The sequence below is a fragment of the Fringilla coelebs genome (assembly GCF_963513975.1).
Source record: "Fringilla coelebs genome assembly, chromosome: 1".
In the NCBI taxonomy this organism is placed as follows: domain Eukaryota; kingdom Metazoa; phylum Chordata; class Aves; order Passeriformes; family Fringillidae; genus Fringilla; species Fringilla coelebs.
This window is the reverse complement of record NC_140028.1, coordinates 152099869-152242658: the sequence shown is the minus strand read 5'-3', so window position 1 is coordinate 152242658 and position 142790 is coordinate 152099869. Positions and strand designations below refer to the sequence as shown.

At 49.5% G+C, this 142790-nt stretch overlaps 1 protein-coding gene across 1 annotated transcript; it reads right to left on the bottom strand.

Moving 5' to 3' along the window:
* Positions 1-36192: 36192 nt before the first annotated feature.
* On the bottom strand, positions 36193-130782 carry PTH1R (parathyroid hormone 1 receptor). Its single transcript, XM_084207968.1, has 13 exons — positions 130588-130782; positions 89267-89372; positions 77365-77475; positions 71577-71695; positions 62012-62106; positions 59431-59617; positions 56285-56438; positions 49208-49268; positions 47255-47321; positions 43749-43843; positions 40567-40708; positions 40062-40103; positions 36193-37126 (listed from the first exon to the last, which is right to left on the bottom strand). The coding sequence occupies exons 1-13, from the start codon at positions 130660-130662 to the stop codon at positions 36764-36766; spliced, it is 1617 nt and encodes a 538-aa protein (XP_084064094.1). The 5' UTR covers positions 130663-130782; the 3' UTR covers positions 36193-36763.
* Positions 130783-142790: the final 12008 nt, after the last annotated feature.

The window sequence follows — 142790 nt, the reverse complement described above, 5'->3', positions numbered from 1 at the left end:
TCCTGCATGCCAGGGTGTCTGGAGCTCAGCACCACAAGGAACCTTTCAGTGGGATGAGAAATTCCCTGAGGAAATGTCCATTTATAAAATATTCCATGGGAATAAGCACTGAGGGAGAGGAAGCACAGCCTTTATTTATAATTGGAATTTTTTGCACAGGCAGAATCAAACTCACCATGCCTGGGGGAAAATGAATTCCCAGCAAAGAGAAAAGAGCAGATAGTCCAGATTTTTTATCTTGGATTTACGATCCAGGCTGGGGAATATAAATTCCAGGTTATCCGGTGAGTCCGACTGTAAAATCCTTGATTTCAATAACCTCATTTCTCTCCCAGCAGCTGCATTTTCTAAAGGACTCAGAGGAAATGAATAACGACACCCAAGTCCCCATTTTTCCCCCATTTTTCAGGACAACCTGCCCTGTTTCCAGAGGACTATTTCCCATTGCTATCAAAAAGGTGCAGGAAGAGCTACTTGGAACAAGTCTGAAATTCCTCTTCCGCTTCCACACCCACTGGAGCCGGGTCTGTTTTTTTATAAATTATTTTCCTGCTGCAGATTTGTGCAAACTCCGACTTCTCCTGTGTCAGGAGGAGACCCCAGAGGCCTCTTTTATTTCCAGCCCCGTGTGATCCCCTAAAATGCTTTGCATCATTTGTTGCCTCTGTTTCCGCCATTCCAGGTGGGAATTCCGGCTTTCTGCGAGGCTTTGCTCCCTTACTGGGCATCTCTGTTTGGGTTCAAAGCCATGGAGCCGTCCCAAAATCCAGTGGGAGCTGCCAGAGGGGTATTTTGGGATCGGGCACAGTTGTGCTTCCTTGGCTGCTGGCCAGGCCTCCGTAAATATGGAATGGGACAATGGAATCATCCCTCTTGTGTCCAGAGCAGCACAGGAATGGGAAAGGTCTAGACCTGGAGCTCAAAAATGCTGCAGGAATGATCCCAGTTGGTGTCCAGCAGTTGGGTTTGCTGGATTTCCCTGGAATTTTGCACAATGGAACCCTTGGCTGGTTGGTACCAAAGGGAGAAGGAAGTGGATCCTATTCCAAGTGGATCCTATTCCCGGTGGGAGCGGGATGTTCCTGATTCCTCATCCTCCTTCCAAAGGTCCAGCTCCTCCCAGAATCATGGAATGTTTTGGCTTGGAAGGGACCTTTAAAGGTGGTTTAGATTCATGATCCAGCTGGGAAAGAGCTCAGTCCTACTCTGGACTTTAATTCCAGAATCTCTGTGGAGAGGAGGAAAACCCTTCCCTTGGGCCAGTGCCAGGAGCTTCCCTTTCCCTTTCCCTTTCCCTTTCCCTTTCCCTTTCCCTTTCCCTTTCCCTTTCCCTTTCCCTTTCCCTTTCCCTTTCCCTTTCCCTTTCCCTTTCCCTTTCCCTTTCCCTTTCCCTTTCCCTTTCCCTTTCCCTTTCCCTTTCCCTTTCCCTTTCCCTTTCCCCTCCTCCTTTTCCTGTGGGATTCTGGATGCTCCCACAGCATAATCTGAAATCCCAATAGGGCCAACCTGCTGTTCCTGAAGGAGAAGATGCTCCTGGAACCTCCCAGAACTTCTGCAAACCCTCTGGCTCCTGGGGACTTGGAAGGGTTTGGGTTGGGAGGGACCTTAAGGATCATCCGGTGCCCCCCCATTCCATGGGCAGGGACACCTCCCACTATCCCAGGTTGCTCCAAACCCTGTCCAACCTGGCCTTGGCAAATTTATTCCAGCTCCTCACCCCCCTCACAGGGAGGAATTCCTTCTCAATATCCCATCTAAATCAGTCCTGCCCATCCAGGCAATTTCCAGGCACGTTTTGGAGCTTTGTGCAGGGGAAGAGCAACTTCCAGAGGGTGCTGAGTGAGCGACCACCGTGCTGTCAGCATCAACATGGAGCCATGGGATCCTGGGATCTGCTGAGCTGGAAGGGACCCATCGGGATCACTGGCAGGGATTCATTTAATTTAAATTTAATTCTGAGCCGGGAATCCTGCGCAAGCAAAACTGGCAGGAAGATCATCCCTCCTTCCCAAACTTTGCCACCTTGATGCAAATCCCTGGGTTTTTTTACCTGTTCCTTTCCTCCCATCCCATTTTCCAGCTGTTGTTCCACATTTGGCTCCCATTCCGAGGATGTGTCGTTCCAGCTGACGACTCCCAGGACCCCAACTCCCGGAGGAGACGCGGCCAAGGGCATCCTGACCTTCTGTCCAGGCTGAGCAGAGCCAGAGCTTCCCAAACTGTGTGTGCAGCACTTCCAGCAGCATGGGGGAAAATCCAGGAGGGGATGAGTGGAGTTTGTGCTTCCAACAGCATGGAGGAAAATCCAGTAGTGAAATGAGTGGAATTTGTGCTTCCAACAGCATGGAGGAAAATCCAGGAGTGGATGAGTGGAGTTTGTGCTTCCCAAGGACGCAGGTTCATTCCCAGTGTGGTTCCCGGTGATCCTTCACTCCAGCACCCTTAAATGACATTTTTGGCTCATTTTTTTGGCATCCAGCAGTTCCAGAGTGTCCAACAGCAAAAGTGAGCCTGGAAATAATTTTCCACAGCTGTTTTTCCAGCCTCTTTCCGTGGATTACCCCTCACACCTTTATAAACTAAATCTTCACAGCTCATTGGTGGCCACCTGGATGTTTACAGGGAAAAGCTTCCAGAATGGAGGGGAGGAAAAGAGATCCAAGGAATAACAGGTGATTCCTCACTGAGATTCCATGTGCAGACCTGGATTTGGAGCCTCTGTCTCATCCAGCAAAAGGGTTGTTGGGAGTGACATCATGGGACACCCTGTTAATTTTGGGATTAAGTTGGGCATCCAGCTCAGGTTTCACTTGGCAAATCCCTCAGCTGTTTTTTTTAACCCTGACAAGGAACGTGGAGTGCCAGCAGCTTGTCCATCCCACTGCACCTGCACCCCGGGGGAAATTCCCTGGAATTCCTGGTGGTGCTGCCTCCCTCCTTATCAGCACCCCTGGAAGCTCAGAATGTTGGGATGTGGCACTTGGGACGTGGTTTGGTGGGGGAATAAAACTGTCTCTGAAGCTGGAGCAGGTTCATCCTCCAGCCAAAGCTGGAAGAGAGCGGCATCTCCCTATTCCAGGGATTCCTTGGCCAGGATCCTCCATGGCCTGGCAAGACCAGAGGTCAGGGAGATGCTTTGGCCTCATCTCCAAGCCTCTCCTCCTCCCTGAGCTGCCTGGTGTAATTCCAGGATTATCCCTGCTTGGATCAGGTGCCAAGCCCCACTGAGGGGACTGATCCCATGGGAATGCCTTTCCTGACCATGGAAGGGGGGTCACATTCCTGGGATTCCCGTGAGGAGCCCCTTCTCACCATCCATATCCTCTGTGGGCTTTTCTTTTAGACCTTAACTGTGCAAAGGGTTTTCTTTTTCCACTGACCCACAAGAGAAATCAAACAAGTCCAGCTGGAAAGCTCCAAATTCTGAAAATTCGCTTTTTTAGGTACCTGTAATTAAAAAAAAAAATGGGGTCAAAGTCTTGTCTGAAGTCCTGTGGACAAGCTCTGGCAGACAATGGGATGAACCCAAAAATCCAGGTGGGATCTTCCAACTGAAAGCAAAGGAAAAACATAAAAAAGACCCCAAGTGGAAAAGGAGCTTGAAATATTCCCACTGGAGCTTTTCCAAGAGTTGCCAGCAGTGTTTGTGACTTGGGGCTCCTTTGGCTGGTTTTTCCTGCTGGGATTTGGATGAAGGCAAAGGAACAGGTGGGAAAGCAAATGGGACAAGGCTGGAAGGTCCATCCCAATCCCTGCATCCCTGGGATGTGGCTGCGGCTCCCACTCATCCCCTCATCCCTGAGCCTCTTTTTAAGGCCCGGAATTTGGGATGGGATTGCTCCCGCACCATCTGTGGGAATGACCTTGCCAGCCGCCTTTGCCAAGCACGAGGAATTGCTGGAATGGGGAAAAACGCAGCTCTGGACCCTTCTGGATGCGTTTGATCTTGGCTCTGCTTCCACCCAAACCCTAAAATAATCTGGAATTTGGATCCGCCCCCGGAGCCAGGCTGCGAGAGGGGAGCAGAACCCTCCGACCGCAGCGGATTTCGGTTTCTGGAGGCTGGATGTGCTGGATGCGCTCTTCCCTGATTCCAACTAGAAAATGTGGAGGCAAGATGTGCTCCCTGCTCGGAGCCGTGCTGCTGGCAGGGCTGGGAGGCGATGAGTGAGGGGGAGCGATAAGGCGGCTGCTGACGGGCTCCTGCGTGGGATCCCGGCATGCTGGATTTGGGATGGCTTTCCCTGTCTCGACGCCCCCTCCTGCTCCCAAATGCCAGAGGGGAGGAATGTCTGCACCACAGAGCAGGCTGAGCACGGGATGGTTTTCCTGAGTCCTCCTGGCTTCTCCCTGCACTGCTGGATCATGGAAAACGGGAGGATCCGTCCTTGTTAAAGCTGGATGTGGACAAGATGGACATTTCTGGATGTTTCCTGCCCCCCTGGGAAGTTTTTATTGAAACTTAATCGATGATGGTCTCATCCAAAATCGATAAATCTGTGATAAATTGATAAATCCAAACCGATTCCATGATTTCCTGCTTGTTTCTGTGGGAATCATGCAATCATCATCTGACCTAGAGGCATTTGGAGCTGGATCCATCTTGGGATGATCCTGATGTGCTCCAGTTCTGGGCTGGGATTTGTCCACTTCCACTGTCCCAGCCTGCTCCAAGCCCTGTCCAGCCTGGCCTTGGACGCTTCCAGGGATCCAGGGGCAGCCACAGCTGCTCTGGGAATTCCATCCCAGCCCCTCCCCACCCTCCCAGCCAGGAATTCCTCCCCAATATCCCATCAAAACCTCACCTTTTTCCATTTTGCCTGATTTGATGGTGAAGGAAACACAAAATTCACATCCCAGTTGTTGTATCTTCCAAAAATGCAGTTTTCCCCAAAAAGGAAGATCTGGGAAGACTGGAACATCATCCCTAGACAAATTATTCCCTAGGACAGCTCCAGTGAGTCAACCAGACCTCACCTGCTCTCTCTCTTGGATCTCCACAGCTTCCAAGGAACTCTCCCAACCCCTCAGGGAACGGCTGTGTGGGACATCAGAGCTTCTCCTCCCTGTCCTGTGCCTCTGCCACCGGCTCTGCTCCACAGCTGGCACCGCTTGGAGCCAGGAAAAGGCAGGAATGGTTTCTGGAAGGATGAGTCTGAGCAGCTCCTTGACGCAGCTGGGAGCAGATGTTGGGAGCTCTGGCACGGCTCTGATTCCATGGGAACACATGGAGACAGACCTGACTGGAACTCCTTCAAACAGGGATGAAACATTCCTCTTGGAAAGAGGCTGGAATATTTCAGCTTGTCAGTCAGACCCTCTCTTTTTTCCCTGCCTTTTCCCTGTTTTTTTCTGGTTTCCAGCTGTGCCCATGAAATTTAACTTGTGAAGTTTTTTGGAGAAGCAAAAGCCAATTTTGATTGAAAAGAAAAGGTTCAGTGGGATTTTTAAAAATTATTATTTTTTTTTTTATTCCTTGAATCTGCATGGAAGTTTAAACATTCCCATTCAGGAAAGTTTACCTGATTTTTGTGTAATAAAATATATGATCTCGCTGATTAAAGCTTGCCCTGGACTGTATTTCCAGATCATGGAGTGTATTTCTGGATCACAGAATGTATTTTTGGATCATCATGGAATGACACAACCAATAAAAAAATCAACAGAAATTTGTGCCTGCTTTGAGTTAGTTTTTTTTTCCTATTTTTTCATGGCAATCACTGCTGGTGGAATTCTTCTTGGGCAAAGTCAACCATTCCCTGGAAGGCAAAGGAACAACAATTCCCAGGTTCTGTGGGATTTTCCTACCCCATGCCTCAGCTGAGGAGTCTCTCCCTGCTCCACATTTTCCTTTGGGCCACTCCATGGATCCAGCAAAGCTTGGAATTCCTGGCTGTGCTGGATGGGTGCCGTCCAACGTGACAACCTCTGTCCTTAAAATAAGTTTTAAATTCTGTAATATTTTTACTCAACACTTTCCTGAGTCACCTGGGGTCAGGGAGCTGATTCCCTTTGTCCCCAGCTTTGTCTTGGTCACAAGAAGGGATCAGCCAGGAGGAATTTGGGGGATGTGATGCCATTGCCATTCCTCTGCTTTCCTGCGGGGCTGGAGCATCTTCTGAGTTGGAACGACACAAATTCTTCTCCTGCCACACCTGGATCCTCCTGGTGCTGCTGCAGGGTTTGTTGTGAGGGGCTGGGGCGAGTCCAGGGAAGGGGCTGGAGAATTCCTGAGGGAGCTGGGAAGGGGCTGGAGAATCCTGAGGGAGCTGGGAAGGGGCTGGAGAATCCTGAGGGAGCTGGGAAGGGGCTGGAGAATCCTGAGGGAGCTGGGAAGGGGCTGGAGAATCCCTGAGGGAGCTGGGAAGGGGCTGGAGAATCCCTGAGGGAGCTGGGCAGGGGCTGGAGAATCCCTGAGGGAGCTGGGCAGGGGCTGGAGAATCCCTGAGGAGCTGGGCAGGGGCTGGAGAATCCCTGAGGGAGCTGGGCAGGGGCTCAGCCTGGAGCAAAGGGGGATCGGGGGGCCCTTGTGGCTCTGCACAGCTCCTGGCAGGAGGGGACAGCCGGGGGGATTTGGGATCTTATCCCAGGGGACAGGGACAGGAGCAGAGGGAACGGCCTCAGGCTGGGCCAGGGCAGGTTTGGGTGGATATTGGGAAATGGTCCAAAGGGAACATCCAGGAGAGCTGGAGAGGGACTGGGGACAAGGGATGGAGGGACAGGACACAGGGAATGGCTCCCACTGCCAGGGGCAGGGATGGATGGGAGATTGGGAATTGGGAATTCCTGGCTGGGCTGGAATTCCCAGAGCAGCTGGGGCTGCCCCTGGATCCCTGGCAGTGCCCCAGGCCAGGCTGGACAGGGCTGGGATCACCCTGGGACAGTGGGAGGTGTCCCTGCCATGGCAGGGGTGGCACTGGATGATCTTTGAGGTCCCTTCCAATCAAAACCATTCCACGATAACATTCCTGGAAGGAGGATGTCCAGGTGTTGCTTGGATCCCCCCTGGACTGAACATCCAGGGAGCTTTATTCCCTGGAATGATGGAGTTTGGTTCCAATCCAAGCTAAAATTGGTGACAGTAAAAGGAAATCCCCATGGATACCCGTGGGGTGTTACCATCAGCCAGATCCAGAGGTCTGTGTTCCCCAAGAAGTGTTTTCCATGCAATCTTTCCCTCCTTTCCCTGACCAGCATTCCCAGGGCAGTGGTGGAGTCCCAGGACTCTTGCTGCTCACAGTGACCCCAAGGTGTGTCACAAAGTCTCTTTTCCCAGCCCAGCGGTCAAAGAAGGAGTCAGAGCTCTTCAGTTCTCATTCTCAAGGTTGTTCATTGTTCCTTATCTAGAAAATTCTTTCTCTGGCCTGCTGAGGTCTGTTCAGTGTGTCAGTCAGAGGCCCTCTGCCTGCCCCCGGGGCAGTGTTGTCATCTTTTTATACTAAAAACTACATGCACAATATTTACAATAAATTCCCAATACCCATCACCTGTGTCAGACACTGAGCTTCCACTCTAAAACAACCCAAAGTGCCGAATCACAGCAGAAGAGGAGGCCAAGAAGAAGAAGGAGAAAGGCTGGACATGCCCAGATCCCTCCATCCCCTGAATCCCCATTCTAAAAACCCCAAAATCTATTTTTTCACCCCCTGATAAATTCACTGTCATTCTACTTAATTTGTTGTGGCCTGCAGATCCTCATCTCAGGTTGGTAATTTTCTCCATGGGTCACAATCAAAGCCACAGTTTGCATTCTGGGCTCTGTGCCAGGGTCTCTGAGCCCCCTGGCAGGGCTCCTGGCAGTCCAGGACAGACAGAGGGACGTCCTGAATTCCAACAGTGGGGCCCCATCCCCGGAGGGATTTAAAAGCTGTGTGGATGTGGCTCTTGGGGACAGGATTTCGTGGTGTCCCCAGGGCTGGGGACACCATGGAGTCCTTGGAGGGCTTTCCCAGCCCCAAGGATTCCATGGTTCCCTGCTTTAGCGCTCCCGGAGCAGCCGGCTGCCCTCGGAATGTTCTCCTGACCGCTGTGTGAACCCCCCGCTCCCCTGAGGGCTCCCTGACCTCGCTCCAGAGGGTGTGGAGGGGCTGGGATGAATCCAGAGCCGGGAGGGGCGAGGATGTCGCCCTTCGTGTCTCCCTGTCCGGAAGGAGCGGAATTCTCGGCAAACACCGAGGGAAAGGGAGAGCAGCCAACAATTCCCAGCCTTTGTTCCTCTCCCTCATCCCACGCCTCCAGGGGCAGCGCCTCCATCCCGCCCTCTGGCAAAGAGGGATCCCAGGTCATGGAGCCTGACATGGATTTTCTCATGAGCTCATCTCTCCTCATGAATCCAGGGAGGCTCCAGGCGCTGGAATCCCAGCTGTGGGAAGGAGGGAGGCAGCTCCTGCAATCTGCCTCCTCCCACATCGTGCCAGCTGGAATGGGGGCACATCCGGGATCTCCCTGGCACGGGAACACCAGAGGTGGCACCGGCTGGGTGTGCCCAAGGTGGCACCTGGGGGGTCCGAGGTGATTCCTTCCCTGCTGAGGGTCTGGAAAACGGGAACGGGCACCTGATGGAGGGATTTGAGTGCCCTGGAAAGCGTGGGGAATGTGGGAGGTGAGCAGGGCTGGTAAACACAGCATTCCTACCCCCACCCTTCCGGGGAAAACACAAAATCAAGGATTAATAGCAAACAGACAATCCAGCTGTCGGCAGCTCTCGGGTAACGAGGTGATTCCTGCTCCAGACAATCCCCAGGAATCGCTGCTCCTATTCCTGCTGAAAATGAGGGGATCGCTCCAAGGATGAAACACCAACATTTTCCTGGAGACAGGTTTGATTTCCAAGATTCCTGGGGAAGGGAAAAGTCTTGTGCAGCAGGTGGGGAACCTAGAATTCCCAACGGGAGAGGCAGGAGGGCCAAGAATTCCTGGGCCAAGGGCTGGGTGCTGACTGGTGTTGGAGCATCCCTTACAGGTGGGGCATTCCAAGGTGCCCTCACCAGGAAAAACAAGGAAAAAACGAAGACTCTCCAAGAATTAATGCCTAACCCATGAAGAACCCATTAGGAAGAATTCCCAGGAACTGATGGGATGATTTCACACGGAGCCATCGCTTCCACGGGATAGGGAACATCCCGTGTTGGAAAAGCTCCTTTCCTCCCTGTGATACCTTGGTGTGCTCTGCCCTGATTCTTCCATGTTTTTTCAGGATCTGTTCTTCCAGGCTCAGCTCTCCCATCCCTTCCTTTGACCTTTTTCCCCCTAAGAAGGTGATTAATCCACTTCTTTGGGTCTGCTCAGGAGATCCCGTGGGCTCTTCCCGTTGGAGTCGCTCAATGTTTGGAGCTGTAAAAACATTTATGGCTCCTGCATTCCATGCCTGGGAGGAATTCCCATTGCCAGGAGGCTGGATTGCTTCTAGGTGGTGATCCAAGAGTTCTGGTGGCCTCCATCAAGTTCTGGAGTAGGGAAAACACCTCCCTAGGCGTCACCAGATCCAAAAAAGGAGCGGAACTCCCTCGATATTCCCACACGGGCCCATGGAGAAATGGTGCTGGGAAATCCATGGGAGCAAACAGCTGATCCTAAGGACAAGGCCGTGATCCAAAGGGAGGCAGAACTGGAATTTGGAGGCAGAAACCCTCAGGAGAGAGAACATTTAGTCTAGAAATGAGCTAACTCCATGGGGAGGGAACAGAAAAAATCCACAACTTTTAGGGAACGTTTCTCATGGAGTAAAACAGGGACTCTGACCAAAAAAACATTTTCAGGATGAATTTGGACACAAAGATCTGGGATTTGGGATTTCATCTCCTCCCTTTCCTTCAAATGGGGGTGAGGGTGGGCAGGCCCTGGCACAGGGTGCCCAGAGCAGCTGGGGCTGCCCCTGGATCCCTGGAAGTGCCCAAGGCCAGGCTGGATGGGGCTTGGAGCAGCCTGGAAGGAGTGAAGGGGGTGGAACGGGATGATCCTGAGGATCCCTCCCCACCCAAACCATTCCAGGATTCCAGGATTAAGAGGTCACAGTGTGGTAGAAAACCTTCAAATCACAACAATCTCAACTTGGGGCAACAAAAAAAGTTCAAATCCAAATTTTTTTTTTTCCCCCAATATTTTCCCAATCCTGGCAGGACAGAGCCTTAATTGGCTCCTAAGATTTAATGGACAATCCCTGGAATCTCATCAGAGTCTGAAAACCCCAGACCCATTCACAGCAAGGGCAGGGCTGACAGGGGCATGTCAATAATTCCAGACAGAAGAGCATAAATGCTGGATAATTCCCTGAAGTGGCAATAAAAGATCCCTCTGTGCCTGGAGTCCTGCTCTCCTCATTACCCCCTGGATAACAGATGGACTGGGAGGAGTTTGGATGCTCTGACAGGTTGTCCATGAGGAAAGAGATGAAATCTTCTGGATAAATTGTCCAGCTTTCCTTGGCTGGGGTATCCATCCTTTCTGGATAAAGGATTATCAGCAATAGGGGATATTGATCATGTGAGCAGAGCTGGGTTTCCAGCATTGTCCTGTTTGGAGAGGGTGGGAGAGCTGGCAGAATCCACCAAGGACTCCAAGGATCCTCCAAGCTGGAATTAAAGCCAGGATTATCATCCCAAATTGATCACCTTGGGATATGGGGTGTGGGGAAGGGGATATATGAGGTATGGGATATATGGGGTATGGGATATATATGGGGTATGGGGTATGGGATATATGTGGTATGGGATATTGGATATGGAGTATGGGGTATATGGGGAATGGGATATTGGATATGGGATGTGGGATATGGGATATGGGATATGGGGTATGGGATATGGGGTATGGGATATGGGGTATGGGATATGGGGTATGGGATATAGGATATGGAGCATGGAATATATGGGGTATGGGATACAGGATACGGGGTATGGGATATGGGATATGGGATGTGGGATATGGGATATGGTGTATGGGATATGGGATGTGGGATATGGGGTATGGGATATGGGATGTGGGATATGGGGTATGGGATATAGGATATGGAGCATGGAATATATGGGGTATGGGATATGGGATGTGGGATGTGGGATATGGGGTATGGGATGTGGGATGTGGAATGTGGGATATGGGATATGGGGTATGGGATGTGGGATGAGGGATATGGGATATGGGATATGGGATACAGGATACGGGGTATGGGGTATGGGATATGGGATGTGGGGTATGGGATATGGGGTATGGGGTATGGGGTATGGGATATGGGATGTGGGGTATGGGATATGGGGTATGGGGTATGGGATATGGGATGAGGGGTATGGGATATGGGGTATGGGATATAGGGTATGGGGTATGGGATGTGGGATGAGGGATATGGGATATCCCGACACCATCCCGTGTCCATGGACTCAGAGAGGGATGAAGGAGCTGCTGAGCAGCCCAAGGATTTCCCTGCATTGCATCAGCATCAGCACAGGCTGGTGATTGGCTGGAGATGTTAATGAACCTCTGAATATGCAAATGATATGTTAACGAGCGGCTGTGCCGGCTGATAAGGACTCGGAGCCTCCTCCAGGCACAATTTCCCACCTCTCCTCCTTCCCATGGCTTTCCTGCTCCTCAGGCTGGAATTCCAGACCAAAGCTCTCCAGTCCCTTCCCAGCCCGCTGTCCTGTTGGGTGGCAGCCTCCCAGCCCTGCTCCCGAGGCCGGGATGCAATCCAAGCCTGGCGGGGGCTGCCTGTTTTCCAGAGAATCCCTGCGAGACTCCGCAGTTCTCCCTCTGCTCTTTCTTCCCGTTTTTTTTTTCCCCTCCTCGGTTCCAATTATTTCCCTTTGTGAGAGGGAACAGCATTCCTACGGAACAGGGCAGAGCCTTAAAATCCACATGGGTGGCTCCCAGGCGGAGGGAAGTGAAGGAGGAGGGAATTTTGGGATGTGCCCTCTCCCTCCGTGGCGTTCCCAGCTGTCCCATGATGGGACACTGAAGGCAGATCCCCAAACCAAACGGGCTCCTCTCACTTCCCAGCTGGATTGGGAAGCAGGGATGGATCATGGAGGGAAGACAGGGAGCACAGGGGAAGGACAAGATAATAAAAAATAAATCCAGGGAGTTATGGTGATGCCTCAGGTTTGAGCTTTTATATTTTCACATTCTGTGCTGCTTTAGTGTGTGGGTCTGGGCTCACATCAGGGGATGCTGAGCTCTGTGCACAGAGCAGGGAGACAAAACAATTCCTGCTCCAGCTGGGCACCAAGGACAAATGAGCCAAATCTCAGGCCAGGAGCACAAACCCCGTGGGCTGGAGAGAGAAAAACAAGCAGGGTGGGACTGCAGGGGCTGAAGCTGGGATGGGACAATGAACTGCAAGGTGCAAATGGAGCAGAGCTGATCCCAGGGAGAGACCCCATGCCCGGCCGGGCATTTTGGGGCCATTTTGGCTCTGGAATTTGGGATATTGCTGAGGTTTGGAGCTCCAGGCCCAGGTGTGAGGGTGAGGCTGGAGAGCTGCGATCCAGCAATCCAGGGAGTGCCTGGCACCTGCACTTCAGCTTCCTTATCCCTGGGAGAAAGGTGCCTGGAATTCTGGGATTTTCCCTGGAAATCTGCAGGGGATGTGCTGTGCTGGTCCTTCCCTCCTCCTCCTTGAAGAAGTCGTGTGAGCTGTGGTTTTCCCTGATCCTAAACATTCCCACCGCTGGAATAAATCTCATCCAGCTGCCGCGTGTGCGCTCACCACAGAGGCCTCAGCAGCTTCCTGCAGGCTCTGCTTTCCCAAAGCTCAGCAGCTTTTCCACCCCTGGGATCCTGTGTCCTGCAGGAGGGACCACCCAGCAGCTCCTCTCCCTTTGTTCCACCGGGATGCAGCGTGGGAGAGGCTGGAGCTGCAGGTGAATCCCACCCAGGAGGATTCCAGCCTGGAGGAGAGAGACTTTGGAGCCCCTGGCAGGGTCTGGAGGGGCTCCAGGAGAGCTGGGGAGGGACTGGGGACAAGGGATGGAGGGACAGGACACAGGGAATGGCTTTAAACTGCAGGAGGGGAGATTTGGATGAGATATTGGGGAGGAATTCCTGGCTGGGAGGGGGGGAGGGGCTGGGATGGAATTCCCAGATCAGCTGTGGCTGCCCCTGGATCCCTGGCAGTGTCCCAGACCAGGCTGGACAGGGCTGGGAGCAGCCTGGGACAGTGGGAGGTGTCCCTGCCATGGCAGGTGTGGCACTTAAGGGTGATCCTTAAGGTTTCTTCCAGTCCAAACCCTTCTGGAATTCCATGATCTGACAACTCAGTATTTCCCAGTTCAATATTTCCCAGTGGCTGCTGAGCCATCCCAGGTATGGATTTCCTATGGATGCTGCACTAAATGGAGGCTTTGGGGAAATGTCCTGGCTTTGAAGGACATTTGAATATCCCTGTGTGCCTCAAAGGATGGAGCTCCAGGGCAGCAGCCACAAAAGAAGGGCAGAAGGATCATGGAATCATGGAAGCCTGAGGGAGCTGCAGGAAGGAGCTCTGGAATCCAACCTCCTGCTCCCTGCAGGGCCAGCTCAGGGCTTTCCAGTGGGAAAACCTCCAGGAGTGGAGATTTCCCAATTTCTGGACACCCTTTTTCAGTGTCTCAGCATCCTAAGGATCCAAACAACATCACATGAAGGAAAAACAAGGAAAAACATCCCTGACAGAGAAAGGCAGCTGAGCTGGAATTCCCAATCCCTAATATTTTAACTGATAGGAGGGAGATACAAATCCTAAGGAAGAGGAGATTCCCCCAGGGAAAAGCAGACTCGTTCTTCTGGAGATGTGAGCCTGGCTGCACCAGACACCCTGATCCTATAAATAGATTTAAATTAGCCCTCACAGAAGGACATTCCCAGAATTACTGCATCCCAAACTGATCAGTGCCTTGTCTGCAGTAACAAAGCAGCAGCAGGGAATAATCCCAGGACTCTCGAGAGTGGCAAACATCATTTGCCACAATCCCTGGCTCTCCCAGATTTCCAGCTGCAGCTGGAAGGGCTCTGATTTCCCATCTGCACTGAGCTTTCCAGCAGCTTTCCATGCTGGTGTCTCCCAGGAGCATCAAAGAGGATCCAGCAGGGAGGAAAAACCATTCCCAGTTCCCTCTGCTGCTGACAGTGCTGGGAGGTTTGGGGGCAGAACATGAGGCTCCCTTTTTTCATCCCCCCTGGATTTTGACAGTTTCATTGGAGCTGTGTGGAATTGTTTCCCTTTCCCAGTAAATCTGAGTGGCCCCTCCCTGGTCCTGTGTCAGGGACTGGTTTTAGGAGGGATGGGAGATTTTGGAGCAGCTCTGGAAGGAGCAAACCAGATTTTGTGCTCAATCCCAGGGGTGTGGGATTAGATAAGCTTTAGTTGAGTCAATGCCACCTGTTTTAAAGGAATTAATGCAGGGATTGGGAAGGCTCTGGAGCAAATGAGGCAGGAGGGACCTGGATTTGTCCCATTTTATATCAAAACCTGATCCCTGGAATTCAATGTAATAGACAATAAGGGATCTCTTGAATTCCAGCAGAATTCCAGAGGTCACTTCTGCTGTCCATACAAAGGCAGCAGGAGTTCAAATAAGGTCAGGTCATTTAAATATCCATATGGGCCTGGAAAAGGTGGAATTCCTGTGGCCTTTTGTATCAGGGGCTGAAGGGCAGAGAGGACAAGGGAAGGAGAGGGGGTGGAGGGGTTAAATTGAAGAGGGGGGATTTATTTGGAGGTAAGGAAGGAGGGTTTCCAATGAGGGTGATAAAACACTGGGATGGATTTCCCAGAGGAATTGGGGTTGTCCCATCCCTGGCAGTGCCCAAGGCCAGGCTGGAGCACCCTGGGACAGTGGGAGGTGTCCCTGCCATGGCAGGGTGGCACTGGATGGGCTTTGAGGTCTTTCCCAGCCCAAACCATTCCAGGATTCTTTTCTGCAGCCTTCCAGAACCTGGAGGGAGCTACAAGAAAGATGGAGAGGGACTTTTCCCGAGAACCTGGAATGCCAGGATGAGGGGGAATGGATTCAAGCTGGAAACCAGCAGGGTTGGATGGGACAGGTTCCCAGAGCAGCTGTGGCTGCCCCTGGATCCCTGGCAGTGCCCAAGGCCAGGCTGGATGGAATTCTGACCAAGCTGGGGTGCTGGGAGCTCTCCCTGCCCGGGGATTTTCCCTCACTCCCAAAGCCTGGCCACGCCAACCCAATGGGATGGAAATTGTGGGAAATGGGAATTAAATTCCAGCCCCACTGGGATTGCCCACGGAAGTTCTGCCCTGTCCCAGCTCAGGGTCTCTCTGTCCTGCCCTGAGCTGGATGTGCCCCTCCAGGATTCCAGAAAAAGTCCTGGAAGGATTTTCCAGGCACCTTGCTGTCCCAGCTGTGTCTGTACCCACACCTCCATCCCAGGCTCTTCCCACTGATGGAGAATAAACCCAGGAGTGCCAGATTCCAGCCTGGAGACCCTCTGGAATGGGTGGGACCTGCTCCAGAGGCTTCGTGCAGCTCGGGGAGCAGAGCCCTGGGAATTTCCAGGGCCGGGATGAAGCAACGGGACTTGAAAGGGATTGTAGGAGCTCCAGGGAATATCCTCATGCTGCAGCTCCTAAATCCTGTTAATTGTGGTACTAATTAAGGGCTGGGTTATTAAATTATCTCTCCACTCTGGGAAGAAAACAAACAAAGGAATTCCACGGAGCCTTTAAATCTGGGCTCCCGAAATGTGTGTCCCATCTGGCCGGGGCACTGGGAACAGCCCCCGGGTGTGCTCCGTGTGGGGATGAATCCCAGGACACCTCGAGGGAATTCCCAAAGGAGCCCCACAAAACCAGCCCCTTTTAGAGGCACTTTGATGGCCCTGCCACCCCCAGCTGGAGATCTGAGAGGCAGCTGGGTTTGGATCCGTGGATGGATATTCCTGGGAAGGCTGAAGTGCCCTTTCTGCGCAGTGCATCCCAAAAATCTCATCTGGGACCGGGGAGCATTAAAACCGGGGATAAAGAGGGAAATCCCAGTCTGGAGCAGGGAATGAGCTGGTTTCAACACTCCAACGCTTGAGAGGATTTCCAGCTGGCTGCCCTCGCTCCATCCTTAAACATTTTAGGAGCCAGGCAGTGGAATTGCAGGGTTTCCAAGGGCTGTTGCACATGGAAGACAGATGAGGGACTTGGGGAGAGGGAAAAGTGCAAGGCAGGGTTTGAAAAAGGGAAAGACGAAGGAATTACTGAGGAATAAATCATGGAAAACTGCTGAGGAAAAGGACTGGAAGCAGTTATTGTGGATCCCCAAGGCCACAGCTCTGTTGTGAGCTGGGAAAAGGATTTATGGAAAAGAATGAGGGGTGCTGGTGGCAATGGGGGGGATTATGGACCAGCACTGCCCAGGCTGGGCCTTCCCAGGAGAGGAAATCCATGGAAACACTGGAGGGAGCCCAGTGAAGGGCCACCAGCAAGGCTGGAGGCTGGAGCAGGGGAGGTTGGAGGGGTCTGGAATTGTTCTGCCTGGAGAAGATCGAGGACAGAGGTTCCTCACATTAACCTGATGATCCAGAGGTTTCCCATTCCTGGGACAGGGCAGGGCTGGGATTTCTTCTGGAGAGCCCAGGGAAGGAGGCAATAATTGGATTTGGGTTTCATATTTTAAAAAATACCTGAACTGGCCAGAACAGCAGCAGAGCCAAGGAATTCTGTTCCACTTCCCACCGAATTTAGGATGAGGGAAGAGAAAAAGCCTCAGTTTCCAAACCCCTGGCAATTCCTTCCTTTTCCACTCTTTCCTTACTTTGTGCTACTGGAAGAGGCACAGGAAGCCTCCAGGTCCCCTGGATTCTGGATTTTTTGTTGTGTATTTGTAGGGTTTTGGGAATTGCAATTCTGGATTTTTAGCTGTGTAGTTGTAAGGTTTTGGGAATTGTGAGCCTTTATTCTTTGGAATTTTTAGGTTGGATATCAGGAAAATGTTCTTCCCCCAGAGGCACTGAACAGGCTCCCCAGGGAATGGCACAATCCCAAGGAGCAATTCCCAGGCTCAGGGAGGGTTTGGACAATGCTCCAAAGCACAGGGTGGGATTGTTGGGGACAGCAGTGGGAGGACAATCCTTGTGGGTCCTTCCAGTTCAGGATATTCCCTGATTTTTCTGGTCAGGCTTCCAATCCTCCCTTCCCAAATCTCTGGTGAAATTCCTCCAGTTCTTCCTTGTCCATTTCCCCCAGCCCCCATTTCAATATTTGCAAAAAGCAATATTATAATATGTATCTATAACACATATCAGCTATTTCACTGCTATGTCCAAACTTAATTAACAAGAGAAATATAAACTATATCTTTATAGCAAAGTTCTTTTAACACCACACGAGTAAAATCCATGTCAATATTTGCAAAAAGCCAATATTATAACATGTATCTATAACACACACTGATATCAGCTATTTCACTGCTATGTCCAAGCTTAATTAACAAGAGAAATATAAACTATATCTTTATAGCAAAGTTACTCTAACACCACACATGTAAAATCCATTTCAATATTTGTGAAAATCCAATATTATGGATCTATAACACATACTGATATCAGCTATTTCACTGCTATGTCCAAGATTAGTTAACAAGAGAAATATAAACTATACCTTTATAGCAAAGTTCCTTTAACACCACATATAGAATCCATGTCAATATTTGCAAAAAGCAATATTATAATATGTATCTGTAACACATACTTGTATCAGCTATTTCACTAAGCTTAAATAACAGCAGAAATAAAATCTATATATTTATATCAAGGTTACTTTAACACCACGCATATAGAATCCATTTCAATATTTGCAAAAAGCAATATTATAATATGTATCTATAACATATATCAGCTATTTCACTGCTATGTCCAAGATTAATTAACAAGAGAAATATAAACTATATCTTTATAGCAAAGTTACTCTAACACCCCACACATAGAATCCATGTCAATATTTGCAAAAAGCCAATATTATAATATGTATCTATAACACATATCAGCTATTTCACTGCTATGTCCAAACTTAATTAACCAGAGAAATAAAATCTTTATAGCAAAGTTACTCTAACACCCCACACGTAGAATCCATGTCAATATTTGCAAAAAGCAATATTATAATATGTATCTGTAACACATACTTGTATCAGCTATTTCACTAAGCTTAAATAACAGCAGAAATAAAGTCTATATATTTATATCAAGGTTACTTTAACACCACGCATATAGAATCCATTTCAATATTTGCAAAAAGCCAATATTATAATATATAACTATAACACATATCAGCTATTTCACTGCTATGTCCAAGCTTAATTAAGAGAAATATAAACTATATCTTTATAGCAAAATTCCTTTAACACCACACATGTAAAATCCATTCCAATATTTGCAAAAAGCCAATATTATAACATGTATCTATAACACATACTGATATCAGCTCTTTTACCAACCTTAATCAACAACAGAATTAAAAACTATATCTTTATAACAAAGCTGCTTTAACACCCCACATATAGAATCCATGTCAATATTTGCAAAAAGCAATATTATATGTATCTATAACACTTATATCAGCTATTTCACTGCTATGTCCAAGCTTAATTAACAAGAGAAATGAAAACTATATCTTTATAGCAAAGTTCCTTTAACAGGTGTAAAATCCATTCCAATATTTGCAAAAAGCCAACATTATAATGTGTATCTATAACACATACTGATATCAGCTGTTTTACCAAGCTTAATCAACAACAGAATTAAAAACTATATCTTTATGGCAAAGTTCCTTTAACAGGTGTAAAATCCATGTCAAGATTTGCCAAAAGCCAATATTCCCACGTGTGTCTATAGCACAGAGCCAGCAATGGAACGTCCTGCGCTCCTGGGCTGGGGCACGTGCTGAGCTCTGGAGCTGGGGCTGCTGCCCGGAGCCTCAGGAGCTCTCTGGGAACTCTGAGCAGCTTTTCCTGCCCCTAATTCCTCCCAGCTGATCCCAGCTCCGCAGCCATTCCCGGCGGATTCGAGGACAATGCTGCAGGAGCGGGAATCCCAGGATCAGCACCGACCTCCCCTGCTGTGTGTTTGTGCTCCTGCGCCTCCAAGGACGGGGTTGGACTTTTTGTCCTGTTCAGAAGGACACGCTGGACTGAGGGTATTTTTATTTTTATTTTTATTTTTATTTTTATTTTTATTTTTATTTTTATTTTTATTTTTATTTTTATTTTTATTTTTATTTTTATTTTTATTTTTATTTTTATTTTTTCGTGGAATGGTGTCAGTTTTGCCAGGGAAAAGCGTGGAGTGGAGTTGCTGGAGCTGTGAACAGGGGAGGAGCTGATGTTCCATCCTTTTTGTGGAGAACACAGGGAAAAGGAGGCAGAGGGAGCAAGGAGAGAGCCAGGAGGGAGCGCTGGGGTGTGCTGGGATCCAGGCTGGAAGGAGCTGGAAAGATCTTCCCTGCTTAAATTAGAGCTGAGCTTAGGTGGGCCTGGCTTTGGTGAGGGGCCCTGAAAAGGGATCCGGCAAATCCAGTCAGGCAGAAAAGGGGGAAAAAGGCAGGAAAGAACACTTTTCCCACTTTCCCAGGGATGAGGATTCCTGGCCCTGGCTGACCTGGCCCTCACAACACAAACCGTGGACCCAGAGCCAGTGATCCATGGCTGTCTCCCTGAAAATGGACATGGGATGAAATTCCATGAATGGCAGGGCTGAGGAAGCAGCTGGGACCCTACTGGGAGGCCCTGTTTGGATCATGGAATCATCCCAGAATGGTTTCAGGCCCTGGGATGGAATTCCCAGAGAAGATGGATCCCTGGAAGCGTCCAAGGCCAGGTTGGATGGGGCTTGGAGCAGCCTGGGATAGTGGGAGGTGACCCTGCCAATGGAATGGGGTGGGCTTTGGGGTCCTTCCCAATAGAAAAATTCCAGGATTCTCTGGTTCCCACCCTGAATTACTCTCTGGAGAGGTTTTACAAGCATGCCACAAGATCTCTTCACCTCAATGCGTTATTTCAGCATTCCGTGGGAGATTGCAATCCCCAGGGATGGTTAGTCCCGAGGGGATTTAAAGGAGAGGAATTATTCTCCCTGGATTAGCAGCACCCCGCTTCCCAAATCGAGACCATCAGTCCAGAGGGATGCTCAGAGCGTCATCCAAGGGGAGGAAATTCATCCCTGAGGGTGAGATTTGCAAAGGAAAAAAAGGGAACACTGAGGGAGGTGACGACTCTGGAGGTGAAATTCCAAAGGGACCCTCACAATTCCCTCTGTCTTTGTGCCCTTTTTCCCTGTCCTGGAGGTTGGGCTTTTTGGGATCTGCATGAAGAAGTGGGAGAGACTTTCCTGGATGTGGCTTCTTTGGGCAGGTCCCAAATCCCACATGGAGAGGGAGCAGTGAAGATCCACAAAAACACCCCAGATCCGCTCTCCTCGTTATTCCAGGGAAGAGAATTCCCAGCTGGGGCACGGCTTTGTGGCTGTAATTACTCGGTGAGTGCATTAGAGCCCTGCTCTTCCTTGGGAGTCATTCCCTTTTGTCTGGATGCTGTTTTTCCATGGAGAGGGAGGATCCAGAGCTGGCTGCTGGTCTTACATCCCGAGATTCCCGCTGGGCGCTCCGTGCCGGGGGTGGAACAAATGTTTTTAGGAAGAGCTGCTGCTTCTCCAGCCTCTGGCAGCGTCTCCAGAAGGAACTGTCAGGAAAGCAGCACACCAAGGGCTGAGGGGGATTAAACTTGAGCTCAGGCCAAGGGCTGAGTCTAGTTAATCTCCTGATTAAATCAGGGAACGTGGCCGGGGGGGCTTCATGGAATTTGTCACCATGGAAGGGGCCCCGGAAAGCCAAATTTGGGAGGAGTGGAAATTCGTGGATTTGCAGAGCTAGGGGTTCTTGGAGTAAAGGCTTGTCAGGGATAAAGCTGGTGGTTATTAATGATCACATTCCTAATTAAAATCCTTGGAATGTCATGGGTGCTGCAGGAGCTCAGCATTCCTGGGAAAAGCGTGGCTTTTTTCCCTGGTCTCACAGTTCATGGGGAGAACCTGGAGGATCCTGACTCTGCCTGGAGCCTCAGGATAGGGAAAACAAAAAAAAAAAAGGACAATTATTCCACTGAAAAATAATATTAAAATAATATTTTCCTGCTGGGAAGAACCAACTGTGGGGGGAACAGATGGGCTGAGGTGGAAGAGCTGTCCTGGGATATCAATCCATGGATGCTGGAGCCCTGGCTGCTGAGAATTTCAGATTTCTGTGCTGCCAGGCCCTGACCCCCCAGAGAACACTGCACTGACCTGAGGCCGTGGAGAAGCTTCCAGAATGGAATGGCAGAACTGGGATTGTGGGTGTGGAGTTTGGATAGAAGTGTGTGATACCACAGGGTGGGAAACTCAGAGTTTAAGGGTTCAGAAAATAGTAATGGATATAAAGCAAGAGGGAGGTTTTGGGGGCTGGTCCTTCTCCTTCTCCTTCTCCTTCTCCTTCTCCTTCTCCTTCTCCTTCTCCTTCTCCTTCTCCTTCTCCTTCTCCTTCTCCTTCTCCTTCTCCTCCCTCTCCATGGGTTTGGGTGGTTTTGTGTAATTGGATAAAAAGTCCCCATTGCAGCCATGGGTGGTTGGTTATTGGGTTAAAAGTGAAAATAATTGAGGTGTCATTTCTTAATTGGGCAGTTGATCCTTCAAAGGCCTTGCAGAGAGAGAGATGGGGCTGCATTTTTAGTTTGTGAGAGTGAAGTGCTGCAGAGCTCAGGGTTTGTGAGACTGTGACAGAGATAAGAGCTGATAAACATCTGAGTCCCAACACGAAATTCCATCTCAAACATTTAATCCTGACCTTGGCAAAAAGGAAGCAAAAGAATCAACACATGGATATCAGTCTATGAATATCAGTCCAGGGATATCAACCCAGGGATATCAACCCAGGGATATCAACCCATGGATATCAATCCAGGATATCAATCCAGGGATATCAACCCAGGGATATCAACCCATGGATATCAATCCAGGATATCAATCCAGGGATATCAACCCAGGGATATCAACCCAGGGATATCAATCCAGGGATATCAATCCATAGATATCAACCCACGGATATCAATCCAGGGGTATCAATCCATAGATATCAACCCAGGGATATCAATCCCAGGATATCAATCCAGGGGTTGCAATCCAGGGATATCAATCCATGGATATCAACCCATGGATATCCAGGGATATCAATATGTGGACATCAACCCAGGGATATCAATCCATAGATATGAATCCAAGGATATCAATCCAGGGATATGGATATGACACACTCAGAGAGAGGGTGGAGAGGGATGGAGATCCCAGATATGCCTGGGACCATCTGGCTCGAGGGAAGGCAGAGCTTCCTCTTTTCTGGATCTGTCTGAAGGGAAAATTCAAGCCCAGGATTCATCCCAGTGGGATACAGGCCACCCTGGAGAAACATCCCCTTTTCCTTTGCTTCCCAATGAAGGAATTGTTGTGCAAGGTGAAGTCAGGGACACATCCCTGGGATCTCTCCTCCTGCAGAGTAATGAAAAATTCAGGAGCTCCAGAGAAAGGAAAGGGAATCTCTTCACATCCCCACTCTCTGGCTTCCCTTGGAATATTATCCCTGGAGCTCAGCAGGGTTTGCTTAATGATACAAGCAAATTACCATTAATTGGCTTTTAATTGGCTTGGAATATTTTTCTTTTTCATTTTTTTGACAGCTCCCCAACTCACAGGGTCCTGGAATTCCTCCTCTTTGTTTTGGCCAGGAAATATTTTAGAATAGAATGGGAACCAGAATTTTCCCTCTTTTGGGGCAGATCAGAGTGTTATTCCTGGCTGGGATCAGCTGGGATTTTGATGAGCTTCCTGCAGGAGTGCTGAACCTGCTCTGCTTTTCCATGGCTTGGCTGTGGAGAGTTTTGCAGAGAAAATCAGAAATTTTGGATTAAAAGAGTGGTCACGCTCTGAATATTGCAACATCCAGAATATGAGGGGAATATCTCAACATCCCAGAGGAATTTGGGTTGGAAGGGTTCATTGGGATCATTCCATGGGCAGGGACACCTCCCACTGTCCCAGGGTGATCCAGCCTGGCCTTGGACATTGCAGGGATCCAGGGGCAGCCACAGCTGCTCTGGGAATTCCAGCCCAGCCAGGAATTCCCAATTCCCAATCTCCCACCCATCCCTGCCCCTGGCAGTGGGAGCCATTCCCTGTGTCCTGTCCCTCCATCCCTTGTCCCCAGTCCCTCTCCAGCTCTCCTGGAGCCCCTTCAGGCCCTGCCAGGGGCTCTGAGCTCTCCCTGGAGCTTCTCCTCTCCAGGGGAACATTCCCAGCTCTCCAGCCTGGCTCCAGCCCTGGAGCAGCTCCAACAGATCCATGTTTTTCCCATTCTGGAGATGTGGTGATTCCCACCCTTCTGCTGTGGCCAGGCTCGCTCCTGGTCTCTCAGCTGGGGTTCTTCCCTTGGTGGTGGCACCAGGAATCTCCCAGACTTTCACGGAACAAAGGATATTTAGCCTCTAATTCCCTCTAATTCAAGGGAATTTTCCCTGTTCCCAGAATTTTCAAGGGAATCCTGTCTGGGAAAAGAGAACCAAATGAACATGGATTGGGTTTAATTCACCTGGTGAAGGTATCCAGGTGGATATTCCCATAGGAGCAGTCGGTGCTCCCATAAATACCTTGGGAAGTTGGTGTGATGAGGAGAAAGGGAATTTGGAAAATGTCCTCAGTAACGTTTTCCAGGGAAGATTCAGGAATGCAGAGCAGCAATTTCTATTGGATTTTATATGGATTTAGGCCTTTAATCTCTTCTGGGTTCTTGGGAATCTCCCCTGTGGATTGGGCTGGATATAAACGTGGCAAGGAGAGGGAAAAGCACAAAGGGAAATGTTTGGAGCAGGCTGGAATTTTTTGGGTGTCCAAAGCCCTGAGAACAAGAACGAAGCCTCCTCACTCTGCCCCAGAGAGAGATTTCATGGAATCTCCTGATTCTGGGGGCTGGAGAGGCTTCTCCTGCCCTGTACAGGGCCAGTGAAGCTGGAGCTGTATTAAATATATGGAATTTACTAGGGAAAAGGACTTTATGGAGGAAATGAATAATTTCAGACAGCATAAACTAATCAGAGATGTTTGGAGACGGAAGCTGCCCATGGAATTGGGTTTGATCCAGAAGATAATACAATCAAAGGATAAAAATAACGTTGTTTATTACCTGCTGTAAAAGAGTTGTCTGGGCAGAGAATGAAAACCAGTTTTGTCTCTATAATAAGATTCTCCAAGCAGCCTCTTGTGGATTTGTGGGATTTAAAAGAAATGGGATAATTTAATCCCCAAATTTGACCTCAGCGATGTCACTGTCCCTCAGTGTCCCCCATGTCTCCATTGTCTTGGGTTTGGGGACAATAAGAGAATCCAGATTGATTAAAATCCAGGAATCAATTCCAGAGCTGACATCCCCAGAATTTCAGTGATTTAGAGGCATGGAGACCTTGGTGTCACACTTAAATGAATAACAACAACAACAATAATAATAATATCCTGATTTTTATGGAGCTTCATGAAATTATTGGAAACAAACCTTTACTTGGAATCATTCTGGATTTTCAGCACGTTCCAGCTTTGACTGCAAAAATCCCAAGTCCTTTTCTCTAAACCAATCCTTTTTTGCAATCTTTCCATCCCATAAAACCCCCTCGTGTTCCGGGACCCTTCCCAGGATTCCCATTTCTCAGGATCTTGGATGCACACGCAGATTTATGGAAGTGCCTGTCCCCCAGTCCCACACCAAGGTCAGGGAAGGTGTTGGAGGGAGGATGAACAGACAAGGCAGGACAGACCCAAACCAAGAGAAGTCAAAACCTCCAAACATTGCTGGGATTAGCAGTGTCATTGGGGGAGAGAGGGATTTTCAGCATTCCCTTGGCAGCATTCCAGCTGTTTTAACGTTGGATTTTTTTTAGCCTGAAACCCAAGACTCTGTTCCCCACATCCCTCAGCTGTTTTTGTCAAGGAAAATGATTCAGAATGCACCAAAGTTGTTTTTCCTTTGGATCCTGCTGGCAGATAGGAGCTGACAAAGGGAATGTGCACAATAACAAACAACAAGAATTGTTTTGGATGGGATGGATCCCTCGGGATTGGTCTCGTGTCCTCTTTCCCTTCGGCTTTTCCCCGCCAGTCACTCCCTCAAATAACTCTTGCTGCCCTTCAGGCCTTGCTGGTTCCTGTGAATTTACTGCAGCTTTTCCATGAGAATTTTGGAAAATTCAGGATTCTGCTTCTGGAGTCCTGTGGTTGTTCCCAGGGAGGGTAGATTTCCTGCAAAATCCAAACGAAATTTCCAGTCCTCAAGGGGCAGCTGCAGCTTCTCTGGGAACCTGTGCCACGGCCTCCCCACATTCCCAGGGAAGGATTCCTTCCCAAGATCCCATCTAAAGCTACTCCTTTTCAGTCTGAAGCAATTCCCTGTGTCCTGTCCCTCCATCCCTTGGAAATGTTCTCTCTCCATCTTTCTGGTGGCTCCTTCAGGTCCTGGAAGGCCACAATGAGGTCACCCTAAAGATTCTCCTCTCCAGCTGAACATTCCCAATCCTCCCAGCCTGTCCTCATAGGAAAGGTTCTCCATCCCTCTCACATCCCCCCCAAACTCACGGGAACTGCATCCACTGGGAACGAGCAGCCTTTCAAACGAGAGTTCCAAGTCAAACAGTGCCTTTCAAAATAAAAATTCCAGGTTCCTCCTTTACCAGGGTGATTTCGCCGCTTTGCCATCTCCCAGACAGGATCAAATTCATCCAAGGAATATTGCAGGCGCTGTTTGGGCGCTGGAACTCAGGGACAGACTCTGGATGGACTCATGGAATGGCCTGGCTGGCTGCATCCACAGCCTCAACTCCCCCCTGGCTGGAGCCCCTCATCCCTCCCGCACAAACCAGCTCAGAATGGACTTTGTGATCCACCTGCTGCTCCAGGGAAACCATTCCCCAGCCCTGCATCCCGAAGAATTCCTGCAGAAAGCCTGAGCAGGGCTGCATGTGGAATCCAGCTGTTTGTCAGCACTTTGGCACACCTCGACCCTTCCCCTCTCCAAGGGCTGTTGATTCCAAACAGCCTTTGTTCGGATTAAATTTCGTTTTCTTGCTCCAAGTTTGGCTGCTTGGATGTTCCCTCTTTTCCAGGGGCTGCCTGGATGTTCCCTCTTTTCCAGGAGCAGATGAAGGGCCTTCAGCAGAGCTGATATTACTTGTTAATCCTTGTGGCATTCCCTGGAGCGAAGAGAAATGGAAAATGTTTTCCAAAGGTTTTGTTCTTCGAGAGAGAGCTGCAGAGATTTGGAGCTGCTGAAAAATCTGTTTGAAATCCCTTTTTCCATACTGAAATCCCTGTTTCTCAGGGGAAAAATTATCCATGGTTTATGTCCAGCCTGGCCTTGGACACTACCTGGGATCCACAGCTTCTCTGGGAATTCCATCCCAGCCCTTCCCCACCTTCATCTTAAAATTATCTTCCTTTTATCCAGTCTGGATCTTCCCTTATTGAGTTAAAACCCCTTTTATCCAGTCTGGATCTTCCCTTATTGAGTTAAAACCCCTTTTATCCAGTCTGGATCTTCCCTTATTGAGTTAAAACCCCTTTTATCCAGTCTGGATCTTCCCTTATTGAGTTAAAATCCCTTCTCCCAGTCCTGGCTGTGTTGGATCACAGCGGGATCACTCCAGACCCACTTCCATGAACCAACCCTGGGGAAAACAATTTCTTGGAAGACTCAGTTCAGTAAATCTGAGCCTTCCCTTCACCTCACATTAAGACTGAGCCTTTCCCACATAATCTTCCTGAAGTTTCCCTGGATAAAAGGCTGCACAGCATGTCCTTGAGTGTGGCCCTAAATCCCAGCTGGAGAATTCAGGAGAAATGGAGGAGTAAACAGAAAACAGTGGGAAAAGCTGAACTGGCCAAATGTCCCTTTTGCCCTCCCACAACAGGGAGCCCTGGATTTTTGAAGGAAGCTCCTGGATATCCTCTGGGATTGGTGGCACCTCGTGGATCCCCTGGAGCTCTGCCCCACATGGGGAGGAGGCTGGAACGGGGCACAAGCAGAGGCTGCTCCTCCTGTAAATGTGAAATACAATCCAGGGAAACTGAGGCAGTCCTTCACGGCACGCCATTCCCACTGCCTTGGCTGCTCAGCACCATCAAACCCTCCCTGGAATTCAGTGTTCCTGCAGCCCTTCCCTCCTGGATTAGTCATCCCAAAACAAAGTGGCTCCAGAATCCACAACTTCACCAGGCTCAGTTTAGTGGTGAATTTTATTTCAGCGAGACTGGGACCCTTCTGTATCCAGGCTGGACAGGGCTGGGAGCAGCCTGGGATGGTGGGAGGTGTCCCTGTCCATGGCAGAGGGTGGCTCTGGACCATTCCTTCCAACCCAAACCCTTCTGGGATTCTCTGACTGAAGGAGCCAAGCCAGGCATAAGGATAAGGATGTCAGCAGTGGAATTACATCTCCAGAACTCCTGGAAGCACGGATGGGAGCTGAGCAGGGTTGTTCCCAGTGCTCCTGAAGATCACAAGCCTAAGGAGGTTTTGAAGCCACCCAGTGTGAGATTTTCCTGAAGGATTCCCAGAGAAACTCTCTCCCATCTTTCTGTGTCCGTAATGAATGGGAGGATCCCATGGAGCTCCTTCCTCATGAGCCCAGAGGGATAATGAACCAATTCAAGCATTCCCGACAGGATTTTTGAGGTTCTGAGTCCAAGAGACAGGAAAAGACACGGCAGAAAGATTCCATGAGAATCAATAAAGGTTTCTTTTTTATTGGAATTCCCTTTTACATACACCTGTGGTTTGCCTTTTCCCGCTCGTTACTTTGGTCCATGCAGAAAGCAGAAGTGGAGGAATGTAAACCAAATTCCTGCCTGGAGACACACACATGGCAAAGCCCCTGCAATCACACCTTTATCCTGTAGTTTTTTGAGGTTTGTCCCTCTTCTGGAGGGGAACAAGGTCTTGAAACCCACTTCGGTGTTGCAGAGGGACAAACACCCCGCTGCTCATCTCCCTCCTGCTCCGAGTGGAAGAAGGAGCCAATATCCTGGACAAACCCCATTTCCCAAAGCCCAGACCCTGTGCTTTCTGGAGACCACCAGGGCTGGGTCACCCTGAAGCTCCTGAGATGAAGCAAAGGGGTTCAGATCTCCTCATGGATCCTGATGGGAAGAGCTTGGCCAAGGATTTGGAATGGATTTGGGATGGGTTTGGTGCTCGGCTGTTCCCGTTCTTCCTCTCCTCCCACCACTCCTGTCCCACCAGCTCCACCTCATCCAACCTGGCCTTCCAAAGATCCCACCTTTGACAACAGATGGCTTCTTGTCCAAGGCCACCTGGGGCAGGGCTTGGAGAACCTGGGGTAGTCTGATGGAACTGGAATTGGGTGGTTTTAAAGCTCCTTTCCAAGCTAAACCCACGCTGGGATTCTCTGATTGCTCCTTTCCTGCAGTCTCAAGGAAGAAGGATCTGTTTAGATGGAGGATGAGGTAAAAGATTGGCCTGGCAAGAAAAGCTCAGCTCTGTCTTTAGGCTGGCTCGTGTCTCATAAAGCTCTGCTTTAAATTGATGCTGCTTCTCATGGTTTTGTCTCCTCTTCAGGCACCTGGGCCTGCTTGGGCCACCTTCAGTTAAGCTGGGCTTAAGCTGCCTTTCCAGTGGATTTTGTATCCCTATTTCAGAGGATGCAACCCTGGACATTTTGGAAACCAGGCACACGCTGATCCCTCCATCCCAAACATTTCAATTCCAGGTATTTCCAGCCAAGTGTCTCCCACACCCTAAATCTCCCCATGGGGAAGCTGATACCAAGAGAAAATGAAGAATTTTAGGAGAGGAAGTTTCCCCTCAGACTTTCTCCTACCTCTGGATGCCAGGGATCCTGCTGGATTCTGGATCTAAAGGATAAAGACACCCTGAAATCCCAGTGCCAATTAAGGTTTTGGGAACAGGGAATTTTTTTGAATAATTCCCCTTTTCCTCTTCAGAATTTGTAGGTGAAGGCCACTCCATGGAAATCAACAGACACTTGGTGCTGATTTTCCTGGGATCAGGATTTATCCCAAATAGTGCCAGCACCTCTGGTTTTGCACACCCCACCATTAACCCGGAATCATTAACCCCCAGTCTGAGGAAATAATTAAATTCCATTGAATTCCTTAGTTAATGTGCCAGGAAAACCATTGCTCCAGCGGAAGGGAGAAGTTGCTCTGTGGGACCCAGCAGAAATGGGTCAGAATTCCGTGTTCTCAAGCTGAGTTTGTTCTAATTTATCTCTTTCTCCAAAAAAAAAAAGAAGGAAAAGTGGCAGTGAGGATGAAAAGGAAGTTGTACTGACTTTGTCACACCCCACCTTCCCCCTTTTGCTCTCTTAATATTCCTCCAAATAGGAGAAATCCTAATTAGACACTAATTTACCCCTGTCAGATCTGTCTGCATGGAAAGAAGTCAGATTTATTGGAGTTACTCCTGGTTAACTGGGTGAGTTTTCCAGAACTTTTCCATTCATTCCTGGCCCCTGCCAGTCCCTCAGCTGATTTCCAGCCCTGGAAATGCCTGGAAATGCCTCTCTGAGGGCAGATTTTGGGATGTGCCATGGGTGCTCAAGGGACAAGGGTTCCCAAAGGAGACCTATCAGAGAATCAGGGAATTGCTGGGATTGGAAAAACCCCACTGGATCATCGACTCCAACCAGGATCACCAACACACAGCTGGGTGCAGAAACCACCAGAAGGTGAAGCTCAAATTAAATAAGAATAATTAATGTTGTATCATCTCTCATCCCAAACCCCTGGGCATGCTGGAAAGAATCCTGGGAACTCTGGAACACTGAGATCCTTGAGGAAAACAGGAGTTCACTTGGAGGGTGAAATGCTGGGCTGGAAACCCTTCCCTGCTCCGTGGGAAAGATTCCAGAGGAACCTGAGTTAATGTTTCTTTTAATGCTCCCCCAGGATCATCTTTCCTCCACTTGACTCCCAGATCCTGGCAAAATGTTGATGTTAATGGGAACTTTGTGTGCTCTGGGGCTACTGGAAACCTGGAAAAGAGTGGGAAAATTTGGAGGATCTGAGAGGAAAGGGAAAAGGGGAGAGGAGAGGAGAGGAGAGGAGAGGAGAGGAGAGGAGAGGAGAGGAGAGGAGAGGAGAGGAGAGGAGAGGAGAGGAGAGGAGAGGAGAGGAGAGGAGAGGAGAGGAGAGAAGAGAAGAGAAGAGAAGAGAAGAGAAGAGAATCAAAAGATAAATGGGATTGTTTTATGTCCAGCTGATCACTGGGTGTCCTTGGATTTAATCCCAACACCAAGCCTGGTCTGTAATTCTCAGCAGAGCATTTCTGGAGCTGCAGTTGGAAACTGGATTTGAAATCCATTCTGCAAACTGGACCTGAGTCCTGAGCTGTGCTTTAGCTCCAGAGCTGTTCTGCCTTTTCCCTGCCCTGAGCTACCCCAGGTCCCTTCAGCCAAGCAGCCTCATGCCAAGGAATCTCAAATCCACCTTGGAGCTGCTTCCAGCTGTCCTGCCCTGGACTCCAGTTCAGAACAGCTCTGCCCACCCACTGGACAGGTTTTATCCAGCACAGAGAACTGGGGGAAGCCAGAATTCCAGACACTGTCCAGAGCCCGGCAGAGCACTCAGCAGGACCCCAGAAAATAAACAAAAATAGCTTAGGATTTCTATTTTGTTGTTTGAACTCCTCCTGGAGTGGGGCACAAACACAATGAATGATTTCCCTGCTCTCTGTGTCCTTTTCCCATAAATCCACCAAGGTTTGGGACTGTTTGGGAGTCATTTCCCACCTCGGGATACCTGAACTCTGCCCCAGGTGTGATGAGTACAGTGAGTGATCCAAGGTGATCCAAGGAAATCAAATTCCCATCCCAAAGCTCTGGATTGGTTTGGGAACTGCCAGCCGAGATTGGCTTTGAACCATAAACCCTTTCCTCCAGCCAAATTTGCACCCAGTTAAAAGGGGAAATTAAATGCTGAATTCAGTTATTTAAATAAGATTTTGGGGTTGTTTTGGAGGGACAGTTTGGAAAAAAAGAATTGAAGTGTGGGAAAAGACTCCCAGAAGAAAATTCCGGCTCCACACCGTCCCAAACCTCCTACAGAGCAAAGAGCAGCCAGTGAGGATTCCTGTCAGCACTGAGGGAAGGAAAACCAGGATTAGGAGATTTATCAAGGGCCACTAAAAGCCTTGACAGCAAATTAGTTTGGAGTTAATCACTAACTGAAGCACATCCGAAGGATTTGTGTCTCAGCAAAGTTTGTTTGGTGTCTCTGTTTGGGGTCTCTTTAAATGGCCAAGGAGGACCTGGGAACACCGAGGAAGACCTGGGAACACCAAGGAGGACATGGAAACATCAAGGAGGACATGGAAACATTGAGGAGGACCTGGGAACATTGAGGAGGACCTGGGAACACCGAAGAGGACATGGAAACATCAAGGAGGACCTGGAAACATCAAGGAGGACATGGAAACATTGAGGAGGACCTGGGAACACCGAGGAGGAGATGAAAATACCCAGGAGGACCTGGAATCACCAAGGAGGACCTGGAAACATTGAGGAGGACATGAAAACATCAAGGAGGACCTGGTATCACTAAGGAGGACCTGGAAACACTGAGGAGGACATGAAAACACAAAGTAGGATCTGGAATCACCAAGGAGGACCTGGAAACACCGAGGAGGACGTGGAAACATCAAGGAGGACATGAAAATACCAAGGAGGACCTGGAATCACCAAGGAAGACCTGGAAACATTGAGGAAGACAAGGAAACATCAAGGAGGACCTGGAAACAACAAGGAGGACCTGGAAACATTGAGGAGGACATGGAAATACCAAGGAGGACCTGGAGTCACCAAGGAGGACATGGAAACATCAAGGAGGACATGGAAACACCAAGGAGAACATGGAAACATAAGGAGGACATGGAAACACCAAGGAGGACTTGGAAACACTGAGGAGGACATGAAAATACCAAGGAGGACCTGGAATCACCAAGGAGGACATGAAAATACCAAGGAGGACCTGGAATCACCAAGGAAGACCTGGAAACATTGAGGAAGACAAGGAAACATCAAGGAGGACCTGGAAACAACAAGGAGGACATGGAAATACCAAGGAGGACCTGGAGTCACCAAGGAGGACATGGAAACATCAAGGAGGACATGGAAACACCAAGGAGGACATGGAAATACCAAGGAGGACCTGGAATCACCAAGGAGGACATGAAAACATCAAGGAGGACATGGAAACACCAAGGAGGACATGGAAATACCAAGGAGGACCTGGAATCACCAAGGAGGACATGAAAACATCAAGGAGGACATGGAAACACCAAGGAGAACATGGAAATATCAAGGAGGACGTGGAAACATCAAGGAGGACATGAAAATACCAAGGAGGACATGGAATCACCAAGGAGGACCTGGAATCACTAAGGAGGACAGGAAAACATCAAGGAGGACCTGGGAACAACAAGGAGGACGTGAGAAAAAGAACCCAATCTATAAATGAGGTTTCTTAACTTTTTAAACATCTGAATCTGAAATTTAAAACCCTTTTGGCCACCGAGTTTGTCAAGACAACCAAGAGGAATAAAAACTTTGGAGATCTTCCCTCTCTGTGGATTTTCATCGTTCAAACAGTGGAAAATTCTTCCCAGTGCCGTGGATGTTCTCTGACCTCCAGCTGATTGCCCATAAACAGATAAACAAAGCCAATCCCTGGCTAAAAAAATTCGATTTTGGGAGATCTCTGTGAACTTTTTTGGCTCCAGAACAAGACAAGGAACAGAGTTGAGGAATGATGAGGGGTAGGACAAGACATGATCTCATCTGAACCAGGACCAAGGGGAATGGAGGAGGCAGAAAAACAATTGTCTGCCCTTATTCAGGGAAGCAGGAATGGTGAAACTGCTGCCAAAAGTCATCCCAAAGAAATAAAAGGAAGATTAAACAGCTGTCAAATCCCAGAAAAGAGCAGGATCATGGAGCAAGGAATCCTGAGGAGAACTCTGCTGCTGTGGATGGGAATAGAAGAGGAGCAACAGAGGAACCTGCCAGGGCTGAGATTCCCTGTCCAAGCCCAACATGTGGCTCTGGAGAAGAGGATGATGATCCAAAAGATTCCAGGGAGATTCCATGTGAGCCAGTCAGCCGGGATGCTGCAATGCACAGCTTGGCTGGGGGAAGTGAGAGGCTCCATGGAAATACTCCATGGGGCATTGCCAGATGTTTTCTAGGATGAGAGGAAAACGGGCACAGATCTGACACAAAGGAGGAGGGAAAACAAGGGAAAAACAGGGAACAGCTCTTTTGGATCTTTTCCTCCTCCTTGAAGTGAACTTGGGAAAGTTTCTTCCCCTGTTTTCCAGGTTGGACAGGGCTTGGAGCACCCTGGGATAGTGGAAGGTGTCCCTGCCCATGGAATGAGATGGGCTCTAAGGTCCTTTCCAACCCATCTCGTTCTGGGATGATTCCATGACAAGGATTCCATGACAAGGATTCAATGCCACGTTTGCTACACCCTGTCACATTCATATTTTCTGTCAAAATCCCTTTGCCCAGGATTCTTCTCCTGGGAAGCTGAGAAGCCTCAGAGAAAAAGGAAAAACAACAATTATCTGATTTGCTTCTCCTGTGTTTTGCTGCTTGGGAATGTGTTTGGACATTGTTTATCTGACAGGTGATTGTTTCATTGAATTGTTTCATGTGAATTGTTTTGACTCATTGGCCAATCAGGGCCAAACTCTGTGGGGACTCTGGAATCACAAGTTTTCATTATTATCTTTTTAGACTTCTGTCCGGATCCTTTCTGTATTCTTTAGTGCAGTTTAGTATAGCGTTCTTTAATAAAATATAGATCATAAAATAATAAATTAGCCTTCTGAGAACATGGAGTCAGATCCATCATTCCTCCCTGCCATGGGGCACCCCACAAATACAGAAACACCCCAGCTCCAATCTGCTCTCTCCCCTCCACGATTCCCTGTTGGATCTGAACCGGGATGGGCACAAGCCCTGTCATTCCTGCAGGATTTGTGGAGGGCAGCGGGTGAATCCTGAACAAATGAATCCTCCCCTCCAGGGTTTCCTGTGGCCTTTGGGGCTGTGTTTCCAGGGGAAAACCCCACAGGGCAGGAACTGTCATCCCACAGGGACTCAGACCTTTGGATGGGGACAAACTCCTTGGGAAACATCCTCAGCTCCTGGAGATGGAGGAAGGGTCCAAAGGCTCTGGCTAAGCTCCAACAGGATCATTCCATTTGTCCTTCCAGGTCAAATCCCAACCCAGAATTGGGGCTTCTTCTCTCTTTCCAGACATCCCAGCTCTGGTTCTTCCTCACTAAAATCCAGGAGGGATGACCCTGCATCTCCAGGAAATCCTGATCCATGCACTCAGTCAAGAGCTTGGGATCAGCCCAGGAATGATGGGAACACACTGTGACAAACAGGTCCTGCTGGGCCTTAGTGGCAGTTTTCCCCCTGTTTTGGTGTCAGCATTATCCCAATTTTTACAAGGATGCTGCTCATGCACAGAAACATCCAGGAAAGGAAAAATCCATCTATGATTTGCAATTCAAAGGATTTTAAAAATATTTCTTCCCCCTGCACAACCTTAATGCCTGTAATTTTCATCTACATTTAAAAACAGGTTTGATTTATTTAAATCCTAAATAATCCAGCATTGAATTCATTTCAGTGAGAGCTGCATTTTAGGAGGGGGGGTTTTGTTTGTTTATAAATGAATTTATGGCTTTTGCTGATTCCTTGAATTTCTGAGGGATTGTCAAATGTTCTCAATCTTGAGTAATAAACACAAGCAAAGAGTGAGTCACGGGTTGGGGTTTTTTGGTATTTTTGCTTTGTTCCAGCAGTGAAATGATAATTTAGAAACGTCTTTGAGCCAGAAAATCAGGAGGGGTAGAAGAAGAGAGCAGGAAAATGGACTAATTTTTGAAAAGTTGATATTTTGATAACTCTTATTTGGTGGGAAACGGTTATGATGAGGTCTGACTTCTTTTGATGAGGCAAAACAAGAAAAGAACATCACACATAAATATTGGCTGTCAGAGATTTCTGTTCAGGACAAGAGGGAATGGCCTGAGGCTGGGCCAGGGACGGCTCAGGGTGGGCACCAGGAGGAATTTCCCCATGGAAAGGCTGCTCAAGCCTTGGAAGGAGCTGCCCAGGGAGGTTTGGAGCCCCCATCCCTGGAGGTGTCCAAGGAATTCCTGGATGTGGCACTTGGAGCTGTGGTGGGGATTGGGCACAGCTCAGAGTTGATGACCTTGGAGGGCTTTTCCAGCCTCAGGGATTCTGGGATTCTGTGACCTGCAACTGATGGAGAGGAGCTCCAGCTCCTGTCAGGACCTCAGGGCCACCACATCCCCCACCAGGTCTGAATCCAAACCTCGGACGTGTCAGAGGGAGGAGACTTTTCCCTGGAATCCACTAGGCTTTGGTCAGACCCTGATCTGAGAGGCTGATAAAGGTGTGGGACACAAAGTCAGGATCCCACCTGCTCTTCCTGACTTCCTTCAGAGTCTGGGGAAATTAATCCTTAATTAGCCCTCAGAAAAGCAGCTGGTGGAGTCTTTCTCCTCATTAGGGTTGGGATTAATTGTCCAGAGAAACTGGATACTCCATCCCTGGAAGAGTCCAAGGCCAGGCTGGACAGAGCTTGGAGCAACCTGGGACAGTGGGAGGTGTCCCTGCCACGGCAGGGGGTGGAACAAGGCGACCTTTAAGGTCCCATCCAACCCAAACCATTCCAGAATTCCACGACCCTGTGGATCAGGACATTCAGAGGGCAGAGCGAGGAACAACCCCGAGATTTAAGACAGGATGGGAGCTGCTTTCCAGGAGCACCCACAAAAAGGCAGGGCCCAGTTATCCACCCTGGGAGCTGATTTTAGCCACACTCACCCCTCTGGGCCCTGCCAATTCCGTGCCCTTGGTGGCTCCCTGTCCACCTGCCCCTCTGGAAAGAGCAGGAATGCCGCACATTCCCATAAACCACATCCAACCCTAAAATTGTGCCGGTTCCTGCCTTGCCCCCAGGACTTGGGGAAAGGAGAGGACAAACCCTGCCCGCCTCCACGAGCTGTTAACCCTCCCCACCCCAGAGGAGCAAGAATTCCCAAGGGAAGAAGAACGTGGGACTGGTGGTACCCAACACGACCTTTGACTGACGGATGGCCTTTCCCAGCCCTGTGTGTGTCACCAGGCAGATCCACAGGCGGAGAACAAACCAAACCCAAGCCACAGACTGTCCCCCCCTCCCCAGGGTGGCTTGTCCCCTCCCAGGACGATGGCCCTGCACCCTCCCTGCACGCCTCCTGCTCTCCTGGGGGACGCTCCCGTCCTCCTCGGCCGCCCACGCTCTCCGAGGGATCCAAGGACCGCGCGGGGCTTTGCCGCCCTCCCCAGCGAGCTCCCAGGATCTCCGGGGTCCGGCAGGTCTGGAGAGCTCTGTTATCACCAGGAGAACGTGGATCACGGAATTCATCATGGGTGGCATCACCCGCTGGCCACGCTGGTGGCTCACTTTTTTTTTTTGGATTTTTTTTTTTTTTTTTTTGTGTTTCCCCAAATAACTTAATCTCTCATTCCACAGAACAGAGGAGCTGCATGGAAACCCTCGGAATCCGCTGCATGGCCTGATGGTCTTTTCCCACTAAATGCTCTCCAGGAACCTTTTTTTTTTCTTTCATCCTTTGGCTGAGTTTTTTCCTTTCCTCCTCCTGTCTTTACATCACTGTCTCTCTCTCCTCTTCCACCAGGACCGTGGGTCTGTCTCCGTCGTAGAGCCCGGAGCCGTTCAGGTATTCCTCATCTTTGTTGTACTGCTCGGGGCCGGAGGAAGGCATGGAATTCTCGGAAATGGAGCCGTTTTTCACATAACCTGGCAAATTCCGGTGGCCGTTGAGGGTCCCTGGAATAAGTCTGGTGTTGAGGTGGAGGGCAAGCGCCCCTCTGGTGGCTACATTGGTGATGCTGGTGTGGGAAACCATTGGTCCATAACTGTAGGTTGTGCTCCCACTCCGGGCTTTCCTTTTAAAGTCAAGTGCTAAAGTCCACCTGCTCCATGACTTCTTTATTTCTGCTTGGACCTGAGGGGGAAAAAAAAAGAGGGGGAAAAAACACCCGTGAGTGGGAGAAGAAAAATCCCAGAAAAACGTGGTGTCCATAGATGTGATTCCATGAAATTGGAATAAATTCACATTGAATAAATCATAAATTCACATTAAATAAATAATAAATTCACATTAAATAAATTAAAAAATCACATTAAATAAATAAAACATTCACATTACATAAATAAAAAAAATCACATTAAATAAATTAAAAAATCATATTAAATAAATAATAAATTCACATTAAAAAAATGGAGGGGGAAATAAACCCCGTGAGTGGGAGAAGAAAAATGGCAGAAAAACGTGGTGTCCATAGATGTGATTCCATGAAATTGGAATAAATTCACATTGAATAAATCATAAATTCACATTAAATAAATACAAAAATCACATTAAATAAATAAAACATTCACATTAAATAAATAAAAAAATTCACATTAAATAAATAAAAAAATCACATTAAATAAATTAAAAAATCATATTAAATAAATGAAAAATTCACATTAAAAAAATGGAGGGGGAAATGAACCCCATGAATGGGAGAAGAAAAATGGCAGGAAAATGCAGTGTCTGTAAATAGAATGGGTGGGAAACTCTGCGGGGACTTGGAATTTCATGGTCTTTATGGGCTCCTTCCAAATCAGGAGATTCTGTGATTCCATGAAATTGGAATAAATTCACATTAAATAAATAATAAATTCACATTAAAAAAATGGAGGGGGAAATAAACCCCATGAGTGGGAGAAGAAAAATGGCAGGAAAATGCAGTGTCTGTAAATAGAATGGGTGGGAAACTCTGCCGGGACTTGGAATTTCATGGTCTTTATGGACCCCTTCCAAATCAGGAGATTCTGTGATTCCATGAAATTGGAATAAATTCACATTAGATAAATGAAAAATTCACATTAAAAAATGGAGGGGGAAATAAACCCCATGAGTGGGAGAAGAAAAATGGCAGGAAAATGCAGTGTCTGTAAATAGAATGGGTGGGAAACTCTGCCGGGACTTTGAATTTCATGGTCTTTATGGGGTCCTTCCAAATCAGGAGATTCTGTGATTCCATGAATTTGGAATAAATTCACATTAAATAAATAATAAATTCACATTAAGAAAAATGGAGGGGGAAATGAACCCCGGAGAAGAAAAATGCCAGAAAAACGTGGTGTCCATAGATGGAATGGGTGGGAAACTCTGCCGGGACTTGGAATTTCATGGTCTTTATTGGCCCCTTCCAAATCAGGAGATTCAGAGATTCCATGAAATTGGAATAAATTCACATTAAATAAATAAAAAAATTCACATTAAATAAATAAAAAAATCACATTAAATAAATAAAAAAATCACATTAAATAAATTAAAAAATCACATTAAATAAATTAAAAAATCATATTAAATAAATGAAAAATTCACATTAAAAAAATGGAGGGGGAAATGAACCCCATGAGTGGGAGAAGAAAAATGGCAAAAAAATGCGGTGTCCATAAATAGAATGGGCGGGAAACTCTGTGGGGACTTGGAATTTCATGGTCTTTATGGGCCCCTTCCAAATCAAGAGATTCTGTGATTCCATGAAATTGGACTAAATTCACATTAGATAAATAAAAAATTCACACTAAATAAATAAAAAAATTCACATTAAATAAATAAAAAAATTAACATTAAAAAAAATGGAGGGGGAAAATGAACCCCGGAGAAGAAAAATGGCAGAAAAACGTGGTGTCCATAGATGAAATGGGTGGGAAACTCTGCGGTGACTTGGAATTTCATGGTCTTTATGGGCCCCTTCCAAATCAAGAGATTCTGTGATTCCATGAAATTGGAATAAATTCACATTGAATAAATAATAAATTCACATAAGACAAATAAAAAAAATCACATTAAATAAATAATAAATTCACATTAGATAAATAAAAAAATCCACATGAAATAAATAATAAATTTGCATTAAAGAAATAATAAATTCACATTAAATAAATGATAAATTCACATGAAATCTGCCCTTTCCAAATGAAATATTGGACACTGGGAAGCTTGAATGGCTGAAAACATCTGGCTGAAAAGGCAGGATAGCTCTGCCCAGGGGCTGAGGGATGGAGAGCAGCATATCCAAGGGGAATTGTCTCAATGTCCCATAAAAATCAAGTGTAAGTGGGAAAACCACCTTGAGTGGCACCTGAATTCTGAGAAATTTCCCTAGAATGGGGATTTTAGACTAGGTCTAAAGTAGGTTGCTAGATTTAGGATGAGATCAATTCCCCTTAGATGTTATCCTCATTTTATCTGCAGAAAATAAACAGTGGTTTGTTTTTTTTTTAGTTCTATTTCCCCTTAAAATCCATAAATTTAGGTTATAAATTCCCTTTAGAATCCATAAATGTATGTCATAAATTCCCTTTAAAATCCATAAATTTCATTTTATGCCAGTCTGTGGAAGTTCTTCCCTGGGGTGCAGCCACTGACCATGCACTTTCTTAATTAGCAGCAATAGAGGGAATTAATGGAAATGAGGAAATTAAAGCATATTATTCTGGAAATAGATAAAAAAGTCAAAAAAGCCTGGAAAAATCCAGATTTTTTTTTTTTTTTTGGTTAATCAGTGACTCTATCAATCCATTTTTCTTCCTAATTTGAAATGAAGCAGCACTAAGCAGCACTTGTGCTAGGAAATTAAAAATTCCACATTTTTTCTCCATTAGCTGCTTCCAGAAGCTCATTTATTGGTGCCATGCTGACCTGGGGCTTTTCCACCAGAAAAGAAAAAATGAGGATTTGAATTTTTTATGCGGACTGAAAGACCTTGGACTGCAAAATAAAGTTGTTTGTTGCAGAAAAATGAGGATGTGCTGCTGTGCATCCACCTGGGTGTGGAATTAACCCAAGAAGGGAGGGAATGAAGATGTTCATGACTCACCTCTCCATTGCAAAAACAGTATATGATGGCAACAAAAAATCCCTGGAAGGAGGAAGGAACAACAAATTAATGGGAATTTCGGGAAATTTGGGTCTCTTTTCTGCCCAGCACCCCCAGGCTTCTCTAGGACTGGGGACATTCAAAATGTGTGTGAGCAATGTGGGGTGGTTCAGTGGGGCAGGAGAGGGAAACAGAGACAATTCCCTGTGGATGGAGCTCCTGGTGGACCAGGAGCCAGCAGAGTGTCCTGGGGGACAAGAGGCCAAGGGGATCCTGGGGTGCATTGGGAAGAATTGGGAAGAGCATTTTTTTGCTGGACAAATTTCCCATTTTCTTGTTGCACTTTGCAAGCAGAAAACAGATTTGAGGCTCAAATATTTTCAAATCCCCCCACGAATGAACTCTAGCGTCCTGTAAACCCAGCCCTGCTGCCAAAGGCAGCCTGGCACCCACATCTCCCTCCTCTCCCCGCTGAAATTCCCATGTTTTCCCGGAGTTCCAGTACCTGGAAAGAGTTGAACAGCATTTCATAGTGCATTTGAACTTGCCAAAGAATCCCTGACACGTCTGTGTATGGCATAGCCATGAAAACAATATAGTGAACGCCAAACAGAGGCATAAGGACAAGGGTAGATTTCAGCAGCTTCCTGCAGGGAAAAAAAGGGGGAGAAGGGGGAGAAAAGAAAGAAAGAGGGAGAAAAGAAAGAAAGGGGAAAAAAGAAAGAAAGGGGGAAAAAGAAAGAAAGGGGGAAAAAGAAAGAAAGGGGGAAAAAGAAAGAAAGGGGGGAAAAAAGAAAGAAGGGGGAAAAAAGAAAGAAGGGGGAAAAAAGAAAGAAGGGGGAAAAAAGAAAGAAGGGGGGAAAAGGAAGAAAGGGGGGAAAAAGGAAGAAAGGGGGGGAAAAAGGAAGAAAGAAGGGGAAAGGAAGAAAGGGGGGGAAAGGAAGAAAGGGGGGAAAAAGGAAGAAAGGGGGGAAAAAGGAAGAAAGGGGGGAAAAAGGAAGAAAGGGGGGAAAAAGGAAGAAAGGGGGGGAAAGGAAGAAAGGGGGGGAAAGGAAGAAAGGGGGGAAAAAGGAAGAAAGGGGGGGAAAAGAAAGAAAGGGGGGGAAAGAAAGAAAGGGGGGGAAAGAAAGAAAGGGGGGGAAAAGGAAGAAAGGGAGGGAAAAGGAAGAAAGGGAGGGAAAAGGAAGAAAGGGAGGGAAACGAAGAAAGGGAGGGAAAGGAAGAAAGGGAGGAAAAGGAAGAAAGGGGGGGAAAAAGGAAGAAAGGGAGGGAAAGGGAAGAAAGGGGGGGAAAAGGAAGAAAGGGGGGGAAAAGGAAGAAAGGGGGGAAAGGAAGAAAGGGGGGGGAAAAGGAAGAAAGGGGGGGGAAAAGGAAGAAAGGGAGGGAAAAGGAAGAAAGGGAGGGAAAAGGAAGAAAGGGGGGGAAAAGGAAGAAAGGGGGGGGAAAGAAAGAGGGGGAAAAAGGAAGGAAGGGGGAAAAAAAGAAGGAAGGGGGGAAAAAAGGAAGGAAGGGGGGAAAAAAGGAAGGAAGGGGGAAAGGGATAAATAAGGGAGAAAAAGGGGGGAAAGAAGAAAAGGGGGAAAGAAGAAAAGGGGGAAAGAAAGGAAAAAAAAAAGGAGTTAGTGCATGATAAACCTCCCTGGCATCACCAGCCCAGCCAGGTTTGTCACTGGGCACAAGCTGCTCATGGTTTCCTCCTTGTCCCCCTGGATGTGGAATGTCTACACAGGGGCTGTGGAATTCCACCTGGAACTCCAAGCTGTTGGTTCATGCTCCAGCGTGGCCCTGTGGGATGCTGGAGGTGACAACACTGAGGTGGCTTTTCCAGCCTCAGAGCAATCCAGGCTTGGGTCAGGATCATGGGGGGAAGGAGAAAAGGAAGGAGAAAGCTTCAGCTTCTCCATGTTTTGCTGCTTTGGAATGTGATTTGGAGAATTGTTTACCCAGCATGTGAAATTGTTTTTACCTGATGACCAATGACAGCCACCTGTGTCGAGGCTGTAAACAGTCACAAGATTTCCTTTCCTTTCCTTTCCTTTCCTTTCCTTTCCTTTCCTTTCCTTTCCTTTCCTTTCCTTTCCTTTCCTTTCCTTTCCTTTCCTTTCCTTTCCTTTCCTTTTCCTTTCCTTTTCCTTTCCTTTTCCTTTCCTTTTCCTTTCCTTTTCCTTTCCTTTTCCTTTCCTTTTCCTTTCCTTTTCCTTTCCTTTTCCTTTCCTTTTCCTTTCCTTTTCCTTTCCTTTTCCTTTCCTTTTCCTTTTCCTTTCCTTTCCCTTTTCCTTTCCTTTCCCTTCCCTTTCCCTTCCCCTTCCTTCCCCTTCCCTTTCCTTTCCCTTTCCTTTTCCTTTCCTGCCTTCTGATGAAATCCTTTCTTCTATTCTTTTAGTATAGTTTTAATATTTCATTTTCTTTTAATATGATATATCTCATAAAATAATAAATCAGCCTTCTGAAACATGGAGTCAAGATTCTCCTCTCTTCCCTTGTCAGGGTTGCCAGCAAATTCAGCAGATCTGGGGCAGAGGGAGGTGAGTTAGGACTGGAATTACTCCAGATATGCAGGGAGGAGGAGGACAGAGCAGAGGTGACCACTCCCAGGAGGTGCCCTGGGCTTCAGCATCTCTTGGAAAAGCTCCTTTTCCCAGGGAGCAGCTCCACCTCAGCGCAGGATCAGCGCTGGGGACTCCACAACCCGGAGAGTTTGGCTGGGCTGGCTCCAGAGGGAATCAGCTTTGCCTGGAAGCGCCATGGATTGAGGGCTTGGACCTTGTGCCAGGAGTTCCAGAAAGCCCCGGGCGCAGCAGGGACCGGGAAGGGCAGGGATCCCTCCCAGAACGGGCTCTGCCCAGCGCCTGCAAACCACCCAGGGAATTTAACACTTTAAAAGGAGCAGGAGGCATCCAAACCATAATTAATGGCAAAGCTTCAGCCGGGGAGAAGTAAATAAATGGATAAATCAGAGCCCTGAGGGGCAGCGAGGAGAACCGGGAGGCGTTTTCCTGCCAGATCTCCCTCCTGCCTTCCAGTGTGTGTTTGGAGAGGGAGGTGGGAGCGATGAGCTCATGGTTTACATCCCAAACCATCCCGCTCTCCCCCCTTCCCAAGGGTCCTGTTGGGCAGTCCAGGAGATCCTGAGAAGCCTTGGGAGCTCTCAAGCAGCCGCAGCGTCCCAGCAATCCGATTTTTCCGTCCAATTTTTGACCATGCTACAAATAACCTGAATTGTCAAGGGAGATGAGCTGGCAGAACAAAGGAAAACCAAACAAAACAACGAAAGTAAATTGGAATCCTTCTGTCAGTTCAGCCAAGGCACTGAAACAGCCGCACAAGGGCAGGTTTAACCAATAGGCCAAGCTTAACAAAGCGCAGGAGGGAAATAAAAATAAGCAAATAAACTGATACAAGTTTTACGGCCTTCAACAGCACAAACAATGTTTTATTTTTGCACTTTGGGTTCAAAAACCGGCTGAAGAGCTGAAATTCCTCCCTAACCTCCAGCAGGCTGGATTTGAAAGGTTAGGAGAGTTTTAAATTGCTCTGGTTTATTCTGCATTACCACGCTTGGAAGACATCAAAATTTTTGAGTTATTTTAGGTGGCATCAGTGTCCCCCTGGCTTTCTCCACAGCCAAGGGGGTGAACCAAGGACTTTGTCCCACCCCAGAAAGGGGACAGGGCAGGTGACACTCACCTGTACTGTTGTCTCGAGTCACACCTCCCTGCATTCGTCTCTCGGAGCTTGGTTGCGAGGACTCTGATAATATTGATAAAGAGAATAAAATTTACCTGCAGGGAAAAGAAAACAAACAACAAAGAAATGAGAGCTGTTAAAAAAACTGATGAAAATGGAGGAGTTGTTCGGTTGGTGTTTCCCCCAGGTGAGGCAGGGGCTGGGATTGGGGAGGAAGCTCCTCCTGTGGAAGGGATGAGTGTTCCAGGAATGATCCCGAGGTTTTTAACCTTCAGGGAGGATATGGAATGGCTCACAAGGTGTGGACATCTCACAAGGAAACATCTGAGCCAGTCAGCCCAGCAGGCACCTGGAGGAGGCCAAAATGAGGTTTTATTTGTCTTTACAAATAAGACAAATGAAGATCCCCTCGGGATAACGGGAGCACTCATAGGATGTCTTCCCACACTTCCATGTGCAAAAGGAAAGAGGAACGAGCCCAAGGCACCGCGGTGAAGACACAGAGTGACCCTAACTGGAGATGACAGCTCAAGAATGAAGAAGGGCAATGAAACTCTTGGATTTCTCCCATATTCCTACTGCTGAGATTTCTCTGGGAAGTGTTTAGGATGGAGCAGGTGAGGACAGTCAGGGAATATCATCTACTGCCTTTCAGGGAGACACATCTGTGAACCCAGCTCGTGGCCAGCTGCTCAAGATAATTCCAGTGGTGCCTTGGAACAGGCTGGCCCAGGAAGAAGTAGAATCTCCATCCCAGGAAGTGGTGGAATCTCTATCCTGGGAAGTGGTGGAATCCCCATCCCGGGAAGCAGTGGAATCTCCATCCCGGGAAGCGGTGGAATCCCCATCCCGGGAAGCGGTGGGATCCCCATCCCGGGAAGCGGTGGGATCCCCATCCCGGGAAGCGGTGGGATCCCCATCCCGGGAAGCGGTGGGATCCCCATCCCGGGAAGCGGTGGGATCCCCATCCCGGGAAGCGGTGGGATCCCGTGTGGATGTGGCACTTGGGGACAAGGGTTAGTGGTGACCATGGTGGTGCTGGGGAAATGGTTGGACTTGACCTGGGAGAACATTTCCAACCTTTGTGAGTCCGTGATTCCAATCCTGTCCTACAGGAACGTGCTGAGGAAAATGTAATGGCAGCACCTCATGGAGAGGAAAGATGGGTTGGCACTGGGGAGATTCCCATCTTTGTAGAGCTCTTCAGAGCTTGGTTTCCCTGGATTCCCCCAGCTGCTGGCCCAGCCAAACCCTTCCATGGGGTTATGGAGAGGGTGCAGGCAGGACCATCCTGTAACCTCAATGAGCAGATCCACGCTGTTGGAAAACGCCTACGGATTCCTCTGGAGCCTTCAGCATTTCGAGACACGGAATTGCCACACCACAGACCAGCTTGGAGTTTGAGGGAGGCACCATTGTGAACCTCAAGCTGGATTATCCAGGAGACCTCCTGGGATTCGTTTTGGCCGGAGCCAGAGCAGATCCGTGTTCCGGCATTTCCATGACAGAGATCCCACCGCAACCATTGGAGAGTCGTTCCCACAGTCAGTTATCCTCCCTGGTAAAACCAGGAATTCCCTGAGCTGCTGAGCCAGCAGGGCCTGGTTTGCCCTGGCTTTGTCTCCTGTGGTTGGATTCCTCCTCCTTTGAGGAGGTGCAAGCTCGTTTGGAACTGTTCTCCATAAAAAATGCGGGGAAGATCGTGCCACACCCTTTCCGTCACTGGGATATGAGGGAAAATTCTCTCCCGCATCCATTTCCCTGTTTTCATGAGGTTTGTGGGAATTTTACACCCCGTCAACCCCATTCCCCGAGTTCCATTTGGCTGAAATTTCCTGACTGGCACAGGAATTATGAAGGAGGAACAGATTGACCGACCGGCAGGGAAGGACAGAGCCTGGGGGCATTTAATTCCTTGGAAACTGTCTGAAAGGGAAAAACCATGCAGGATTTATGTCTCTACAGGAGCTTTTCCAGCTTTAAAGGCTCCAAAGTGGGATTTTGTTCTGCATTTGTCAACAAAATTAAAGATGCCCAACCTTATCACACCCAGGAGGGAAACTCCTCTGATTTCCCCAAATGTGCTAAATTTGAAAAGAAATCCAGACAAAGGAATCACATCCAAATTAGCAGAAAGTGGAGAGATTTTAAACCCCTCGGCCTCCAAAATCTCATCCAGAAAATGCAGGACTTAGGCCAGAAATGTGGGAATGGCAGAAGCAGCCAAGTGAACAATACGAACCCACAGAAATTAAATAGACACAACCCATGGAATATTTTTGCATAATAAACAGCTGGATTTGCAAATTGCCAGGGCACAGGCACAGCCTCCTGGAGAAACCTTATTTTTCCAAGGATGAGCCTCAATTGGGCCCTTTCTCCTCTGCTAATTGGCCTTCAAATGAAATGCGATGGGGTCGCTGGAATTAATTTAATTGAACCATCTGAACTTTCTGCTCCATTTCCAAAGATGCGGTCTCCGTGATGGGTTTCTTCCAAGGAATTGCTGGAGCCAGGTGGAGATTTTCCACCAGAAGGATGAAATCCAGCCCCCCTTCCCCCACAAACCCCAAAAATCTCACCTAATGGCACAGATGAGCACATCCACCTCAGAAAATTTCCTGCTCTTTGTGTGCCTGGTGCTCTGCTCACCCACACTGAGGATCTTCCAAGGCCTCCTGATTCGGGAGGCCACGAGGAAGAGCCTGATTCCAAATTCTCTGCGCCCTGGAGAGATTCCTACTGGCTCCACTCGTGGATGAGTGGAAAGGGAGATGGGATTTGGGGCAGTGTGTGAGCTCTTTGACATGGATTCCACCAGGAGACTCAGCAATGGAGAGCCCCAAATACAGAGAGGGTGGGGAAGAGGGTAATTAATGAAGTCATTAATTAGAACATAACTGAATTCACCTGGTGCAGATAATTAACTCTTATAATGCCCTCTCCAGCTTTGGGATAATGCCACTTGGATCCCTCCTGTCCCCTCTGGCTCCTGGGTGGGGGTTGGAATGATCCACCCTCAGTGATTAACCATCCAGTCAAAGCTGGGGTGGTTTCCTTTCCCTTCCCACCTCAGGCTTCCCAAGCTTTTACCAGCTCAGAAATAAAGGGATGATCCTGAAACATGCCTGGGAAAAGATTTGGTCCAGCCACAGACTCCAGATTCCATCTCTTCCCACTGGTGATGCCTGGTAAGAGCTTGTTATGATCCCTGAGAGTTTCCAAGATCATCTGGGTTGGAAATATTGCCTTGAGTGTTGATTTCATTGATGATTTTAGGGTCTTAGCCCTAAAAATGTGGGATTTTTGTCTCCTTGAAGTCACTCACAAGCCCTTCTGCCATATTCAGCTGCCAAAATTCCAGGCAGGACAAACATGAACCCCTCAAAGTGGGCACGTAGGGACTATTACTGGGCAGGATTTCTGATAACAGGAGTAGGAAATCCTGGATCAGCTCTTCCCAAGGACCCAAAGGCCTCCCAGCTCCTCACTCATCTCATACTCACCACGATAGCTGCCAGGATGGGCACCTGAATAATCCACTTTAAATTGCCAGCACTCAAGTCCCAACACCTGGGGAGAGATGGACATCCTGTCAGGAAAGCTCTGGAAGAGCAATGGACTCCAGAGTTCTGTTGGAAAAATCCCCCTGGAAGGATGAGTTCCTCCAAAGCCTGGTGGAAGGACCCTGCTCTAACCCTGCCTGCACTCAGTGAGACTTGGGAATATCCCTTTTCCTGCTGTAATGCTGCTAAAAAATGAGAATATTCCCATGGTTGGGATGGTTCTGCTCTCCAGAGGCTGAAGCTCTTTCCAGCTCTTTCCACACCCATCCAGACCCGTCCCTTCCGGGCAGGAACAGATCCTTTTCCACTTCTTCACGTCCTCACCAGAAAAAAAATCTCTCCATTAAAAATGATCCAGGGCTCGTGAGCACAGGAGAGGCAGAACTGCTGCGGGATCACAGGATCCTGGGATGGATTGGGTTGGAAGGGACCTGAAAGGTGATTTAATTCCAAATCCCTGCCATGGAGAGAGGTTGCTCCAAGCCCTGTCCAACCTGGCCATGGACATTTCCAAGGATGAGGCAGCCACTGCCCTGTGCCAGGGCTTCCGCACCCTCACAGGGAAGAATTTTTCCCAAGATCCCATCTATCCTTGACCTCTGGCAGTGGGAAGCCATTCCCTGTGCCCTGTCCCTCCAGTTCCTGATGAATATTCCCCTCAGCTCCCCTGAGGGCCTCTTCACTCCAGCCATGTCCCTGCTCGTGGCAGGGGGCTGGATTGGGTGACCTTTAAAGGTCTTTTCCAAGCCAACCATTCCATGATTCCCCCTTGGAATAAACTGGCACAGCTTCCCATGGGGACAGGTGGTGATGGGGACGATGCTGGGGTTCCACACTCACTTCCTGGGGGTTTCCTTCAACCCTGCAGCCAAACTCCCCCAGAATAATTTATCTCCATCCCCCTATCCCAGTGAGGACTGGGAAGGCCCGTTGGGGATGTGGATGTTGGGATGTTTGTTGGGATGCAATCCTCCATCTGCCAAGAAGGGCCGGGCTCCATTTGCTCCCAGGAGTCTCCAGCAGCCACTGGAAAAGCTGACTCAGTGTTGGTTATTCTGCTGGAATTCTCTCCAGCTCTGGAGGCAGGAATGCCACAGGCTTTTCCTTATCTGATCCAGGTAACCCCCACATGGCATTGGCAGTTTTCCCAGGCCAGCTCCTCAGGGAAGGCGAGGCTGGAAAGCCACCAGCGCTCCCTGGAACCTCTGTGAGGATGAGCTGGTGTCACGGATGTGTCACCCTTCAGCAGCTCTGCTGATCCCCCTGCCCAAGCCTGGAGCTGAAATCCCCTCTGGAAAGCAGTGCCTTCCCATGCAGAGCCATTTGGGAATGCCCAGGGACCCTCAGATGGAGGATCCTGGGAACAGGGAAGCACTTGGGTGGTCAAGCCTGTGAGTTTTGGGGGAAAGGCCAGGTCGGACAGGGCTTGGAGCAACCTGGGATAGTGGAAGGAGTCCCTGCCCATGGCAGGGGGTGGAATGGGATGAGCTCTAAAGTCCCTTCCAACCCAAACCATCCTGGGATTGTAAAATCCACAGAGGAGTTACAGTTCTACCACCCCAACACCAAATTCTCTGACTGTGCTGCAGCTGCCGTGTCCCAAATTCATTCCTGCCCATTCAGGGTTTTAAGGACCCCTGTCTTGTCCCTGCCCAGCTGTGACACCGTCCCTTTATCCCCAGGGATAACAGCTGCAGGTATTCCCATTTACTGGATCCTGCAGAACAAAAGGAAAAATCATCCTTCCCTTCCATCCACCATCCTCCTCCAAAAGTTAATGATGTCAGAGTAGAATCCCAGCTTTGCCTGGCTTTTTTTTCCTTTTGAATTCACCCACAAATCCCACAAAACTTTGCATGTAAGAGGGAGAGAAGGAAACCCAGCGGGACTTACTCTGTGTCGGCCAGAGTGGCTCTGACGCTGGCCCACACTGTGACAAACACAGCAGGGAGTCCTGCAAAAGAACACAGGTGACACGAGGTCAGTGGGGACCCAGGGCTCCAAAATTCCAGGTGGAGTGGGGTAGGGGAAGGTGGAAGGAGCAGCTTTTGATTGTTCAGGCATAATTGAGCCTTGGAAAGGCTGAGCTTTCACATCTGAGAGCTGAACATGTTCAGTTTGGGGCGCTCACAACAAAGACATTGAGGGGCTGGAGCAGGTCCAGGAAGGAAAAGGAGTTGGGAAAGGTCTGGAAAACTCCTGAGGGAGCTGGGAAAGGGGCTCAGCCTGGAGCAAAGGAGGCTCAGGGGGCCCTTGTGGCTCTGCACAGCTCCTGACAGGAGGGGACAGCCAGGGGGTTGGGCTGTGCTCCAGGGAACAGGGACAGGAGCAGAGGGAACGGCCTCAAGGGCAGGGTCAGGGTGGAAATTGGGGAAATTCCTTCCCCAGAAGGGGCTGTTACACATTGGGACTGCCCAGGGCAGGGGGGAGTCCCCATCCCTGGAGGGATTTAAATCCCTGTGGATGTGGCACTTGGGGACAGGGTCAGGGGTGGCTGTGGCAGTGCTGGGAATGGTTGGACTCAATGATCTCTGGGGCCTGAGAGTGCTGGAACCTGAGAGGCTGAAACTGGCTTTGGCCAACTCATCCCATGGGAAGCAGAGAATTCTGCTCTGGAGCCAGGTTGGGAGGGCTGGAAATGTTCCCCTGGAGAAGGGAAGGCTCCAGGGAGAGCTCAGAGCCCCTGGCAGGGCCTGAAGGGGCTCCAGGAGAGCTGGAGAGGGACTGGGGACAAGGGATGGAGGGACAGGACACAGGGAATGGCTCCCACTGCCAGAGGGCAGGGATGGGTGGGAGATTGGGAATTGGGAATTCCCAGAGCAGCTGTGGCTGCCCCTGGATCCCTGGCAGTGCCCAAGGCCAGGCTGGACACTTGGAGCAGCCTGGGACAGTGGGAGGTGTCCCTGCCCATGGTAGAAGGTGGAATGGGATGATCCTCATGACCCCATCCAACCCAAACTATTCCATGTTTCCAATGGTTTTACGCAGGACACCTTCTCCAATATATTTCCTCCCTTCCTTCACATCAAGGAAAGGTAGAGCAGGAGTCAGGCTCCGACAGTTTCTCCCAGAAAATCCCTGGATGGATTGGAAGCTCCGCTAAATACGGGAGAGCTGCTGCACGAAGCAGAGAAGTGCTAAAATTTAGGATTATGCTTCCAAAATATCCAGCCAAAGGTTCAATCCCAAAGGAACCATCCTGATTTTAGCACAGCTACCCCAGGCCATCATCTTTTCCCTATGAAACGTGGAAAAAAATTTCCCCAATATCCAAATGCAACTTTGTATTTATTTTTCTTTAGGGTCCAGTTATTTGTACAACTGAGTCCCCTACTGGCTTCCCTTAAAAAGCAGGATCCAATCCACAGTAGCTTCTACAAATTTGGGAAGAATGACCCCTTTCAGGTGGAAAAAAAATTATTAAAAAATAAATAAAGGCGACATTTATCAGCGGGGACTGTGAAGAGGCTGTTCCCAGTCTAAGCTCACTGGGGCTCGGGGATAAACCCAGGCTTAACTTTCAGTATGCACTTAAGTCTCATTAGGGTGCTTAAAGGTTTTCCTGACCACGGGGTGTGGAGCAGGGACGGCTGTGTCCCAAACCCGGGGACAACGGGGCCCTTATCCAGGCTGGGAGCTGGGAATGCCGAGGTAATATAAGAAAGCATAAATAATTAAACACAGAGCCTCACTCAGGCCCAGCGCTCCTACAAAGCCACATTTATAAGGAATTCATCCCGCTCCACAATTCCCTGTGCTGCTGGCACTGGGAAGAAAATCCTTGACCTGTCGCTCTGGGAACTTGGAGAGAGGGAAGTGAGGGCTTGGGGAAGGTGACAGGCACCAGCTCTTTCCTCCTTCCTGCCATCCACCCGTTCCAGGCTCTGGAAAATCATCTAAGGTTTAAATGGATTGAATTTTTTGGTGCTCTTTCAGTTTATATCCACTGAGGAACTGCCATGTTGAAAGGCTGTCCATGGAATATTGGATATTCCCACTACAGCGAAGCTCTAAGTCCAAAGGATGGATTTTTTGGGAGACCTGGATATACTTGATGGGAATCTGTTCCTCTCTTGCCTGTCCTGAGTTTCAGAAGACACAATTCCCATTCTCACTAATCCTGTGCTGACTCTGAGCTCCCAGGCAACAATAAAACACCCAGGGGAAAACAGTTATCCCTAAAAATCCCAACATGTGCATGGATGGATGGATGATGGATGGATGGATGGATGGATGGATGGAGGGATGAATAGATGGATGATGGATGGATGGATGAATGGATGGATAATGGATGGATGGATGATGGATGGATGGATGGATGGATGGATGGATGGATGGATGGATGGATGGATGGATGGATGGATGGATGGATGATGGATGGATGATGGATGATGGATGGATGGATGGATGGATGGATGGATGGATGGATGGATGGATGGATGATGGATGGATGGATGGATGGATGGATGGATGGATGGATGGAGGATGGATGGATGGATGATGGATGGATGGATGGATGGATGGATGGATGGATGGATGGATGGAGGATGGATGACGGATGGATGGATGATGGATGGATGGATGGATGGATGGATGGATGGATGGATGGATGGATGGATGGAGGGAGGGATGGATGGATGGATGGATGGATGGATGGATGGATGGGTGGATGGATGGAGGATGGATGGATGGATGGATGGATGAATGAATGGAGGGATGAATAGATGGATCATGGATGGATGGATGAATGGATGGATGGGTGGATGATGGATGGATGATGGATAGAGGGATGAATAGATGGATGATGGATGGATGGATGGATGGATGGATGGATGGATGGATGGATGAATGAATGGAGGGATGAATAGATGGATCATGGATGGATGGATGAATGGATGGATAATGGATGGATGGATGGATGGATGGATGGATGGATGGATGATGAATGGATGGATGGATGGATGGATGGATGGATGGATGGAGGGATGAATAGATGGATGATGGATGGATGGATGCATGGATGGATGGATGGAGGATGGAGAGATAGATGATGGATGGATGGATGGATGGATGGATGGATGGATGGATGGATGGATGGATGGAGTCATGGATGTGCTCCCTGACTCCAGCCCAGCCCCCGCCGTGCCGTGAGTGACTTGTACAGAATCCACATTGTATGCGCTGTGCATTTCCAGCCACACACACAGTGTGTACAATGCAGGTGCTATAAAGTCAGGAATCTCCCCAGCAGCCGGAAAATGGGAAAGATCTCCTGGCCACCCCACCCCCTCTAGGGCTTTTCCCGTGTCCATGTCTCCCAGCAGCTGGAGAAATGGGTTTCATGCATGTGGAGTGAGGGAGCGACTGCTGGAAGGGAGTTTAGGAATAAAGACCTTGTGTAGGTCTGGGAATTCTGGTCTCAATTCCCTGGGATTTAAAAGCTTCTCTGAGGAACAATGCCTGTGTTTTATGAGTCCCTCTGTGTCCCTTTCTCTTGATGTTTAATGGGAATAGCAATAATACTTCTAAGGCCTCTGGTCCTGCTTGGTTCATATTTTTCAGGGCAGGATTATTCCTGCTTGGATAAACACGCAGGGCTCATCATCATGGATTTTCGGGGCACCTCCCACCATCCTTTGTAACTTTTCCAGGTGTCCCTGCAATCCCCAATTTGCTGCAATCCAGGGCAGCCCAGCCGTGTGTGTGGGAATTAACGCGGTGTGAAGGAAAAACGCCAATGGAATCAGCTTGGGTTTCCTGGCCGTTGGTCATGGTTCCTAAACTTCCTTCAAAAAACAGCTGCAGGGAGCTGGGAGTCTCCCAAGGGATTTATTGTTGCCCATAATGTCATTATTTATTTATTTTGGGTGGGTGCTGGCGTGGAAGGAGTTCCTTTCCATGCAGGGTCTCCCTTGGAAGAAGGGAGTCGAGGGCTTTGATGGAGCCTGTGCCAGAGAGGATGTGGATTGAAAATGCTGGACAGAAATCCACGGAGATGGCATCAAAGAATTGCTCTTTGTCCTGCTTTTCCCAGAAATAAGATGTTGTAGGGCGATTTTCGCTCCCTGTTTCCACCTTGGAGATTTCCAGGCAGGACAAATTCAATGCTGATTATTGCCAGAATATTCCAGTTTTGGGGGCAAATCTGTCTTTTCTGTGGAGTAACTATTTATCCCTGATTCCCTGTCACTCATTGCTGCGGTGTGGGCAGGATCCAGTGCCCGCTGCAGGGAGCTGGAATTTTTTCCACTGTCTCCGGTGGCTCCTGGATTGGTTTGCCCTTTCCAGTGCCCAAAAATTATCCAAACAATCCGCCTGAGCGGGTGCCTGTGTGGACATTATCATCCCAATCCAAACAAAGCAATCCCAACTGCCCCCGGAGGGGATCGTGTGTTCTCATTCCAGAGGAATTTCCACGGGGCAGCCTCAGGCTCCTGGAAGCCCAGGGATGCTGGCTGTTGTGACAGGTGTGACTCCAGCCCTGTGGTCGCTCTGATAAAATGATTATTCCCTGGCAGAACTTGGGAGAGCTAACGAGAGCAATCCCTGCCTGTCCCAACTTTTTCCCCTTTGGTTTTGCTTGTTAAACACATGGCATTATTTTCCAGCTGCTTCCCTCTCCTCCCGGATTCCCTCTGGGGAATTGCTTCTTTAAGCCTGCTCTTTGCAGTTTAATGTTATTTTTTTGAGAGGGAATTTTTACAGAGCCTGAAGGTTTGGAGGAAGATGAGTTTATTTCTCTTTTCTAATTTAATTTAGTTGGGGTTTTGTTCATTTGCTTTAGCAAAGAGGTGCCATCCAAAGCCCTCTCCGGCCCTCAGCAGCTGAGATAAGAAATGCCAAATCCCCAAAATAGAATCCCAGAAAGATCTGGGTGACGAGGGACCTTAAATCCCATCTCATTCCACCCCCTGCCACGGGCAGGGACAACTTCCACTGCCCCAGGTTGCTCCAAGCCCCATCAAATATCTCTTAATTTGCTGATTTTCCCCACATTTTTCCATCTGTCCAGGACCAGGCTTTTCCTGAGGGATGGATTCCCACTTTGGAATATTTCTATATTTCCACTTCCCATCGTTACCATCTGTCAGCACCAGCAGTTTCTGACCTATGGAGCAGCTGAACAGGAGGTTTGGAAGCAGCTCCTTCCCCGTGTCCCATTTAGGAAGGAGAAAGGCGGGAGAGAGCCCTGCCCTGGAGTACTGAATCCCAAAAATCTGCAATCCTTCATGAACTCAGTTCTGGGTTCCCTGCCTTGCTCTGAGCTCCTCCATTAGGGACAGCCACCAACTTTTTTCCACAAAAATCTCGTTCTGGAACGGGGGTGATGCACACCTGTACCTTGTCCTAAAAATGCAGTCAGGATGTGGCCAGGTGGATTTGGGATACGGAATTTGGGAAGTGGGGCTGAGCCAGGTAACCACAGCCCCCCTGGACAGGTTTTCCTGCCAATTCCTGCTTAAACCCACACCCCATTATCCTTCCTCACATCCTCGAGGATCATCGGAACATTCCCTGTTCTCCTCCCAACCTCCAGGCTCCGAGACAACTCTGGGCAGTTGTTTTATTGTCCCAGCACCTCGTAACTCCTGGGGAGCCAAAATTAAAGCCAGGAGGGAACAGAAATCCCATTCTCCTCCGAAATGTGCGTGCCCAAAACGTCTTCTCCTAATGAGCCCCTTCCCTGCACCCACATCCCGCCCCTTTCTCGTTACTCAGGGAAAAGATGCCCAAGTTGAAAGAAAAGGGAAATAAGAAACTCTTCCCCACAAATTGCAGGTTTCCAGTGGTGTTCCAAGGCTGGGGAGACCTCAAGGATTTGAACCAGCTGAGGTTTGAGGGAGGAAATCAGAGCTTGGGGCTCTCATTGGGAGCAGATGCTCAAAACCTCACACAGATTTCTGCCCCTCCAGCTCAGCACTGCTTTCTCAGCAGGAGATCCTGGGAAGAGGTGGGGATAAATCCCTGAAATTGGCTGTCCCATCCCAAATTCAGCCCTCACATTTCCTGCCCTGGAAGGTGGCAAAATGTGGGGGTGGTGAGGCACCACCAGAGATTTGTGGCTGCCCCTGGATCCCTGGAGTGTCCAAGGCCAGGCTGGACACTGGGACACCCTGGGACAGTGGGAGGTGTCCCTGCCATGGCAGGGGGGGCACTGGGTGGGATTTGAGGTCCCTCCCAACCCCAACCCATCCTGGGATTCCCTGGCTCTTTGTGCTGCCTCTTCAAGCCTGGGCTGATCCTTCTGGAGGGCCTGGAAGGGCCTCAGTGAAAACACCAGAATTCCAGAATGATAACACCACAATTCCAGAATGATTACACCGCAATTCCAGAATGATAAAGGCTTCCCAGTGCTGGAATTCGAAATATAAGGAATTCTTAGAATTTTGAATTTGTAAGTTAAAGTTTAGAGTTAAACATGGGATTTTATTTAAGACTTTAGAAAAGCTTTTAAATTTAGGTATTAAAAATAAAAATGTAGATTTATAGTTTAAAGTAAAGACACGTTAAACTAAGTAAAATAAAGTTTAGAGTTTTAGAGTTTACGACATAGAAAAAATAAAAGTAGTTATAGAAGTAAACAAAAAGATTTGAATATAGTATTATGTTTGTGTACTATAATATAATTACCTAAGAAAGTTTTTACTTTAATATGAGTAAAAATATTTAAAGATTAGGTTAAAAATATAAATATCTTTATTAATAGTGTTTTATTAATCAATAACTCCTAAAAAGTGTTTTAATTAAAGGTCTTATGATTAAAAAAAAAAAGTCCAATATTTCAAAACTCAAAACTCCCATCTCTAACTTATTCAAAACTCCCCACAAAAAAATTATCACATCCCAGGATGGAAAGCCTGTCCTTGCAAGAGCTGCTCATCCTTGCCTCCATCCCCTCTCCCATATTTCTGTACAGTTTCCTCCAGGAGCCACCTCCAAGAGGCTTTTCCAGGAGCAGCCATGACTTACCCCAGCCAAATAATGTGAATCCCCAGAGATATTTCTTCTCTGAGAAAAATGCCATGAAGATGAGGCTGTGGAGATAGAGCCCTTCCACCAGGATCCAGTAGTAATTGGTAGCCAGGAAGTAGAGGAAGAAGGTGACAGCTACTTTGCAGCCCACCTGCAGCGACCACAGAAGGACAGAGAAGGAAAACAGGGTGAAATTCTTGTGCTGCACCAACACCTTGAGGTGGGGTGGGGAACAGAGTGGAGAAAGGAATTAAATCAGAAAATTCTGTTTCAGGGTTTTTTATGAGGCGGAAATCTGTGGAGGAGCAGGAAAGATGAACTGCTGGGAAAAAACTCCTGAGCCAAGGATGGTTTTTCCTACAGCAGGTGAGTTGGGAAGTAGAGAAAAAGAGATGATGGCCTGATCCTGCTCTCTCCCAACCAGTGATGAGGGGCACTTCCTAGAGCAGTTGGGGTTCATCTTTCCCTGTGTTTCGTCTTTCCCCTCTCCTTCATCTTTTCCCCGTGTTCCTTGTCCATGTTGGAGGCCAAAGGGCCTTGGCCAAGCTGTCCCGGTCTGGGTGTCCTGCTGAAGTCACAGCACCTGGAATTACAACTCCTTCCTCAGGTCATGGAGAGACCGAGGAGGGATGGAGGGATGGAGTCACCCCATCCTGTCATGGATGCCCGTGCCAGGATCCTCCAGGGCTGTTTGTCTGTCCTCAACACCTGGCAACTGTTGGGAAGGCTCCTGCTGCCTTCGGAGCCAGGCGCTCCCAGGGCAAACTGGACCTTTAGGATTTTCCCTGGAAATTCCAAGGTGTCCCACCTGAGCTGCAAGGCAGGACATCTGGGAGAGACTTCCAGGACATTGTGGAGTTAAGGCTGAGCTCTCGCTCCGTGCTGAGCTGAAATCCTTTAATTTTTTGGAAGCAAAACCCTGCCTGTGGCCCAACATTCCCTTTGGACAAAGCCACCCTGCTTCCCAACTTCTCAGCTCCAGTGGAGAAAGGCTGCAAAATATTGGTGCCACTTTGGGATTAGTCAGTACAAAGCCAGCTCTTGTCAATGTGGATATCCTTGGAGTCTGGGAAGTTGGATTTCCCAGGAATTCTGTGGCTGCCACATCTCTTGTGCTGTCCCTTCCTTTAAGAGGAATGAAAAGGACTGACAGAAAATGCCAATAATAGTACCTTGTAAATAAAAAAGAGAATAAAAGAGATTTTTTTTTTATCCTGGCACAGCTCTTTTGCTAATTTTTTGTCCATCAATATACACGTCTGTACATATATTTGCGTACTGATAAGACATGCATACATGACATTAATTTTCTTTTATAGACAGAGGGAATTAAAATAGATGAATTAAAAATCCCCCTAAATTAATTAATATTTTTATATTTATAAAAAATTTCCATCTAGGTTTGATAATATTTTCTATATTTATTTTTTATATTATTGCCTCATGCAGGGAATGTGAGGCACTAATTGAAAAGTTCCCACTTCGTTTGGAAACAAAGAAATCCATTAATTGTCGCCTTCGTCGCTTGCTTGCCTTGCAATTCCAAGTAGTGAGAAATGCCATTAAATTCTAATATCCAAAGAATGCCATAGATTATCCTAATTATTCCTTATAACGAGCCCAGCAAGAGGAGAAACACCAAACAATGCAGTGAAACATTTTGTGTTCTTTCCAAAAAAAAAGAGAGTTTTGGAGCGTGTTGAGTGAATTAATGACACGGATGTCCGGGATGGGAAAGGAACACAATGACAGAGTTCCAGTTGGGACACTCGGGTGCACAGTGGGACATTCCCAAACCCTCTGATTTTTCACAGGGTGTTGCTGGTCCCTGGTTGTAGCACAGGCTGGGAAAGACTTGAGAAGCCAAGCAAATCCACAGGCAGGGAGTGGATCCCAGAATCCCTGAGGTTGGAAAGGACCTCCATGACCATTGAGTCCAAGCTGTGCATGATCCCCACCAGAGCACCGAGTGCCACATCCAGGAATTCCTGGGACACCTCCAGGGGTGGGCACTCCAAACCTCCCTGGGCAGTTCCAAGGCCTGAGCCCCCTTTCCATGGGGAAATTCCTGCTGTGCCCACCCCGAGCCTGCCCTGGCCCAGCCTGAGGCCGTTCCCTCTCCTCCTGTCCCTGTTCCCTGGGAGCACAGCCCAACCCCCCCGGCTGTCCCCTCCTGCCAGGAGCTGTGGGAAGTGAGAAGGTGCCATATCCAGGATTCCATGGGAAATCCACGATGGTACCAATGAGGAGGAGAGCCGAGAGCTTCAGGATGTGGGAAATGTGAGGATGGGCTTCATCCCCCCAAGCACATGGACAATGCAGATATTGCCATCAGAGATTTCTATAGATTGAAATCCCCGTGGAATTTTGGAGAAGAGTTCAACTGACCTCACTTCCCTTTTTATTTTGGGACGTTGACTCGTCTGCCTGGGTCGACTGCATTGACTGAACCCACCATAAATGGAGCCTGAGGTTCAGGTTGGACACTGGGAGGAATTTCCCCATGGAAAAGCTGCTCAGGCCTTGGAAGGGGCAGCCAGGGAGGTTTGGAGTCGCCATCACTGGAAGTGTCCAAGGAATTCCTGGATGTGGCACTCAGTGCTCTGGGCTGGGGACAAGGCTGGGATTGGGGACCCACCAGCAATTCCAAGGTTGGATGATCTTGGAATTCTTTTCCAAGACAAAAATTCTGTCTGAGGCCCCTTTCATAGACACCACCTCCTCTTTGTAGATGAGCCCCACCCTTTGACACCACATCCTCCCCACATTTTCCCTTCCAAAATGTCTTTTTTTCCATATGGGAGGGACAAAAGTCCAGCATTCCACATCTGTGGAAGTGTTGTGAGCCAAGCTGGATGTGCCTTGTGCTGGGATGGTCAGGAATGCTTCTACAGCCATAAATTCCAGGGGGTATCAGGGGAATGTAGATGGCAATCAAACCATCAGCCTTGACCACCACAGGAGCAGCTTTTCCTCAGCTCAGGAATTGGGAATCCCTCTGAACCAACGGACTGAGAATGGGAAAGGCCGGGAAGAAGCTGTGAAAGATGAGCAAGGTGGAAAACTCCCCAAAAGAGGACAAGTGTTGAACTGAGAGGACAAAGACACGAATCCTGGCAAAGCAGTGCTCTGGGAACACTCACAAACTGCGATTTATCCGCTGGAGGTGCTTCCGTGATGGATTTCAAGTCCTCCTCGGAGATCCGCTCCATCTCCTCCAGGGCTGACCCGGAGTACAGGACCGCGTCCTTCACGAAGATGCTGACGGCCCTCAGCATGAAGGACACAAACAGGTGCATGTGGATGTAGTTCCTAGTGCAGTGCAAACGTCTGGAAGAGGAGAGGAAGGATTGGGAAGTTCAGTCCAGCTGCAGGATGGAGCCAGGGCCACTTCTGGCTCTGCAGAGCCCCAGCTCCTCCCACTGGCACCGTGTCCCTGTGGGGAGCGGAGCGATGGTCGCGGCTCCCTGCTCTCCCGTGGGGTTGGGAAACGGATTAGTGCCTTCTCCAGGGGCTTCAGGGAATCATGGAATGGTTTGGGATGGATGGGACTTCAAGCCCATCCAGTCCCACCCCCTGCCATAGGCAGGGACACCTCCCACTGTCCCAGGCTGCTCCAAGCCCCGTCCAACCTGGCTTTGGGCACTTCCAGGGATCCAGGGGCAGCCACAGCTGCTCTGGGCACCCTGTGCCAGAGCCTGCCCACCCTCCCAGCCAGGAATTCCTTCCTAAAATCTGCTCTAACCCTGCCCTCTGGCAGTGGGAAGCCATTCCCTCTCTCCTATCCACTCCTGCCCTTGGATTCCAGAGGCTCCAGAACTTGGGGCCACTGGAAACCTCGCAGAGCTTCCTGTAAACCATTGATTTTTTTGTCCAGCTCAATTTAGGAGCAACTCCAGCAGTAACTCGGGTGCGCTGGGCTGTTGTCCCTGTTTTCCTGTGAATGTCATCCTTTGGAGCAGTTTGTGGGCTCCACCCCAGCAATGGCAGCAGTGACCCCACAAATCCCAGTTGTAAAGCGCTTTAAGGTCCTTTTTGGAGGAAAAGCTTTTTTGGGGATGGTGAGAGGTGAATGGGTCAGAGCCAGGAAGAAGAGGTGTGTTTCGGAATCAGGAATCAGGATTTAGGGAAGAAGGAACTGACCTCTTGGGGTCCCCTCTGTCCTCTGGAGCTCTGGTGCCTGGATTTATGAATGGATTTATATTCCTCTTAAATCCCAATAATCAGCACTAATTAAAGGCTGTGTTTTTATCCCTTTTGCAGGATGTTATGATAACAACACCAGTTGTTCTCTGAGCTTTTATAATCCAAATCACTCCAAGTGGAACTGATGAGGTTTATTAAATGAGGATTGGCTTTGTTCCCTGCATTTGAAAGGGAGTCAATGAATCTCTGGATTATCGAGGATAAAATCTGGCTTGATCCCTGCTGCTGCTCTGATCCTTGGGATAAAGATGCTCCTGCACAGTTGCCCAGGTGGTGGTCTGGGCTGGAAATGAAGTGGGATTAAGATAAGGATAAAGAAAAACCAGGAATTCTCTCGCAGACGTGGACACGGAATATTTTAACAACCTTGCCAGTGTCCAGTGGGAAATGAAATGGAGGGAAAAGGTTGGGAGAACAAGAGTGTGGTGGAGGGACGGGGTCTGCAGTGCCCTTTGGGTTTGGTCTGTCGTGGATTTGGGATTTGCTGTCCAAGCAAACCCCCCTGACACCTTTTGCTGTCTGCTGAGAGCGCTGAGCACTTTCAGAGCCCAAAGCCAGTGTTCCGCGTCCAGGGCTTGGCTCAAGCTTCCCAAATCCCTCTGCAGACACCACGTGGCTGTTTTGGCCCCCACCAGCTCTTGTCCAGGTCCTGCTGCCTTTTTAGGAGAAGACACGAGCAGACCTCGAAGGGAAGCAAATGTGGGGCTCAGGGTTTGGGGTCACCCTGCTCTATGGGGTCACCAGATAGAGAACATTCCCAAAGGACAAATCCCTGGAAGTGGGTGACACCTTTCATCCCTCCCATCCCACGCTGTCTGTGCCAGCAAGAATCCCAGAATGGTTTGGACTGGAAGGGACCATAAATATCATCCCATTCCAACGCCGGCACCTCCCACTATCCCAGGCTGCTCCAAGCCCTGTCCAACCTGGCCTTGGACACTTCCAGGGATGGAAGCTGCAACACTGCACTGAGGAATGGATAATGAGGGTTCAAAGTGGTATTTAGGGACAGTGGGAAGGGAGGGGACACAATGGAGTCAGGAGGGTCAGTTTTGGATCCCTGGGAAGAACAGCAGTGTGGGGAGGTTGGAGGAATCACCCTGGGAGTTTTCCATCCCTTTCAACTGGTTTATCCTTCAGGAACATTTGGACTTAGAATGGGATTTCCCTCAGGGAATCTTATTTCTCTGCAAATCAGCCATCCAAAGCTAAGCCAGTCACCTGCAGGGACGACAGGGACAGAAAATCCTGGAGAGTCTTCCAAGGAATTCCTGGAGACACCCCTCTTCCCATTTGCTACAAAGAGGGCCTGGAAAACTCCACCTGAGGGAAGTGGAAGGAGTTGCAAAATCCCACCCATCATCCCCCAGGAAGATTGCCCTGGGATACCCTAAAACAGCCCAAATCAGAGATGCCACCACCACCGGTGGCCTCCTGAACTGCGCCACCCCAATTTTATCCTTCCGGAAAAACCCGCGGCTTCTCCGGTGTCGCTTAGGTAAAAACAGAGCCGCCTACCTGAAGTATCCCAGGATAAGGACAGCAACTGTGAGGGATCCCAGGGAGATGGAGTATCCAACAGTATAAATCAAATAGAGGCGATCAAAGACCTCCTGCAGCAGAAACGATGGAGAAAACAGCGTCACACGGGGAACGCGGCCCTCCTGCACCACACAACCCTGGCAGCACGCAGAGCCCAGATCCTTCGGGAATCCCGTCTTTTTTGGCAGCTTGGGAAGTGGGGTTTGTGCTCCCTGAGGTGGGGAGGTGGGATTTTCCCAAGGGATACGTGATGGAGCGGAGTTAATCCCATCCCTGGGAGTTCCGCTGCGTTTTCATCCCAAAGGAACCCAAAGTGGTCCCAACACAGCGACAAACTCCTGGCGCAATTCAGGGATCACTTGGGAATTTTCACCTGGACAAAATGCCTGCTGAGCTGGGGATTTGGCAAGGGATTTATGATGGAGTGGGGTTCATCCCATACCTGGGAGTTTCGTGACATTTTCATCCCAAAGGAACCCAAAGCGCTTTACAAACTCCTGGCCCCGTCCAGGGATCACTCGGGAATTTTCACCTGGATGAAATGCCTGCTGAACTGGGAATTTTGCTGGAATTGCACAATTTAGCCATTGCTGGATGACTGATGTCCAGCCTGGGGGAGCGTAACCCACACCAGAAAGCAGGGGAAGGAAATACTTTGGCTATGGCATATGAGGAAAAAAAAAATCACCTGCATTTATTTTTTCCCTTTTTTAATTCCCAAGCAGCCTCTGCCTGTGGTTATCCATTCCAGACACAACCTGAGCTTGCCAAAATCCCATTGGAAAAGGCTCTGTCACAGAAGAGTTCTTAATAATTAATCGTTTAGGAAGTTTTAGGTTGTTATTTTCCAAAGCTGGCCTTGAAACCCTGAGGTTTCCATTAAATATTGGGATATTTTCCTTGATCCTGCAGCTGAACTCAGGGATTCCATGGAAGGGTTAAAATGCCTGCCCCCATCCCAGCCTGTCCTGCCTTTCCCAGACTGATTTTAGCAAAAAATCCCAAAAAAACCCAACCAATTCAGCACCTTTCTCCTCATTCCCTCCTTTCCCTCGCCCTGCCCACGGGGCTGCAGTAACGTCAGGAATGCTGGGCTCTGAATGACAGCTCTGATTGGGACTTGAGGCTTGGAACGCTGTCCTGGAATGCCAAACCTCAGCCCTATTACATCAGAATCCGCAGATTTGGGAATGTTTCTCTGCGGTTTGCACTGGAGGAGCGAAGCCCTTGCCAATATTAATTTACTGAGTGTGTCTGTGCGTATTTATGGGATATTTTTATAGATTTTTATAGATCTGTCTGTGCAGGCAGCAGGCCCTGAAAAGCCAAGAAGAAGAGATTTCAAAGCTTTCAGGGAAAAATATCCTGGTGTGATTTTCCTGCTGCCAAGCTGGAATCCTCTCGGAGCTGGAAAATGCTTGCCTCCATAGTAAAAAAATGAAATAATAATAATTAATAATAATAGTAATAATAATCATCTCACTCCTAGGTGGAATTGTCAGTAAAACAAAAGTTGTGAGGCCTTAACAAAACATCCCTGAGCCCCATTCAGAAATTTCACTGGGAAGATCCACGTTCCTATGGGTGGGAATGTCCTTGGGAAGAGCCTCTGGATTGGCAGGAGGTTTTGGAAAGTTGAGTGCTCTGACTGACCACAGGGCCTCTCTTTGAAAGGAGGTTGAGCACCAAGAGCCAAGACACAGAAAGCCTCTCCTGGAGCCCTCCTTGGAGGAGGAGGTGCCCCAAATCCCACCTGGAGTCACTCTGGAACGCCCTTGGGAAATGTGATTTCTTGGAAGGGTACTCAGATCCTTGGGGAAACCCTTTGGAGCAAAAAACTGAGGTTCTCCACTTCCACTTCTCCTCACTTGGAGCTCAGGACTGGTAGTTCCCAGGAGCTTTTCCTCCCTGGATTTACCCATGAAGGGACAAAATCTCCCAAGGAGTTCCATGCATCCCAAAGGAGCTCCCAGATCCATGAAAACCACAACAAACAACCAGGGATGATCCTCCAGGTAGGAAGATACTGAATGATCTGCCAAATGCAACAATGATCCCCATGGTCTGAGGAGCTGAGATGGATGGGAAGTCAAATAATTCCCAGAAAAACACAAAGGCCACGATGGCCAAGCCGTGGACACAACCTGGAGATCCATCACTCCAGGAAGTTCCCTGGAAGCCTCCTGGAAGTCTCCCTGAGGAGACACTGACCATCCCTGGTCATCCCTTGTTGGAAGAGAACAAACCTGGCCTTGCCACGAGATCCTGGTCTATAAACCAGGTAACTGAACCAGTGTGATTCAATTTAATTACAATTTAATCAGAATATTCAGGGCTTTGAGCAACCGGGGCTGGTGGAGGTGTCACTGCCCACGACACAGAGCTGGAACTGGCTGGGCTTCAAGGTCTCTTCCAACCCCAAGCAGTTCAGGATTCCAGGATTCCATGAATTAGATCCCTGCAGGAACCCTCCACTCTTTCAACTCTTGGCACGTGTGCAAAAGGAAAACCAGACAGAGCAGGAATTTTCTGGTGGCAAATCCGATCCTGAGTTTCGTGGAGCTGTATCCAAATTTTTCCTTTCATCCTTTTTATTCCCCTTTAGCAAGACACCAGCAGCACTTGGGCTGTGAAGCTGGGGGGGATCCAGTATTTTTTGAGGAATGGGAAGGCTGTGAAGAGTGGGATCAGCAGCACAGGGAAGCATAAATAAGGATTTTCCAGATGGAATTTCTGCAAAGTTTCTCCAAGCTGCTGATTCAGATGTTGTTAAGGACACGTTTGGAATCGGGGTTTGCTGCTTTGAGCGATAAACAAAGCCAGAAAATCTCTGTCCTTGCTTTCCTTGTATTTTTTTTTTTTTTTTTACAGTAAAATGGGACTAAATAAAAAGCTAAATGGGGTAGTCACAAAATGGGATATTCACAAAATGGGATAGTCACAGAAGGCACGGAACAGGCACTGATTTCCAAAGCCTCAGGGAAAGCTTTGAGTGTTGCTGACCCTGTTCCTGCAGGACTGTTCCCCTCATCCACAGAGATTCCAGGCTCTTAAATCCTCCCAGTCTGGGATCAGTTCTCACAAAAGAGCCCCAATTTAGCCTCAGACACTCCAATTTACTCTCAGACACCCCAATTTAGACACGCATGTCATAAAAATCATCTTTAAGTTCCTTTCCAGCCCAAACCATTCCGGGAGTCTCGGATTCTATTTCCAGGAACGCACCAGACCAAATCCATAGGCACGGAATGGGGACGGCACCTCGGGGTTAATTGAAATTAGGAGCAAAACAACTCCCAGATAAGTTTTTTTATTCCTCCCCAGACTTTAAAACCTCTGCCCGTGTCCTGCTGCAAACGCCTGACACTTTGCTGACATCCCTTTGTGGAAATCAGGGATAAAACAATCCAAACCCGTTCCTGTGCCGTCACTTTGAGGCTCCACAAAGTCCTTTGCTTTTCCCAGCACCCCAGAGAGCTCCAGGACTGCTGCTTGGAACAATGGGGTTTAGATAAAGCAGCCCTGCAACACGCTGGGCCCTTCCCATTGTGTTTGGGAGGGGATGGATTCTCCAGGCCCCCCCGAATTCCCGGGAAGCCGTAAAACCCTCACGCTACAGACAAGCGGGAGCAGATGAAGACAGGATTGGGGCTGGATCTGAGGATGGCCCATCCTGCTGGTGGTGGTTCCCAAGCTGAGCCAACCTCCCAAGTTGTTGGCTCTGACTCCCCTGTCCCGGGATTTTGGGAGGTGGAGGTCCCATTCACCCTTCAGCTCACCCTTGCAAAGGGGATGGGTTGGACCTGCTTTAAAACCAGCTGTGTTTGGCATCCCTGCCCTTTTGGGGGAGAGGGGAGTGGGGGAAATTCCTGGGTTTTGACCCAAACGTGCCATTGCTGCTGCTGCTGTCGGAAAAAGTGACCTGAGAGATGATCCTGCTGCTGTTGGCTGGATGTGGGGAAGGTAAAGGAGCCACAGCCTGTGGTTGTATGGAATTCGGGGAGAAATGGGCAAAAAAAGCTGCCTGAGGTTCATCCCTGTCATTTGTGCTGCATTTTGAGGAGCTCCAGGAATACAGGTCACCCTCCCTGCTGGTTTTAAGGGAATTCAGGGAACAAAGGAGAAGGGCCAGGCCAAAGGTCCTTTTAAATCTGCTCCCCATCTCCTTCATGGCCAGGAAGGGGTGATTAGGGAAGAGTGTGGGAACAGAACAAATCCACAATGATGATGAGCTGCTGAAGGAAATCCAGAGGAGGTCACAGAGCTGCTCCTGGGCTGGAGCCCCACTGCTCTGGAGCCAGGCTGGAGAGCTGGGAATGTTCACCTGGGGAAGATGAGGATCCAGGGAGAGCTCAAAGACCCTGGCAGGGCCTGGAGGGCTCCAGGAGAGCTGGAGAGGGACTGGGGACAAGGGATGGAGGGACAGGATGAGGGGATTGGGTTCAAATTGAAAGAGAGTCGATTTAGATGGGATACTGGGAATGAATTCCTCCCTGGGAGGCATGGGAATGGAATTCCCAGAGAAGCTGTGGCTGCCCCTGAATCCCTGGAAGTGCCCAAGGCCAGGTTGGACAGGGCTTAGAGCAGCCTGGGATGGTGGGAGGTGTCCCTGCCAAGAGGGACAAGACCCCCCAGTGCCACCCCTGCCATGGCAGGGACATCTCCCACTATCCCAGGCTGCTCCCAAGCCCCATCCAACCCATCCAACCTGGCCCTGGGCGCTTCCAGCTGATTGCTCCCTCCCTCTATAACATTATCCAGAAAGAATTTGGGGAAACACTTCTCTGGCCTGCTTCATCCCACCTGGCCAAAGGAGGACTCGGCCTCCAGGGCTGCCAGTTCCCATCCTGGTGATTTTCCCTGAGGAAGCAGCCCAGGAGCTGTTGCTCCCGGGGCAGTTACGAGCTGTTAATTCTGCAGGCTCTGATGGCTTTAGCACACTTTGCTCTTTGCAGAGAGCGGTTTCCGAGCTGCTCTGGGTGAAATAATCCCCATTTATTCGGGGCAGGACACCAGCTTGCTCTGGGGCCCTCTGTTTGCTGCTTTGGCCAATCTTAAAATTATCCCAGTGTGGCTAAAATGGGAAAACTCCCCACCTAAACAAACATCCCTGGCTGGAGATGTGTGCAGGCACGTGGTGTTTATTTAGGGGTGGATATCTCCAGCTATCTATAGGTCCAGGCCTATTTCCAGAGATAGCCAGAAAATCCATATATTTATAGCCACAGACAGTTGGTTTGCTTTCTTTTTTTTTCTTTTTTTTTTTTCTAAAAGCCCAGTTTCTTAAAATTCCCTCTGGTTGCATCTGCTCGGAGTCAGCCACGATCTCCTGGCAAAACCTTGGGTAAATGCAGCTGTTGGTGGTGACGCAAAGATGCTGCTCCCCAGGGAGGGAAATAATAATAGAAAACCATCTCTCGCTCAAGACAACGGCTCCATGAGGCCAAATTCCCCCGTTCTGACATCTCTGGACAGATTTACTCCATGGAAAAGAGATATCAAAGGAAGGTTTATTAATCCCAGGGCTGCAGGGCCACACTTAAGAGGACTTGTGTGCTCTCCGTGAGTAAAGGCACCAGCACACTGAGGGAAAAATGCAATTTTTTCCCCCCTCTTTTATTTCCAGAGTGGTTTTCATACCCCAAGGCCCGAGAGACCTGCAGAGGATGCACAGATGGTGCTTCATTTGTCACCAGAATTCAGCCACCTCTGTGATAAAATCAGGGAATCTCACGACAAGGCACAGGATCGCTGAGAGGGCAGGGCTGAGGAAAAGACCTCTTGCAAATAGAAGGAGGATAATAATAATAATAACAATAATAATATTTATTATTATTATTATTATTATTATTATTATTATTATTATTATTATTATTATTATTATATAAATAAATAAATAAATGTATGTTGTTGAAAATCTACTCCATGAAAAAGAGATATCAAAGGAAGGTTTATTAATCCCAGGGCTGCAGTGCCACATTTAATGTGACAAGAGGCCTTGTGTGCTCTCTGTGACTAAAGGCACCAGCACACTGAGGGAAAAAGAACATTTTTTTCCCCCTCTTTTATTTCCAGAGTGGTTTTCATACCCCAAGGCCCGAGAGACCTGCAGAGGATGCACTTTATTTGTCACAATAATTCAGCATTTGTGATAAAATCAGGGAGCTCCGTGACAAGGCACAGAATCGCTGAGGCAAGGAAGAAACAGCTTGCAAATATAAAGTTAATAATTAGAATAAGAATAAAAATTGATCAGTAAATGTCATTAAAAAGCATTTGTTGATCAAGATATGATTTCAAAGCTGGGAGAGAGATCAATTTTTTCCATGTTCTTTGCCCTAGGTAAGCACCACTTCAAGTAAGATCAGCCTGGTCATTTAATCTGAACACTGATGATGGTTTAATTTGTCTTAATAATAAATATTATTCACCTTTGTAGCTATGACAGAAAATTCTTGGCAAAAGATGCCTCAACTTTGGTGACAGAATGATGAGGGTTTTGGGATGGGTTATTAAAACAGCTCCTTAAGGGAGAGATCATGAGGAGCAGTAATTTTCCAAGAGGTTGAGAATAAAAACGAGGTGAAATCTCCTGTAAATGTCTCTGCTGGGGAGCACAGCCCTGTGCTGTAACCCCCCTGTTGTAGGAGCCCTGGCTGCTGAGAATTTCAGATTTCTGTGCTGCCAGGCACTGACCCCCCAGAGAACACTGCACTGACCTGAGGCCGTGGAGAAGCTTCCAGAATGGAATGGCAGAACTGGGATTGTGGGTGTGGAGTTTGGATAGAAGTGTGTGATATCATAGGGTGGGAAACTCAGAGTTTAAGGGTTTAGAATATGGGAATGGATATAAAGCAAGAGGGAGGCTTTGGGGCGGAGGCTGCTCCTCCTTCTCCTTCTCCTTCTCCTTCTCCTTCTCCTTCTCCTTCTCCTTCTCCTTCTCCTTCTCCTTCTCCTTCTCCTTCTCCTTCTCCTTCTCCTTCTCCTTCTCCTTCTCCTTCTCCTTCTCCTTCTCCTTCTCCTTCTCCTTCTCCTTCTCCTTCTTCTCCTTCTCCTTCTTCTTTTTTCTTCTTTCTTCTTCTTCTCCACCTTCTTCACCTTCTTTTTCTACACCTCCCTCTCCATGGGTTTGGGTGGTTTTGTGTAATTGGATAAAAAAGTCCCCATTGCAGCCATGGGTGGTTGGTTATTGGGTTAAAAGTGAAAATAATTGAGGTGTCATTTCTTAATTGGACAGTTGATCCTTCAAGGGCCTTGCAGAGAGAGATGGGGCTGCATTTTTAGTTTGTGAGAGTGAAGTGCTGCAGAGCTCAGGGTTTGTGAGAGTGTGACAGAGATAAGAGCTGATAAACATCTGAGTCCCAACAAGAAATTCCATCTCACACATTTAATCCTGACCCTGGCAAAAAGAAGCAAAGACTCCTCACCCTATGACCACTCAGAAGGCACAGACAGTCAGGCACATCAAACCCACCACAGGAGATTTTGCTTTCAGCCTTTTAAATCACCCTGGAGGTGGAAAGTCTCAATTTTTTCCTTGTGGTGAAAAATAAATAAAAATCAGAAACTCGTTTTTCTTTGTGCCCTTCCTTTAGCAAGTCACCCTGACAAGTCCTGCCAGTGGGAGGTTAAAAAGGAAGGGTGTCCTTTCCCTAGGGGATATCTTGGAAATCAGCTGGACAATTCCCACCCCAGGGTGTGGCTGAGGGCAGCGGGATGGGGGAGATGATTTCAGAGAGGTCAAAAGTTTGTGCATTGATCAAAGTGCTCCATGACCCCAACCCCTGCTCCAGCACCTTCCTGGAAAACTCCAGGGCTGAAAGAGTTCTTTCCACTGTGAACTGGGAAAATCCCACCAAACTGCTTCTGGAAGGTAACATCATCCAGGTCTTTGCTGGAGTGGCTGGAGCAGCCCCCAGTAGAGCAACCTTCTGCTCCTTGTCCACATGAGAGAAAACACTCAGCAGCTCAAAGAACTCATTTCCTCCTTTCCCTCATTTCCTTATTTTCCTAAACCACTTCATTCATGAGTTGCTTCACTCTTAAGGAGAAAAAAAGCAACAACAACAACAAGCAACAAAATAACACCCCCAAAACAAAAACAAACCAAAACAAAAACCAACCAACCAACCAAAAAAAAAACCAAACTAAAAAAACAAAACAAAACCTAAACAAAAACAACCGCAACTGCAAAAAGCCCCACTCTGTGGTTAAATTTAAAATTAAGAACATTGTCCCAGTGGGCCCCTGGATCATCCTCCAGGAAGCTGTGGTTAGATCCTTATCTCCAGCTGTCTGGGATAATCCTCCCTGCAGCTGATCCGTCCCTGATGCCATGCCCCATGTCCAAGGGGACTCTTCCAAAAGCCACTGGAAAACCAGAGGGTTTTGGTAAATTCTTTGGGAATTACAGGTGCGTGTGGGTGGGAACGTCATTCTCTGTGGGACAAGGAGGTCACATCCTCCCAAGGGACACCAGGGACAGCTTTGCTGTCACCTTAGCATGGAATTCCTTCCAGACTTCCAGCATTACAGAGCCCCAGGCTGGCTCATGGGAGGTAGGAAGCTTCTGGCAGCTGCTCTTTTATCGTTATCTGAATTTTTGTAAATTTATGGCTCAAGGATTTTTTTTTTTCCAGGAGCACACCAGACCCTCTCCATATTTGAAACCCTTTTCCAACTTTGGACAGGTGCCACTGTTTCCAAATTGTGACTACTCCAGAATTAATTCAAGATCATGGAATACCAGTTAGATTTGGGTGGGAAGGGACCTTAAGGATCATCCCATTCCCACTCCCTGCCGTGGGCAGGGACACCTCACTGTCCCAGGCTGCTCCAACCTGGCCTTGGACATTTCCAGGGATCCAGGGGCAGCCACAGCTTCCCTGGGTACCCTGTGCCAGGGCCTCCCCTGCCCTCAGCCAGGAATTCCTTCCCAATATCCCATCTAAATCTACTTCCTTCAGCTCAAATCCATTCCCTGCGTCCTGTCCCTCCATCCCTTGTCCCCAGTCCCTCTCCAGCTCTCCTGGAGCCCCTCCAGGCCCTGCCAGGGGCTCTGAGCTCTCCCTGGAGCCTTCTCCTCTCCAGGCTGGACATTCCCAGCTCTCCCAACCAGTTGCTCTGGGTTTGATTCCACATGTGTTTGGACATCCCCTCCCAGAGACAGCCACATAAACATTGGAATTTTTGATAACAACCTGGCAGCAAAAGGATTTCCTGCTGTGGCAGAGGGAGTCTCAATGCCATGGAACAACCTCCAACCACTTCTGAGCGTCCCCGAGACAGCTCCAATTTCCCCCAAGATCCCTTCAGGAATGGGATCATGGCAGCTACAGGAAACTTTTCTGCCTTTGAGGACAATTTTCCAATCGAATCATTGCCCATCAAAGCACGATGTGGCTTTGGCAAGCTCAGGACGGTTTCCAAGAGGAGGAAGATGAGCTGGAGCTCATCCGGGGTTTTAAACGGATGGAGGTCCGCGGGTTAGCCCGGCGTGAGGCCAGGAATTCCTGCTGTGTGCAGGAATGGGAATGCCTACCCTTTCCCTCGTCTCGTTGGTGAGGAACTTGGCGCACTCGCTGTAGTTGGCCCAGGTGCGGTTGTTGCCCGGGACCAGCTCCCAGCTCCCGTTCAGGTCACACCGGCGGTAAGCGTGGCCTGCCGAGAGAGAGGAGACACGGAATGAGGGGGAGAATGGCAGGAAATTCATCCCAAATTCATCCCAAATCCATCCCTGTCCAGAGAGAGAGGAGACACAGAATGAGTGGGAAAATGGCAGGAAATTCATCCCAAATTCATCCCAAATCCATCCCTGCCCAGAGAGAGAGGAGATACGGAATGAGTGGGAAAATGGCAGGAAATTCATCCCAGATTCATCCCATGTTCATCCCAAATTCAACCCAAATTCATCCCAAATTCATCCCTGCTGACAGAGAGAGGAGACCCGGAATCAGCAGGAAAACGACAGGAAATTCATCTCCAATTCATCCCTGCCCAGAGAGAGAGGAGACATGGAATCAGCAGGAAAACGGCAGGAAAGTCACCCCAAATTCATCCCAGCCAAGAGAGAGAGGAGATTTGGAATGAGTGGGAAAATGGCAGGAAATTCATCCCAAATTCAACCCAAATTCATCCCAAGTTCATCCCAAATTCATCCCTGTTCAGAGAGAGAGGAGACATGGAATGAGTGGGAGAATGGCAGGAAATTCATCTCAAATTCATCCCAAATTCATCCCAGCCAAGAGAGAGGGGACATGTAATGAGTGGGAAAATGGCAGGAAATTCATCTCAAATTCATCCCAAATTCATCCCAAGTTCATCCCAAATTCATCCCTGTCCAGAGAGAGAGGAGACACGGAATGAGTGGGAAAATGGCAGGAAATTCATCCCAAATTCATCCCAAATTCATCCCTGTTCAGAGAGAGAGGAGACATGGAATGAGTGGGAAAATGGCAGGAAATTCATCCCAAATTCATCCCAGCCAAGAGAGAGGGGACCTGGAATGAGTGGGAAAATGGCAGGAAATTCATCCCAAATTCATCCCAAATTGATCCCCGCTGACAGAGAGAAGAGACCCAGAATCAGCAGGAAATTACAGGAAATTCATCTCCAATTCATCCCTGCCCAGAGAGAGGGGAGACATGGAACGAGCAGGAAAATGGCAGGAAATTCACCCCAAATTTATCCCAAATTCATCCCTGCTGACAGAGAGGGGAGACCCGGAATCAGCAGGAAAATGACAGGAAAGTCACCCCAAATTCATCCCAGCCAAGAGAGAGGGGACATGGAATGAGGGGGAAAATGGCAGGAAATTAATCTCAAATTCATCCCAAATTCATCCCAAATTCATCCCAAATTCATCCCAAATTCATCCCAAATTCATCCCTGCTGACAGAGAGGGGAGACCCGGAATCAGCAGGAAAACGACAGGAAATTCATCTCCAATTCATCCCTGCCCAGAGAGAGAGGAGACATGGAATCAGCAGGAAAACGGCAGGAAAGTCACCCCAAATTCATCCCAGCCAAGAGAGAGGGGACATGGAATGAGTGGGAAAATAGTAGGAAATTCATCCCAAATTCATCCCTGCCCAGAGAGACAGGAGACACAGAATGAGTGGGAAAATGGCAGGAAATTAATCTCAAATTCATCCCAAATTCATCCCAGCCAAGAGAGAGGAGACATGGAATGAGGGGGAAAATGGCAGGAAATTCATCCCAAATTCATCCCAAATTCATCCCCGCTGACAGAGAGAAGAGACCCAGAATCAGTAGGAAAACGGCAGGAAAGTCACCCCAAATTCATCCCAAATTCATCCCAGCCAAGAGAGAGGGGACATGAAATGAGTGGGAAAATGGCAGGAAATTCATCCCAAATTCATCCCAAATTCATTCCTGCTGACAGAGAGAGGAGACATGGAATCAGCAGGAAAATGGTAGGAAATTCATCCCTGCCCAGAGAGAGAGGAATGAGCAGAAAAACGGCAGGAAATTCATCTCAAATTCATCCCTGCCAAGAGAGAGGAGACATGGAGTCAGCAGGAAAATGGCAGGAAATTCACCCCAAATTCATCCCTACCAAGAAAGAGGAGATTTGGAATGAGCAGAAAAATGGCAGGAAATTCATCCCCAGATGGATCCTGTTATAGATACATATTATAATATTGGCTTTTTGCAAATATTGAAATGGATTTTATATGTGTGGTGTTAAAGGAACTTTGTTATAAAGATATAGTTTTTATTTCTGCTGTTCATTGAGCTCAGTGAAATGGCTGATAAGTAAGCCTGTGTTAAAATGCCTGCTAAAATGTTAAAATGTTTGAAATGTTAAGATAAGTGTGCTTGTGTTAAAGTGCCTGCTGGGATGGGATAACACCCGATGCACACAGGATGGGCACACCTGGACACATCTGCCAACCATCAGCACCCGCCCTCTGAAGGCAGCGAGGGCCTAACCCAAAAACTGGAGGGGATGGTGAAAAAGGAGTAAAACCCCAGCCAAGGAATCTGCATGCTCTGAAAAGGGGAACCCAAGAAGGAGCCAGGCTGAACAGTTCTTGGAGCATGTAAACTAGTTTGGGAAAGTTTACCGTGCAGAAGGTCTGTGAATATGCAAAGGGCTGATGTAATTAAAAGGTAATTAAGGGCTATCCCCGAAGATTACTGGGTGCTCCTGGCTGAGTGGCTGTAACAACCTTTGCTCTGCGCTCCTTGTCTCCCATTGTCCTTTATTAACCTTTTTACATTTTCACAGGAGAGTGAACGTGGTTTTCTCAAGCCCACCCATGCTGGGGCCTCCTGCCTGCTTGGAAGCTCAGCTGCAAAAGCTGACGTCCATCTCCCTGTCACTTTATCAAAAAGCTGACGTCCATCTCCCTGTCACTTTATCAAAAAGCTGACTTCCATCTCCCTGTCACTTTATCAAAAAGCTGACTTCCATCTCCCTGTCAATTTATAATTTTTTTTAGCTGAGAGACACCACAGGGCCTTTAAGTTGCCCGTAGTGAAGTTCAGATGTTGGGTCTGCAAATCGAGGAGAGAAAACTTGGAAAACCACAAAGCCCAGAATTGCCCTCAGAATTCCTTGCATCTCTCCCTATGGAAAAAAAATAAAAATAGGTGATTTGTACTATTTTGTTCTTTGTTTGCAAGTTCAGGTCATGTCAAGGGGTATTTTGTCACCCCTGCCCTCCTTGTGGGGATGCAGGAGGAAGGGAATGTGAGGTTTCATCCTTGGGTTTGGCTGGCAGAGGAGAATATCCATGTTCAGGTGTCCATGTGGGAATTGTGGCATCAGGTGTGTGTTAAAATCCCCTCACAGAAAAACGGGATTAATCCCACAGATCCCAGGAGTACAAAGGGAGAGTAGGGAGCCTTAGGAAAGATGGAAAGGGATTTTAACAAGGGATGGAGGGACAGGACACAGGGAATGGCTCCCACTGCCAGAGGGCAGGGATGGGTGGGAGATTGGGAATTGGGAATTCCTGGCTGGGAGGGGCTGGGCTGGAATTCCCAGAGCAGCTGTGGCTGCCCCTGGATCCCTGGCAGTGCCCAAGGCCAGGCTGGATTTGGTTTGGAGCAGCCTGGCACAGTGGAAGATGTCCCTGACCATGGTGGGGTGGAATGGGATGATCTTTATGGTCCCTTCCATCCCAAACCATTCCGGGATTCTCTGATTCCATCACTTCAGGGTCTCCATTGGGCTCCCACACTCCCTGACTTATCCAGCAAAGTAAGAAATCCAAACCATGATGGAATATTGAGAAAAAAAGGGAAGGATTGCACGAAGGCAGGTCTAGGTTGGATATTGGGAATATTCCTTCCTGGAAAGGGCTGTCTGACCCTGGCCCAGCTGCCCAGGGCATGGTGGAATCCCCATCCCTGGAGGGATGCAAGATCCACGTGGATGTGACACTTGGGGACACAGTCAGGGGTGGCCTTGGCAGTGCTGGGTGATTGATGGACTGATCTTGGAGGGCTTTTCCATCCTAAATAATTCCATGATTCTCCTTGTTCCTCCTGGCCTCTGAGAGGAAAAGTTAGAGGTCACCAGCCAGGGGTGAATCCCAGCTCTCAGTCTATTATGGGATAGCCAGGACAGACTGTGGGAAACCAGGATGACTGGGAATATCCTTCCTCGCTTTCTGAAAGCCCCAGCAGTGCTCTGCTGCGAGCAGAGAGTCTGAATTCCCTCCTTTTTCCCTCCTTGGGTGCTTGGAACATTCACTGAGGGGCCAAGTGTGCTTTGATCACTTCTAAAAACACCCTCAGACTTCCTGGCACCGCCAGAGAGCCAAGAAATGTGGAGCCTGAGGGAAAGGGAGATAAGGAGGAATTCCCACATTCTGCTCCCAGACACCCACCAGGGCTCTGGACACAGGATTAACAAAGCCTGAGGTAGAGATTAAAAGTTGGAAGAGTATTTTGGGGTTCTATTTCGACACAGAATTTGTGGGGGCAAAGAAATCCACGTTTGAAAATTGCCAGGATTTACAACTGGGAGCTGTGAGCAGGTAATTGGTGCTGAGAAAGTTTCAATCTGTGTGGGAAATGTGTCATTATTTCAGTTCAAACTGAGCTTTTCTTCCATTATCAATAAACAACAGCCTCTTCTTTCCTCCCTTTACCCTGGCTTTACTCCTGCTTGGAAGGGAGAGAAAACTGTGTGAGAAAAAAAGGGATGATCCAGGGAATTTTGAACTTCCTGGCTGTCAGGGATGTCCTTTGTGAATCTCCCAAGCTCTGCTGGTATTAACAAAGCCCGAGGTGGAGAATAAAAGCTGGAAGAATATTTTGGGGTTCTATTGCTGCACAGAGTTTGTGGGGTTCAACAAATCCAGGCTTGTAAATCTCCAGGATTTACAACTGGGAGCTGTGAGCAGGTAACTGGTGCTGAGAATGTCACAGGCTGTGAGGGGCAGGCAGCAAATTTGTCATTATTTCAGTTCTAACTGAGATTTTCTTCCAATAATTTATGTTTAACAATGTTTACCAATGAACAATGGCTCCTTCCTTCCTTCCTTCCTTCCTTCCTTCCTTCCTTCCTTCCTTCCTTCCTTCCTTCCTTCCTTCCTTCCTTCCTTCCTTCCTTCCTTCCTTCCTTCCTTCCTTCCTTCCTTCCTTCCTTCCTTCCTTCCTTCCTTCCTTCCTTCCTTCCTTCCTTCCTTCCTTCCTTCCTTCCTTCCTTCCTTCCTTCCTTCCTTCCTTCCTTCCTTCCTTCCTTCCTTCCTTCCTTCCTTCCTTCCTTCCTTCCTTCCTTCCTTCCTTCCTTCCTTCCTTCCTTCCTTCCTTCCTTCCTTCCTTCCTTCCTTCCTTCCTTCCTTCCTTCCTTCCTTCCTTCCTTCCTTCCTTCCTTCCTTCCTTCCTTCCTTCCTTCCTTCCTTCCTTCCTTCCTTCCTTCCTTCCTTCCTTCCTTCCTTCCTTCCTTCCTTCCTTCCTTCCTTCCTTCCTTCCTTCCTTCCTTCCTTCCTTCCTTCCTTCCTTCCTTCCTTCCTTCCTTCCTTCCTTCCTTCCTTCCTTCCTTCCTTCCTTCCTTCCTTCCTTCCTTCCTTCCTTCCTTCCTTCCTTCCTTCCTTCCTTCCTTCCTTCCTTCCTTCCTTCCTTCCTTCCTTCCTTCCTTCCCCCAATCCAACATCCATCCATCCATCCATCCATCCATCCATCCATCCATCCATCCATCCATCCATCCATCCATCCATCCATCCATCCATCCTTTTCCATGCCTTTACCCCTGCAAGGAAGGGAGGCACCACATGAGAAGAACGGGACGAGGAGGGGGATTTGGAATCTCCTGGCTGTTGGGAATTCCCTGTGCTGGGCTCCACACCCACCTTTGTGGTTGAAGTCGTAGATGTACTCGGGGCAGGGCATGGCCACCACCTTGCCGGGCACGCCCTCGGGCCAGCACACGATGCCGTCCCACTCCGGAAGGCAGAAGCCATCTGTGGGAGAGAACGGGGACAGAGAGGAGTCACTGCACCTGCAGAGGTGACACTGCCACCCCCCTGCCTGGGGGGCTCTCCGTGAAGAGCCAGCACTGGAATTCTGTTGGGAAACCCTTCCTAGGAATACTGCCAGTTCCTCCTTAGTTTGTGGTTCTAGAATGCGTGAAATATCCCAAGTTTTGCTCCACAAGGAGGAACTGTGTCCAGCTCTGGGATTGTCAGGATCAGAATGACGTGGAACTGCTGGAGAGATCCAGAGGAGGAAACTCCAGAGAAGTTTCTGGAGCCCCTCTGCTCTGGAGCCAGCTGGGAGAGCTGGGAATGTTCCCCTGGAGAGGAGAAGGATCCAGGGAAAGCTCAGAGCCCCTGGCAGGACCTGAAGGGGCTCCAGGAGAGCTGGAGAGGGACTGGGGACAAGGGATGGAGGGACAGGACACAGGGAATGGCTGTAAACTGAAAGAAGTAGATTTAGATGGGATGTTGGGAAGGAATTCCTGGCAGGGAGGGTGGGGAGGAGCTGGGATGGAATTCCCAGAGAAGCTGTGGCTGTCCCTGGATCCCTGGAAGTGTCCAAGGGCAGTTTGGAGCAGCCTGGGACAGTGGGAGGTGTCCCTGCCATGGCAGGGGGGGAATGGGATGATCTTCCCAGGTCCAGGACCTGCTCTTGCCCTTGCTGAATTCCAGAAGTTTCCTCCCTGCCCATCTCCCCAACCAGTCCAGGTCCCTCTGAAGGGCTCCACAACCCCCCCAAAGCATCGCTCGCTCCCAGCTCCGTGTCCTCAGGGAACTCCTCTGCTTTGAGCTGGATAACTGCACCCACCCATGGAATTCCAGCTGCCACACTGAGAATGAAACGCTCAAAGTGGCAGATCTGCCCCAAATCTGCTCCCAGAGCTGTGTCTGCCCTCAGCCACGAGGTTATCGAGCGCTGGAGACAGGAGTTACCCGGGAAGTGAAAGGAACAGGAACCTCCTGTGGCATTTTCTGAGACCCTCATCGAAGGGAGGAATGATGGATTTCACTCCACGTTCTCAGAAAGCTAATTTATTATTTTATGATCTATATTATATCAAAGAATGCTATACTAAACTACACTAAAGAATACAGAAAGGATCCAGACAGAAGGCCAAGAGATAGTAATGAAAACTCGTGACTCCTTCCAGACACAGCCTGATGGCGATTGGTCATTCAGTAAAAACAATTCCCATGAAACCAATGAAACAATCACCTAATCTCCAAACACATTCCAAAGCAGAAAAACACGGGAGAAGCAAATCAGGTAATTATTGTTTTCATTTTTCTCTGAGGCTCCTCAGCTTCCCAGGAGCAAAGTCCTGGGCAAAGGGATTTTTTAGAAAATATGATGGTGACGACGACCTGCTCTTATCCGCCAAAAACTCCTTGTGGAACTCGCAAAAAAATTCCAAACTTGTGGAAATACAAACAGGGCCAAGATCTCAGCGCGTTCCATGGATATCAAAGCTTCCCACCACCCAGGAATTCATCCTTCCTCACCAACGTGATTGCCCAAGATTAAAGGAAAACCAGGATTGCTTCGAAGCCCTTTGGCTGGTCCAGGCTCAGAGCCGACACGGATTAATTCAGTTTGGTGGTTTTTAGCACGTGAAAACCACTGAAAATCTCCTTGTTTATCAGCTGATTTTTTATCTCTAATTTAGTGTGGATGAAAAGGACCAGACAAATCGCAGCCTTTCTTCTAAAGCAACAGCTGGGAGTTTGGAGCAAAAATTCCTCAACATCCACGTGATAAAAAAGAGAGGGAAATCATTTATTGCATTTTCTCTGCTTCTTAGGAGAAGAAAAATACATTTCCTATTCATGAAAACTCGGAAAATCCTTTCCTCCGGCTCATTATTTGCAGGATAATTTACACTGGGGAAAAAAGAGTTTATTTATTTCTCAGTTCTCTGGAAGGTACAAAAGACAAAGGAAAAAACCAAAAAACAACACAGGGCCCCACAAAATTTGGCTCAGGACAAAATGTTGATGTCCTTGACGTTTTTTCTGCAGACAAGAAAGTAAATAAAGATTTAATGGAGCCCTCAAAGTGCTCTTGCCTAAAATAAAATCAGTTCTTACGACAAAATAAATCAATTTGAGTAAACATTACAAGAAACACAGTGGAGAAACAACTCTGAGAGAAAAACAGTCCTCCAAAAGTGGTCCTGGGAGCCATGGGGGAAGGAGAGAGGATTTGGGTTGGAAAGAGGGATTGCAGGTAGGGGAGCCTGGTGAGGAACATCCACATGTCAAGCCAGGTGCCTCTGGAGCTCCTGGAATGATTTGAGGAGTGCCTGCATTGACTGAAACTCTTGGAAAACCTTTTTCAAATGGAAATATGAGGAGTGGCTGCACTTTCGGATTGTTGGATGCACAATTCCTGGGGTTCAACAAAGCCAAAAGCTGTTTGTCCCCTCTGTGTCCTGGAGAGGAGCCTCACCGTCCTCCTCTCCTATCCCAAATCCCTCCAGTCCTCCCATCTAAGGAGACCTCCTGGGAGCACAAGGGGGGATGGGTTAAAACCACTGGAGGGTTCATTCCCACTAATTACAAGGAAGAAATATTTATAATGACAATGATCGAAATGTATAATTTAAATAATTTTAAATTTTTTTATTATAAAAAATTGTAATTTTAAATAATTTTCATATAATGATGGAACACTGGAACAGCCTTTCCAGAGAATTTATGGATGCCCCTGGATCCCTGGAAGTGTCCAAGGCCAGGCTGGACAGGGCTTGGATCATCCTGGGATAGTGGGAGCTGTCCCTGACCAAGGCAGGGGGTGGAACGGGATAATCTTTAGGGCCCCTCCCAAACCCAAATCATTCCATGAACCTCTGATAAAATAGGAAGGGAAAATCCCATATTTCCCATTGTGCTGGAATCCAAACAAGCCATTCCTTTCTGTTTGTTTGCCCAAAGAGCTCCTCCAAACATTTTTCCCCTGAATTTATAAAACATTCACAGTATCAACATCTTGGCTTCTCCCTTTGTTTTCCTTTTCTCCCGGTCATTTCTCCAAGGAGATCCAGGCTGAATTCCAAGAAGAAAGCAGAAAGCTGGGGAAGTTTGGCCTGGTAATGATAAATCAGTCTCTCCTGAGACACTGGTAACAATATTCCAAAGCACAGAGAATTCCAAAGGATCCAGTTGGAAAAGCTCATTTAAAATCTCTTGGAATTTTGGTGAAAATGAGTTTGGGGTTCCACTGTGCTGTTTGGATGGATCCAGGTAGTTCAGGACGTGGAGCTGGAAAAGTGAAACATTTCTTTCCTTGGAAGAAATAGTAGGATTCACGGATGATGGAAGTCCAAAGGAATTCATAAACTGTTAAGAAAACAAGGAAATCTCACATATATCCCACATCCCAGAGTGTTTTGGGTGTGTGTCCATCATCCAGGAAATGCTGAAGGGATGATCCTGATCATCCGTCAGGGATTTGCCTCCTCTTCCGAATCCAGAGCTGTGTCCCTCATGGATATGGACACGGAAGGTGGGAATGGCCCTGGAATTCCTCATGATCTGAGGACATCACCGACCACTTCAGTGCTGGAGAAATGAATCCTGAAGGGAAACATGGGATCCCTCCAGGATCCCACCTGCTCTTGTCCACCGGGACATCTCTTGGATCTCTCCTTCCCCCTTGAAGCACACGGAAGTTGCAGTCATTCCAAAATGGGAACAAACAAAAACTCTCTTGGACGACATTCCTGAAGAAATGAGACCTGAAGGGAAGCATGGGATCCCACCAAGATCCCACTGGCTCTTGTCCACCAGGATATCTCTTGGATCAATCCTTTCCCATTGAAGGTTGGAATCTCAGGGCATGAAAGCTGAAGCCATCCCAAAATGGGAACAAATGAAAACTCACTTGGATGACATTCCTGAAGAAATGAGACCTGAAGGGAAGCATGGGATCCCTCCAAGATCCCACTGGTTCTTGTCCATCTCTTGGATCAGTCCTTTCCCATTGAAGGTTGGAATCTCAGGGCATGGAAGTTGAAGTCATTCCAAGACAGGAACAAGCAGAAACACTCTTGGATGCCATTGCAGCAGGATTTCCCTCTGGAAGGCAGGAAGGCCCATCCCAGAACACTTTGGGAAGGGGCTGTCCCAAAGGAATCCCTCATTTCACTCCTTGACTTCGCTCCCCCACCTGAGCCAATCAGAATCCCAGAATCCCAGAGGTTGCTTCGGTAGAAGAGAGAAAAGTAGGAGCAGATTTGGGCCACCCCTGCTCAGGGTGCACGGAGAGTTATTCCCTCCTTCCTGCTCCTATCCCATCCCCCTTTTCCCTTCCCTTTCCCCGTTCCAGCGGGAACGGGACACTTTGCACGTGGAGAAGGCATTCAAGCCATCTGTGGGGCTCCTTGGCAGCTGCACAAACGCAAACACGGGCTCGAGGTGTTTATCCAGGGGCACGGAATATCAATCAGCCCGGCTCATTCCGGCCCCCGGGAGACCACAGCTGGAATAGGCTGTGTGATTGTGGTCACTCCATTACGGGAAGGACATTTGGGGCACTGGAAGCAGGCAGGGAGGAGCGACCGGAAAAAAATGAGGCAGCGTTTTGGGATAGGAAGGGAGGGAAATAATTTTGGGACTGGAAGGGGGAGGAATTGTTTTGGGATAGGAACGGGGGAAAATATTTGGGGATAGGAAGGGGGAAAAGTCGTTTGGGGTTAGGAAGGGAAAGGAATTGTTTTGGGATAGAAAGAGGGGAGGAATTGTTTTGAGAGAGGAAGGGGGGAAAATCATTTTGGTATAGGAAGTGGGAAGAATTGTTTTGGGATAGGAGGAGGGGAGGAATTGTTTTGGAAGAGGAAGGGATGAAAAATCATTTGGGGATAGGAAAGGGGAGAATTGTTTTGGGATAGGAACGGGGAGAAATAATTTTGGGATTGGAAGGGGAAGGAATTGTTTTGGGAGAGGAAGGGAGAAAAATTATTTGGGGAGAGGAAAGAGGAGAATTGTTTTGGGATTGGAAGTGGGGAGGAATTGTTCTGCTATAGGAAGAAATAATTTTGGCATAGGAAGCGGGAAGAAGTGTTTTGGGATAGGAAGGGGGAAAAATCATTTAGGGATAGGAAGGGGAAGGAATTGTTCTGGTATAGGAAGAGGGGGTGAATCATTCTGGGATAGGAATGGGGGAGAAATAATTTTGGAAGAGGAAAAGGGAGGAATGGGGGCTTGGAGGGGCAGGAATTAAGTTTGGGGGTTTGCAGATCAATTGCAAACCTGGCTGTGAGGGCGGGGGGGATGAGGGGCTGGTTTTGGGGAGGTCTTGGTCTATAGAGGGTGTGGCTGAAGGAAGAAGGGGTGTGACCCAGCTGTGTGACCTGGCTGTGTGATCCAGCTGTGTGTGGATCCCGCTGTTTGTACAGAGTGGAGGGATGTGAGGAGTGGGGTCCTCACTGATCCAACAGAATCAGGCTGGAAGGGAGCCCAGTGGATCAGCTGCTCCAGCAGGGCCATCCCAGAGCACAGGGCACAGGATTACATCCTTTACATCCTGACAGTTCTGGAATATCCCCGGTGAGGGAGATCCCACAGCCTCTCTGGTGTCTGCTCAGGGCTGGGCACTGCCCAGGGCAGAAGTTCTGCCTCCTGTGCCGGGGGAATTCCTGGGATCAGTCCCTGCCCGTGGCTCTGGTGCTATCGCTGGTCCCCGGAGCAGAGCCTGGCCCTGCTCTGACCCTCCCTGCACACAGGGACAGCCAGGGACACCCAGGGAGAGCCAGGGCTGAGGGCTCCTCTCAGCTGGGGCTCCTCTCCGGGCTGAGCAGCCCCAGCTCCCTCAGCCTTTCCTGGGCACCGAGATGCTCCAGGCCCTTGCTCAGCTCCATTGGACCCACTCCAGAAGTTCCATGGCCACGGGCAGTGGCACCTTCTGTCTGTCACCTCAAGGACCTTTCCTGCTCTTCACACAGTGTCTCATGGACAGAGCACCCCTGGGTGGACATTGGAGGGGATGGACACAGGGGCCAGGAGCTGTTCCAGGTCACAGCATGTCTTGGCTCACCAGACAATTCCGTGACACAGCTCTGGAGACACCTTCCTGACCTCACCAGCCAGTTCTGGACTCTGCCCATTCACCCACCAACTTCCCAACCCAGGAGCAGAAACTCAACCTCCAACATCCCATCGGGAACTCCCGACCTGCCACTGCTGGCACATCCCATTCTTTCCTCATTCCAGCACATCCAGTCCTTCCAAACCCCTCCAGCCTCCCTCTGACAGGGAAAAATATTACTCATCTCATTTATTAAAACAAGGTTGATAATTAGCATTAGAGTTCAGCCACCCTTTGGAATGTTCTCCACTCTTTCTCCGTGTTCCTTTACAAATCTAAACCACAGACCCCTTGTGCCTCTCGTAATTCCCAAGATCCTTCCCTCCCATGTGTTCCAAACCCTCTTTAGCCACTCTGTGGACATTCCTCAGTAGGACTGGGAGCTCCAGGCCCATAAAACTTTGCAGGAAGGGGCCACACCCCAGGTGCAGCTCCTTGAAGTCTATCATGGTTCATATCCATGACTCTGAACTCCCTCACACTCCAGGAGAACAGTCCGGTCTGTGATTCCCTCCTAGAAGTTCTCCCGGTCTATAATTCCATCCTAGAAGTTCTCCCGGTCCATAATTCCACCCTAGACACTCTCCCAGTCCATAATTCCACCCTAGAAGTTCTCCCAGTCTATAATTCCATCCTAGACACTCTCCTGGTCCATAATTCCACCCTAGACACTCTCCCGGTCCATAATTCCATCCTAGACACTCTCCTGGTCCATAATTCCATCCTAGACACTCTCCTGGTCCATAATTCCATCCTAGAAGTTCTCCCAGTCCATAATTCCATCCTAGACACTCTCCTGGTCCATAATTCCACCCTAGAAGCTCTCCAGGTCCATAATTCCATCCTAAAAAGTCTCCAGGTCCATGCTGACCCCCCCCCAGCTGGTGTCCACTGGGGCAGTGACAAGTTTTCCAAGCCAAAACTGCACTGGGAATGCGTTCACAAGGAATGGTTTGGGTTTTTTGTGGATTTTGGGCCATACCTACAAGGACTGAGAACAGGAGCTGGGAGAAGATGGGAATAGCCAGAGAAATTATGGATTTACAGAGGGCTGGGGTGTTCAGGGCTCAGGCTGCCTCTGTTTCCCTTAATTTCTGAGGTACCTGAGGCTTCTCCCAACCTCTGGGAGCTCCTGGCATCAGGGAGTGGTGCTGGACCCTCTGGAGAGGAAACCAGGAGCAGATTTTGGGGTCCCTCGAGGCAAACCAGAGCCTGGAATCAGCTCTAGGTCCTTTAGGGACAGTGAAACCAAACTGGGATGCACAACCCAGGCAAATAGACCCAGATCCCCAACTAAAAATAACACCTTTCCTGGGAAAATAGGTTTATTTATTAAAATAACAACCCAGTTCGGAGCTGCAGCACCTCAGGCTCAGAGAAAGGGTTGGCCATGGCCTTTGCTAATGACAGGGCTGTGCAAAACTCCCTCTTCTTTCCCCACAAAATGTCCCATCTCCTTTTCCAAACCAGGGAAAGACAAGCTTTTAATTCATGGATGAAAAAAAAAAAAAAAAAAAGTCAGGTCTGATGGCTCAGGGCTGGGAATTTCACTTCATCCCCTTCCAGGTTTAACTTTGGGGTGGCATCAGCTGCCCACCAGGGCTGGGAGGGAATATTTGTGTCGGGAGAAGAGAAATTTTCGGGTTTCCTGTTCTTTCCCAAAGGCTTTCATCTGGAGACTAAATTTAAGGAAAAAAGGGGGAGGGCAGGGGGGAAAGAAAGAGAAAAGGAGGAAACCAAATGCTTGTGGGGGAAGGGTTTTGGGGTTTTTTTGGTCTCGTATTTTGGGTCTCCAGCCCTCAGTGCCTCAGCCAAAGGTGGAGATGACGCACGAATCCTGCCGGGGCTCTTTGGAAGCTCCTGGAGCAGCTCAGCCTCGGCTCCCCGTGGCACAGATCCATGTGGGAGCCACATGGATCAGGAGCCAGGGCTCAGAGACACCTGGGAGGTGGCCAGGGGCCAGAGGATCCCTGCGAGCCCTCCAGGAGGAGAGGAGGGACCTCATCCTCCCGTAAAACGGAATTTTAACCCTTTTAGGGGGTGAAAAAAAGGGAATTTGGAGTTTTTACACATAAACAGTAGCCGAAGAAAGCCTAAAATTTTAGAGGGTTTTAACCTTTTTGTTCCCTAAGATTTTTATTTGGACTATTTGGAATTTCTTTGGAACCCAGCCAGCCAGGACATGTTCCCTCTTTCTGGAATGGGGTCAAAGACTCTTTTCCTATGACCCCTGTGGTGAGGAGTTTCCCAGGAGAGATCCTGCTCAAGTTGGGTCAGGAATTTTAAGTGGAAACTTTCTCCTTTCCCAAACATCTGACACCGCTGGGCTGTCGGCAGGGTTGGCCCTCGTTTGGAGTTGCTCCAGGATGATCCCAGAGGGATTCTGGCTCTCCAGGAAGATCCTTTCCAGCAGAGCTGAACGTGGATCTTATCTCTCACCACAAACAACTCCCTAAGAAAGGCTGGAGAAATCCCGTCCTTGGATAACCGTGGGATGTGTTTTCCTGAGGATCTCCCCAAAACTGCTGCCTCTTTGTGGGCCTGTCCTTTTCCCTTTGGAATGGCACACCCAGCAAGGATTTGACCATGAGTCAGCTAGAAACTGGTACATTTGTATTTTTTGAAAAATCCCTTTGCTCAGGATTTTTCTCCTGGGAAGCTGAGAAGCCTCAGAGAAAAAGGAAAACAATTCTTATCTCATTTGCTTCTCCTGTCTTTTGCTCCTTTGGAATGTGTTTGGAGATTGTTCACCCACAGGTGATTGTTCCATTGCATTCTGCTGGGAGTTGTTTTCACTCTTTGGCCAACCAGGGCCAAGCTGTGTCAGTACTCTGGAGAGAGTCACAAGTTTCATTATTATCTTTTTAGCCTTCTGTCTGTATCCCTTCTGTATTCTTTAGTATAGTTCAGTATTCTTTAATATAATCTAGTATCATAAAATAATAAATGAGCCTGCTGAGAGCACAGAGTCAGATCCATCACTCCCTCCTTTGTCTGGGCACCCCACAAATACAATAGGAAACCACATCCAGGATTTATTTTGCTCCAAGCCAACTCTACTTTTCCTCAGAAATTTTTCCTTTTAAATCCTATCTGTGAATAGGAGCTGGAGCACCATAATGGTGAAGATTGTCGCCCTTCCCAGATTTTTCTTAGGAATCTGCAGTGAGTGAAGAGGTAACAGGATGAGATCCTCCCTCTGGATGAGGAGGGCACAGGTCTGGAGGTCCCAGAACAGACACCCCATCCCAAATTCTGGATCATCCAAGGAGGAAAGTACTGGGCCCAGCTGCTTTCCCTGTGTCCCAGGGCATCTGAAATCCCAAAATTTGTGTATGGCAGCTCCGCTGAAAAGGGGGAAGAACTTTTCCAAATTGGAAAGGTCTTTGCTGGGACCACAAACTCCTTAAACCATCTCAGGGGCAGTCCGGCAAATCCCTGCCTTGTTTGGGAACTCCCAGAGGGAATTTCTGGGGTCCTAAATCCTAAAAATTGTTCCTTGCAAAAGGCTGAGTGGGAATTCATTCTGCCTTTGGATTAGTGCAGATTAATTGGATCTAATTCTCCTCTGCTAATGAATGAAGCCTCCAAAGCCTTGAAATGCAGGTGATTCCTCTTCTTGGACTATTTGGGATTGGATTTGCTGTAGAGGATGGAGCAGGGGGTCTGAGGAGCTCAGGACAGCTTTTTCCAGGGGCAGGATTTGTGTCCATGGGATTAAATTAAATTAATTAATTAAATCAGGATATTGGAAATTTTCTGTCCCAGTCCCAGGTCTCCAACCAGTACCAAAACCACGGGATCTCAAATCCCTGAGTAGAGAATTTTGCAGGGAACCTCTGACAAGGGGTGAGAATGATGCATCTGACTCCACTGATATCAGAAGGCTGATTCATTACTTAATTATACTGTGTTATTCTATATTATATTACACTATATTACATTACATCTAAACTGAATCTGCCAAGCACTCCAACCTGCACACTCTGCACAGAATGTCGTGACTGTCACCCTCAGTCCCGACACACACCTGGCTCTGACAGGCCAAGGAACCAAAGCACCATCCCTGTGGGTAAACACACATTGCATTCTGCTTTGGCACCAACACAGGCACAGCCAATGAGATAAATGCTGTTTTTCCTTTCTCCGAGGTTCAGAGAACCTGAAACCCAGAAATATCCTTGGGGATAATTGTGCCTTGCTTTTCTCTGCACCTGGGATCTGCTCCCTTTGCTCTGCCCTTGGGAAAGAGCCCAAAATCCGTCTGTCAATCACATCCCCATCCCTGCCCACAGGGAAGGGGGGTCGATCCCAAAGGCTGCCTCAAAAATGCTGGAGAAGGGGCGGGAGCAGGACCAGGTGGGCAGAGGCAGCAGCAGGAAATGTGTGCTCATTAACGAGGTGTTAATTGGGCACGGGGTGAGGGGACAAAGGAGCAGCAGAGGATGTGGCTTGAGGTTTCCTGATGGAAAACAGGAGGCTGGGAATCAAAGGAAAGTGGGGTTTTATGGCCCTTGCTGGCGTTTCCAAAGGCAGCGGGAGGGCAGGTGGCAAAGCTGGATTTGGGGACCTTTCCCACAGCATTCCCGAGGAAAGGGAGAGCTGAGGTGCGGGGACATCGTGGCTTGTCCCATTTTCCCGGGAAATGGAGGGAAGTGGGACAGGACACCCACTTGGGGACTGAAGGGTCCCTCAGGAATTAACACTTGGGAAGATGAGGGAAGGAGCCAGCGGGGGGTGAGGGCTTTGCTCCCCACATCAGAGGGTTCTCTCCTTCCTCCTCCCCCCAGCCCCACAGCTGGGAGTGATTTTCCAGCCCAAAATAGAAAAGAAGTGGAAGGAAGAGGCTCAGCTGAGCTCGGGCCCTTCCGAGGAGAGAGAGTGGGGAAGGAGAAAGGTCTCAGAGCGATGTTTTGTTTTCCCTATCGCTGTTTGCAAAGGATTTTTGGGATTTGGAATCGTGGGTTTCCTCTGGAACAAGTCCAGAGGAGGCCCCAGAGCTGCCCTAGGGCTGGAGCCAGGCTGGAGAGCTGGGAACGTTCCCCTGGAGAGGAGAAGCTCCAGGGAGAGCTCAGAGCCCCTGGCAGGGCCTGAAGGGGCTCCAGGAGAGCTGGAGAGGGACTGGGGACAAGGGATGGAGGGACAGGACACAGGGAATGGCTCCCACTGCCAGGGGCAGGTATGGGTGGGAGATTGGGAATTGGGAATTCCAGGCTGGGAGGGTGGGGAGGGGCTGGGCTGGAATTCCCAGAGCAGCTGTGGCTGCCCCTGGATCCCTGGCAGTGCCCAAGGCCAGGTTGGAGCAGCCTGGGACAGTGGGAGGTGTCCCTGCCTGTTCCAGAGGGGTGGAATGGGATCTTTAAGGTTCCTCCCAATCCAACCCATTCTGGAATTCTGTGATCCCAGCAGAGCTGGTGGTCAGTGCTCTCCCCTGTGCACTGGGGATATCAACCAGGGCAATAATCCCACAACTTCTGCATCCTCCTGGCCCCTCGGTGTTTGGAATTCCAGAGCAGAACAAGCCTGGGACAGCTTTGCTTTCCAAACCTCCTCCCCATGGACTATCCTGAAAAAAACAATTTTCTGGGATGCTCCAAGTGCCTCCTTCCCTCGCTGCTCTGCATGTGGGGCTGAGGGGAAGGGCTGGGAGGAGCAGGGGGGGATCCAGCCCTGGAATTTGGGAGCACTCACCGTGCACCTTGGGCACCTTGGCTTTCAGGTGGCGCTCGCACTTGGCCTTGGCCTTCAGCAGGAGGAAGATCTGCTCCTCCTTGGTGATGACATCGTCGGCATCCACCTGCAGGGAGGGGACAGAGAGGTCAGGCTGCGATTCCAAACCCTCCTCTGCATCCACAATCTGCTCAGCCTCGCCCTGGGAAGCCCAGTTTGCTGTGTCCCAGGGAGCAGCTCCCCCTGGAATTAACCATCCCTGGAGGTGGCAGAGGGAGCACAGGCTGGGGCTGATCCCGTCGGGCACATTCACACCTGAAGCAGCAATTTTGGGATGGAGCATCCCAGACTGCAGGGGTGAGGCTGCTCTCCAGGAGGAAAACATTCCTAGTAAATAATGTAATGCCAGGGACCCCTCTCCTCTTAGGAATTACAACCTCCCTCCTGCTGCTTCCTCCTCTGCACGGAGATTTCATCCACACATATCAGGCTCCATAAAATCCTGCCTGAATCCCAGGAACATGTGGAGGGATCTGTCCCAGGGAGAGCTGGGAGATGACAGCATCTCCCCACCCTCTGCTCCAGGAGAGCTGGAGGGGCTCCAGGAGAGCTGGAGAGGGATGGGGACAAGGGATGGAGGGACAGGACACAGGGAATGGCTCCCACTGCTGGGGCAGGGATGGATGGGAGATCGGGTATTGGGAATTCCTGGCTGTGCTGGAATTCCCGGAGAAGCTGTGGCTTGGAAGTGTCCAAGGCCAGTTTGGAGCAGCCTGGGACAGAGGAAGGTGTCCCTACCCATGGGATGGGATGGGATTGGGACAGTCCTCAAGATCCCTCCCAACCAACCCATTCCATGATTCCCTGCACTCCCCAAGCCATCCCTATCCCAAATCCAGGTTCCTTCCCTCCTTCCCAGCGCCTCCCCTTTGCCAAGGCAGTAACAGGAACCAGCTGAGGGCCAATTAACTCCCGACACAAACTCCCTCCAAACGACATAACGAGGGTTAATGAATCCCAGCTCCCGAATAAACCAGGATCCCATTTCCCAGCGGGCTCCCGGGGGAGGGACGGGGGCATTGGACACGCAGCTGTGGAGTTCAATCTGATAAGGGGCCGGGAGTAAAACAGGAGTTGGGTTTTGGTGTCCTTGGAACAAATCCAGGCTGAAAACCCTTCACAAGCGGGAGCCGCTTCCAAACCGCGTCCACGTTAATGGGAACGCTTCCAGCCCTTCCCAGATGTTTGGCCTGTCCACATTTAAGGCACCATCCCTCATTTCAGCTTGGATTGGGAACAGAAGAGCTCGGGGTCAGCTCCCGCCGGCGCTCAGGGCTGCACAAAGCCGGAGCGATTCCGCCGGGGCTGGAGGAGTTGGGCTGGATTTAGAGGGATGGGAGCTAAGGAATTCCAAGGGATTCATCCCAAGCACGCTCAGCCCTCGGCTGTGCTTGGAGGGATGCACAGAAAACGCATTTTCATTCCCAGGAATAAAAGGGGAAAGTCTCCCAGGGCTGGGCCTGGAGCTGGGCAGAGACAGGGTTCCGAGCTCAGCTCAGGTTTAATTTCCTAAACCTGACCTATCCTTAAGAATAATCCACCAAAACCGACCCCACATTCCCTCTTCTCCTCCCAAAAAATAGTTTAAATGGTAAAAAAACCTATTTAGGACCTGACTTTGTGGGTTTCCCCTTGGTCAAAGGGGTGGAAACGTGAATGTAAGTAAATTTATGGATTAAACCAGAGATTTTCACTGAGTCCTGGTGTTTGAAGTTCTCAAAAGCTTTTGGGAAAACTGTGGAATGGTGCTGCAGAAATCCCATTAAACATCCAGGGAAAACCAGGCTGGGAGCTGGTTTTGGAATTCCCTCTGTCCCAACCTCTTGTGGGGACATTTCAGTGCCTCCATGGGGCTGAAGGATCCCCAGGGATCGGGGATTATCCAACCCTGGAATCCTCAGATTTGGGATCAGTGGACAGCAGGTGGGACAGCACAAACACCCAGAGCTCAAAAACCTGGAGCACCTTTGGATCTTCCAGCTGCTGGAGGAACTTCACCTCCTGAACTGCACATTTTCCTCATTTTCCTTGGATTTTCCTGGCCTGGATCTCCTGATTTTAAGGCAAAATTAAATCCCCTGCTCCTTTTCCCAGCCTGGCTGTCCAAGGTGAAAGGAATCCACGGGAATATTTTCCTTGTGATAAATTCCTGATCCAAGGCACGTTTGGCTCTGTCTGGGCAAAGCTTTCCCTTGGAAAAACAATCCGAACACCAGATCCAAAAAAAACCCCAGGGGACAGCCTTGCTTAAACTATCTATGCCAAGTTTTGGGAATCTGGAGATTCCCAGGCAGAAAAGAAGTGGCTTCACTTCCAGGAGTGCCCAGGTGGGGCTTCAGGATTTGGGAATGGGTGGGAGGTGCTGGGAATGAAGCAGCCACTGCTTTGGAGAGGGTTTGATCCCTTTGGATCCCTTTGGATGGGAGAAAAACAGGGATGGAGGTGCCAGGATGAGATGTCCGTAGGATATGGAGAGAGGAGGGAAATGAATCCCTAACTCGCAGCATTTGAGACTCAGATGAAGAGAGCAAGGACTGAAAAACCCCAACAAATTCCAAACAGGATCAGACAAATGAGCAAAGCCCAAATCCAGCAGGAGCTGGGAAAATCTGGAGCCTGGATGGGAATTCTGGGGGCAGGAATATCCAAAACTGCCCCAAAGCTGGGAGGTGACAGCCCTCAAGTGTCGCCTCTTTTCCTAACCTGGCACCTCCTGAAACTGGGCTAGGATGGAAAATTGGCTAAAAAAGGGGTATTTTCATCAATATCCACGGATTTCCTCTCTTTTTAAGGCCACCTGTGCCATGCTGAGAATCCCAAAATCCACATAAATATCCAGAATTTGCTCTGTTTATTTCATGAACTCCCTGCACATTCTGCTCAGGACAATGAAAAAGGAGATAAATAGGAATTTTTAATCCCAGTGAATTCCAGAGCCAAAACCTCCTCAAGATTCCCATATTCAACAATTTCCTCCTCCTTTATCAAATTCCCACGTGCCTTTACCTTTTTATCCCCCCCCCCAAAAATCTCTCATCCTGGTAAAACCCTTTATCCAACAGAAAGGAACAAATACAGGATATATTTTTCCCAATAATCCCTGCCCTGCTGAAAAAGTGGGAATATCCAGGATGGGATTTACCAACCTGAGCTATTCCCTCAGAACTCTTCCTATAGCATTTTCCTGCCCAGAGCAGCTGGAATTTATTCCATCCTCAAACCAGCACCTGAAATAAATTGGATCGGCCTTTTTTGGGATTTCTTTTCCCCCCACCCCATTTTTTTCCCTTTAATTGGCCACTCAGGAGCACTGAGAAGATTTTTAAGGAGGAATTTTTGCTGATGGGAATCCTGGGAGTGAGAGGAGCATCCAAGGAAAGGCAGAAACTGTCCCAGAGGGTCCAGCTCCCAAATCCAGCTGTTTTGGAGGAAGAGGTCGAGGTTATCCTGTCCCTGCAGACTTAATCCCTTTAAAAGCTGCCAGCAAATCCCCTTAAATCAGCTTTCCCTAAATTTCCCCAGCAGGAATTCCTGCACTGAGTTCCTTGGCACTCAGTTTATCCAAGGAACAGTTTTATCCTGAGGGATGTTTTTCCCTTCGTTCCCAAAATCCCAGGAGCACCTGGAAGGGATGGAGGCTCCTCCCTGGGCTTCCCAGTTTTCCAATCAAATCCCACCTGCTCCTCTTGCTCAATCATCCCCTTTTCTCTTCCCAGTGCGGGGTTTTGCTGGAAAATAAAAGTTCCTTATGGGGAAAAGATCTGGGAATGTCGCTTTCCCCCCCTTGTCCAGAGAAAGCAGAAATGCCAAAGGGAAGGGGGACAAACAGCTTTGTCCTGAGGCTGCAAAATCCATTTGGATCCCTTTCCCCCCCGTCCTTGCCCCTCTGGAGCCCGTGGGGTAGGATGAGGATGTCCTCTGGAATTTCCATTCCCTGGCTGATGTCCCAGCCATGAAAGCAAACCCCAAATGTCCCCAGGGAGCTCCCGGTCATCCTGGTTTATGGGTCTCATTTTGGGGAATATCGGGGTCCTTTCTGTGCCACCTCCCTGGCTGCAGCTCAAAAAGCAGCTCCAGGCAAGGAGATTTATTGGGATTGAGGGCAGGGAATGCTGGGATCTGCTGGGAGAGCACCGAGTCATCACTGGGAAGGGGAAAGGGGGTGCAGGAGAAAGAAGGGAAAAGGGAAAACGTTGCAGTTCTGGAATGGTTGGGGTTGGAAGGTGTCAGAATTCAGGACGTCCCTCTGTCTGTCCTGGACTGCCAGGACCCCTGCCAGGGGGCTCAGAGACCCTGGCACAGAGCCCAGGACAGCTGTGACTTTGGTTATGACCCGTGGAGCAAATCACCAGCCTTACACGAAGATTTGCAAGCCACTAAAGTCTCAGTAGAATAATAATTAGTTTGTCACGGGGTGGAAAAATAGATTTGTGGGGTTTTAGAATGGGGGTTAAGGGGATGGAGGGATCTGGGTGTGTCCTGCCTTTCTCCTTCTCCTCGGCCTCCTCTTCTGATGTGATTTGGCACTTTTGGATTGGTTTAGAGTGGAAGCTCAGTGTCTAACACAGGTGATGGGTGTTGGGAAGTTATTGTAAATATTGTGCACGTAGTTTTTAGTATAAAAAGATGACACCCCCCGGGGGCAGGCAGAGTGCCTCTGATTGTCTTGCTGAGCAGACCTCAGCAGGCCAGAGAAAGAATTTTCTAGATAAGGAACAATGAACAACCTTGAGAATGAGAACTGAAGAGCTCTGACTCCTTTTTCGACCGCCGGGTTGGGAAAAGAGACTTTGGGACACATCTCGGGGTCACTGTGAGCAGCTAAAGCCCCAACAGGAAGGGACCTTAAGGGTCATCCCATTCCCTGGGCAAGGACATTTTCCACTATCCCAGAGCTCCAAGCTCCATCCAGCCTGGCCTTGGGCACTTCCAGGGATTGGGAATCCAGGATTTGCAGTCAGCACATGCCACTTGTCCAGGAGAACTGGGATCTGTCGTGCCTTTCCAGGAACAGGACTTTAGGGACAACATTTGTCAGTCACAAAGGATTTCCTGTTTTCCACCCCTGGAGCAAACGAGGTGGGACCCGAGAGGCTGAGCTATGGAAAAATCAACTTCCAAGCAAGGAGAACATTCCCATCTTTTCCTCTCAGGCTGCCCAGGCAGAGATGTCCTTCCCAGAGATTGGAGCAGAGGGATCAGCAGGGGCTGGAATTCTATTCCTGGATCATCAACAACACCCATGGCATTCTGCCCTTCAGGAATGATTGATCCCAAGTGAAATGTCTCTGATATTCCCAGGAATCCCATCCTGCTCGTCCTGGAGAAGTCCTCATCCTCCTCAAGTCCAACTTTTCAAGCCAAAAGGGACCTGTGGAGGTGACTCCAAGTCTCCTGAAGAAGCAGAGCCAGGATTTGGGATCACCTGTGGCCCCTCCATGGTCCTGCACCTCCCTGCTCCAGGTAAAAACCTGGAATATCCCTCAAGAGACAAAACATCCTCAGGATTCACCTGGGAATTCTGGGTGAGCTTGTCTCACTGAACTCCAGAGGTTCAGATCCTGCACCCCTCGGTGACCCCAGGCTTCCTAAGGGATTCCATCTGGGAATGTGAAAAGCAGATCCTGCCTCGGTTTCCCACAGGCCCAGCAAAGCTTCTCCTCTTTCCCTGCCTTATCCCTTTGGACTGTCCCAAAGATTTTGGTCCTCTGCCTCAGGAGGAGGGGAGGAAAAGATGGATTTGGGAGCAATGAGCTGGAGATGCAGGAATTTCTCTTCCCCTGGGATCGGGGGGAGCTCTGCCTGCACCAGGAATGGGAAAAGAGCTCCTGCTCCCAAATTCCTGCCTTCCCATGGGTGAATTATCCAAAGGTCTGACTGCAATCCCAATGCAGCTGCTCCAGCCCATGCTGGGATTGATTCCTTTTTTTCCCCCTTTTTTTCCCCTCCACTTTCCTGGTTTTTCCTCCTTCAAAACCACCAACCTCTCACCTTCCAGCAGCCCTGACTGGGGATCAACACAGGATGACTCCGTGGCCTCTGGCAGCCCAGGAATTTTGGGAGAGAGGCAAAACCTTGGCCTGATTCCCTGCTGCAGCTTGGGAACCTGGGACAACACAAATCCTTCAGGTCAGGATAACCTGCTCCTTTCCCTGGAGCATTTGTTCAGCCATCCAGCTGCACCCTAATCCCAGCAATTCCCTTTTCCAGAGGCACAGACCTGCAGCAGCCCTCCCTTCCTCCCTCCCATCGGGAGAAATTGAGCTGGAAGCAAAACTCTCCCTTTGCCATCCTTGATGTCCCTAAAGGGGCTCGGGGCACCATCCCAAGATATTCCTGCCGGAATGGTCAATCCCACATCCCTCCCCACTGCCCCAGCAGGGATTTGGGATTGACTCCTGCCAGGTCACGTCTGCTGGTGGGACGGGGCCGTGGGCAGAGGTGGGATCCGTGCCCTGGGAACGCCGTGCCAAGGCCGTGGGGCAGCTCCGGGCCACGTTCCCGCTGCTCTGCTCGTGCCAGGAGCCGCAGCCGGAGCAGGGAAACCTCAGAGAGCTCCCGGTGCCAACAGCTGCTCCCTCGGGATCATCATCCACGTGGGCAGCACCACCAGGACTGAGGGCACATCCCAGGGGACAGCAGGGACATATTCCAGCGTGGATTGGGCAGGGAATTGTCCCTCAGGATGGAAGCTGCCTGGTGGGGTGGGGCTGTGCCCGTCCATTTCCACCACTGAGCTCCATATCCCGGAGATCTGGAGGTCAGGGCAGGAAAAGGAGGATTGCCAGGGTGGGAAGGGGCCCCTCCTGGCCTGGATGTCACCCCAGCAAGGCTGATGTCGCAGAGGCTGCAGCCACGGGAAGGATCCCAGCTCTAGATCTTATCCAGGGCAGGAATCCCGGGAATCACGTTTGGTAGAGGGGCTGTGGGTTTGCATCAGAGAATCCAAACAGCCGGCACCAGCATGGGGTGGTTTGGGTTGGAAGAGACCTCAGGGATCATCCAGCGCCATTCCTGCCATGGGCAGGGACCATTCCCACTGTCCCACTGTCCCCAGTGTCCAGCCTGACCTCAGACACTTCCTGTCTCTTCAGATTCCCCCTCTGACTCCAGCTCCTGGTTTCCATCCCTCTCTTGGAATAATAAATTCCCCAGCCTGGTCAATCCTGAAGGTTTCTTATTTTTGCCTCCCTGATGGATTTGCGTGGAAAATGCCCCGGATGTGTCCCTGTCCCTGTGAGACACGAGGCTGCAGGTGGTGATGCCTTTGCTCTGTGACTCAGCGCTCCCCCAATCCATCAGTGACCCAAATTCCAGGGGACACTGCTGGCCCAGACTGTCCATAAACACAGGGAAAACCAGGCTCAGACAGATCTCCATGAAAAACATGGAATAAACCAGTGGGGTGAGCAAGATTATCAGAGGAAATAACACATCCTACTGCTCAGTCATGGAATCAGGGAATGGCTTGGGTTGGAAAGGACCTTCAGGATGATCCCAGTCCACCCCTGCCATGGGCACCTTCTGCTATCCCAGGTTGCACCAAGGCCCAGTATCCAATCTTGGACACTTCCAGAGATCCAGAGGCAGCTGCAGCTTCTCTGGAAATTCCATCCCAGCTCCTCACCACCCTCCCAGCCAGGAATTCCTTCCCAATATCCCACCTAACCCTTCCTCTATCCCCTTCACACTTCCCTTCCCAGTTACAACTCTGTTTGGAACCATATAAAATAGACCAGACAAGCCCACATGGCCCAAAGCCTTTTTAAAATCCCATTTTGGGAGGATCTGGCTGATCCGTGCAGATCCCACTGGAACTGAGCACCTGGGGCCGTGTCCGTGCCAGCCCCGATCTGCTCAAAATCTCTGGGATTTGTATTCCCGATGGGATGAGTTCTGGCTGGGGAACCCCTCTGGCTCTGGAGCAGCACCCAGAGCCATGAGCTGCCCCATTCCTCTATTCCCTCCACACTTGCCTTCCTAGTTGTAACTGTGTTGGAACTATATATAAATTAGACAAGTCCACATGGCCCAAAGCCTTTTAAAATCCCATTTTGGGAGGATCTGGCTGATCCGTGCAGATCCCACTGGAACCGGGCACCTGGGGCCGTGTCCGTGCCAGCCCCGATCTGCTCGAAATCTCTGGGATTTGTATTCCCGAGGGGATGAGTTCTGGCTGGGGAACCCCTCTGGCTCTGGAGCAGCACCCAGAGCCATGAGCTGCCCTGTTCCTTCATCCCAGATTATTCCTGGGCATGGCATGAACCCCATCCCTGCTCCCTGCTGGGCCGGGGCCACGCGCCGCCGGCGGCCGGAGCAGTTTGATCCCGAGTGAAATCCCGAGCGGATCCAGGCGGTGTTTGCTTTGTTGGAGCCAGCGGTGCCTGCAGTGCCAGCAGTGATTTATCTCCTCCTAACCCAGACACGTAAACAGGGCCATGAATCATTCCTTAAATCATTCCCTAAAAGTGCCTCTTTTCCCTGGGAGGCCGTAAAGGGAGCCTGGGATGAGCTCACAGGGAGCGGCTCCGCCACCCAAAGGGGCTCGAGCCTTCCTCCCGCTCCTCTGCACCCTCCTCTCCAGGAGCCTTTCCCACAGCTGCTGCTCCCCATGCCAATCCCCGGCTTTGCCCTGTTAACTCGGGCTTTATAAAGTCAACAGCCCGGCTTAGGCAGGGACAGATGTTCCTGATAAGCCACGGCCTCCTTAAAAGAATTGCAACCGAGTTTTCCTTCCAAGTGCTCCCCGCCGGAGCCAGAGCTTTGTGGTGGGGAATCATGGATCACCTGGCTGGGGCTGGGATTTATTTCCTGCTGCTGCTGCTTTCCCTAAAAAAGCCACTTATTAATCACCAGCTCCTCCTGCAAATGGTGGGGACCCCCCACTTGAGATTCCATCACCTTTTCCAGGATGAAGGATGTGCTGATCCCTCCAGCACAGCCAAAATTCCCGGCTACCCGTGACCTTTTCAGCACGGACAGAGGCAGACCCTCATGATTTATGGGAAGGAAAAAAAACCCCAACAACCCCACACTAAAAATATCTGCCTGTGTTTCACCGTCCCAGCTGGAAGCTTTTCCAGAAATTCCCCTTGGATTCCAAAACAAGGCCAGTGCCCATCCACAAGCCCGTAAAACAAGTAATGAGTTTTTGTCTGGATGAAAACAGACTTTTTTGGGATGAGGTTGGTGCAGGGATTCCAACAAACAGTGCTCACATCCTGCTTTGGAGGCTCCACCTGGCTGTCAACAAGAAACAGAGGGGAAAAAATTCCATTGGAATCACGGGGATGTCGGGGAGCTGTGAGAAGGTGAGTCTGGAGCAGGACCCAAGGGATGCCCCATCCCTGGAAGTGTCCAAGGATAAGGCTTGGATCAGCTTGGGATAGTGGAAGGTTCCCTGCCCATGGGGCTGGAGATGGTGTTCAAGGTCTCTCCTGACTCAAACCAGTCTGGAATTCTGGGACTCTGGAATTCTGGGACTCTGGGATCAGGATCACATGGAAATACTGGGAAAGGAAACCTGAGCCGGGCAGGTGCCTCCTGCTTTTTTCCCCTGCAGGTGAAGTGGGATTTTCCATCAGAAAACAAGAGAAGGAAAACTCTGGAAATCAGAGGCGAAAGGAATGAGATTTTATGGCTCTGGAAATCTCCCAGTTCTGCCATCAGGGAATATTCTTAATTGTGACCATTCCTGATTGGGATTTTTGGACACAGCTGTAAAGATGCTGCCAGGAGCTCTGGGTGTGTGCTGGAAAAGGCCATTCCCTATTTTTTTCTTTTGGGAAACAAGATGCATTCGAGTTGTCCCTACCAGCTAAGACCTTGTTCTCCCTGGGCCTGGCTTAAGTGCCGATTCCCTGAGCTGAGCCTTCCCAGCCAGCCCCAAGTGACCACCCCACGATTTTGGGGTCACCTTCTTCCCCTCCCTGCACTGCCCATCCACAACTTCCTGTGATCCCAACTTTCCACCTCTGTCCGTGTTGTTTGGACTTAAGGCTGGACTATCCCAGCTCTGATCCCACAACTGAGGCCGCCTGGTCCTGCTGGGCATTCCTGGTCACTGCTGAGCTTGGTTCATCCCGCTTTTCCCAGACATCAGGGATACCCTGACCATGGGATTTCTCCCCAGGGTCGTCCCATCCCTGGGAGGAGAATCCTGCCAGCCACTTCCCACTGCAGACCTGGGGGTGTCCCTCAATCCATTGGTCATTCCCAGAACAAGCTGAGCCTGATTTAGGCACCTCAGGCCTGGCTGAACTTGGGCTGGCTGTCCCACATCAGGGAATTATGGAATAGTTTGGATTGGAAGAGAATTTAAAGATCACTCATTCCCATTCCTGCCATGGGCAGGGACACCTCCCAGTGTCCCAGGGTGATCCAAGTCCTGTCCAACCTGGCCTTGGACACTTGCAGGGATCCAGGGGCAGCCACAGCTGCTCTGGGAATTCCATCCCTCCTCCCCACCCTCCCAGCCAGGAATTCCTTCCTTCCCCAAATCAAATCTCAGTCCACTCTCCTTCACCTTACAACCAAGGGAAAAAGGATATTTAAGCCTCGTATTCCCAGGTCTGGTTTGGAGTTTTCCAAACCCAAGCAAGTCTGGGGCTCATAAAAACCCAACATCCACGGACATCTTCCCTTTGTGCTCCTCATCCCGGAGCTGGGAAATGCAGGGCTGCATTTTCCCCCCAGCCCTCAGTGCTATTTTCCAATCCCTATCACAGCGGGAATGGCGCAAATCCTCCCAGCATCCCCAGCCCCTCCGAGACACGGCAGAAAGACCTGGAATTCCGGCCGGTGGAAATCGAGCCGCCCCGCTGACGTCAGCTGGGGAAGGATCCCTTACTGAGACCCCAGGCCTGAATCCCGCAGCCACAATCCGGGGTTTGTGTCCAGGAATATCCCGACGGAGCCGGCTCTCGGCACGTGCGGATATCGCGTTACTGGTGCCGCGGTTAGAAACGCTCGGAGCACCACCGGGAATTTCGGGGCACGCCCGGGCCCGTGACTTTGGGGTGATGAATTTACTCCTGTCTGGGCCTTAAATTTAGCACAGACTCCTCTCCATCCAAAAAAAAGAAAAAGATTGGATGCCTCCTGAAAAAGAGACGGGGATCTCATCTGTGAGAAATGGGCTTTGTTCTGGAATAACAGCGGGAATTCCGTCTGGAGTTTTGTCTCTAGGAATAGTTCCTGCCAGCAAATCCGTGAGTAAACAATGGATGCAGGGAATTCCAGTTTATCCCAGCCCGGACTGTGGATGCCTCCCTGGGTAATAAAACCCAGGGCAGGTTTGAACTTTAAGCTCTCAAGGTCACCAGTGGTTCCATTTCTCTCCCCTCACTCCTGGGGGATTTTCCAGACTCTGACCAGCTTCAATACCTCAGCTAAAAATCAGATTGATTCCAAGTTTTCCAATATATTCCAAGCTTTTGGAAAGTTGGAGTTGCAAGGGAAGACCATGGCACGGTCGGGATTGGAAGGGACCCTGCAGATGATCCAGGTCCAACCCCAGATGTGCATGAATACAAAATGAAATAAATCAAGTTTCTCTAGAGAGTTCAATTTCAAAAATCTCAGATTTGGACTGATTAAAGACTCCTCAGGATTCTGGTTTTTATTCAGGAGTTGGAGGTTGGAAAGTAAACACGGATGGAGGAGAGGGAGGGGTGCTACACCATACATTTTTTACGGTGGAGTTTCGTCTATATCTCCTAAAATGAGGAGTTTGGCCCCTTTGGAGCCAGGAATGGGGTTGGAAAAGCCCAGCTGGGTTCAGCTGAGCCTGGGCCAGTTTTCCTTGAGAGAATTCCCACTGCTGTCCCCTGTCACCACCACGGGACACCGGGCCCTGCAGAGGTGGCCTCCCGACTCCCACAGCAGCTGTTCCCAGCGGGTGACGAATCCCAACTGGAAGCAACGAGCACGGAAAGAGGGCCTGGAAAGGAGAAGGGGAAACGTGGCCTCTGGCACCTGGAGTTGGTGACCCTGAAACAAAGAGCTGCAACGGGAAACCACTTCTGTTAACACAGCCCCAGACTGCCCAAAGGGCTTTAGTCCTGAGCCTGCCTCTAAAGCCGGGCTTGGGGAAGCAGATGGAGGAGGGATGAGAGGAAAAGGAGGGAGGGGAGGGAGCTCAGGTTTCCTGGGACACAGGACCTGGCTCAGGATCTTGGTGGGTTCACAGCAGGCCTGAGGGAAGCTCCTCCACCCCTTTGCCCACCCCGGGCACAAACTGATCCCTTCCAATGGGAATTCAGATGGAAATTCCAATGGATGAATTCCAATTCAGATGAAATTCCAATGGGAATTCAGATGGAAATTCCAATGGATGAATTCCAATTCAGATGAAATTCCAATGGGAATTCAGATGGAAAGCTGACCGCAGCATTCCCTCTAGGCACGGATCCAAGAACACTTTGCTTCCCCACACTAAATGTGATGGGATTCAATCCATGCTGATGGATTTGGGCTTCTCTTGGAGGTTCCCAGCCGGGAGATCACTGCTCCTCATGGCTTCAGCCCATCTGGGGGGGATTCCTGTGGCTAAGGAGCAGCTCCCTGTGCCAGGAGAAATCCTGAGGCACTTGGGAAGAGTTTCTGGACATTTGGAAATGGCAGAAAAACAATTCTGGAGTTCTGGGGATGTGGGGGGAACTTTGGATCACGGTGTACAGCACATCCACAGGAGTTGGAGACGTGTGCTGCAATGCCCTGAGGAACCAGGCAGGATTTCCTGGTTGGGAACAGAATATTCCAGAGTAAATTGGGATTTGGGCTTTAATTCCAAGCCATGGAGATCCAGGGGTTTGGTTTCCTTTCCAAAACACCACGGCCACAGCTCCGGCTGCTCTGATCTCACCTCACCTCCCACGGCACAAAATCGGGAGCAGAGTTTGTGGCAGCCCCTGCTCACCACGAGGGCAGGGATGGGCTCTGTGGGATGAGTCAGCCCAGCCCAAGCCACGGCTCCTCTTGGAAAAGCCCACAGGGGCTGTTGGGAAAAGCTGGATTTGAGCTGGACTTGAGAAGTTGTGGCTGTCTCATCCCTGGGATTGATCAAAGCCAGGCTGGATGGGGTTTGGAGCAACCTGGGATGGTGGGAGGTGTCCCTGCCCTTGGAATGGGGTGGAATTCCTGAATAAAAACAAGAATACTTAGGAGTCTTTAATCAGTCCAAAATTGGCATTTTTAAATTTAATTCCCTAAAGAAATTTGATTTATTTCATTAAGGCCCCCTTCAGACCCAAATCATTCTGGGATTCTACAAATCCTGATGGATTTCTCCCTAAGGGCAGGTGTGAACTTTCATCTTCATCTTCCTGCTGGAATTCGGAGTCAAAATCCAGAATTTCTAGAAAAACACTGACAAAATCACCGCTGGCCACTTCAGCCTGGAATTCCTGCCTGGATTAGGGAGGAATCCTCAAGGACACTCCGGAGGCATCCACACATTTTGGGTTTGGCTTTTCTCGTGACAGAAATAAACCAAAACAACTTCCCAGCCTCCTTTGTGTCCCAAATAAAGCTGACTGCTCCCTCTACACCTCTGCCAGGTGCAGATCCTGCTTTTCCACACTTTTTCCAGGAGAGGATTCCCCAGTGCCATCCCCACGTGCTGTTTGGAATGCCAGCTCTTTCCTGTCCCCCCACGGTGTCTCCTGGGGAGCTCCAATGGCTCAGAGAACTTGGAATGTTGGACCTGGCAGGGATTTGGAGTTTGGAACAAGAGGGTTGAGCTGTCCTGGTGGGATTTTGTTCCAAGGGCTGCCTTTAGATTCCCTGTGCCAGAACAGAACAGTGAGGGTCTCGCTGGATTCTGGGAATATTTCCTGTGCAGCCAGAGGAATTCCAGCCCAGAGCTGATCCCTGAGTTGTGAAGGACAACATCTCCTGGGGCTGCAGAACCTCGGGGCTTTGCCCAAGGCTTGGGCAGCACAGGGGGCTCAGAAATACCCTGGAACAAAAAATCCAAGGCTGAGGCAATCTCTGAGTGGTTCTCTTGGGAAAGAGGGAGAGCTGACATTTGGGAGCCACAATTCCATCCCCAGACAGTGATCCCAGAGGCACAATCATCCCAGAATTCCCAGAATGGCCAGGTTGGGAGAGACCTTCAAGGTCATTGAGTCCAGCCCAGCCCCAACCCCTCAACTCAGCCCTGGCACCCAGTGCCACATCCAGGCTTTGTTAAACACACCCAGGGATGGGGACTCCACCACCTCCCTGGGCAGAACATTCCAGAACTTTATCACTCTTTCTGGGAAAAACTTTCTCCTGATATCCAAGCTGTATTTCCCTTGGCACAGCTGGAGGCTGTGTGCTCTGGCTGTGTCAGTGCTGCTGCAGACAGAGCCCAGCCCAGCTGAGCACAGGCACCTTTCAGGAGCTGTGAGAGTGATGAGGGCAGCCCTGAGTCTCCTTTTCTGCAGGCTGAGCACCCCCAGCTCCCTCAGGGCTCCTCTCAGGGTTTGTGTTCCCAGCCCCTCTCCAGCCTCGCTGTCCCCTCTGGATGTGCTCAGTGTCCCAAGGTCCTTCCCAAGCTGAGCTTGGGGCCAGAGCTGGGCACAGCACTCCAGGTGTGACCCCAGCAGTGCCCAGGGCAGGGCAGAGTGACCTCCCTGCTCCCATCCCATCCCATCCCAGGAGCAGCCCCAGGCAGTGGAAGGGATTGTCCCTGAGATGCAGGAATGTCTCCATGGCTGGAGACAGGAATAGGGTGGGAACAAAAATTTTGGTGGGAGAGGAGAGCAGGGATGAAGAAAAGTGGGAGAAGGGAGCAGAGCCATAAAGCTGGGGAAGGGATGAAGTCAAAGTTCAGTGGGTCCTTTGCAGCTTGGGAGAGCATTCAGGAACATGTGGGAACCGGAATCTCTCCTCTGACACAGATTCATGGGATGAACGGGAGCATTTTCCAACTGCAAACTCCCTGGAATAAAACCAGCCCCGTGGCTGGAATGGAGGAGATTTGGGAATCCAAATCAGGATGAGATGTGCAATGTAGAAAGAGGTAAATAAAGAAAGGGACCAGCCAAATAAGCAAGGAAATTTGGGACTGGGTTTGACCCCACACCCTGACTTTGGAGTATCCCAATGTCCCAGGAAGGCAAAGGATCCCAACTCTGCACTTTTCCCAATTGGAAACAAATGGACACTGTCCCTTTTCCATTCCCTGGTTTTACAACAGTTTGGAATTAGGCTGATGAGGAGTTTCCTTGCCAGCTCTGTCTATCTTGGGCTAATTACAGAGAGAAAATGATGAGAAAATTAAGCTAATTGTGGGATAAAACCTATGGAACCACAGCATTCCTGCTCTGGGCTAATTACAGAGACCCTGCTAATTGTGGGATAAAACCTATGGAACCACAGCATTCCTGCTCTGGGCTAATTACAGAGACCCTGCTAATTGTGGGGCAAAACCTATGGAACCACAGCATTCCTGCTCTGGAATTCCAGAGGGAATTGTGTGGGGGAATCCAGACTCCTGCTCATCCCATCTCTCCCCTCCCTGGGTGGTTCTGCTCCTGAGAGGAAAATGAGAGGAGAAGGGACCAGGCAGGAATCAGCATTCCAGGCTCTGGAGAAGAGCCAGGGGCTGAGCCTGGCTAAGGGAATGCACAACAAAGCGCTGGAGGGGAGAATCCAGGGATTTGGGAAAGTCAGGGCAAAGTGAGGAGCTGCAGGGCTGGCTCTCCTCGGTGGAGAAGGGATTGGGAAGGAGTTGGATTCCCTGCTGGATGGGGCTTGGAGCAGCCTGGGATGGTGGGAGCTGTCCCTGCCCACGGCACGGGGCTGGAATGGGATGGGTTTTAAGGTGCTTCCATCCCAAACCATTCCAGGACTCCATGGAACTCGGAACATGGCTCCACTCTGGAAAAAGGATCCAGGGAGGTCCTGGTAAATGATCCCAGAACAGAGGATGGGAAACACTGGGAGCCTTCCCGAAATTCCTGGAGATGAGGCTCTGAAATGGCAGTAGGGGCGGGAGAAGGGGAAGGATCACTCCCAACAATTCTGTTATTCCCCTTCCCAAGCACTTGGGAATATCCTCTGTGGAATTAGGGCCTCGGGCTGGGCAGACTTTTCATGGAATCACAGAATCTGAGACTGGTTTGGGTTGGAAGAGACCTTAAAGCTCACCTTGTTCCAGCAACACTTCCACTATCCCAGGGTGATCCAAGACCCAATGTCCAACCTGGCCTTGGGCACTTCCAGGGATCCAGGGGCAGCCACAGCTGCTCTGGGAATTCCATCCCAGCCCCTCCCCACCCTCCCAGCCAGGAATTCCTTCCCAATACCCCATGTAAATCTCTCCTTTCCCAGTCTGAAACTGCTGCTCCTTGTCCTGTCCCTGCAGGGCGATCCCTCCTGGATCAGCTCCAGGACCATTCCCAAGGATCCCCCCAGGTTTGGCTCCCTCCACATCCCCCAGTTCATCCCAGTATCCAGGAGCTGAGGAGCCTGGAGGTGCTGCTGCTGGTGCCAGAGCTGCTCCGGAGATCCCGGGATGGGATCCGTGATCCCTCTCCCTTTGGAGAAGAGACCATGCCCGCACAGCAGGGGATGCAGGAATTTTCCCGGATGCGGGAATTTTCCGGGATGAGGGAATTTTGCCGGCTGCAGCCAGCTCAGCGGGAAGCTCCGAGACATTTGCTGCCATCTACGGCCAATCCCAAATAGTGCAAAAGCCGGGAGAGACCTGGCTCTGGCTCCGGGCTGGATTCTCCTGGGCACTGGGATGCTTGGAGGAGGCTGGGAACGGGGAACGGGGGAGCAGGGAGGAGCTGTCTGCAAAGGAATCCCTAGGAATCCTTTTCCATGGAAAATTTCCATCCCAGGATTCACACAGCCCACCAGGAATGGGTAGAAAGTGCAGGGAAGGGAGAGGAATTTCCCGGGATAATCTGGGATTGGGAATGACGCTGCAAAGCTGCTCCAGAGGGGACAGAGCTGAAAGGCTTTGGAAAATATTCCTGCCCCTTTCCTTCCTTCTCATTCCCTTTTCCCGTTTCTCATGAGCAGGTGCCTGGAAAACTTCCAGTCCTGACGGTGTTTCACCAGCATTTCCCTAGGAATTTGCATCCCCCCATCCTGACCCAAATTCCGGGAGCAAGGGCTGCGTGAGCACCGGGATTTGGGATGGGAGCACCGGGATTTGGGATGGGGATACCGGGATTTGGGATATGAACACGGGGATTTGGGATGGGAACACTGGGGATTTGGGATGGGAATACCGGGATTTGGGATATGAACACTGGGGAATTTGGGATGTGAGCACCAGGATTTGGGATGGGAGCACCGGGATTTGGGATGGGAATACCGGGATTTGGGATATGAACACTGGGGATTTGGGATGTGAACACTGGGATTTGGGATGGAAGCACCAGGATTTGGGATATGAACACTGGGGATTTGGGATGGGAGCACCGGGATTTGGGATGGGAATACCGGGATTTGGGATGGGAACACTGGGGATTTGGGATGTGCGCACCGGGATTTGGATTCGGCGCAGGGAGCGGGCGGTGCTTCCCTTCCTGCCCCCCTCCCTCCCTCCCTCCCGGCGAGGCAGGAGCGCATTCCCGGTGTGGAATTCCCAGGAATCCCGAGCGCCGCTGTCTGTCCTGGCAGGGTCCCGAGCCTGCGGAGGGGCTGCCGGGCTCCGCTTCCCGAGTTCGGGATCGGGGATCCCCCTCTGGATGCTCCCGGAGCCGCCTCCACCGCCTTGCCAGGGAAGCGGGGTCACCTTTCCAGGGAATCCTGAACCTTTCCAGGAGAAGGGCAGGGAAAGGGATTTGGGATCCTGGGAAAGCCCAGCAAGGCTGGGACACCTCTTTGGGGACAGCAAAGGACCCCGGGCCGATCCCTTTCCCTCCCTTTTCCCTCTCCAAATCCAGGTCCCTGGGACCCTCTGATACCTGGGAGAATCCAGTGGGAAACCCAGAACGGAGCTCCAGCTCCAGCAGGGACACTCTGCTGTGGGATTGCTCTGCTGAATCCCAGAAATCTGGGAAACGGGAATGGGGTTGGGTGGCAGGGTGAGCTCAGAGCCCCAGGGAAATGTCCCATCCCTCCAGCTTCCCTGGAAAAGGCTGGATCAGGGATCAGCTCTAGGGAGAGACCGGCTCCTCCACAGCTGATCCCTGAGCCCTCTTCCCATGGAAAATTCCCACGGAAAATTCCCACGGAAAATTCCCATGGAAAACTCCCGCGTATTCCCGCTCCTGCTGTGGTGATCTCGGCGTGTCCAGCCCCAAACCATCCCTGGGATGTTTCCCTTTGCACAAATCCTAGAGGAACCAAAGGAAGGTTTGTGGATTCCCTGCTCCCGAGTTATCCCGAGGTATCCAGGTTTTTAACTCGGCTCAGCTCTTTATTCCAAGGGAAAAAAAATTGGGATGTTGAGTCTGGGAAGTGAAATGGAGTTCAGGCTGAGCTCAAAGGGATCATCCCTGATCCACCAGGATGTGTCCTGCTCCCACATGGAATTCTGAACACAAGAGTTCCTTTGGGAAAAGGAATTGGGATGCCCAAGATTCCCCATGGAAATCCAGGAATCAGCTTCCTCCAGCTCACCCCACCAGCTTGCCTTGGCAATTCCTGCTCTGCAGGAATTCTGGGAAAGCTGGAAAACTTCTGGATGTAAAACCCCGTGGATGCTAAAATTTTATGGGAGCAGATTCGGGAACAAACCGCCAAAAATCCCACTCGGGTCCTGAATTCCGTGGGAAAAGAAAGCCTTGGTCAGGAAATCCCTGGACTCTGTTTGGGATTTGGAAAGGAAGTTTTCCATTATCCTTGACCCAGGATTTGTTTCCAAAGCTCTTGGCCACCTACAGAGAGGAACAGAAATATTTGGAATATTTCATGGAGCAGGGCTGGGAATTGTGGCATTTTCTGGGGGTTTTGGGGGCTGCTGCTCTGAAAACCGAGGGGTTTCCTTCTTCCCTGAGAGAGCAAAGGGCTGGAAAAGCTGCCCAGGGAAATGATGGAATGACTGTTGCTGGAAGTGTTCAGGAAAGCTGGATATTCATGGAATCGTGGAGTGCTTGGGGTAGGAAGGGAGCTTAACAACCATTTAATTCAGCATTAATTGAATTATTAAATAATCATGTAATTCCTTCCCCTATGCCAGGGTGCTCCAGCCTTTCCTAGGACACTTCCAGGGATTTGGGTGATGGATTTGTAGGGTAAGGTTCCTGTGGGAAGGTTTCTGTTCAAGGAAAGCATTTCCTTGAACAGGGTTGGGATGGGGATTTCAGCAGGGAACTGGAGCACCTCCTGGAACTGTGGCATTGCCTCCACTTCCCTCTGCTCCCTGTCCTTCCTGCCCTTGGAATCCCCACAGGGCAGATCAACGCTGCTCATAAATACCCCACAAATTCCCTAAAAATGAATATCTCCTAAATTCCCTAAAAATAAATACCTCATAATTCCATAAAAATAAATATACCCTAAATTCCCTAAAAATAAATACCTCATCATTCCCTAAAAAGAAATATCTCATAATTCCATAAAAATAAATATATCCTAAATTCCCTAAAAATAAATACCTCATCATCCCTTAAAAAGAATGATCTTAAAAAGAAATATCTCATAATTCCATAAAAATAAATATATCCTAAATTCCCTAAAAATAAATACATCATTCCCTAAAAAGAAATATCTCATAATTCCATAAAATTAAATACCTCCTAAATTCCCTAAAAAGAAATATCTCACAAATTCCCTAAAAATAAATACCTCATCATTCCCCAAAAAGAAATATCTCCTAAATTCCCTAAAAATAAAATATCCCACCAACTCCCTAAAAATGCTCCAGAGACACTCCAAGCCACAGAATCCTGCTGCTGATGGGATCAGAGAATGCTGCTGGGATATCCCAGATTCCCAAACTCAGCATTCCCATGGGAGTGACTCCGTGTCTCTGGAGAGGGGATTGCTGGAAAAGGGGATGCTTTGGAGGAGGTGATTTCCTCGGGATATTTATCCCAGATTTTTTTCTGTGGATAGGGAATAGCAGGAGAGGCCATGGAGAGGGAATTCCAGCTGTGCCTGCTGTGTGTCCCCATCCCTCCTCCCTCTCTCCATCCTTTCTCCAGCTGCTGCCTTTGGAAATCCTGGACTTGCCCTGCCTGGCGGGAGCAGATGAGAAGGAGGTGCTGGTTCTTTATCTCCTGTTCCTGCCTTGGCTCAGGGTTGGGATTGAAGCTCTCAGGATGGGGTTTTGTGTTGGGACTCAGATGTTTATCAGCTCTTATCTCTGTCACAGTCTCACAAACCCTGAGCTCTGCAGCACTTCACTCTCACAAACTAAAAATGCAGCCCCATCTCTCTCTCTGCAAGGCCTTTGAAGGATCAACTGTCCAATTAAGAAATGACACCTCAATTATTTTCACTTTTAACCCAATAACCAACCACCCATGGCTGCAATGGGGACTTTTTATCCAATTACACAAAATCACCCAAACCCATGGAGAGGAAGGAGAAGGAGAAGGAGAAGGAGAAGGAGAAGGAGAAGGAGAAGGAGAAGGAGAAGGAGAAGGAGAAGGAGAAGGAGAAGGAGAAGGAGAAGGAGAAGGAGAAGGAGAAGGAGAAGGAGAAGGAGAAGGAGAAGGAGAAGGAGAAGGAGAAGGAGAAGGAGAAGGAGAAGGAGAAGGAGAAGGAGAAGGAGGAGAAGGAGAAGATCCTCCTTTTTTTCCCCCAATTTAACAGAAATCTACAGTTCAGCTTTCCCTTATTCCCACAATTCTGGGAATTAGAATTCCCACCTGCCTCCTTCCAGCCTTTTGCCTCTTTTAGGTGCTTTGCACTGTGAGAGAAATCTGCTGGAGGAGGGAAGGAAATGCAATTAAAAATGGATCAGCTCTGACTCCTGGGAATTCCAGGAAAAGCAGCATCCCAACATTTCCTGAATAGAATGGGAGGAAGGAGAAACCATATCCATTAAAAAGAGGGAAAGAGGAGTGGGAGCTTGAATTGGATTGGAAAAATCCCTTGGTTGCACTTTCCATGAGTTGAGTTTGGAGAGATGGAGCACAGGATCATCCTGATCCATAACTGGGGATATTCCCAAAAAATGCTGGTGACCGAGGGAGCAGAACTGGCACCAGTTTAGGCAGCCTTGGTTCTCCCTCTGGAGATTCCCATTCGGGAGATTCCAGATTTATTCCAGTGGAAATGGCCCGGAGCTGTCGGGAAATCCTGGCTTTTGGGGCTCTGGAATTGCAGCACCTTCAGAGGAGATGTCTGGAAAATATGGATCAACCACCTGGAAATCAGGTCTAGAACCAGAGGACACAGAATTCCTCATGGAATTTCCAGAATTCCTCATGGAAAATGATCAGAACCAGCGGCTGAGCCCGGTCCCAGCTCTGTCCGTGCTCCCAGTTCCCACATTCCTGTGCTTTGCTGGGACATTATGGAATCGAGTCTGCACATCCGTGTGGATGCCTGGAAAATACAGATCAACCACCTGGAAATCAGCTCTGGACTCAGAGAGCACAGATTTCCACATGGAATTCCCAGATTTCCTCACGGAATTCCCGGATTTCCTCACAGAATTCCCAGATTTCCTCACAGAATTCCCGGATTTCCCATGGAAAATGATCACCAACAGAGGTGGAGCCAGGTCTCTGCTCCCACATTCCCACATTCCCACATTCCCGTGCTCTCTGTCACATTATGGAATCCCAGGATCATTTCATTGGATGATCCCGTAGGATCATGGAGCCCAGCGCTGCCAAGGCCCTCACCCCGTGTCCCCAAAACCCACATCCACACTTTTAAATCCTGCTGGGACCAGGATTCTGCCACCTCCATGGACACTCTGTGCCAGGCCTGGATATTCCTTTTAGGAAAACTCTTCCCTATTGTCCAATCTCCCCCCTGTCCTGGCACAACTTGAGGATATTCCCTATTATCCTGCCCCCATTCCTTGGGAACAGAGTCTGACTGTTCCTACCAGGAAAACTGGAAGCTGAAGCAGATCTAACTGTCCTTAAAATCCCAGAAATCCAGAAAACCCCGGGAATATTCCAGGGAAAGCTTTGCCTGGCCTGCATTAAGGGCTTTGCAGGGCTCTGGTGATGCAAAGCAGCTGGAGCTCGGTCATTCCCATGAAAAACCATCTGGGATGAGCCAAGGCTCCCACGTGGGGCTGGGAATATCGGGAATGTGCTCCAGGGATTGCACCCTCCTCGGGTCACTGAGGGGTGTCCTCTGCATCCTCGGAATGCTGGAAGTGCCTGGCAGCTCCGGGCTGGGAATTTGCAATCCCATGCTCTGGAGAGTGCAATTCCATGGTTAAAACTCTGGGAGTTACAAAACAAAGGGGAAGCAGCCGGGCTGCAGGGGAAGCGCTTTTGTTCCGCTCGGGAAAGGGAGGATTTGTTGACAGCCCCGGGATCTCCTTCCAGCCAGGAACACTCAGAGAATCCCACAAAACATCTCATTCCAGGAGATCCTTTCTCCAGCACTTCCCTGTGCTTGAGGGTTGTCCTTCTGGGATGGAGACATCAGCTCATCCCACCCTCATCATCCCCAGCCTCTGGAAAACATCCCGTGGTTTATCCAGGGTTGTGCCCTGCTCTCCTTCCTCAGAGCAGAGGGAATTGTTTGGGAGATCCTGCTCGCTTTTCCTTCGAATCCCAGAATTACTGAGGTGGGAAAAGCCCCTGGATTGAGCCCAGCTCTGCCAAGGCCTGTTCCCCAGTGCCACATCCATGGCTTTTAAATCCCTGCGGGAATGGGGACTCCAGCACTGCTCTGGGCAGCCGGGCCAGGGCTGGACAGCCAATTCCAGGAAGGAATTTTCCCAGTATCCCACCTGGACCATCCCCTGAGGCTGTTCCCTCTCCTCCTGTCCCTGTTCCCTGGGAGCAGAGCCCGATTCCCCCCGGCTGTCCCCTCCTGTCAGGAGCTGTGGAGATCCAGAAGGTTCTCCCTCAGCTCCTTTTCTCCAGGAACATCCTTCATCCTCCTTTTCTGGGAAGTTTCCTTTGGGCAGGAGGTAAAACTGGGCTGGGGGGGTTTGGGATAATCCTGGCACTGCTGAGCTGTTGGAAACACGGATCTGTGGGGAGCACTGAGCCCGTTCTCCTAATTAAACCCAGGATCAGCTCTGCTTTAATTACTTTGATGAGGTTGTGGAGCTGAGCCCCCCCGTGAGAACCAATCCCTCCCTTCCCAATATTCCAGCCCCACCATCCTCCCAGGAATCTTCTGACTTTTCACCCACTTTCCTTCCCAGCAATCTGAAGTCATCCCAGCCAATCCCTGAGGGACTGAGGAAGGGTTTTTCCCTCTCCTTTCATGTGTTGGGAATTGGGATCATGTGTCCCCTTGATCTCCTCCAGCCCAGACGTCTCCCTGTCTCCTCTCTCCCGGATCATGGATCACGAGATCCCGGCGCTCCAGGGCCACCTCAGGACACAGCTGAGTGACCTTGCCCACAAGGAATTGATGGCAGCCAAAAATCCCGGGATTCTCCACGTCTGCACCGACAGTAAATATTTCCCTGATGCTCTGAATGGAAGGGGAGGAGCAAGGCCTCACCTTGGAATCCAGGTGGAAAACCCAAAGGATCTGGGATTTTCCAGCCTTGGATGCCTGCATGTTCTCAGGGAGGTTTGAAGGTCTGGAGGGGTTTCTCCAACAATTCTTCCCTACCTCTGGTCACAAAGGGATTTATGGGAAAGAAATACAGGGATGGAATGTTCAGCCACAGCCTGATGTGGGGATGTTGGATCCAAAGGGAGCCGGGAGCTGCCTCTCCTAAATATTCCCCAAATTCACAGGCTTTCCATGGGAAATAAGGAGAACCAGGAGAGAATTTGGAATAAAACAAAACCCAAACCCAGCTTTCCCTGCTCAGCTGACCAGGAGTGTGGAACAACACCCAGGAGCAGTCTGGTGCAGGGGGAGAGGGAAAAATGGGGATTTGGGGAGGGATATTTGATCCAAAAGGAACTAGGACCTGGCCCTTCTCAGGTTTTCCATGGGAAATAAGGAGAACCAGGAGAGAAACAACCCCAAACCCAGCTTTTCCTGCTCAGCCACAAGCACTCTGGTGCAGGAGGAAAGGGAAAATGGGAATTTTCGAGCGGCTGCGGAAGACACGACGCTGCCGGGCCCGGTTCCTGTCCTAATGATCCCTCAGATCCATTAGCTGGGATTCCTTTCTCCCCCTCCTTCCCATCCTGGCTCATTTGCAGGGAGCAGAAAGCTTCCCTGGCCAGGCTCCATCCAGCCCAAGGACACAGAGTTCTCCCCAGGGAATTCCAGCCCTATCCTTGTTTTTCCCTCGGATTCCCGCTGTGTCTCTGCTGCTGTCAAAGCCCTTGGACCAGGGCTGGCAGTCCCAGGTCCACATCCATGTGGATGTTAAATATAACAGCCCATGAATACAATATTCCATGAGGAATATTCCCAGTATCCAACCTGGCACATCTGGAGGTTTTTCCTCTTCTTCCACCACTGATTTCTTGGAAGAAGGGACCAAGCCCCACCTGATCACAGCTGATTTTAGGGAACTGTAGGAAGTGAGGAGGATTTGGCAGCTGGATCTCAGAGTGTCCCTGAATCCCACACCTGTGGATCCACAGAGGATCCTTCCCAACTGGAAATCATTTCTGCCCCGCCCTGAGCCACTGAATCCCCACAAATCCACAGGAAAATCCACGTCTGTCCTGGGAGGAACTCCTGGCTCAGGGGCCAGGAATGGGCTGGGAACTTGTTTGGGGGAGAATTCCCTCAGAACTCAGGGATAACCTGGATGCTTCCAAAGCCAGGCTGAAAGAAGGAAATGGAAGGAAGGAAATGGAAGGAAGGAAATGGAAGGAAGGAAATGGAAGGAAGGAAATGGAAGGAAGGAAATGGAAGGAAGGAAATGGAAGGAAGGAAATGGAAGGAAGGAAATGGAAGGAAGGAAATGGAAGGAAGGAAATGGAAGGAAGGAAGGAAGGAAGGAAGGAAGGAAGGAAGGAAGGAAGGAAGGAAGGAAGGAAGGAAGGAAGGAAGGAAGGAAGGAAGGAAGGAAGGAAGGAAGGAAGGAAGGAAGGAAGGAAGGAAGGAAGGAAGGAAGGAAGGAAGGAAGGGCCAGAAAAAAAGGGAAGTAGCTTCTCAAAGTCATCCCAGGGCCTGAAATGATGAGCAGGGGTGAAGCCATCCAAAGGTTGAACATCCAGCCCAAGGTGTTCCCATGGATCTCCAAGAAAAGCAGGAACGAGCAGCAGGACACACAAATCCCATGGGATGAGAACTCTTGAGCACCATAGGGAAAACCTCCATGCTTTAGGAAAGTTGGGTCAAGTGAGATGAAATATTCTCATCCCTGTTCTCCTGTGGGTCACCTCCTGCTGCTCCCATGCCATGTTCCACAACTGATCCCAAATTTCCCTCCAGAGCTGGAGTAACCACTGGGATTTGGAGCTGAGGGTCGGAGGTTTCAGGTCCTGGTGGTCTGAAGGGAATATTGAGGATTAACTGGACAGAGGAGTGGAGGCTTTCAGCCTTTATCCATCGTTTTTCTGGGAGATGTGGACCTTGTCTCATCACCTGTGCCTATTAATGATAGATTTGGGAATTTTTATCCATCTTTCTCCAATCTCTCTGTGGCCAATGGAGCCGAGCTCAAACCCAGGGAGGCAGCAGATTTTATTTGTGCTTCCAGACGTTTCTGGGAATATCCCTGAAGTTCAGTCTCTGGGATTGGGCCTGCCACTCTCCAGCATTCCATGAAAATGCAAGGAGGTGACAGGGATGTGCCATGATTTTCCTGCTCGACTGGGTGTTTTCCTTCTGCTCTCTGAATTTCATTTACAACCAGATAAATCCCTGGATTCCAGCTGGGTTTTTTTCCCCCACCAAAAGCATTTTGGACATTAGATCTCATGGAATCATCGAGGTTGGAGAAGACCCCGTTAAATCTGGAGTCCAATATTCAGGAGAGAAAGGAAGGATAAAATTCCCATCCTTGCTGCAGTCTGGGGGGGATTTCTATTGGGATAAAAACAGAATTACTGCACACTTGGAGCAGGAATTGGAGATCTTGGAGCAAAACCCCACCAAATCCGGAGCTGTTCCGGGGTAGGCCCAGCTCAGTCAACAGAGACAGACAGACCCTGCTTGTGAGGGTGCTGCTCCCTTTCCAGGGGCTGCCCTGCTCCTCGACCACAGGCGGGAAAATCCCGACTCCTGCTTTTCCAGAGGCTGCTGGGAGCGAGGTGTCGAGTGCTGCCTGATGCTCCACGGCTTCCTGCTGGTCCCCAGCCAGCTCTGCCTTCCCTGGGAAGGTTTCTTGGACACCCTGGGTGCCTCTGGATGACTCTGGGAAGGCCAAGGAATGAATGGAGCCTTCAGTGCCTCCGTGGAAAGAACCAGATCCCTCCCCAGGAGCTCCGCGGACAAATTCCCACCACAGAGCCCAGGAGACGCCTGGACATCCCAGGGAATCTCCTTCCCATGGGGTGAGCTGGGAGCAGGGCAGGAGGGAGTCTCTGCCTGGAAAATATTCCAGCCAAGAGGAACCAGGAGCACCTGGAGGAGAAAGCAGCTTCCTAATTATCCTCACCGCCCTGATTATCCTAATTGCCCTAATTATCTTGCTGGGAGATTCCCACACAGCTCCTTGGAATATCTGGGCTCACTTAGGCCAGGATGGTCTCTGCAATCCCTAAAAAGCTTTGAGAGACAACAAGGAGAGGTGGGATTTGGGAAGGGATTCCTGGCTGGGAGGGTGGGGAGGGGCTGGGATGGAATTCCCAGAGCAGCTGTGGCTGCCCCTGGATCCCTGGCAGTGCCCAAGGCCAGGCTGGATCATCCTGGGACAGTGGGAGGTGTCCCTGCCATGGCAGGGGTGGCACTGGATGGGCTTTAAGATCTTTTCCAGCCCAAACCATTCCAGGATTCCTTGGCAATTCTATCCTCTAAAGCGCCTCACTGGGCCACATTCCCAAACCAGGAAAGAGAGGCTCTGAAATTCCAGAGTTCCATGGAAATATCTGTAAGACCAAAGGTGAACCAAAGCCTGGGGAGCTGCTGGGGCTTTTCTGGGAACATTCTCCCAATTTGTCACATCCAGACAAGGAATTCCTGGCTGGGATGGAATTCCCAGAGCAGCTGTGGCTGCCCCTGGATCCCTGGGAGTGTCCAAGGCCAGGCTGGACATTGGGGCTGGGAGCACCTGGGACAGTGGGAGGTGTCCCTGCCCTTGGAAATGGGGTCAACTTCAAGGTCCTTCCAACCCAAACCATTCCAGGATTTTCTGATTCCTTTCAGCTCCGGAGTTCTGACTGGGACTGCCCCCTTTATCCCATTCAGGACACGTTTTTGGAATCTTTTGAAATTTAACTCCCGCCCAAACTGCAGCCCTTGCTCTTTCCAAAGGTGCATTGCCCAAATCCGACCACAAAAACTCTGACATCCAAATCTTCCCACTGTCATCACCAAAAACGCAACAAAAACCCCAAACCGTGCCCAAAACACCGAATGAATCCAACTCATTCCAGGACAATCCCTATTCCTGCACGTGCAAATCCCCACAGGAATTAAAATGTGGATTTTTGGGATCCTTCTAATTTGCCCTGGCACTTCCCTCTACCCCACAGTGACCAAAGGGATAAGGTGAAAAAAACCGAACCACAACAGCAAGAGAGCTTTTCATTCCAGGAATTCCTCCCAAATCTTTGGATATCTCCTTTGTGAACTGCTCCCAGAGGGGGAATTGCTGAAGGATGCACAGGAAGGAGATAGTGGGATTTTCTTACTCCTGCTCCCCTTTAAGGACATGGGGAACGTCAGGATTGTGGGTTCTCCTTCCTTTCTCTGCCATGTTTGAGGAGTGGTTGAGCATCGACTTCCAGAGTTATTTATGGAGAGATACAAAATTCCCAACTAAAATTTACCTGCCCTGGCAACAGGAAGAAGCCGGAGATGAATTCCAGAGTGCCAGAATAAGGGGACAAAAAGGAAAAGAAATCAGGGAAAAGTCTCAACAGGTGGGTTAAAAACCAGAGAGGCCTCCCAGAACCCTGGAGCAGGGAAATCCAAGGAAAACTTCCTTTTTTTCCTTTTTTTTTCCTTTTTTCTTTTTTCTCTTTTTTCCCTTTTTTCCTTTTTTTTCCTTTTCCTTTTTTCCTTTTTCCTTTTTTTCCTTTTTCCTTTTTTTTCCTTTATTCCTTTTCCTTTTTTCCTTTTTTCCTTTTTTTCCTTTTTTCCTTTTTTTTTCTTTTTTCCTTTTTTTTCCTTTTTTCCTTTTTTCCTTTTTTTCCTTTTTTCTTTTTTCCCTTTTTTCCTTTTTTTCCTTTTCCTTTTTTCCTTTTTTCCCTTTTTTCCCTTTTTTTCCTTTTTTTTTTCCTTTTTTCCTTTTTTTTCCTTTTTTCCTTTTTTCCTTTTTTCCTTTTTTTTTCATTTTTTCTTTTTTCCTTTTTTTACTTTTTTCCTTTTTTTTCCTTTTTTCTTTTTTCTTTTTTCTTTTTTCCTTTTTTTCTTTTTTCCTTTTCCCTGTCCCTTTCCCTTTCCCTTTCTTTCCCTTCCCTCCCACTTTATCTTGTTTTTTTCCCCCTCTTTAACCCTTTCCCAGCTGGATTCCAGCCGGAATGCCGCAGCTCCCACTCCAGGAGCAGAGTTTGGTGTTCTGCCTCCAGCAATGCCTCAAACCACAGGTATCCAACCCCATCCCGATCCCTGGAATGCTGCTTAATGTCCCGATTCACAACCCCCCGGCAGAGCCAGGACACCCCCCCTCCCCTCTCCCTCTGCTCCCTGCAGACCCCTCTGTCTCCCTTTTCTTGGGAAGGGCCGTTCTGTTCCCAAAAAAAAACCCAAACCCGGCGGGAGCGGCCAGCAGTGCCCGGGAGCAGGGCAGGAATGGGATTGGGATGTTCGGGACAAGGGCGGCTCTGTGCGGGGCACCAGGGCCCGCAGGGAATGCTCCACGTGCTCCTGCTCCAGAGGCACATCCAGGGCATCCCTCACATCCCAGCTCCAGAGGCACATCCAGGACATCCCCCACATCCCAGCTCCAGAGGCACATCCAGGACATCCCTCACATCCCAGCTCCACAGGCACATCCAGGACATCCCTCACATCCCAGCTCCAGGACATCCCTCATATCCCAGCTCCAGCTGATCCAGCTGATCAGCTCTGGGATCCTCTCCTTCCCCAGCTCCAGACAATCAGCTCTGGGATCCCCTCATTCCCCAACTCCCTCTGATCAGCTCTGGGATCCCCTCATTCCCCAACTCCAGCTGATCAGCTCTGGGATCCCCTCATTCCCCAACTCCCTCTGATCAGCTCCCACATTCCCTCATCTCCTCACTCCAGCTGCTCACTTCCAGCATTCCCTCCTCTCCTCCTCCATCCAGGCAGCTCCAGAATTCCCTCCTCTCCTCCTTTTTCTGGGAAAGAAGTGGGGATGCTGCTCCTGAGGGAGCTGAGGGAAGCCACAGGATAAGGCAGGAGAGGAGAAAAGCTGGATTGGTTTTTCCACAGGAGATTATGGGATGGAGAGGGAAAATCCCTGGGGAGAGAAAACCTGGCTGGGACCCATTGGAAGAAGCCAAATCCCGCATCCAAATAAATCCAACCCTGGAGCACATTGCAATGGGATATCCATGCATGTTCCTGCAGGAATATTGAAATTCCTGGGATCCAGGGGGGGTGGCCAATCCTAGAGATCCTCACCATGGATGTTCCTCCAGGGAGAAGGAAAGGAGAGGAAAGGAAAGAGGAAAAAGGAAAGGAGAAAGGGAAAGGAAAATCCAGGCTCAAAGGGAGTTCCCAGATCCGGCAATCCCGGCCTTTCCAGGCAGAGCTGAGGAATATCCTGCTCCAGGTCTGCTCCCAGCCCCATTCCCAGGTTTCCTACAGGAAATTGGCCCAGGGATCTCCTGGAATGCTGCAATCCTCACAGCCAGGTGGACAAATCCAGGGAAGAAAGTGGTTAAATCATGGAATTGTGAAATCATCTGGGTTGGAAGGGACATTTAAAGGCCACTTTATCCATCCCCTCTGGAATGATCACAAAATCACCTAAAAGTGGCAGAGATTCCCCAAATCCCACAAATGGCAGTTCATGGATCGTTTGTCCTCTTCCAGGTGGGAATTCCCAATATCTGCTGAAATGACAGGGGGGTGGGACAATGGGGGATTCACCTCCGTGGGAACAGGGACAGGAAAACTGGGAAGCAGAAGGACACAGGAATGTCCCTGCTGTGGCCTCTCAACCATCCAGGGGGTGACAGACGGGTCACCCTGGGGCTTTGTTGTCCTTATCAGACCCTTATCAGAGCCCTTATCACCCTGGGGGTGCTGAGTCAGGGGAGCTGGCGCAGCCTGCATTATCCCACATGGAGATTCTCCCTGCGATCCCATTCCCTGGCACAGCCCCAGCTCCTCCCCTGGATCCCAAACACGGGAACTCTGCTGCTTTTCCAGCACCTGAGCTCCGGCCCCTCCCCTTTTCCTGAGGCACCTGTGGCTGGTGGCACAGAAAATTGGGAATAGGCAGCACAGGGCACTGATTTCCTGCATCCAAACCTCCAAAATTCAATTAAAATTCAATGTATTGATCACAGGGACTTTGCCGATGACGCTGAGGCAAAATCAGGAAAAAATCTGGGGAGCAGAGAAGAAAAAAGTCATTTCCTGACCAATCTGCTTTAAATACTGAAAGTCAATTTGCCCAAATTTCCAAGATGATTTGGCAGCCCTTAAAAACAGCTCCAAATGCACAATGGGATCCAGCCCTGTCCTGTAATTTGGAAAATCCACAATTCCAGCGTGTCCATCCTCCTTCCCAGGGTCAGGAGGGACATTCCTGCCTTGCTGAGCCCCCACATGGCTCTGCTTGGAATCATTTCAGGGAAGTTTCATTGCCCAGGGGAAGGAGGCACCACAGGAGCTGCTGGAGATCACCAGGGCTTGGAGATGCGGCTGGAAAACTGGGATGTCTCCATCAGGAGAATCCTCTCCCTTCCCATCTAACTGGGATGTCTCCATCAGGAGAATCCTCTCCCTTCCCATCTAACTGGGATCTCTCCATTGGGAGAATCCTCTCCTTTTCCACCCAGCTTGAATGTCTCCATCAGGAGAATCTTTTCCCTTCCCATCCCACTGGGGTCTCTCCATTGGGAGAATCCTCTCAATTCCCATCACCCTTTCTCCTTTAGGAGGATCCTGTCCTTCTCCATCCAGCCCGGATCTCTCCATCAGGAGAATCCTCTCCCTTCCCATCCCACTAGGATTTCTTCATTGGGAGAATCCTCTCAATTCCCATCCAGCTTGGATCTCTCCATCTGGAGAATCCTTTCTCTTCCCATCACCCTCTCTCTATTTGGAGAACTCCAACTTGGATCTCTCCACTTGGAGAATCCTCTCCCCGCCACCCTCTCTCCTTTGGGAGAATCCTCTCCCTTCCCACCACCCTCTTTCCATTGGGAAAATTCTCTCCCTTCCCATCCAGCTGGGTTCTCTCCATTTGCAGAATTCCTGTCCTTCCCATCTGACCCAGATCTCTCCTTCCATCCCGAGCCCTGCAGGGACACCCTTGCACTCTCTTGGACACACAAGCACATCCCAGTTTTGTACCAAATCCCATGGCTTTGCACAGCCAAGGAAAACACACCCCAAGGAAAACCCAGTCCTGGCCCTATCCCAGTGCAGGGGTTATCCTGGATAAACAGTCCTGGGAAATCAGCACACAGGAAACCTGGACATGTCTGTGTTACCCTGGAATGGTTTGGGCTGGAGAGGACCCTAACATTGGAATAATTGTATGGGATCATCCCATTCCACCCTTGCCATGGCAGGGACACCTCCCACTATCCCAGGGTGCTCCAGCCTGACCTTGGGCACTTCCAGGGATCCAGGGGCAGCCCCAGCCTCTCTGGGAATTCCATCCCAGCCCCTCCCCGCCCTCCCAGCCAGGAATTCCTTCCCAATACCCCATCCACCCCCCACCTCTCCCTTTTAAAGCCATTATAGATCCAAGTATCATCACCCTGCAAGTCCCACCTCTATCGGCCCCCTCCCACTTTTATTTTAGGGATCGTTTTCCTGTATTTTTATTGAGCGGAGTCGAGTTGCAACCCACAAAATAAAAGCTGCTTGTAATGGATATTGATCCGAGTCTCGGAATAAACCTGGGACAAGGAGCTCGTGTCCTTGCTCAAAGTCCCAAAGCCACCTGGATTCCTCCATGTCCAAGAGGAAACATGGAGTGGGATCAAAGGAGGAAGTCAAGGTGACGTTGAGGCAAGCCAGGGCTTCAGGCAATTAAAGAACATGGAAATCAGTCCGGAGTTTTCAGGGAGTTCTGGAATTTTATTTGTGTCTTTGAAGAATAAAAGACACCTGAATACTGGGGTAAACTTTAAGGTCCCCTCCAAGCCACTCTCCCCTGGAATTCTGGGATTCTGGGAAAGCAAATTAGTCCTCAGCTCTTTTAAGGTGCTTTAGTTCAGAAGATCAATCAATCACTCAATCAATTAATTAATTATTTTTGCCATTGTTTCCTGCAGCTGAGCAATCCCTGGTGCCCCATCTCCTGCTGTATCCCTAAACTGTGTTCCAGACCATTCCCAAGTTTTGGGGTTATGGAAAAAGAAGTACTGGGGCTGGGTGGGAGTGAGGCTGAGGATGAGCCAGATTTTCCTTGGGGAAATTCCATGTGCCCACATGGATCAGGCAGGATTCAGCTCTGTGGCCCTTCCAGAGCAAAAATGTTGATCCTTTGTCCCCAGAATTGTGACAAAAGGGCCAAAGACAGGGACAGAAATGCTGGAGCAGGGTCTGATCCTGATGGGAGATGGAGCACGGGAACGGTGAAGGGAATGGGACAAATCCAGGCTCACAGGGAGTTCCCAGGTCCGGCAATCCTGGCCTTTCCAGGCAGAGCTGAGGAATGTCCCGCTCCAGGTCTGCTCCCAGCCCCATTCCCAGGTTTCCTACAGGAGATGGGCCCAGGGATCTCCTGCAATGCTGCAATCCTCACAGCCAGGTGGACAAATCCAGGCAAGAAAGTGATTAAATCATGGAATTGTGAAATAATCTGGGTTGGAAGGGACACTTAAAGGCCACCTTATCCATCCCCTCTGGAATGAGCAGGAAAATCACCTAAAAGTGGCAGAGATTCCCCAAATCCCACAAATGGCAGTTCATGGATCAGTTTGTCCTCTTCCAGGTGGGAATTCCCCACAAAGCACTCATCCCCAAATCCATGAAAAGCTCGAGCTGAATTTTGGGTCTTTTGTTAAAACACGCAAAAAAATGAAATTTGAAAAAACCCTCAAACCCCCAAACCCCAAATCCCATTTCAGTCCCCAGCTGAAATTTAGGGAAGGGAAGAGAAGGTTTCCTAAGGACACTCAAACATCCAATCCTGCCCTTCCAGATCCAGCTGGGGCTGGAGAAAGCCCTGGGAATTCTCGGAGAGAGGGGGAGGGAGCCAAGATAACATCGGGAGCCCGGATCAGCGCCGGGGCAGCCGAGTGGAAAACCAGATAAGGAGCCCGAGCTGCTGAGTCAGCAGTTCCTGACCCCTTCCCTGCCCCAGACACGGATCCTGGGATCGTTTTCCAGAGGCCAAGATTCCTTTGGATGAGTTTTTCTGGGAGAAGTTTGAACCCTCGGGATCTTTGCGGTGGAAAGGCTCCAAATCTTGGGATTTGGGGGATGGTTTGCACTTGGAGAGGGTCAGGGAGGTGGGATGGGATGGGATGGGATGGGATCCATGGGATGGGATGGGTGGGATGGGATAGGATCCATGGGATCCATGGGATGGGTGGGATGGGATCCATGGGATCCATAGGATGGGATGGGATCCATAGGATCCATGGGATGGGATCCATGGGATGGGATGGGATCATGGGATCCATGGGATGGGATGCATAGGATCCATGGGATGGGATCCATGGGATGGGATGGGATGGGATCCATGGGATGGGATCCATGGGATGGGATCCATGGGATGGGATGGGATCCATGGGATGGGATCCATGGGATGGGATGGGATGAGATCCATGGGATGGGATCCATGGGATGGGATCCATGGGATGGGATGGGATGGGATCCATGGGATGGGATGGGATCCATGGGATGGGATGGGATCCACGGGATGGGATGGGATGGGATGGGATGGGATGGGATGGGATCCATGGGATCCATGGGATGGGATGGGATGGGATGGGATGGGATGGGATGGGATGGGATGGGATGGGATGGGATGGGATGGGATGGGATGGGATGGGATGGGATGGGATGGGATGGGGTGTCAGTTTTCCCCGTCACCCCACAGCCATAAAAGGAGCCAATAAGAACCCATACAACAAACAATACACAAACCCATACAAAACCCAAGAAAACCCCATAAAAGCCGGGATTTCAGGGTGACCAAAGTGACCTTTGTGTCCCAAATCCCTCTGCAAACAGGGCCTGATTCCAGCTGGGTTGGATGGAGGGGATTCTCCAAAGGATGGGAATCCTCCAGCAGGATCCTCATCCCGGGAAGAGCTCTGGGATGTCCCTCCCAGGGAGGGACAAGGGGTGGCCCTGGTGGCTCCAGCTGTCCCTGCCTGGGGGATCCCTGCAGGCACAGCCACGCTCCAGCCAGGATAATCCCACTGATCCCAAAAAACCCCTCCGGGCTATTTCTGGGACAACACAAACCAAACAACAACTGCCGGGACCGGGGCCACCCTGGGCTCTCATCTCCGTGGGCTCAGCTCTGCTCCTGCTTCTCCTCCTCCCAGGGCCAGCAGCTCCCACAAATCCAGCATGGATTTGCTGGAATTTTCTTGGCTGCTGAGGGCTGAGCTGCCAGGCCGGGCTTTGCCACCCCCAGGGGTTTGTTGGTTTTGCCTTTGCTGCTGGAGAGGTTCAGATCCGGGGATATCAGGGGTTCAGATCCCGGGATATCAGGGGTTCAGATCCAGGGATATCAGAGGTTCAGATCCCGGGATATCAGGGGTTCAGATCCAGGGATATCAAGGGTTCAGATCCAGGGATATCAGAGGTTCAGATCCAGGGATATCAAGGGTTCAGATCCAGGGATATCAGGGGTTCAGATCCAGGGATATCAGGGGATCAGATCCAGGGATATCAGGGGTTCAGACCCAGGGATATCAGGGGTTCAGATCCAGGGATATCAGGGGTTCAGACCCAGGGATATCAGGGGTTCAGATCCAGGGATATCAGGGGTTCAGATCCAGGGATATCAGAGGTTCAGATGCAGGGATATCAGGGGTTCAGATCCAGGGATATCAGAGGTTCAGATCCAGGGATATCAGGGGTTCAGATCCAGGGATATCAGGGGTTCAGATCCAGGGATATCAGGGGTTCAGATCCAGGGATATCAGGGGTTCAGATCCAGGGATATCAGAGGTTCAGATCCAGGGATATCAGGGGTTCAGACCCAGGGATATCAGGGGTTCAGACGCAGGGATATCAGAGGTTCAGATCCAGGGATTTTGGCTGATCCTGAGTAACAGTGGGAGAATCCCTCAGAAATCCGGGAGCAGGGATGGGCTCCTTCCCCAGACTGTGCTTGGGAAAGGGCATTTCCCATTGTTTGGGGCCTGTCTTGGTTTGATGAGGTTGGGATTTGTGGGATTTTTATACAGGACTATTTATTATTTGAACTTTAATTATTTAATTATTTTTATTATAGATATCACTTACATGATTTTTATTTATATTATTCTTAATTTTAAATTTTTTTCTTTTTTCTTCCTTTTCTTCTTTATATTTTTCTTCTTGTTATTTATTTAACACTAACTTTATAGTATTTATATTTATTATTTATATTTATATTTATATTTATATTTATATTTATATTTATATTTACAGTCATAGATATGTTTACAGGTATATTTATATTTATAGTTATCATTATATCTACACTTATATCTACACTTATATTTACACTTATATTTACACTTATATTTATATGAACTTTTTTATTAATTCTAAAATTTTATTTTGATTTTTATTGTTATTTTAATCATTATTTTAACTTTTAATTTTTTATTTTTAAAATTTTTATTATGGGTTGTATTCTGCTGACGAGCATTATCTTTCTTTCCTTCCACCCAACTTCAAACCATTCCCTTTTCCCTATTCCTGGAGATCTTTGGGATTGATCCATGCAACAAGGAGCGAGCCCAAGAGGAAAATCCCATCCAGCACCTCCTTAATCCAAACCTTCCTCAGCAGCACAGAATTCCAGAGTGCTTTTCCTTGGAAAGGACCCCAAGGATGATCCCATTCCAACCTCAACACCTTCCCCTATCCCAGGCTGCTCCCAGCCCCATCCAGCCTTTCCCAGGACACTTCCAGGGGTCAGGGGTGGATGTGGAGCGGGGAATTCTCTCCAGGTGTGCCAGAAAAGATTCCCAATCCCCCCAAGATCCCCCCAAAAGCAGAGGGAAGTTCAGCATCACCCAAACACCCCGAGCAGGCCGGGGCTGGGATTGCAGCCAAGGAAAAGTGGGAATGGTCCCTTTTCCCACATGGATTTGCTTCCCTGAGCTCAGCCCACTGCAACCTGCTTCCCAAAATTGGGATATTCTGGTCCCAAGCCCTGCAGGAGGCTGCTGGATTATAATTATTGACAATTAATTCAAGGATTGATTGATCAGAATATCCGCTCCAGTGATCCAGGGATGGGCGTGGAATGGGGAATTCTCTCCAGGTGTGCCAGAGAAGATTCCCAATCCCCCAAAGATCGGGATTGCAATTTTTGGGATGGTCCCAAAAAGCAGAGGGAAGTTCAGCATTGCCCAAACCTCCCGAGCAGGCCGGGGCAGCCAAGAAAAAGTGGGAATGGTCCCTTTTCCCACCCTTCTCCCACATGGATCTGCTTCCCTGAGCTCAGCCCACTGCAGCCTGCTTCCCAAAATTGGGATATTCTGGTCCCAGATCCTGCAGGAAGCTGCTGTTTTATAATTATTGATAATTAATTCATGGATTGATTGATCAGAATATCTGCTCCACTGTCAGCAGGGCTGGGATCTCCCAGGCTGAGCAAAAGGAGGAAACAAAGGGAAAACCAAAAGGGTTGGAAGAGCAAAACCGTGGAGATTTTGGCTCCGTGAATCCCAGGATTAGGCTGGAAAAATCTTTCAGATTCTGAAATCCAATCTTTTGGGACATGGGGAGATTTTTCCCCTGCCAGCACCTCCCAAATAAAAATCATTCCCACATTTTCCCTTCTCCCAAACTCTGCTGGTGTCAGACCCGACTTCCAAAGCTCCTTTTGCACAAATCTTCCTCAAGCCCATCCTTGCAGAGCTCTCTGCCTTAGGCTGCTCCTAATTCCTTAATCCTTGGACTAAAGAGCAGAATTATCCCAGATTCCCACCCTCACCCTGCCGGATTTCAGGCACTCCATCCGGGTGGAATTCCCCCCATTGCCCAGGCAGGCGTTATTGGGCCATTCCAGGGAAATGTTGGGAAGGTTTCTCTGGATTGTTGGGAGAGCTGGAACTAAGCCGAGCCTTGCCCAAGTCTGGCGCTAAAACCCCAGAATTGGGAAGCTGATCCCACAGGGATCTGAGCCTCAGGGAAGAGGGCCCTGATTTCCAGCCTTTTCTCTCCTTCCCATTTTTTCATGCTGCTGGATTTCCCTCTCTGCTTGGAATGCAGGCACAGCCAAGGCTGCTGCAGAGGGATCCAGGGATCAGAACCTGGGATATCCCAGGGATCAGATCCCAATCCTGGGATATTCCAGGGATTCAGATCCTAATCCTGGGATATCCCAGAGACCACACCCAGCTCCCAGGATCTGGATCCAGCTCCCAGTCCCGGGATATCCCAGGGCTCAGATCCCAGTCCCGGGATATCCCAGGGCTCAGATCCCAATCCTGGGATATTCCAGGGCTCACATCCCAGTCCCGGGATATTCCAGGGCTCAGATCCCAATCCTGGGATATTCCAGGGACTCAGCTCCTAATCCTGGGATATCCCAGGGACCAGAGCCAGCTCCCAGTCCTGGGATATCCCATGGATCTGGATCCAGCTCCCAGTCCTGCGATATTCCAGGGCTCAGATCCCAATCCTGGGCTATTCCAGGGATCCAGCTCCCAATCCTGGGGTATCCCACCCATCCAGCTCCCATTCCTGGGATATCCCAGAAATGCTTTCCCAGCGCATTTCCCTCAAAAGGCGCCTTGGGCACGATCCTGGGCGGCTCCAAGGGGAATCCCGGGAATGTCAGCGCCGGCTTTGGGACACTCCGGGCTCTGCCCCGCCCCAGCATCCCGGAGCTGCAGAGATCCCGGCAATCCCGGCCCGCATTCCCAGGGCTCAGCCGGGAATTGCGCCCTGGAGCCGCCTCTGGCTGCGGGAATCTCCCGCTCCAAGCCCAGGGCTGAGCCTGGCTCTGCTGTGCCCAGGGAAAGCTTGGGAGCGCTTTAAGCTCAGCCCAGAGCCTGAATTAAACACCTGCATCCCCATCCATCCGTGGATTTTTCCTTGTTGCTCCTAGGAAAGGGAAAATTTACGGCAGCAGCTCCCTCAGAGCCAAATATCAAATGTATTTATGACCCTTCCATAAATAGCAACAACAAGGCATTTTATAATAAATAACAACAACAGCAACAGCATTCATAATACATATTAATAACACACTGCCTAATAAATAATAATAATAATAATAACAAATTTTAGAATAAATCCATAACATCTCTTCCTGCTGACCACTCTGGATCCCATTCCCGCTTTCCAAAGTCCCTTTAAAAATCCAATTAGCTGGAAAAAGAAGGAACAACTCCAGTAAAAACTGGGCTCAAGGCAATTCTTGGACGGGGGGGACAAGGGGGGACATTATCCTGCCTAAAGGGGGACACTCGGGATCTCTGCAGTTCCTGGATTGTCAGGATGGATTTAGGAACCCTCTGGGAATTCCTTCTGCTGTCAAGAATGGTTGGAAAAGCGAGGGAAGTGTCTAAAATGGGAATTTAAGCCTGGCCTAACTAAACCAAGCAGGGTTTGGAGCAGCAGGACCTAAAAGCAGCAAAACTCTGAGTTGGGGAGGATCCACGGGATCGGCAAATCCAGGTCCAGTAGGGGTTTTAGGGAAACTCCTGCTCTTTGCCAGCGAGTCCCACGGACTTCCCAGCCCTCTGGGATTGGGGAAGAGCTCGTTCCCAATTTTTGCCAGGTCCAGCTTGCCCTGAGCTGATGCTGGGGACATGGGGGCACCTCCCAGCCCATCCCTTGGGATGGAAATGATCTCTTGGGATGGGGGATCCCAAAGAAATCCCACTGTGAATTCCAGGCAGCTGACACTGGGAGAGGGGAGTGAGCCGGGAACGGGAATAATGGGAATAATGGGAATAATGGGAATGAGAATGGGAATAATGGGAATAATGGGAATGGGAATAATAGGAAGGGAATGGGAATAGGAACAGGAACGAGAACAGGAATAATGGGAATAAAGGGAATAATGGGAATGAGAATGGGAATAATGGGAATAATGGGAATAGGAACAGGAATGAGAATAATGGGAATGGGAATGGGAATAATGGGAATAATGGGAATAATGGGAATAATGGGAATAATGGGAATATAGGGAGTAATGGGAATGGAACCAGGAACGGGAATGGGAATAATGGGAATAACGGGAGCAATGGGAATAATGGGAATGGGAATGGGAATGGGAATGGGAACAGGAACAGGAATAATGGGAATAATGGGAATAATGGGAATAATGGGAATAATGGGAATAATGGGAATGGGAGATGCAGCCTTGCCCATTTTTATTTTTGCACCCTGAAATTTCCCCAGCTCCAGCCTGGCTGGTTCCCGATCCTGATTTTCCCAGTCCCAAAGCAGCAGGAATTGCAGGAATCCTGGAGCAGGGGGCAGCAGGTGCTGCAGGAGCTGGACCCGGCCCCAAAGTCAGGAGATGCTGATCCAGCCCTGGAGTTTGGGAAAAGCCTCATCCATCCCCGGGATCCCAACAAATCTCCCAGTGGTTCTCCTGATTTCCCCAATTTCCCGGGGATTTCCGGAGGTTTCTCCACACGCTGACCAGGGATGGGCTCAGACAGAGATTGTTTTCCAAGGGGCTGCTCCTTCCCATTGAGTGAGGAGAAATTTCCCTCTGGAAAAGCTGGAAAACTCCCCCAGCTCTGCACAAGATTCCAGGCTACCAAATCCAGGGATAAGGCCCAGGCTGGTGGATCCTGGAGGGTCAGGAAGGACCTGACTGGAGACAGAGAGATCCCGATCCCAAATCCCAATCCCAATCCCATTTCCATCCCTCCTGGAGAGCAGGTCCCCCTTCCCATGGGTGTCCTGGCTCCCTCCTGGAAAACGCTGGGAAATGGGAGCGGGAGGGAGAATCCCAGGGATGGGGAAAGCCAGGAGAGCTCCTGTCACAGGGAATCCCAGCACTGGCTCCACATCCAGGGACTGATTCCCGAGGAAATGTCCCTTCCCTGCTTCCTGGAGGTTTTGGAGCTGCAGGTCTCCCAGCATTTCCCAGTTTGGATGGATTTATCCCGGTTTTCCAGCCTTGGGAAGCCTGGTGTGTGCAGGAAGGGGTGGAAAGTGCCAAGGAGCGAAGGGTTCTTACAAGTTCCCTGTTTTCCCCGAATTTAATTCCAGAGGAGAGGCTCGGTTTCATCGGGATTAAGGGGATTTTCAGGGAAAGGAGAATTGGGAATGAAATTGGCTTGGAGGGGGTGGAGAAGAAGGGAAGGGAAAGGGAGGAGGAAGAGGGAGAAGGGGAAGGGAAAGGAAGAAGGAAAAGAGGAAGGGAAGCAAAAGGTGGAGGGGAAAAGGGAAGGGAAAGAGGAAGGGAAAAAGTGAAGGGAAAGGAAACAGAAGAAATGAAAAGGAAAAAACGAAAGGAAAAGGAATAGAAAAAAAAAGAAGAAAAAGAGAAAAAATGAAAGATAAATTAAAAAAATAAAAGCAGAATAAAAAATTAAAAAGGGGAGGAAAAAGGAAATAAAAATATGAAAAAGGAAGCGGAGTAGTCCTTTCTCCACAGGCAGATCCCGAAATTCGGCCCCAGCCGCTGTCCCAGATCCTGTCAAAGCTCACACGTCCTGCCCCGAGCTTCCCAAGCCATCCCAACTCCCGGGAAGCACAGACATTTTCACTGCAGCGCCTGCAGCCCCGCCAGCGGATCCCAACAACCCCAAACAGCTTTTTAATCCTTCATCCCCTCGTTTATCCCTCCTGGCGGCAGGATCCGCGCGGATCCTCCGGGAAAAACCGAGGGGAAAGAAAATATATATATACACAAAAAAAAAAATTTAAAAAGCGGGACTCACCAGCGCGTAGACGGAGCTGAGCACGGAGCAGCAGAGGATCAAACCCAGGCTGGGATACACCAGATATGATCCCATATCCAAGGGGCTGCTCCCAGCATCCAGCCCCGCGCAGGGAAGCGGGAGGAGGCGAGCTCGGAATTCCAGCGGCGCGGGTTTCTCCTCGTCCTCCCTGGCGTGCCCCCGGATCCGCAGAGCGATTCCGTTCCTCCGGCTCCCCAGCTTTCAGCCCGACAGGCACATGACGAGAGATCCCGGGGCTTTTCCTCGTTTTCTCATGGCTGGAGTGGCGGGCAGCTCCCAAAATTCCGCCGCGGAGCCCATGGGCAGAGGCAGCGGAGGCGCTCAGCGCCGCGGCTCCCGGTGCCGCTGGATCATCTGGGAGAGGGCTGGGAAATCACATCCATATGGGCCCGGGTGCGCCTCGGGATCCCGGCTCGCTGCGGCTCCGGGAAGTTCAAATCATTTCTTTGTCAAACGCAAACACGGAGAGGCAGCGGGAGAGGGAGGGAAGGAGGGAGGGAAGGAGGGAGGGAGCAGGGAGAGGGCTGGAAGGGGTGGGAGATGGCAGAGGGAGGGGGAACCTTTAACCACCGCTTTATTTTTAGCCGCAGTAATTTTATCTTTTCGCTCGCCGAGGGGACAAAAAACCCCAAACTCTCCCCCGCTCTCCGTCCCTTTTATTTTTGGGGTTTTGCGCTTTTTTTTTTTTATCCCTCTTCTCCTCTCTGCCGCACGCAAACAAATCCCAAATTTCCCAAAAGCCCCAAAAGTTGGGAATGTTTTCCCTCCGCAGTTGCCTTTGGGGCAGCGGCGGCACTGGGGGGGTTTTGCTTGGCTGTCCCAAGAAGTTGGTTCTGCCAGCCAGGGAATTCTCTGGTTTTAGGGGAAAAATCGGGAATTTTGGGCTTCTCTCTCCCTCTCTGCTTCCAAGGAGCTGCAGTTTGGAAAAGCCGATTGCAAACGTGGGGCTGAAAATTCCCGTCCCCTCCTTCCACCCCTTTCCCTTCCTTTATTTTAGGGCTTCTGGAGTTTTTTTTTTTTTCATTTTATCCCCCCCGGAGCAAAAGGGCTTTGCCCTCACTCCGAAATTCCCTGAAATCCTCGGGATTTGGGGTTATTTTGATTTTGGGAGTTAATTTTTTTTTCCACCCACATGGGTGCAGAGTTCTCCGGGAGATCCCAGGATCCCTGAAAACCGGGAAAAGGGTCTGGAGCTGCCGGGATCGGCCCAAGCTGAGCCCCCCGATCCCATCCCGCGGCTCCCCCCTTCTCCCAGCCTGGATTTCTCCAGCATTCCCAACTTCCAGGCATGGGATATCACTCCCAGCTCAGCCAGGAGCTTTCATTCATAAAACTGTGCTGCGAAAAAAAATATTAAAAAATTCCAACCCACCCGCTCTTCCCCCGGAGCGAGCTGTGGGGGGATTATTTGGGAATTGCGGCGGGATCCAGCATTCCCTGCTCGTTTTTCCAGGCTGGGAGGAGAAGCGAGGCTGGGAAAGGGTTACAAACCCTGCCAGGGATGCACCACGCGGGCAAACACAGAGAGGCGCCGGGCTCGGGGCTGACTCACTCAACTTTAAAAATCAAACTCTGAGGGATCTTTTGGTCTGTTTTTTCCCTTTTTCTCCCCTTTATTTCCCGCTTTTCTAGCGGATATTTAGGAGCCGAGGGGCGAAAAATTCCAATCTCTCCTCTCTCGGGGAGCAGACGGTAAAAACATCAAATTTTCGCTGCGAGCATTTCTGGGTTATTTTTTGGAGCGCCGAAAAAAAAAAAAAAAAAGAAAAGAAAAGCGAGAGAGAGCGAAAAGAAAAAAAAAGAAAAAAAAAAGAAACCCCAAACTCTCCGCTTGCTCGGGTTGGTTTTTTTTTTAATTCCCGTTTTTTTTTTCCCAGCTCCATGGCCGTGAATGGGAGCCTTGAGCTGGGTTTATGAAAGGCTCTTTCCAAGCGAAGGTAGAGTTGGGCTTCCTGTGAGAGGGAGCGAGGGGAAGGGATAAAAAAAAGGGCCGCTCTTGGTGCGATCTCTGCCTCCTCCTCTTCCTCCGCCTCCTTCTCCGCCTTCCCCTGGCCTGGAATCCCAAAGGATCTCCCGGGCTGTGGGGGGATCACATGGGGGTGAACCCCCCCCACTCCCGATTGCAGAGGATCTGGGGCAGACGGGTTGGGAATGAAGGGGAGGTTCTGAATTCACCCCACTGCATCCCATTGCATCCCATGGATCCCATCCCACTGCATCCCATGGATCCCATCCCACTGCATCTCATCCCATCCCATCCCACTGCATCTCATCCCACTGCATCCCATGGATCCCATCCCACTGCATCCCATCCCACTGCATCCCATGGATCCCATCCCACTGCATCTCATCCCATCCCATCCCACTGCATCTCATCCCACTGCATCCCATGGATCCCATCCCACTGCATCCCATCCCATTGCATCCGATTTCATCACATTGCATCCCATGGATCCCATTGCATTCCATGGATCCCATCCCACTGCATCCCATTGTATCCCATGGATCCCATCCCACTGCATCCCATCCCACTGCATCCCATCCCATCCCATCCCATCCCATCCCATCCCATCCCATCCCATCCCATCCCATCCCATCCCATCCCATCCCATCCCATCCCATCCCATCCCATGGATCCCATCCCATTGCATCCCATCCCATGGATCCCATCCCATCCCATCCCATCCCATGGATCCCATCCCATTGCATCCCATCCCATGGATCCCATCCCATTGCATCCCATCCCATGGATCCCATCCCATTGCATCCCATCCCATGGATCCCATCTCATTGCATCCCATCCCATGGATCCCATCCCATCCCATCCCATGGATCCCATCCCATCCCATCGCATTCCATCGCATCGCATCCCATCCCATCCCATCCCATCCCATCCCATCCCATCCCATCCCATCCCATCGCATCCCACCCCACCCCACCCCATTCCCATTCCAGCTGGATCCCAAATCTGCTTTTCCAGCAGCAATTCCAACGTTATTCATTACAGAGAGTGGGGAAGGTTGAGGGGATTTGGGAATTTCTGGGCAGCTATTCCCACCTCTGCCAGGGATTTTGTGGGATCTGGCTGCTTTTCCCACTGAGGGAGGCCTGGGATTGGGGAAATCCTTCACAGGGATTCCCAGGATTCAGGATCCAAGGCCTTGGGAAAAGGAGGGGGAAACTCCCCTGCATCATTCCAGGGCTCCGTGGGGGATGTTTCCTTGGAGAGGGGGGGAGGCAGGGAAAATCTCATCTCTAGGTTCACAAATATTCAAAATGAGGATTTTAGAGGGGCCTTGTCCAGAGATTCCAGTGCCAGGAGGGAATGGGAATAAAGTGGGATCTGAGAGGGTTTGGGAATGGCCACATCCAGGTTTTTGGTGTTCCCTCCGTGTCCAGTCCCTCGTGTCCGGGGCTTGATCCAGGGATGCCTCTGATCCTGTTTGGTCTTCTACATATTTTCTAATTTAGAGATATTTCATTATGTAGAGACATTTATTTATTTATTTATTTATTTATTTATTCATTTATATTATAATTCATTTCTTTCAAATTCATTTACTTAGAAGTTATTTCAAATTTATTGCTATTCATTTAATTTATTTAATTTAATTCATGACAATTTATTTTATTTATTAATTTATTAATTTAAACTTTCTTTTAATATTTCCATATTTACATTTATTTTATTCCTCCCCCAAATTCAAGGGGTTAAAGGGAGATAACCCTGAACTGCTGGAGCTGCACAAGGAAATGATTCCCAGTTTAACCCTTGCATAAGACTGGGAATTTTCCCAGTTTAACCCTGGCAAAAAAGGGAATTTTTCCAGTTCAACCCTAGCATAAAACTGGATATTTTCCCAGTTTAACCCTTTGATAAAACTGGGAATTTTCCCCAGTTTAACCCCAGCAAAAAAGGGAATTTTCCCCAGTTTAACCCCAGCAAAAAAGGGAATTTTTCCCAGTTTAGCCTTTCCACTAAAGGGAATTTTCCCCAGTTTAACCCTGGCAAAAAAGGGAATTTTTTCCCGGTTTAACCTTTCCACTAAAAGGGAATTTTCCCCAGTTTAACCCTGGCAAAAAAAGAAATTTTTCCCAGTTTAGCCTTTCCACTAAAAGGGAATTTTCCCCAGTTTAACCCTGGTAAAGAAAGGAATTTTTCCCAGTTTAACCCAGTACCAGAAGGTCTCCTGGGATATCTGCCCCTGACTCCAAGACTGAGAAATTCTGGATCCCTTTTATCCACAAAAATCCCAACTCACTCCTCAGGCTCCTTAGATCCAAAGTCCCCCCTGACAGATCCAACAGCCAGGGAATGATTAATTCCCCATTTCCTGCTGGAATAATGGGAATTGCAGGGCCTGCAGCGATTCCTTGGTGGGATGAGCTTCAAATCCAGTCCAGCCAAGTGGATTTTTCCAGGGAATTCTTTCCCCAAACACTCAGAGCGAGGGAGGGGGGACAATTCCCACTGTTCTCTTGGATCCTTGGGAATTAAGGTTTGATTCCCAGATCTGCATCGTTCCTGTGGATTTCTGCCACGGCTTGGGATGAGCTCAGATCCAGAGGAAGGATCCGCCCTGCTCATCCCATTCCCTGTGCTGTGGGAAGTGCGGGAATGCCGGCCCAGGCCCGGGGAGGGGCTGACAGCTTCCCTGTGATCCCAGGGAATCCCATCCCAGTTCCAGAGGGACCATGTGAGCGTCTCCACGTGATCCCGAAGAGCCTCTCCAGCTTTTCCCCACATCAAAGGATCATGAGGTGCAGAAATTCCGGCCGCGCCCTCAGAAACTTTTCCTTGGAAACTCAGATTTATTCCAGGAGCAGCCCCAGCCCCGCTGCTGGAATTCGGGATTCTCCAAGGATTCTGGCTTCTCCCACCATCCCAAATCTGCTTCCAAGAGGAATTTTTTCCCCTCTCTGCAGCCTTTGGAGGGCGAGGGGAATCCTTCAGCGCATCCTGGTTTTGTTTGGGATGATGCAGCCGAGTGTGGGAGGTTTTTCCTTGGAATTCTTCCCTCTGGAGAGCTCCATTCCCCATCCCAGCCTTGCATCCCTCTCAGAGGGAATTCAGACACTTTTGTTTTGCTTCCCTTTCTGGTGGTGTCCACGAGCAGGGATGGAAGGAAGCGGGAAGGAATGCGGGATAAAAGGAGCGTTTGTTGTTTTATGGAGCCCCTCGGGGATGGCAGGGCTTGGAATGTTTCTCCAACAGCTTCAAACGAACCTTTCCAAATGTTTGGATGCTTCCACTGTTGGCAATCAGCATCCTGGGGGAAAAAAAAGAAAAAAATGGGTTCATCCATTTAAACTGCTGCAGTTTGGGCCAGGAATGGTCACTTTTAGGGATCAGCTCCAGACTGGAGGGAATTTTTGTGCAGTTTAAGGATCAAATTCTCCTTTCCCTGGATTTTTTAATTGTTTTCCAGCTGGGGGAACATTTCCCTCCTGTGGGAGTTGAAATTCCTGTTCTGGATAAAAATCTCTTCTGTCATCTCCCTCCTGGTCCCTGAAGTGATAAAGGTCAGGGAGAGAGGGGAGTTTGGGAAGGAATTCCTGGAGGGTGGAGAAGCACTGGGATGGAATTCCCAGAGAAGCTGTGGCTGCTCCTGGATCCCCGGAGGTGTCCAAGGAAAGGTTGGATGGGGCTTGGAGCACCCTGGGGCAGTGGGTGGATTGGGATCATCCTTAGGTTCCCTTCCATCCCAAACTTTCTGGAATTCCATGGCAAACAGAACTGCCTCATCTTGGTGTCAAACTGCCAGGGATGAAAAATTCCATCCCTGCTCTCCCTCCCTTGGCTCACAGCTCCAACCATTGGGAAATCCCCTGAAATATGGGAAAAACATCCCCTTTTTTTGGTTCAGCTGTCATTTCCTTGCTGGTCCTCATTCTGACTTCCTCCAGCAGAACTCCTCACTCTGGGAACAGGAATTCCCTGCAAAAGTGGGACAGGGTGAGGGAAATTCCTGCGTGTTTCTCATCCAGCCTGGGACAACTTCCAGTGAATCCTCCCAGAGAGCTGCAGCGAGAATCCAAACTCCTAAAACTCTTCCCAGAGCTGTATTTGCTTTCCAGAATTTTTGTTGTCTGGACTGGGCGAAGAGGGACGTGAGGAATGCGGGGTTGAGGGGGGTTTGAGGTCATGGATCATCTTCTGGAATCATGGAATGGTCTGGGTGGGAAGGGACCTTAAGGATGATCCCATTCCATGGGCAGGGACAGCTCCCACTATCCCAGGCTGCTCCAAGCCGTGTCCAACCTGGCCTTGGGCGCTTCCAGTTTTAATTCCAGTGGATCATTCCTTCCTTCCTGCTTCCTTCCTTCTTTGATTTTCCGGCTCCATCTTCCAAAACAGTTGGAATTTATCCATCCATTGGAATTTATCCAATTTCTTGGGAATTTGCAGCACCGTGGGCTGTGAGCTTTTACCCTTCCCCGTCGTTGCTGTCCCTGCTGCTCATCCCAGTTTCTCCATTCCAGGTATTTCTCCACACCCTAATAAGAAAAGGAGCATCTGGAGCCTCCACATTTTCTCCAGATTGAAAAGGTATTTTATTCCCTCTTTTCAAAATTATTTTCCCTTTCTCCTTCCCCTGCCTCGATCTCCCTGTCCTCACTCAAATAATTCTTTCCCTTTTCCCAAACTCTGGCCAGAATCCACAGAAAAACTCCAGAGGTGAGCAGGAAAACCCTTGGGAAATGTCAGGGACCAAAACAATTCGGGAAAACTCCTCAGGAGCCAAGTGCCAGCCCGGGGTGAAGGAATGGGAGCGTTTTCCTGTGGGAGAAGCTCTGATTAGGAGATTATCCCTGGAGCGAGGCTGGTCCCAGCCAAGGAGCCCTTTCCTGGCTGCTGGGAATCAGGCATGGAAAAAAGTGGGATAGAGCCTTAGCAGGATCATCCTGGAGCTCAAACAGCTGGAGAAGCCTGGAGAGAGCCGGGAATCTGACTCCAGACTTCTCTGGGAATGGGGATTCTGCGGGATGGACCGGTTTTTCACATTCCAACAGCACCAAATGCAGCCTTGGGAGCTGCCGGGACCTTACACACTTTGGTTGTGTCCAGTTGCTCCTTTGGGAGAAATCCCGATTTTTTTCATGGGAAGTCCCAATTTTCTGATGAGCAATCCCAATTTTTTGTTGATCAATCCCAATTTTTTGACAAGCAATCCCAATTTTCTGATGAGGAATTCTAATTTTTTTATGAGCGATCCCAATTTTTTGATCAGCAATCCCAATTATTTGACGATCAATCCCAATTTTTTGATAAGCGATCCCAATTTTTTATGAGCAGTCCCAATTTTTTTATGAGCAATCCCAATTTTTTTATGAGTGGTCCTCATTTTTTGATAAGCAATCCCAATTTTTTGACCAGCAATCCCAATTTTTTGATGAGCAATCCCAATTTTTTTATGAGCAATCCCAATTTTTTTATGAGCAATCCCAATTTTCCGTTGAGCAATTCCAAGTCTTCCAATTTTTTATGAGCAATCCCAATTTTTTGACCAGCAATCCCAATTCTTTTGACCAGAAATCCCAATTTTCTGTTGAGCAATCCCAATTTTTTTATGAGCAATCCCAATTTTTTGATGATAAATCCCAATTTTCTGTTGAGCAATCCCAATTTTTTTACAAGCAATCCCAATTTTTCGATAAGGAATCCCAATTTTTTTAATCACAGACACAAGGATGAGCTCCCAGCGGCTGGGAATGCTCGGATCCAGGAGGAAAAAGCAGGCTGAAAGCAGCTGGGATCACCCCCACCCCAACCGCTGACTCCGATAAGGGGACGACCAGGGATGGGATTTATTTTTTACCGTTTGAGCTCGGAACGTGTCCCTTAGGGTCATAAACTGGGATTTACTGCCTGGCCCTCATAAAGCCGGGCTTATCCGTTGGGCTGAGCCTGTGGGGAGCACGTGAGGCCCGTCCCAGGCTGCTTCCAGGGCAGTTTTCCCGGGAGTTCACAGTCCGCCGGAGCGCCGATAAGCGCTCAAAGGCGGCGGCCCCAAACCTGCCGGGGCTACCGGGGGCAATGAGGTCCCTCTGGGGGGCTGCTGATGGGGCTGGAGCACGGAATGGCACCTTCATCCCATTCCCAAACATTCCAGGAGGATCCACAACCTTTGTCCCAGCAGATCTGCTTCTCCATCCTGGAAAAATCGGCCCTGGAGGAGGGATGTCCAACCCTGGGTGTTTTTAGGCTGTTGGGTTCCATCCTGGTTTGGGGAAAAGCTTTTCAAGCTGGAAAAGGAGCTGTGAAAAGCATGGAAAATGCCACAGGGAAATGGGGATTTGGGACTTTTCTTGATAAAGGGTTGGAACACAGCACTGAAAATTCCAGGAGTGTGGAGCAAAAAAAAGGAGGTGGCTCCTCCCAGGTGGGTGCTGGAGCTGAGGAAGTCCTTGCCCAGGATTCTGTTTGTGTGGATTCCAACTGGGATGAGATAAGGAAAAAACATTCCAGGCTTTTAAAACCTGGTGAAACGTCTGTGCCCTGGGACGTCCCTGAGTTTGGAGTTGTTGGAGGCTGGGGAATTTCATGGAAAACCATCAGATGTTCCCACTGTTCTCATGGTCATGAGGAATTCTACTCCCAGGAGTTACCAGCCTGTTGTTCCCTCGTTATCCATCACCAGTTATCCATCACCAGACAGGAGATTCCAGAGGGTGGAATTTCCATCTGAGATGAAATTCTGAGATGAAATCTGAGATGGAAATTCTGGGGTAAAACAAAAAAAAAAAAAAGAAGAAAAAAAATCAGGAAGAAAGGGATATTCCAGGTAGAAAACTCCCTCCTGGCCAAGCTCACTCCTCTCTGAAACTCCAGGATTGCGAGCAGGGAATGCTCCTGATTTTCCAAGCCCATGGAGCATCCACAGTCCCTCTGGGTCCCACTGGCTGCTTTCCTGGGAATTCAGGGCTCCCAGAGATGGACTATCCTGGAAATACTAAAATATCAGGGCTCATCCCTCTGTTTTCTCTCCCAGTGTTTTGGCAGGATCACTCTGAACCTGGCTCTGGGAATCTCACCATCAAATTCTCCACAAATCCTTGGGATGGTTTTTCCAGGTGTTCTGGGATTCATGGAGCTGGTTTAGGTTGCTGGAGGATCTCCTGATTATTCCAGATTTCCCTCTTGGGGGTGGGACAGAACAATTTGTCCCATCCAACCCCTCTGGAATGGGCAGGGACACTTCCCACTGTCCCAAATTTCTCCAAGTCTGTCCAGCCTGGCCTTGGACACTGCCAGGGATCCAGGGGCAGCCACAGCTGCTCTGGGAATTCCATCCCAGCCAGGAATTCCTAATTCCCGATATCCCCTCCATCCCTCTGGCAGTGGGAAGCCATTCCCCGTGTCCTTCATGCCATCCTGCTCTCCTTTCCCCGGATCCATGGAAGTTTAGATGCCCAAATGACGCAGTGGGAATATCTGGATGTGCGTCCTTGGGCATGAATCTCATTGTCCCTGTACAGAACTAAGGATGAGCTGGGAAAAATCCAGGAAAACTCCATTCCCACAGTAAATTCCAGCCCAGGAGGGCTGCACCTTCAATCCATGAGTTTTCCTTCAGTAGAGGTTTGATCCTGAGCATCCCATGATTCGTTTTATCAGGGATAAAATCCATGATTCGAGTTTAAATGTCCTCTCCATCCAACTTCCAGCTCCTCCAAACTGATTTATTTGAACAGAATTCTCCCATTTATTGCTTAAAATTATATTTTTAATAAAGAAACTCCACAGATCTTTTAGGAAATCTCCAAACCAACTCCTATCATGGATTTGTGGAAATTTAGGAGCCTTGAGAGGTTCCAAGGATCCATCACTTTCCAACTTTTCCAACTCAAGAGTTGGGGGAGAAAAGATTTATTTTATTATATCCTATTAAAATGGAATTAAATTATTCAGCATTCCCTATTGCTCTTATATTCCTATTTTTACATTTCCCACTCTTTTAAGAACTTGTATTAAGAAGAAGCTGCAATTCCTAAATTTTTTTTGGATGAAAACAGGCTTTAATTCAAAATCATGGATTTTTTCCTTCTTTTTACAGGAATGGAAATATTTTAAAACAATTTTCAATTGTTCTGATATTTCCTTTTTATATATTTTTATATTCCCTTTTTTTTTTCACACCTGGCAGCTGGGAGTTGGGATTTTCCTTAAACTCCAGATGGAATTTAGAGGGATCCCTGTGCTTCCACACTTCCATGAACTGTGGAGAGGCCATCCATAAAATACTCTGGGATCCAGGATGGTTTCACTCCATAACATTTTTTGCTGCCTAAGGAAAAGCTGGAAGTTGGCTCCTGCATGCTCCAACAACTCAGCCAAGCATAAGGATAAAGGAGCAGAATGGGAATAAAAAAAGGAGAAAAGAAGAAAAAAATCCACCCCAGCCTTTGGAACATTTGCTTTTTGCCAGGATTTCAGGAATTTTCACTGCAGGAACGTTTTCTAACTCTTCCAGTAAAATCCTTAGTTTTAAGCTGTGCTGCTTTAGCAGGAATCGGTGATAAAGGAAATTTGGGATGATAATAAAATTCCAACTCGGGAATTTTTGTTTCAGCATCCAGGTAGTCAGATACAAGGTCTTATCGAGGGAAAAATTTGGATTTTTGCATCCAAAATGTCTTTGCAGGGATGACTTTGGATGACTTTGGGATCCCTCTCCATGTGTAGGACTGGGAAAAAAATAAATCCATGGATTAAAGGGGATGGATCAAGGTTCATGTTGAGGATTAGGAGAGATGCAGGTGGGGCTGGAATTACAGAATTCCAGGATCACTGAGGCTGGGAAAGATCTCCGGGATCACCGAGTCCAAGCTGTGCCCGATCCCCACCAGAGCCCCAAGTGCCACATCCAGGAATTCCTTGGACACTTCCAGGGATGGGGACTCCAAACCTCTCTGGGCAGCCCCTGCTGAGGCCTGAGCAGCCTTTCCATGGGGAAATTCCTCCTGGTGTCCAACCTGAACCTCCCTCAGATGTGCTGGAACTGGGAGTGAATTACTTCCCAAAAATCCTGAGGAGTTTGGGATTAAACCCCAGGAAAATCCTCTCCTGGAGTTCCTCAATTCACCTGGAGAGATTTGGCAGGGCTGAGGGAGGGGCTGGAGGGTGTGGAGGAGGAATGGAGCTGGGAAAAGTGGCTTTTGCATCCAGAGAGTCCTCAAATCACTGAGGCTGGGAAAGATCTCCGGGATCATCGAGTCCAAGCTGTGCCTGATCCCACCAGAGCCCCGAGTGCCACATCCAGGAATTCCTTGGACACCTCCAGGGATGGGCACTCCAAACCCTCCTGGGCAGTTTCAATGCCTTACCAAACTTTCCATGGAGAAATGATCCCAAATATCCAATTTAACCCTTCCCTGGAGCAACCTCAGGCCATTCCCTCTCCTCCTGTCCCTGTTCCCTGGGAGCAGATCCCAATTCCCTCTGGCTGCCCCTCCTGTCCCAGAAGGTCCCCCTGGAGCTCCTTTTCTCTGGGATGAACATTCCCAGCTCATCAACACCATCATGTTTATCCCAGTTATTTTTAATATGAAATTGCATTATTTTATTCCATGTGTTTTATCCCTGGAATTCCCAGGGCTCCCAGTCCCTGCCCCAGGAACTTTCAACCCCATTGCTCAATTTTAAATAAATTTCCCAGAAGGATGAAAGTCCCGTAAATATTTTGTTTAAATTCCCTCAAAATCGATTGTGAGAGGGAAGGGAAAATTCCAGGAGAAAAAAAAAACAACTCCTGAACAAGTGTCTGTAATGGAAAACCAGTCACCAAAATTATGGGATGGAGATGCAGGGATAAAGAGGTTTGTAAGTTCTGGGAAAGGGAAAGGGAGAGGGAAAGGGAAAGGGAAAGGAGACAGGGGAAGATGCAGAAAAGGAGAAGAGGAAGGAGAGTGAGGGTGAGGATAAGGATGAAGATGAGGATGAGAAGAAGGAGAAGGAGAAGGAGAAGGAGAAGGAGAAGGAGAAGGAGAAGGAGAAGGAGAAGGAGAAGGAGAAGGAGAAGGAGAAGGAGAAGGAGAAGGAGAAGGAGAAGGAGAAGGAGAAGGAGAAGGAGAAGGAGAAGGAGAAGGAGAAGGAGAAGGAGAAGGAGAAGGAGAAGGAGAAGGAGAAGGAGAATTCCTAAAGGGTAGAGAAAATCCCAGGAAAGCTGAGCAGGAATCCC

What these genes read in the sequence shown, in the direction of transcription:
- PTH1R (XM_084207968.1), bottom strand. Translation starts at nt 130,662, where the DNA reads ATGGGATCATATCTGGTGTATCCCAGCCTGGGTTTGATCCTCTGCTGC. An exon ending in CTACGACTTCAACCACAAAG is followed by an intron (nt 71,696 to 77,364) that starts GTGGGTGTGGAG and finishes CTCTCTCGGCAG; the next exon opens with GCCACGCTTACCGCCGGTGT. An exon ending in GCCACTCTGGCCGACACAGA is followed by an intron (nt 47,322 to 49,207) that starts GTAAGTCCCGCT and finishes ATCTCTCCCCAG; the next exon opens with GTGTTGGGACTTGAGTGCTG.